At 42.3% G+C, this 144,179-nt stretch overlaps 2 protein-coding genes across 2 annotated transcripts; one reads left to right on the top strand and one right to left on the bottom strand.

Annotated features, from left to right (window-relative positions):
* The first annotated feature begins 42,382 nt into the window (after positions 1-42,382).
* On the top strand, positions 42,383-105,293 carry BMP2K (BMP2 inducible kinase). Its single transcript, XM_056353094.1, is given in 17 exon segments — positions 42,383-42,859; positions 67,285-67,403; positions 68,505-68,610; positions 70,344-70,486; positions 70,780-70,901; positions 71,913-71,994; positions 72,642-72,774; positions 75,319-75,422; positions 77,552-77,631; positions 79,280-79,440; positions 80,773-80,951; positions 81,970-82,065; positions 82,865-83,052; positions 85,061-85,218; positions 91,725-91,838; positions 102,668-103,620; positions 103,622-105,293. Coding segments are annotated over 17 exon segments (3,381 nt in total). The 5' UTR covers positions 42,383-42,696; the 3' UTR covers positions 104,102-105,293.
* A 4,508-nt stretch (positions 105,294-109,801) lies between these two features.
* Positions 109,802-117,664, bottom strand: PAQR3 (progestin and adipoQ receptor family member 3). Its single transcript, XM_056353079.1, has 7 exons — positions 117,314-117,664; positions 117,072-117,234; positions 115,696-115,851; positions 114,732-114,929; positions 113,171-113,261; positions 112,718-112,866; positions 109,802-112,243 (listed from the first exon to the last, which is right to left on the bottom strand). Exons 1-6 carry the CDS (start codon positions 117,496-117,498, stop codon positions 112,724-112,726), a joined length of 936 nt encoding a protein of 311 aa, XP_056209054.1. The 5' UTR covers positions 117,499-117,664; the 3' UTR covers positions 109,802-112,243; positions 112,718-112,723.
* Positions 117,665-144,179: the final 26,515 nt, after the last annotated feature.

Here is a 144,179-nt window from a genome sequence, read left to right as displayed (position 1 = left end):
CCCTGCCCCCTCCTTTCCCTGCCCTGTCTGGAATGGCTCTTGCTTTTTGCACCTCTAGTGTCATTGTGCTCAGGGGGTGAAGAGCATTGCAACTCCCCCTCCATCACCCCCCAAAACCCCCTCTCAAACACTGAATTCTCTGCACGGTTGAATATCAAGGTGGTTTCAAAGGAAGAAAATAAAAACTTTCAGCAGATTCCAATAGATTTTATTATTTTGTTGCCAAGCCATTTTTTTCAGATATTTGATTTGGTAAGGGAAACGTATTGTTATAAAGAGGACTCACTTGGGCTAGCAGGTGTTTGTGCCTTTTGGGTGCAGGTGTACAGAGAGACTTTGAGTTTAGAAACATGAAACGTCCTTCACCCTTGCTTAAGGTGTTTTTCTTAATAATAAGTTTACACACTACTGGATGACACACAGCATGCTAACCTGTGTGATCAGGAGAGTGCCACAAGCTCTGCCACCTGAGGATGCGCAGATCGCTTTGTTTAGCCATGTCCTGTCCAGAAAGTGTAGTGAGACCATAAGATTATGTTATAGTTACTAAGCGACTCCACTGCCCTGGTTGACTCTCCAGCTCAAGAGAGGTGGCTCCCTATGGAATGGAGCCCCAGCTCTGGGAAAGAATCACTTAACTCTGGCTAGAGCTGCCTGTGCTTTGGCCTGAGCACGCTGCCAACGTCTTTGTAACCTGTATAAAATAGCATGTGGGACATCAGACAAGCTAGTACGAAGGGATGAAAGAAAGTGATTTTGTGCCAAGAACCAAGAGCTTCAGGAACAAGAGATGCTTGGACTATCAGTTATAGGTGTGCTGCACTAGAAGGGCTCAGCGATGTGATTCGGTTCAGATCTGTTTTACGTTATTTAAAAAAAGGCTTTTCACCAGAGATTGAGTCTGTGAGGAACAGACTGTGGAAAGGGCGCTCTTTGGTTTTAGCATCCAAGTGGGTTATGTAAGGGTTCCTGCCCCTTTTCACCCGGCGAGCCAAGCAAGCAGGTGATACTACTGTAACTCCCAGTTGTAACTGTGCGAGTGCCCCTTTAAATGCTTGCCTTCCTCCAGAGCAAGGGTCAGCCGGGGCCCTGGATCTGACCCCTAAACAATATAAAGGGGCAAAGGAAAGCAAGTAGCTTTCTTGCTCTGCTCTTTGTGGTGAGTCTGCTCATGGGAGGCAACATCTATTTGTGACACTGTTCTCTTCTCCTGTAAGGTATTTGTGTAACTTCTTGTTGTACGTAGATGTAAGCTTGTGCAATGCCTTCGGACTGTGCCCCACAGCACTGATGCTTCCTGCAGTCAGTTCTGACCCAGTATGTTCGCTGGCCTATATTTTGGTTATATTTGTAACTGAAAATTGCTCCACTGAAGTCGTAAATTGTGTAAGCAAGAGTACCTCAGTACCATAATCCTAAGGTTTCTCTGTTTACTTCAGGGGCAAATCTAACTAGAGCTACTGGTTTCATTACTGCTGGTAGCTGTTGCCTGATATCCCTTCAGCAGCTGGTGGCACTTGTGTTTATTCCTGAACTGCAGAGGTTTTGCTTAACCCACCTGTACTAAGTGCTTGGGAACTGCTGGACTTGGCACTGAGGCATCTGACGGTTGTTTGTGTATAGCGATCTGTTTTTCATGAAGGGATGAGGAAGACGGCCTTCAGCAGAGGTAATAAAATAAACTAATGAATAGAAAACCCTAGAGTGCATGTGTGCTAACACAGGTGTTTGCTCGGGCTTTACTACAGCCCTGAATTAAGACAGTCGCTCTATTGGTTGGAGCATTACACCAAGAGATTAGTGAGGTGACACCCAAGCCGTGGGGTGACTTGTGCCTCAGAGCAGGGTGGCTGTTAACGCTGATAAGCGATTACACCACCCCGTTCCCTCCAGCGCTCCAGGTAGGGCTTGTGCTGTAACTTATCTCTGGCAGAGGGACAGCTGGTCTGCACTTCATACAAGGTACAGGTTTCCCTGAAGGACTTACATAAGTAGGGAGCAAATGACTTGTACTTCAAAGTAGCAATGCTGCAGGGACAAAGCTAAAGGAGCTCAGAGAGGCAAGCCCGGAGTTAGTCACACCTTTGATGTATCCTTATCTTATCAGGATATGCAGATATGCAGCCTCTGTAGAGGCTGGCCAAGTGGCAAGCTGTTGGCTGTGTAAAGACTGAGTCAATGGCCCGAGTCAATAATGCTCCTTAAGGTGAGCAACACTTTAATCCTAGAGCATTAAAAAAATACAATGACATTACAAACTACGAACGGTAACGTTATCTCCCCCATAAAGCAGCAGAAGTTAAGCAGATGGGGCAAAGGCCTGGGCTGGGATCCATGCAGTGTGTTGCACCCCTGGGGATATTTTGAGTCCACCCGGCCTCTGAGTTTCGAGGTCACCATTTCCAAACCCAGGTGGCTGCTTTTTGTAAACAAGCTCCTGATCCACTTGCTTCAGTTATTACAGAAGAGCCAGCTTTGTGGCTGCCTGCCAGCTAAGAGCCTGGATTATACTATGCTGGAAGAGAGCAAACCCGTCTTTAATTTTCAGTACAGAGAGGCTTGGTTTTAGGCTTTGTGAGGCATTTGCCTTTGAATCTGTTTGCTTGTTTCAAGCCTCCAGAGGAGAAGTGGTTAATGGGGAGATAACCACCTGACAGCTTGAAGGCTTTACTCTCCCCCCTACCCCCTTCCATGTTATCTGCTTAGCAGCCTGAAGAAGGAGGGTCTGTCTACCTTTGTGGCTTTGTGATGTTGCCACCCATAATCTACTACAGCTATATCCATGCTGCCCCTGGGGGCGGCTGGTTTTCTGTGAGACAGAACGCGGCCTTGGAGCAGCATCACTTGTAGACGTGTTCCAGTGCTCTTCTTTAGGTATCCTGAGATTGTGATGGTTTCTTTCAATGTTGTCAGGGAGACATTTCCCCTGAGAAAACAGATCTCCTGTTCTTTGGCTTGTTAAATCCTCCACAGCGCTCCTGAGACAAAAGTGCCATGCTGTGCCCCGATGGCTGGTGCCTGCTGGGATGCCCAGGGCATGTGCACAGAAGGTCTGTCCATGGGGCTGAGCCTCCGTGCGTGCGCAGCAGCTCGCAGAGGACAAGCAGCCTGCCTGGCACTAATGCTCCGACCGGAGTCTGGAAGCCCTGTGTGAAGGGCGGTGAGAAGTGACAGGGACCACTGGCTCTTGCCGTCCTCTGCACTAGGGTCTCATTACAGCAGCAATTTTTTGTCTGCTTTTTCGTTTTACTGGCTACAGGCTCTGGAAGAGCAGGATCTTCAGTAGCTAAGCTCGGTAGGCACTGCTTTCTACCAGAAAGGAAATCACAGTTTCTCAGAGACTGTTGTCTCATGATGTTTGTTGCAAGTCTGTTTGTTCTTTGTCTATAGGTGATTGATACTCTACTGTCAGACAGTATTTGGGAGTGACAGTCAGCCAAGAAAGGGAGATACCTTGTTAGTTCTCTATCAAAAATATTTTTTCTAAGGAATAGCAATGGGATCCTTTCTTTATGACCAAGGAAAAGTAATGTATTGTTGAAATTAATTTTACGCATCTTACATGCTCAAGCCTACTTCTTAAATAGAGAAATACATAAAGTTGTCCTTTCTTTCCTTCAAAAAGGGAAAAGCCCACGAAAAAGAGGCCTCACCTAGGTTAAGACATTTCCCAGGAAGAGACATGGCGCACACCTGAAGCTTCCTTCTGAGCAGGTGACTCTGAGCATAGGGGCGGGTGTTGCATGCCATGTCTCTTGCCACAGAAGCGTAGCCATCTGTCAGAGGTGTAATTTTGACAAATACCTTTCAGAGCTCAGTGACCTGATAAGGGATGTACTATCACTTGCCCTCAGACCTCCTACTCAAGCTAAAAAGAGTGACTGAGCAGAGCACTTCTGAAAAAAGAACATCCTGCTTACCTGTGTTCTTTCAGATCAGCTTAATTTTTCAAGTGCCCTCCAAAGTGACCCTCGAAACAACTGTGTGACCGGCTCTTTCTCTAGCTGCCTTGCCCTTTGACAGCTGGATGGGACCGGCAGCTGTCAGTTCTCCTGGGCATCATGTTCTTGGCGAACCACTAAGCCCAAGCAGTGAAAGTTATACGGGGAGCCGAGAGCAGAGGGAAAGGCCTGATAGAGGGAAAGGCTGCAGTGCAGGTACAGAGTCCCTGCCTCAGAGCCTCCCATTTTAAGGCTTCTAATTTCTGTCAGCTCAGGCTATCAAAAAGCTTCAACAGTTTACTTTTCCCCCTTCCAGCTTTAAAGGAAAAGGCCTTCCCTTCCAGTTTGCTGAAGTGGCGAGCCCAGTACAAGCTGAATGAGTGGCCTTGCACTCGAGTGGTTAGCAGGCTTGTTTTCTCATGTGCATGGCAAAATGACCATTCCTCTAAAGCTATTGCTCTGCACGATATGCTGCTGTCCTTCCTGGCTCTCTGCAGCTGGCGCTAGCTTCCTCCCTTCAGATGAAGTGAAGTTTATCTACAGAATTCTTAGCAACTAGAGGAACAAGCGAGAGGGGCAGTCATGAGACCTGCTGGTATAAGCCAGCCTCACAAACGGAAGCTGAGGACGCGTGCCCTCCCTAGTGCTCAGAGGAACCCCCTTCTAAAGGGGAAACTGGTGTCTGGGTCACCCAGCTCCGCATTCTTGCACACGAGGCTGTCACGCAAAAAAACCTTAAAGCAGCATGTTAAATGCAATGCAGCAGAAATGTTAACGCTGCTGTCTCAGACTTGGTTTGTACACTGATGGTGGAGTTAATAAATGAAGGACTTTGGGGGTCATGTTCCGCTTGTTAGATTTGAATTTTGTGACATGTTTTATAGCCCTTAAAATGCACTGCTTTAACCACATATATGAGCACAGATTACATGTACGTGAACTGTGCATTTAGCTTCTAGTCCTACTGTTTGGCCAGGAGTCAGAGGTCAGGGTTCTGGGTGATGGTACAAGTTCAGCTTTAAATTATGCTCTGGAAGATTTCCCTGTGCGTTTGTGGCTGTTTGGAAGTGCACTAGGTAAAGAACATTGGCTTTTAGTTACAGAAGGGAAAAAACTGAAAAGGAACACAATTTCAAAATGCCGTGTAAGTAAGGTTATTTGGAAAATGGATTTTAAAGTTTAAAAATGGAAAATGGATTTTTAGGCTACCTTTGGTCTGGTAGCGGCTTGGGCTGTCTGAACCCTCAGGACTGGATCTGCCTTTGGTGATCCAGACAGCGGCAACCAACTGCTAATCCTGTGCGCTTAGGTCTCCACCACCCACATGGAAAGAAATTATTGACCCTAGTGATGCCCCATGTCCTCATGTTTTTCCCAATACTTTTGGTTTTGCTGCAATTACAGGGCCCAAGGCCCGTGGTAAATGGTTTAAAAAAAAAAAAAAAAAAAAAAAGGCAATGGGAAGAGGTGTGTTGCTTAGTGCACTTCGGATCACAGTTGTGGTTTACTGGGATTAACTCTGTCCCCGCTGCAGTCCCATTCTACACAAATGGTAATGGGAACTGATGGCTGAATTCAGAGTCCTCGAAGGAGAACACATGGTGGTTCATAGGAAAGGTGCCAAGATGTGGAAAAGATGGTTCTGAAACCACCTTCTTGACAGAACAGTGAAGCTAACAAGCATCTGTTTAGATGGACCTTATATGATACTGCTGTCTTTAGGAACAAGACTTCAGGCCTCTATTAGCCAGGAATTTCAGTATGGTTCTGTATTCCTGGGACCAGTGGGTTCTCTCTGCAGATCTGTAACAGGTCATGTGTCACTTAACACCAACCTGATTCTGCCACCTCTTCCCTGTCAAGATTATCAGCTCCTTGAGGCAGGTGTTTCTTCTGCTGGGACAGAGCCTTACTACCCTTCTAAAGTAGTAAGTTGTCTTTTAAAAAGTAATTTACTTGTTGGAAGGAGTGTGTAAATCAAACAGTGGCATTCTCCTATTGCCTTTCTATGTCTGCCTAATGGGAAATTAGTGGCTTTGTGCTGCTGATGGCGCACTCTCATTTTCTGAGTCCAGTATCAAGAGCTGTGCACGGCATTTGGTGTGGTACAGTGGCTGATCATACCTGCTGCAACAGGTGCTATACAAGGCAAAAAAGTAATTAGCTATCAGATCGCTCCAGGGTTCCTGCGGTTGTGCTCCTACACTGTCAAATGTCCCTTGTCCTCCAGTGCCTGACAAGCCCAGAGCGCTTTAGCGGGGCTATGAAAGGGTCTCTCTCTTCAGTGCTCCAAATAGTAACAGAAGTGCAGGATCTTTGAGTCTTTGAGACATCTGTCAAGTGTGAGCTCACCTTCCAAGCCATGCCTCAGATGGATCTCACCTCTGCTGGCAGTGGAGGTGGGGACTTTGGTCAATGCACAGCGGGAAGGAAGCCAGTGGGCAGCTTGTACGTGTTCTTTTTGTCCCTGGGTAAGCTGGATTTGTGAGTTACTGAAGAGGGAGGGGGAGGAGGTAAGAAAGGAAAACAGCCCTAACCAGCTGGAACTAGATCTCTCCTAGCTGGACAGTTACAATTTGTCAAACAGAAACAATGCCTAACTGTTTGCCTTGCAAGTAAACACGACGGGAACAAAGCGTCAGCTGTACGTCTGTGTGCTGGTGGACCTCCTTGCACCGACTTTACTGGCTGTCCACGTGCTGGTCAGTGTGTGGCTTACATCTTTATTCAAAGACAAAAGGAGAGGGGTGGGCAGGCGGCAGCAGGCAAACATAACCCTGCCACGCACTGGGAGACCTGCCGTTTGTCTCCGGTGTGTCTGAGGGAGTTCCTTATGGAGTTCCACAAGTTAGTAAAAGCGGAGTTGGCAAGTAAATTTGGACGAATTCAGACCAGTTACGGTTACCTCGCGGAGCTCTACAAACAAAACAGCTATCCTAGTGAGGCTTATAGCATAGCTAATGGGGTTACTGACACGGCCGTTAGGGCTGCCTGGTGAGAAGGGGTGCGATGGGCAGCTCGGCGCTACCTGTGCGCCCTTCGTTCCCCCCAGCAGCTGGGGAGTTACGCTGCTGCCCGCGTAGTCTGGAACGCCCCTTCGGTTCTGTACCAGGGAACATCGCAGCCATTTATTGTCAGCTAGTGAGGCACAGGGCTGGGGTTGCTGGTGGAGAATCCACTCCTCTGCTTCATCACTGTTGGCTCACCACCCAGCTACTCTGCTCTGATTGTGAAAGCTGGAAACAGTGAGGCTGAGGCTTTATTTTCCAGTGTCATTTTCAACCGCCAGGTTTCAAAGCGATACGTAACTCGTTTGCCACTGCTCCTAGAGATGGGAGGGGAGAATGAGGGGAACGTGTCCCATGGTGCCAGGGTGAATTGGAAACACAACAGTGAAGTTCTGGTGAAATGAAATAAATCAGTCTAATTAGCCTGTCCACTTAATTAATTTTTTTCTTTGTGTCAGTTTGCCAAGGTTCAGTGACATGAGGGGGGAAGAGCTGATGTGTGTCTAGCAGCATCTGGAAGACTGACATCAGGGAGAGAAAAGAGGTGCTCAGGGAGTGGTGAAGTGTAGGACAGGGAGCAGGAATGCTGGAAGGAGGAAAAGAAGTATTGGCAGTGATGGAGATCAGATTCTCGGTTTCGTTTACTTGCAGACAGTGACGGATTTCTCATTCAGGGAGAGATGACTTGATGCTTTGATCTGGATACAGCACTGAGAACAATATGTAAAGGGATTGCCCTCCCCATAGATGCAGGGACAGGCTGTGGGATTAAGTGCCTGTAAATTGGGCATTAAAATCCCCACTTGTTTTCTGTCTGCTTTCCAGGATCCCTGAGCAAGCTGCAGCACTGTGTTCCTTAGCCACACAACTCCCTTTGAGCCTTTCGATGCCGAGGTCTCTGCCACAACAGTGGTCTCCTCCTCAGCTGCCACCTTTCAGTTTATTCTGACCATGGAAGATGACACCAAATGGCAGTATAAACCGATCCTTGGCTCACAGTACTTGGCAACCCAACCCTGGGACTGATTAGCCTTTAACTTCATTTATCTGCTTAACAGCCCAGCTCTCTAAAGTAAGAGATTGGCACTGGCGCCAGCAGGCTCAGGAAGGTGACACTGTATTGGCTCAAGCCGAGTCTATAGCCAAAAGGTTTCCTTTAGGGGTGTAAGGAAAGCACTTCATGAAGGCTGATGAATGAATGGCTTCTTTTCTGACGTGCATGCAACTAAGCTTGCCAATATCCAAAGGCGAGTGAGGTTTTTGAAGCCCTGCATGATGAAACAAAAGCCCGGGAACACTGAAATAGCCAAGGGTATGTTTTAACGGGTTATAAAAAGTTCCCAGCACCCATGAGGCTAACGTATCTTGTATGCACTAACCAGGTGCCCGAGCTTAGTCTCCTAAGACCTCAGGAGATGCAGGCACAGGGCTCATGAAGCAAACCAGTAGTCTTTGATCCATCTGACACAGGTCTTTCACAGCGTATTGCACTAATTTCCCCTTAGGTCAGCCCATCCTTCAAGGCACTTGCATCCCTTTTCCAGCCTGTGTGTTGCAAGTCTGGAGTTGTGTGGGTTGGGGAATTTGCTCAGTTGATCATTGTAGAAAAACCAAAGAGCTTTTGAAAACTTCCAAATTAAAAGAGGTAATTGTGTCAGAACTGAGAAACAGGGCATTGCCAGGCTCCTGTCATTGAGAGGAGCAAGAGCAGGACAAGGGAGGAGGGGGACATGGAGAGAGAGCACAATGGCAGTGAGTGGCGAGTCCTCGTGTGGAGCAAGGCTGTCTCCTGGCAACGTGTGGCGATCAGTGGACAGAGCGAGAGAAGCCTGAATCAGGCGCCAGGGTCCATTTCAAGTGTTTTGGAGACATTTGCTGTTCACTTATTGCAGACCTGCCTAGTTTATTAATAACGCTTTGTTCTGATGTAATCTTCGCTGCTGCAGAAGCACCAACAAGAAGCGTATGTAGGGCACAGATCTGCCTGCGGAAGAGTTGGGCAGTGCTTTTCTTGGCCCTCTTCTGGACGTGTTCCTTTGCCGTGACATTTTGTTGCCAAGCATTTGGTTGCCATGCCGACTTTTCAGCATTAAATCATAATCTAAGCACAGCAGGAGGCCAAACGCCTTCTCAGGTCTAGCTCCTGTTCTCTCCCCATTGATCAAATAACTGGTTGCGTGAGCGGGACTGGCTGGATGCTTCGATGGCTGGTCAGCAACAGCTCAGCTGAAAACTTACCAGCAGGGAGATGACAGTTCCCTTTGGAAATGGGTACAGAAGTTAACGGGAAGATTTCTGGCTTCCCAGCTCTGGCACCTTTCTGGAGCCAAGCCCCTCACTGTCACCCAGCTCGCACACCTCCACTGCCACAAGCCGCTGTAGCCTGCCAGGGGAGCACGGGTGCTCCAAGCCTGCTCGGGCGCTGGTGGGAGCTGGGAAAGGCTTCCATCTTCCACGTTCACTGTGTTCATTAATGCGTGCTTAGCATTAAGTTACTGCATAGGTTCTCTCACAGTAAGACTGTTTCTGGACTACAAAAGACATGCTTCAGCTTGCCAGGATCAAGGTCTTAAAACAAGAAACACTCCATTGATAGCAATGTGTATTAGGTCATTAAAATGTTGAAATATGTTGAGTGCACCGTTCTTGGGTATATTCCTCTCCTGATGGGTCAACAAAGAGGCAGGCAGTAATGCTGAAATGGCTCAAAATGAGGAATCTGCTCTGGGAATGAAAGAACTGAAAGGACGGTTAGAAAACTTGTGAGCTCTGTTCTAGCCAGACAGGTTTTCATATTATTCCTATCAAAGGAAGGTAGCTGAATGTATATCTGAATATAACTCTGATCTTGTAAGAGCAAGTTGCTTAATAAATGGGGGCTAAATCAGTGAGCAGAATCAGAGCAATCCTGATGAAAAAGCACTTGGTTAAAAGTAAGATTGTGTTTTGCAGAGAAGAGATGGGACCTGAATTCTCCCTCCCAACTACTTTTTTTACTGTTTTGCAGCAGAAAGCTTTTGGTTTGTTCCTTTAATGAAATCGAATACCCACAGCCTGGAAATTATCAGGTGCATCAAAACACAGAAAAGGATTTTTAGATTAATTTTTTTCAGCAGAGACAATTTGACTGGCCCTGTCTAAGCCTTAGGATTTCCACCCAGGCTGTCAGGTATCACTGGGGAGCATCGCATCAAATGCCTGCCTTTTTTAAATACTTCAAATTTCACCCTTAATTTTGGTGGGGTTTTTTTGGCATTTCAGAATGAATGCATGATTTCTCTTTGCCTCTTTGTGCTATCACGACATTGCTGTGAAAAGCATCCCAACATTACAATCACATTAGGTTTTTAATTTTGCTGTAGAGATTCCTGTTATTTAAATATGACTTGGACTGTTCACAGTGCGCGGTGAATGCAGAGCAGCTCTGCATCCTGTTTTCCTGTTCACTTAATATTGTTCAATAATGATCCACATGATCTCCATGCCAATCTGCCCTAGATTTGACCTGATTTTTCCACTTAAATTACTTTGCTAAAATTGCATTTGGAACTAAAGACAGTGTTGAGTAATGGCCGTGCAAGAAAGAGCAACAGCTGTCCTGGCATTCAAGAGGCTTTTCAGTTGCAAGGTATCTATATCCCTTGGAAGGGATCTCTACCCAGGGGAACTCAGGTAGCTGAGGGAGCCTGCTAACACTGTTGGATTGAACAGAAAAGGTTGATGTTATGTTTAAGTCTGTGGATGATTGGGGGAAAACTGTATCCAATAGGCCAGGGGTCCTGCATAAGTTTTTGTGTGCTTGCTGATTTTTTTCTCGTTTGACATTCAGAGAGAGCATGTATGTGTGGCAGTCCAGGTGATGGCATTTGTTTCCAGCTTACAGAGTACTTGCCACACACCTGACCTTCTGCTTCACCTTCCGCCGTCATTTCCACCTGCTCACAGAGGGGGCACAAAGCACTTGAGCTGCTTTGTGCTCCTCTTGTGCTACAGTAAAGCCAAATGACTTTCACTGGCATCATCTGGCATGGTGGAAAGCAATGGAAAGTCTGGCCCTTGTGCTGCAGAGAATAATGAACTTTTCTTTTGCTTTCTTGCCTGAAATGTCATCTCAGATGTAAATAGAGAGTGAGAGAAAGAAATGGACTGATGAATATGCAGGACAGAAGGGTTAAGTGAGCACACATCAGGTGTTACCTCTCTGATCCAGATAAATTTTCACGTCTCCTCGTGCTGGTACAAATGATCGTAGAAAGAATAAGATACAGGAGCAGGGGACAAACCTGTTAAATACAAATATTCATGCAAGCCTAATAACCTATAACTTTTGGACCTGGCCTGCTGCTTTGGGTCGATGAATTCACACCATGTTTAAAAAGGATACTATATTTAACATGCTCTCACTCTCTAATGCTGTTCAAGAATAGGCTGGCAACTGCTGCCTTGAAATACTGAACTGTACAGCAGGCATCAAGTGAAAGGCAGCCTAACATGGCAGCTTTTCTAAATGGCACCTTTGATTTGGAGTATTGGTAAATGAAAGGCTTCTGTTTGTCCCTCAAAGAAAACAATCAAGAGTCATGCAAAACACAAGACCCTCTAAGGACATAATTCCCATACTAGTAGATGACACTGGGAGAGTTTTTTTAAAAAACAAGCACTGTGGCAGTTTACAGGAGCTCTGGTTGTAAACCAAGACCCGTTGTACTGGCTGCTATACCAGCACAGAATAAGGAGAGTGCTTGGAGTGTCCAAATTCTGTTTGGTTTTGAAGCTAAAAATACCTATTCAAGGGTTCCAAAGATGCTCCCACTTAAAAACACATGTTCTTAAAGAAAGTACTAATTATGTGGTGAATGTTGACTGTAAAGGCACATGTTGGGAAGCTCTGATTTCATGCTTTCTAGATAAGTATAGTTCAGTAGCTTGGACATAGTTTGTTCCTTTCAAAACCAGAAACAGTCTAGTGAAGCCTAAGTAGTAAAAGGATTTGGTAGTTTGACGATAATTGAAAGTGAAAGCTTGCATGCTAGTTGTACATATATCTCCCTCAGTTTTTATCTATGATGTACAAAGGGTCTCAAGCCAAACTGTCATTTCAGTTTGACTCTGTACTTCACCTGTACTTCTATACTCTTGATCTTGACATATTTCAATGCACATTAAATTATTAACATGTTGGATGTACTTTAATGAAGCACATAGAGGTTTTTATTACATGAATTAAGCGGGAGTTTGACTTCAGATGCTTTAGTCCTCCCGACCTTGGTTCTGTTCTTGTGGGCTAACGTTGTGTGTTAATACACCAACAGGAAAATCATGGTTACTGTGCTAAAAAGAACAAGGCAAAAAGGTTCAGAAACGTGGCTGATGCTTACCTTCAGGGCTCAGAAATCAGAAGAGTACTAAAGGGGGAAAAAACCTGGATTTTTATTGATGTTGTTTGACTGATGTCTTCAATGGCTGCATTCTGGAAGGTTGATACTGGCAGCACATGGATGAGAGCCCCTGGAAGAGACTGCTTGGAGTTTCGCCACAGCTTTTGGCTTAGCAGAGCCAGATCTTGGCGACGGCTGACTCTTCAGGACAAGGTTTCCTACTTGACTTTGTTAATTACTCTTCAGCTGTTCCGCAACATAATATGGTACTGAAAATACAACGAGGAATCAGAGGAAATACCTGTAACGGCATGGAGTAACCGCCGCCTGGACTGGTGCGTGCGCATTGGAAAGCACATGTCACGGTTCGTCTGCAACCTCCTTCATTTTCGTGGTGCCCAGGAGGCGGTTTGTGCAGCCCCTGCAGCCAGAGAGCAGCCTGCCTTGCTCAGCCCAGGTCCGCTCCAGGGGACCGTTCACAGGCAATGTGCTGGGTCGGCAGGCAGCAACCAGCCGCCATCCTGTCGAGCACCCCAGCTAAAGCAGCGCAAAAGGAGATGCTCAATTACTTGGTTTCGTGGCTGGCCAGCAGCATGGCTAGTAGCGTGAGGGTTTCCTCACTCGCAGACCAGTGTCCTGTCTCCTCAGCACTGCTTTTTTGCGTCAGAGTTCCCGCCAGCCTGAACAGAAATGCTGTAATAAAGCAGTAAAGACTGTGGAGAGGGAGGTGTGGGGGTTTTCTTACTGTATAAAAAGAAATGTCACCAAGCAAAAATTCCATTTGATGAAAAAAGGAAGTGAGAAGGAGATTGCCTTTATGCAGCAACTCTGTTGTTCTGTTTTGCAGAGATGCTGGCGTGATTACAGAAGGGTAAGGAGGATCAAAGAGGCAGCCTTGCAGATGACAGCAGCTCTTGCCAAATCCTACTTCTTTATAGCCTTTGCTTCAGGGAGCTCTGACAGCAGTGCTAAAGCTCTCTACTTATCAGGCTGTAGGGTAAAGGAAAACTTGTCTTGAAGGCTTCACACTGTAAATGCGAGTGCTTTCTTTGCCTGTGCAGCATGGTATCTGCCTTAAAGGTTACACACCTGATTACAGGGACAACTTAAATAAATTTTCCTGGAGGATTAGGCCCCCTGGACATGGCACCTTTGGAAGAAACAGGATGATGACTCAGAGGCTACAGGAGGCAGAACTATCCTGTGGGACTGGGTATTTGAATGGTTGGTCATTGGTAATCCATCCCTAAAGCTAGCTTTGAGACAAGCCCCCGAATCTCATGGGGGCAGAGCCAGGCAGAACTAGCCCAAGCTTTAGCTGCAAGAGTTTATCATAATGCTCGGCGTGCAAATCGAAGCGTGAACAGAAATGCCACGTCAGTAAGGAATCATGGCTAACTTGGATGTCAGTTGGTATCTTGGTGGGTGGAGGAGGTGACTGCAACTGGTTAGCCACCCATCCTGAAATGGGTGGGAAGGCCTTGATCAAACGGGCCCTAGGAGGCAGCAGCGGTGCTATACCTCACATCACTACGAGGTGGTCCGCTGCCAGTTGCAGGGACGGGGTCTTTGCTGCAGCATCATCTGTTATGAAACAGTCAGGCTATGTGGAGATGCGATGATTTTTGTTTTGTCAGGCAATGTGGCTGCAAAAAGACTGCCTCTAGCTGGGCACAAAGAGCTTGCGGTACATTAAGCTCCAGAAGGCTTTTTTGGAAAGCAGCTGTTGGAAACATGCACCCATTTTGTTCGTATGTGCTTCCCACTGTCTTTGTAGCAGCTGTCCGTAAGGCTGTTAGCAGGCACCAGACACAGCCTGAATGCAGAATGCTAAAGAGGGGCAACTTCCAGAGCAGGAACAGAAGCCTTGAAAACCACCAACAGATTCTCAATGATACTTAGCAAAGACAAAGCTATCCTTGGGCAAGGCTCTGTATCCTGGCTCTGTCAGCCAAGCTGGGAAACAGCCCTTGCAAAATGCTGTGTGGCACTTGACCTGATTGATTCAGAGGGGAGTGGGAGGATGGCAAGTCAGCTTGGTAGTTTTGCTGCTTAGGTTCTAGCTTAGACACGTGATGTGGAGTAGGTTGCATCTTTGTTATGGACAGATAATATTTCAACAGTAAGGCACACCAGACTTTATTCCAGCCTGACAAAGAAACACTAAATTGCAAAACCAAGCAAGTTGCCAAGGATTGTGTGGGATGTGTAACCTGACAGACCCTTGGAAGTTAGCTGACACTTGCGGGATAGATGGGGTGGTGACGAGGTAGTTAAATCCTCAGGGAAGGAGCAAGGGAGCACTGGGAGAAGGGACTGCATGGAGAATGCCAAATGGCCTAAAATTACTGTGCTTGCTCTGGAGCTGGGGGACAGGAGGAGGAAGGCAGAGGTTGGACTACCCAGGTAAAGAGAGTATGGGGCTGGTCAAGAACTGTATTTTAAAAGCATACTTGCACCCTTAATTTCACCTGTAGAAGCAAGGAGGAACTGAAGCTGCTCACCGTTCTCAGTGTTTCCTCTAGACTACAAGGTAACTCTCAAAGGGATCTCACAAGCTCATCCTGTTTCTTCTCCTACCCCCAAGCAGGACTGACTACACCCGCTTGTCTAACCTGTTATGAAAACCTCCCTGTGCTGGAAACATCACCATCTCCCCAGGCAATTCATTCAAACTTAATTATCCTTGCAGCTACAAAATTTGTCCACGATGTTTAACCTGAATTTCCTTTGGTATAATTTAGACACACCTTTATCTGCCCTGATTAAAGGGAACATGGCTGCACAGACTGTCCCCTTCCCATTTGCTATTTTTGTAAATAATAGGCTATGGACTGACTCTGCCTTCCCTCTTCTGGGCTAAACTGCTCCTTCCACTTAACGTTTACTCACAGGCCATGTGGTTTCCAGACTTCTGATGGTTCTCACGGACACCCTCGGGAGTTGATCCTGTTTGTCCACTCCTCGGTTTGAAGGGCGGTGTGCTACTTGGACACTGCATTCCTGTGGATATGGAAGAGAAGGGAAGGGTTACTTCACACTTCTTGCACCCTCTATTCTTGCTTAACATGGCTCTATTTAGTGCCTGCCCCTGGTCAAAACCACAGGACGCAGCTGACCCTGGGTCCAGCCTGTGGTCTGCTGTAACCCCCCGAGCCCTTCCTGCAGCAGTGGCATGGCGGGTGGGCTCCCTTGCCCTGCTCCAGAGCAGTGAGCACTTCACTCCTGTCTGTACCTAGCTGCACTCCTGTTTGTCAAGTCATACTTAAAAATCTAGTCCTTTTCTTCTGTGGTATATTAAGGCCTCCTGGCTCAGTGTCAGGTTTTAGACACATGATCTTTTTTTTTTAGTTTTTAATTGTTTTCATTAAAAGTATCACCCAGATTTTCTGTGGAAATATTTGACGGCACTAAGGTAGGAAAATATCCCTCTGGAAACTTGCAAAATATGTTTTTCCATCCGGACAGTGTATTACTAATAATCATTGAGTTTTCTAGTGGTTTTCACACTTCCATTAAAATATTTGTCCGTATACTGTTTCTTTTGCTTGTTTAGAACATGTGACAGCCAGGTCCCAGGCCAGAAAGAGAATGCTTCCTTGTCCTCACTCATCTGTACCCTCCCTGTGGAGCTCCCAGGATAGCATTCATAGCAGCTGCTGCTTTCCAGGCAGCATTGTGCTGACTGACCTTCACGTGCCTACAGATTTTGACCCATCAAGATTTTCCTGAGGTGCAAAAGCAGGAAAATAGTTGTCTGGGGAGCTGTGGCTCTCTTAGCTCTTCATACCCCAACTAAATCTGATGGCATTGTTTTGGGGGCTAAGAAAATGTACTTGGGCCACAGGGTGCATGCCCTGACAAGTAACTGGAAATGCTGTTGTGCCATAGAAGTGTGAGGTCTTCTTTAAGGGTGGATTTGTTACAGTGCATTGTACTACGTCAGCCTGCTCTTCCTTCTCTAGAGATGTGAGTTGGTACAGATGTTGTAGCACTTCGTGCTGGGCTGTGCTACTAGTACTATTATTTCTCCTAAGCTTAAACCAAATCACCGTGTGACTGCCTGAGCTAAATGAGAAGATGTCACCTTGCAGCATTTCTCAGCAGGTGGATCTGAGACCAGTTTCTTTTTGTGGTTGCTGAGTAATGGGTTCAGCATTTCACAGGATCCTTGGAGTCTTTCTTAACCAGTGTCTCAGGCTCCTCTAGAAACTCATTTCTCTCTCCCACCAGTCTGTCAATGAGAAGACCTTACGTGACTGGTGCAGCAGGGCCCCATGCCAGTCCCCTTTGTCACTAGAGTGGCTCTGGGTAAGAAAAGGGAACATGTTGCTTCCAGAAGAAATCCACTGCCTTGTACAGGTCATTTATCACAGAAAGCTGTATTGCCAAGGCTAGAGCCTATCTATCCAGTGTGGCTGTGCGGGGATGGAGTTAGGTTTTTTACCCTCTACCCACACCCATGGAGCAGTAAGGACTGATTTTATGCTTGTTTGATCTTGCATCGTAGGAGCAATATTCTCACCGGCATCCACAAACTGACTGGTACTAGGCTCATGGCTGGGAGGCACCCTGCCTCTGGAGCTCCCCAGGGCTTTGATCATGGATGCTTAGGGTTGGGTGCGGGGAAATGTGTAACATAACTGATGTATAGCAATGGACATGTTCCTCGGCTCCATGTTCATCTGCTGCTTCTGGCTCAAGGTCTGTGTGTCGTCCTAGGTTTCCCTCCTCTCCCTTCCCTCAACACTGATGCAGAGATGTGGCAAAGGACCAAGCTGCAGTCACTTGCCATATGTCATTGGTGTGACAGGCAGCTCTAGCCTGTGTGGGATGCTAGGATTCTCTTCAGGTCCAGGGGAGTTAAAAAGTGGTTGTAGGCTTGACTGACTAGTTTTCTTGGAGGGAAATATTTTTTACAAATCCTCTTGTAGGCATCACATATATGTCCTTCAGCTTTATTTCAAGAACACCTTTTCTATGCTTTTCCAGAGAAACAGTGCTAGGCTTTCCAGAAGATTTCGCCCTAGCTGTGTTCGTCAAGCTTAGGGAATATAACACCAGAATTTTCCCTCTGTGTGCTTCAGAGCACTGGGAACCCCTGTTCAACTTAACACCAAATGTGCAGTAGGTTGGCCCCTGTGCTAATAAAAGTGAATGTAAGAGGTGCGTGATGCAAGCAGCACTAAACCTGAATGTGCATTAAAAAAAGCAGCGCCACTGAGACCCGACTCTGCTGAAGTGGATGCTTTTGACCTCCCACTGTTAACACACTGGGGAGGAAACATCTGTCCTCCCGCTTGCCGCTGCCTTCCCTTCTCCATCTAAAGTGAGTGCTTGTCCAGTCAAATGAACTCAGAGATGAGCCACAAAGAAGGGAAGATAGCTATGAGTTCCTGGCCTTTTGCACCCCATCCAGCAAGCTCTGCTTGCTTTTGTTCATTTCTGACTCCAGTGAGTAAGGCTATGGTTGACCTTAAACCTCCTCAGAATTTGGGCTGTGGTTTGGAAATTGCTTTAGGATCTTCTAAAGTACAGAACCTGAAATCCAAACAAAATGGACATTTCTACAGCAACACATGTTACTTTCAGTTCCATGAGAAAGTGATCATTTGTTATACCTCTGTTTTGTCTTTTCTTTTTGTGACCCTCTTGGAACTTTCTAAGTTCATAATCTTGATGGTTGTCTGCACACACCAAGGTAATGCAGGAGCAAGGCTACTAGGTGATTTCCATGTCCAAGATAAAAGGTATCTGCCTCTGAGGGAATAGTCCTTTAATTGGAAGGCAGTCAGCTCTGCTATCTAAAGTGACTGATACTGCCTTCTCTTTCTGGCAGTAGATGATCTCATGCAGCTTTCGCTTCAATTTCTGGAGGATTTTGTGCTTTACAGAGGGAAAAATACCCTTTGTTATGTCAGTTAAAGAATGTGAAGCTACTGAGAGGTGTGGCAGGTCGGTATTATTGACTCTATCACTGTAAACCACAAATCTCATGTGAGCTGTGCCTTGTTTGAAACAGCAGCTCTGGAAATCTTATAATTAAGGGAGAATTTTCTGGGGAATTTTAAATAGGTCTCTTTCATGATGGTAAAGAGAAGCTGAAAAAGTGAATTCTAGAAGCACAAAATCCCATAAGCTAAGAAATATTCCTGCTTGAAAAAAGAAAAACCCCTACAGTTTGGGTGGGAGTTGGGACTCCCTGGCTTAACAATTACCTGAATACATGTTTGCCTACCTAAAGCACATTTGAGTCATTGACGTGAGGATGTGGGCATCTCAGAATGGGAGGAATAGGCTAATGGTGTACTGCTGACTGAGTCCTTTCACATGATCTGCCGTTTGCCCTTGGATCAGTCCATCAGCGTGCTGTCCACCCAAGACAGCACACCTTACTGTTTATATTTAAGAGTTACAGCCTTGAGAACAGTCAGAGACCTGAAAAAAATCTTTTTGCCAAGAGTCATTTCTAGTAGGTAGAAGTGAGGGTGTAGAAATCTGCGCTTCAAAGCAGAGAGGTAACAAACTAGTTAAGATAGTCAGTTGTATCCAGGCTTTTGATGTAGGGTAAAAGATTTTTATTTTTTTTTTAATGAAAAGAGGTAACTCCTGAAGTATTTACATAACCCTTGCTTGAGACATCACCAGAGTACATTGAACTTAACCATCTGTTGGTTGTAGCATTTCTGCTCTGCTGCAGCCATCAATGCAGAAAATGCTGTCCAGCCTTTAGGAACACTTGAGCATCCTAAATTACTTGGCTGAGGCTGGGCTCAGAGCTGAGTTATTGCTCTGTGACAGTGCTCCTCTCTCTCCCACAGTTGTTTCCAGCTGTCCCTTGAAGAGAAGGATTTTGATGCCATTACCAAGCTGATGGGCAGCTGGGGTGGCCAAAGAATGTCTCTGTCAAAACAAGCCTAAGACCCTATCATGTTCATTTTCTTATTCACAGTGGGAGTTTTGCACTGTGCTTTATTCCACAATTTCTCCAAGAGCCTATTTTTAGTCAGGCACTTATGTTAGAAGATTTTGAAATGCAGTCCTAGCCCTAGAAGAGAATGTTTTAAAAAAAAAGAAAGGAGTGGTGGTGATGGTGCATAGGACATGCCACCCCATGTGGAATGAAAGTGTTGAGCAGTTTCCTGTGTGTCTCCCTCAAGCGAACCCCAGCCACTGACAAGCAGAAAGTTTTTTTTTGGTTTTTTAACTGTCAATGTTGAAATGCGGAAGCTGGCATTTCAGCTAGGTTTTCTCACATACATCCTGAAAAGGGGGGAAAAAAATAACTTTCTGAATTAATTAGCATCTCTCACAGGTGAGATGACAGTGGAATAAAATTCTGCATGCTATGAGTAACAGTCCCGCAATCCATTCCTTGACAATGTGAGATGAAAGAAGCCTCACTCCTGTTACTATGTTTGCTCTTCAGCTCCCAGGGGAGTAGAGAAGTAGGAGACTCTTCTTTTGATCAGTCACTGGGTCTGGATGCTCACAGAAAAATCCCAAAATAAACAGATTACTTCATATATGGACTCACCCTGCAGGGTGAAGCTTCCACTCAAAATTGCATAGGGAGCTTCTGAAACAATTTTGTATGGAAGCAGGTGTTAGACTGAAGCTGAAGTCCATGGCCTAAACAGTTTTTTAATGAGTTATGCACATTACAACATGACATGAACAGCTGATGTGCTTCTGACTGGGACTGAACGCTTTTGCCTCCCACATATTGTGGTTCTAGCAGTTATTGCTGATACAGTAGTTGCTCTGACTTAAAACTTGCTTCCAAAACAGCACACCATGTGCATACTGCTTTAAGATGTGAATCTGATTGCCTGCTCAGGAGTCGATGTAAAATAAAATTTCCCTATGGAAATGGCATCTGTTTCATCTTAATGGTTTTATTTTCACCAGTGTGGACTTGATTACTGATGGAGGTAAAAAGTATTAAGTGTTTATGGAGATGTTTCTTTCTGACAGATCACTAGAAAAAGCCTCAAAGGAAATTAATCTGGCCCTACTTCTTTCAGTGTTTTTAAGCTAAGGCAGGAAGCATTTTTTTTTTCTTGTGGAAAGTTATAAAACAATTGTGAGTCTTTGCGGGGGATGAAACACTGGAACTAGATCATTCTTTACAAAAGAGACTTTAATTGCATGTCATCAGTTTGTCTTTGCAGCACTGCTCTAGCCGGCCTTCAGTTTATCTTCTGTCCAAATGTGACACATCGCTGTGTCCTGCTTGGCTGCACATTTACATCTGCACGCGTTCTATAGCAATTAGCTGCTGTTTCTCCCTTTTTCTCTCCCTTCCTCCTTTCTTTCCTTTCAGTGCTAAAGCTTCTTGAGTCATCTGCTTCCTGTCCAAAACTCATGGAGTAAACTTTTGCAAATCCCTCTAATAGAAACAGGTATCTAAAAATGCTATGGGTCTGCTGCCTTCCCAGCTGTTGCAGCTCTGAGTGCACAAAACTTCCAAATTAGCTGATCGGATGGAGCGTTGCTATTTTTCAACTGTTTTTGCTGTGTGTCAAGTGTTGACACTGAGCCAGTCTGAATTGGCAGCAGACCTCTGGAATAAGCCGTGGGGAGAGCAGCAAAACACAGTCATTTATCTTTGAAACAAAAGCACTGAAGATGGAATGTCTGATTCTCTTCTCATTTAGACTGGTGTAAAGCAGGCGCAACTCCTCTGAAATCGAGAACAGCAGGAGGAAAGAACTGAGCTCTTGCACTGTATGCTTCAGCAAAAGTGAAACGGCAATTTTGTGTGATTGAGCAATAGCTGCTGCTTCACTGGGTGGGAGGGGGAACAGTGAAAAACGAAACCCTAATGTCCCTTAGAAAGCTTTTTTAGATTGATACGGGTTTTTTAAGATATATGCTCCCTACGCTGCTGGTGTAATACCGCCATCACTGAGGGCGTCTCTCGATTTCTGATGCTGACACTGACAGAGTTTGGTTAATGCTACTCAATTCCCTTGATAGCAGGAGTTCTTGAGTTAAAAAGTGACAGACTTCAATAATTTTCAGAACATTGTTTATACTTTTTGTGAAGGAGTTTGGATCAGCTTTTCATCCGTTCTATCCTAATAACAATCCAGAGTACCAACTATTGACTTATGATGTTTTGCTGGCTCAGTGCTGGTGTGAGATCAGAGCCGGTGCTTAAACCTTTCCTATGTTCAGAAGGGCGCTGTTTTGAAACGATCTGATCATGACTGCCCGTACGGACAATGCGGAAGTGAGAAAATGCTGAGGAAGTAAAATGAGCTGTTGAATGAGGCAGATCTCCTCAAAACTTAAAGGGAAACTGAGATTTTGAAAGAGCTGTTATGAGCAGCCGATGACTCAGAATAACACCTGTGATACCCAAGTCATATAATACAGCCTGATACAGGGATGGATTCTATACTTACTCATCTCGTTATCAAGCACAACTCCTACTGAAGTCAGTAAATGGGACTTCAGAGATAAGTATCACTTGCATTTTACAATGAGGCAGTCGGTGTCTGTGCAAGAAAAGGATTTTTTCCAGCATCATGTCTATCCAGTGAATTAGCAGTGGAGGCCAGGTAAACTTGGTCCTGTATCGCTAATCTGAGTGCAGCATATGCTGCTTGCAGATTTATAGTCTGGAGTACGAGCACATGATACTGTGTGGTTTGCAGTATTAGCTTGTTTCAGCTTTTGTGGTCACCTTGTCACGTGAGAAATGCAGCTTTTCTCTGTGTGTTCATGTACACGTGTGTGTTTATATACACACGCAAGTAAACTGAGTACCAGAGGAAAGAAAAAAAAAAAACCAAAAACAATTCAAGGCAAATTAAAGCATAACCAAATTTTTAGTTCATATATGCCACGTATTTTAGATCAAATATATCCAATATTAATAAACAGTCTTAAAGCAGCTCTTGACTTCCTGGAGGCTTTAATGTCATTTTTCTGGCTAGAGTTAGGTGGTAAGGGTGATAGAACTCTGGTGACAATGCCTTGTGTCATACTTAAAAAGAGAAGAACAGAAAAATCTTCCTTTTCTTTCGCATCTTGTAGGGAAGGAAGCCACATTTGTAGTTTGTTCCTAGGTGCTTTGAACTGTGCTAAAGCCTGGGCTGTATAACCATATCATTGTCAGCGTGGTTGCTTTGTCAAGTAGATGGGAACTGATATGACAAAAAGACCAACCCCTAACAGGCAAATTATACTTTCCAGTGGATAATTGTTTTCCTCATCTCTGGCATGAAGAAATCCCCCCCCCCCCCCCCCCTTTAAATGCCTATTTCACAAAAATGCAGCTGCACCAACTACAAAATGGGCCCCATGCTAAGTGCTGTACAAAGAAATGGAGAGCCCTGCCTGAAAAAAAACAAAAACCAGCACAAGATGGGCACAAGCAAAACCAGGGGTTTTAAAACACAAGCCAGGAGGGTAGTGGCAACACAATTTATGTTATGTGCTCATTAAGTTTTCTTTCGCTCCACAATCAGGTGGGAGAGGCTTGATCAAGAAGAGGCTTTGCTACAGGGAAAAAAAGTGATGCAAGCCGAAGCAAAGCAAGTATGATGAAAAAGGCAGAGAAGACAGATGTGGATTATGTTGTACATCACTATTAGGTTATTTTCATTGGGGGATAAAAGAAATGAGTGATTTAAAACAAAAATAAATTTGGAAGATGATTTTTTTCTTTCACAGCATTTCCAGTATAATTTTGGAGACAACATGGCTTGTCTACCAAACCAGAAGCTGTGTGGTTCCCTGGGAGAAAAACCTTGTCCTATCAAAGAAAAGAGGTGTTTTGCTTCATCTTGTCAATGTGGCAGGCATGCGCCTAAGCCTATTCCAGGTGTAGTTAAGCCACCGCAGCTTCTCACATGAAGGTTCTTAGGTTAGGGGTGGCTGTCAGCTATGTTCAGCAGCCCAGTTCACAGTGCAATTACCCAGATAGTTGAACTAGCCTAGGTAAAGGGTGGTATTTCACAATGTGAGAATTAAATCCGGGATGGAAAAGCTAGAGACAGCTATACCTTACCATGGTATTGCCTTTGGCAATTTTTTCACTGTTAAGCTTAAGTCTTAGTTTGGAAATGCCAACTTCACCCCATAGTTTTAAGCACAGACTGAGCTGGTCAATCAGAGCTTGGTACTCTTTATTTATAACCTGAGATTTTAATACACGTGGTGACAACTAAAAAAGGAGTAAGAAAAAAGATCACGTGCTTTAGACCTTACATTTCAGACTAAGCAGATGCATATGAGTTGATGTATATTTACTTGAGTGAGTAAATTTCTGCTGGTTTTGGCTTTTGGGGAGGGGAGGAGGGAACCATCTGTGGCTTCTTGCATTTTTCAGTCTTGAACAAATTTCTTATTTACAATACAAAAATAATAACTAAGCTGCTCATTTTTCATTCTGACATGTGAAGGCAATAATAATTGTGCTTTGCATTAGCAGGCTGAGATGGTAATATGCTTCTGTTGTCTGGGTTCATTTTTAGTTCAGGTTAAAGAAATGCCTTTGCACTCTGCTGGGTGGGTTGAAAAGCTATTATTACGGACTTATCTCTGTTCCCATAACAGGGTCGGTAAAGGCTGAGAGTAATTTTGGCCACGTCTAGACAGTGGTGTAAGACATAATGTTGGCATGTGCCATGACAAACTTCTTTTTGAAAACAAGGTCGGTGAGTGCTTCTGGCATTGCTACAGATAATTATTTATCTGAAAGTTGATAGCAATATCAACAGACAAAAATTTGTATATGAAGTGCGTTCAATATGAAGATGCAATTTAACCAGCTCTTTATTTGTTTTACTTGGTATCCCTTCCAGGGAAAAAAGTGGAACTTGTTTTCTCATACACTGCGATGTGACTAGAACGTAATTTCCGTGCCAGCAGGGCAAAGGAGTGATATCACAGACAACAGAAATTAAGAGTATGTTTTCTTTAAGAAATATTTGGCATGCAAAACAGAAAAACCTCTGTTTGAAAATCTGGCAGCTCACCTTAAGGCATCTTAAAACACACAAGCAAGCACATCAGTGGCTTCCTGTTGCTGGCAGTGCTCTTGAAGTGTACCCTAACAGTATGGAGAGAGAATGCAAAGCCCATCTGGAAAGCATGCAACAGCCTCTTCAGAAAGCACTTTGCCTTGGAACAAATCACATCCTACTGCTCTCAAAAAGAGAGGACTAGGAGAGCAAATTGTTTTCAGAGATTCTGTTCCTGTGGCAAAAGATGGGAGATCACCCCCTCCTCCTAAAAACACGACTCTTCTTTATATTTGCAGCTTTCATGGTGGTGAAGTAAATTGATGCATAAATTTATTTATTTTTTTCAGTGTAGGCAGCAAGATCACAGACTTGTTAGTCTCACGTCACTGCAGGCTGCCTGCAGAAGCAGGAAGAGCACCTGGGTCTCCACACCATGAGCCCCATGCACAGTTACTACACTATGTGCTTCTCTACCTTAAATTTCCTGTGTACTGCAAAGTGGGGTGAATATATATCCTGTCTCTGCAGCCTGTATTTTTTGCAGAATAGAAATCTACTGATCGTGAGCATGAAGAGAGTGTAGCCTGAAAAGAGCTTGCAAATAACATTTTTTTCTCCTGATGCGGTCCTGTCAGAGAACTTGTGATCAAGGGAGGAACTGAAAGCAGCACTCCCTGAAGGGACAGAAATGCTGTGACATCTGAAAGATCATTTCAGGAACAGTTACCGCATTGTAGCTGTGCAAGAGCAGCATTCCCTACATTTGACAGCTACTCTGCATTTATAGCCTTAGCAAAAGAATAACTTTTTTTTGTAACTTCATTGTGAGAATAAATTGTTTGGTTTACGTATGACTGCTGCTTCTTTGGTCCTTCTTGCCGAGATTGAATTCTGAGTTCCTTTCAGGAAGCAAAAAGTGAGCATGATGAAGTGCTGAGCCTCAGTCAGGCTTCCTGTCTGAAGTCTGCAGTGCTGCTGCAGTTCTGCAAGACAGTGTTCATGCTGATTTGAACCTTGTGGGGTAATTTCAATTGGCCTGGAGAGTCATTAACCAATGGCAAATTGGGAATGGCGCCATTCTTCACTGGACCTCTGTTAACAGATGAAGTCCTTGTAGGATCCCTTTTAGCACCGCCATGGAATCTCACACTGTGGCAAATCACTGTGCAAGTCCTGTGGCTTTGGCTTCTAAGGTGTACCTCAATTTGCTTTTGCTGCTGCCATCTGCAACATGAATGCTTTGGGAGAGATGAGCTATGAGGAGTTAAAGGCAAACTGCAGATTAAGACCAGAGAAGCAAAAGGGAGAGTCAAGATGAGGAGGCAGAAGCAGAAGGCAAAGTGCAAAATCTATGAGCGCACTCAGGCAGAAGAGTAACATGCAAACAACTGAAGGGAAGGATGACATGGAAAAGGGTTGGATAGAGTGTTACAACATTCAAGAGGGTAAACCTGAGAAAGAACAATGGAGGAGGAGGGAGTGATAATTGATGGGGTTTTCTTCTTGGAATGCTTCGGTGATGTGTTATCTTAAATATTCTCTTAGGGGGGCGGGAAGCGAACGAGAAGTGGTTTCCTTAGGAAGATGAGGTTCAATTAGCTGTCCCCTTTAAGCACTTCTGACCTCCCATCTCTTCTCCACTCCCCATTATAAGTGTCCTAATTATAATCAAACTGATTGCCCTACCCACTGAAAGATTTTACCCCTCCTCCTTAACGCTACAGGGCATTTTCTCATTCTAGGCAAAACCATCCTGTCTGTGCTTGTAATTGTATCTGTGTTGTTATGGACAAGGGTCTTTTCATTCCGAGACTCAGTGAGCTATTTTGGCCAAGCACACTGAATGAAGCATTTATTGCTTTCCCTCTAATGCAGTTCCCCTTTTTTTCCTTTTACAGGACACTCCATTTTTAAGAAGCTGAGATTAAATAGCCCAGGAAATGTTGGACCAAAATATTACAGAAGAGATTGCTTGTCATAGCATATAAAATATTCCATGATGCTATCCCATAAGGGACACCAATACTCTGGCTGAGTCTGCGGTAGATGAGGTTCAAGAGACATACACGTTTAAACACACCACTTAAAACAAATGTGTTTAGGTGAAAAGGCGGCATGGAAGGGATCCAGTTCTGGAAAGGAGTTTAGAGTGCAGAGAACCGTTTGGTTCATCTCTTTGGGAATAAACAACTTCTATGTGTGCATTTTTTTTAAAGCCTTTGAAATTGAGTTATTTTGAGCAGTCTTTAGAGAGATCTGTGTAGGCTCAGTAAGATTACTTCTTAATAATTTTGTAATAGCTTCACTGGGACTCAGTCTTGTGGTGCAACATACCTGCTTTCCTCATGGTAAACTTCTAAAAAAACCAGGCACTGGAAATCAGCAGGGCAACGTAACTCACCGGAAGTTACAAATCAAACTAGAGAGATTTGGTCTTCTGTCCCCTCCTGGGTTGCATTATATCCAGCTGGAGTACCTCATCTGTATAGGGAGCAAGCCTGTTACCAGCTCTGTCCCTTTTGTGTGCCTTGCTGAAAACTTGCTGCATTTCAGTGCTGTGGAGTCTTCCAGAGGCAACCATACCAGGGTGTTTTTGGGCACAGTGGCTGGACACAGGCTTGAGGGGAGTTACTTTGAAACCCACTATTGTTATACTGCCAACTTTTTTTAAGAAAACTGTGTTATGTGAAAATCAACATACTTCAAGAATTTATCTGCAGGCGTGTTTTGTAACATGGTTGCTCCCTCTCCACCCAGCTGGAGTCTAGGGAGCTGTGTTCAGGCTTGCATCAGCATGCAGAGCGTCTCAGAAGTACAAGTACAGTATTGCTTTCCCAGATGGAGTTCACTGACAAGTCAGGCAGAAAGATGTGACTTAAGAGTCAGAACTGGAAGCAAGATTTATATGTTAATATCAGATTTGGAAATAACCAGGTAGTTACACTGCTGGTGGGAGTATACATAGCTGTATTCTACAGCCTTTTGCTGGTCTATGGCACTGTGTGGATTTAATTAGCCTCACTAGAGATAGGTGAGAAATGCCTGTAAAATCCATGCCAGTGGTGATTTGAGGTCTGCCGTAACAGCATGCCATCATCAGGATGAAAGAGACCTGCCACAGGGAAGGGACTTAGATTTTATCTCTGGCTATCTTAATACTGTTCTCCCAGGAGGAGGTCAACCGGATTTGTTGCTTGTGTCAAAAAACAGTACCAACCCTGAAGCAGGAGCTAGGCGTCAGGCTTACACTACAGCGTGCTTTGGCTGGGAGGTGGCTCCTCTGTCCGACTTTGTCACTTCCAGCACCCTCAAATGCATAGAGACCGCTCTTCCCTACCTTCCCCTGAGCGCCGGTTTCCTCAAAGAACTGCAAAGCCAGACAGCAGCTGTATCGTCCCTCTGAGAGTGCAGCACAAGCAACCTTCCCTCCTTGTTTTATCCCACATTTTCAGCGCGAGTAACTTGGACTGAATTCTTAGATCAGAGATAAAGTTGTAAAGTTAGTTATTAGTTCTGATACTCCCATGATCTTTTTCACTTTCAGCTGCAGGGCTGCTGTCTTCATACATACGTTTACAGAATGACTCAGAGAGCTATGTGCTTTAACAGTATGAGAAATTATGCTCCTTCAAAAGAGTTCGTCAAACAAGGGCGAACGTTGCAAGATGGAAGTTGGAGGAAAGGGAAAACTAAATGGAGGATGTGGGATAAGTTAACAGCTAACTGGACTCTGCTTTTACATGCACATATAGTGTATCTTATTCCCCTTTATTTGTTAAAGGATCTCCTCCAATCTGAATGACTTAGAGCTAATGTAATTTTTGTGGAAACCTGAGCATTTTGTATTTCCTGTATTTGGGGAATGAGGGGAGAAAAGGTATCTAATTTTTTCAACCTCAGTGTTTCTCTTACGGAGTCTGGTATTTTCTTTTCCATTTATGTTGTGGGGAAAATTGTTTTTGAAGATACTAAGAATCCTTGTCTGCAAATAGCAGCAAGTCTCCATATATACGCATATATATATATACACACACACATATATATACATATATATATATACTATCTGTACAAAATTAATTTCTGCAAATTGAAAGCTTGAACTTATATAAGCACAAACCTCACAATAGCATAACAGGCAAATAAAGCCTTATATTTGAAATGGGAAACAAATGAAGAATATCTTTGCCAACTTCAACCAGCTCTGCCCAATTGGTAGGCACTAACAGAGGTTTACTTTTCTTTTTGGAAGAGATGCTTGGTGGGGAATGAAGAAAACACTGTGCTGTGGGAAGGATAAACCAAGACAGCTGTTTAAATTGCTTACTGTGGTATTAAGCTGTTCTTTGTACTTTTGTTTTATTGTCTGTGCTTTTTTTTTCTGTAGTTGCCTAACATTGACTGGTGTATGAGGATACCAAACAAATAGCTGGAATTATATTTGTGAACATGGCTTAATTCTCCACTTCAGCAGGCAGTGGAAGAAGTTTGAGATGCGCTGCCTGGTTTAATCATTGTAAGCTTGGCTAGGCAAAGGGAGCTTTGCTTGTTACTAGGATAGCAATCATGGAAACAAAAACCAGTATAACAGAGGCTAGCTTGTGCATTGATACTAGCTGAGAGAGACACCAGAGACATCAGTCTTCATTGTTCAAAGAATAAATGGTTCACAGGAGGTCAAGTAGTAATTTCTGTCTTAAAATAATGCTGCACATTTGCCTGCCTTATGCAGACTCGAAACCTTCTTTTAACTTTCTATCAATTAAAAGCAGACAGACAAGCTATGCTTGAGCTAAACAGTATAATAAAGGTCATTGACTTCCAGGGTAAGGATGGCTTAAGCTCAACCTCTCCTGAAAAAAACAAACAAACAAACAAAAAGGATTGCTTCATTACAGATATTTACTCTGGGAATTATGACAGTCAACAGTAAAATTCCCACTGGGTCCCATGGCAATGATATAATTATATATGCCACCCGGGGAGGGAAAGCCTGAGAAATGATAATGCCAAGCTGAGCCTGCCACCTTAAGCCTGTGCTTTTGTGCATTAGTGTGTCTTTAACAATGTGACATACTGTTCCTCGTCTAGAATATATTGAGCAATTTATTCTACACTCTTAGATATGCTGTGTGTTCTGTACTTCAAAGAACATCAAGCCATTCTTTATCTACTTCATCAATGACAGGCAAGCTTGTATCCTGCTTTTAATGATGCTGCACATGCATTTTTCCAGAGAAAAAGCACGTTTGGGGAAGAACTGTAGAGCACAGCTCAGCAGAAGATTCATGCTCCCATCAGATTAGAGTATTGTGGTGGTTACTGGTACTCTTTGTAGCATGATTTTTACCTTCTCATAGGCTTTATCTGTGGGATGCTAACAGAAAGACCATTTGCTGCTAACTCTATGTCAGATGCAGAGTTCTCCCTCTTCTGTCCCAGGGACACAGAGAGAGTGGAATGACCATGCACCATCAGCCTCGTTGGGATGGATGGGCACAGTATGTCCTCTGGCCCCTGGCATGGGGAGGGCCCCCCGAGGCCCCTCCCGCCCCTGCATTTTTTTCTCAGTCATCACCATGGTTCCATCTGCTTAGGTGACTTTCAGAGTGCCCAGGCTTAACATTTGTGTATTGGAATATTTCATTAGCTGTGATCATCAGAGCTGACAAGACACACCAGAGGATAAGCTGCACCCCAGAAGGTGATACCAGAGGATACACTTGCTCTCCTTTCAGTGCCTAAATGATGCTGATGAATACAAACATCAGTTTGGTGCTGTGGTAAGAGCCTATGATGAAACTTGTGGGCAAACGCTTCATTCTGAGCTTTTGCAGAAAACACTGTAACCATTCTCAGTCTTCTGTCATTGGTTACCAGCATTTTGTTTCTGAATAGCAAAACCGCATTTAAGGTTTCATTGGTCTCCAAGTTATGCAACTCACCTCACTTCAGATGAACAATGATTTCATTGATGATAGAATGTAGCTTTGAACCTCAGACATATTTGCAGAGAAAATGTAGAAAACCTGTGCTGCTGTTAACTGTCCTCAATTGTTTTCTGTCATGCAGGAATTTAGTGTGTGTTGGTACTGCCTTCCGTCCTAAACACGTACACATGTTCACCATGGACATGGAAATGTTTAAGTTGATGACTCGTATTTTGTTCTCCCCTTTCTCAAAGAGCTGAGTTTGTATCATTGCACCAATGGCAAGTTAGCTTCTGACACCTAGCATTATACAAGAGTTACATAGCACTAAAAGAAAGAATTTATTTCTTCTTCCCTGGAAAAAGAGGCACCTTGCAAATCTCTGTGTTGATGTCTAAAATGTACAAAACACACCACTTTATTCATTTAGCCTTCATTAATGGATTCTGCAGGAATAAGGGCCTGGATCTCACTTTTGTAGGCTACTCCAAAGCCATATCATGAAGTGGTGACTGTTGCCACACAGTTGTTAAAAAAAAAAGTGCAACATAATGCACTTTTCCAGTAGACACAGGGTAGCCTATGTAGCTACCTTCAGTAGCAAGCCTATGCTAAGACCATCTCAGCTGTGTATTCTTCTGTGTCCTAAAGCATCTATGAAAAAGCATAGAGCTCCAAATGGAAGAAGTCACCTTCTCATCAGCAGCTAAGCTTGACAGAAGCCCAGCTAGAGATTTCTATACCTTATCTCAGGAATAATGCATTCCCAGCTTATTACATATTAGAAAAAGGGAACTTCTGCAATGCAATGTACCAAATGCTACATTTGAGTGTCTAGTGTTACTCCTGGTCCAAAGAAGTAACTGAAGAAGCGAAGCTGATCATAGTGCAATTCCCTATACTGTTGCCTGCACTTACAAGCCAGGTGACTGTATATGTTCCATGCAAAAAGACCATTACAGCCGAATAACTACGTTAGCAGACTCAAGGAGAACCACGACTGAAGGCTGGAGAAAGTTGTTTGTATCTTAACTCTGGACAGTTGTCCATTTTAATAAAGGAGGTGCCAATGGCACAAAAGGGGAAGTTTGCTCAACTGCCATTTGTGCTTTAGCAACGTCTCCATTACCATCTTGAACTACTAAACTTTTCCCCGCTACTGATTGCTTAGAGACCAGAGCAGTTTCTCAAGCTGTTTGGTGGATCTAGATTGGAACAGGCAGCGTTAAGAGGCCCTGTAACCATAAGCTTCTTGCAACCTACATTGTAAGTAAGTCCAGATTTGGTCATGTACAAGGCTGCTGTTGCCTTCTTTTGTAAGATTATTTAAGTGTAGATGCAACTGTCAGTAAGCACCTTTTGGTGATGGAGAAAAGCAGGAGGTTCTGCTTTCCTAGGTCACAGCCAGTGTTTTTCATTTCCAGATAATTCAGAGTTATTAACTGAAAAGGGTCTGGCTTCATAAGGTCAGCAGGGCTTGAAGATGCTTTCAGAAATGACACTGATCGATGAATCCAAACTAAATGAAGCACAACTGTGACATTTTTTCTCATTTCTCAAACTGTATCTAATGTAAGAAAGCTAAGGAAACAGTAACACCGTTTCCCTCAATAGAAATCAAATCCCCCTGACAGATTTTGCTTTTACATAAATGGACCATTTTTTGGGAAAAATGTTTACATTTTGTTAGCGTTTAAGAATTCCAGCACACACAGGTATGTGTTCGGCAGATAGATGAGCTATTTAGGCAAATTAGAATATTTATACAACAATATTAGAATATATTGTTGTATGAAGTTTAATTTGGTAACTGACACTGATTCATCTAGACCTTGAAAGTGAACCACACCAGATGCTAAAAAGGAGAAAGTAAACAATATATATAGAAATAATGATGACACTTTTCCCATTACCTGGAATGAAGCACTAAAGTTAATAGTGCTCATTAATGATTGAATAATTTATCAAGCTGCTTGAGGGAATTGTGACTCTTCTCATTATCAAAATAATGTCTCCTTTACATATACCAAAACTCTTAATCTCCATAACCTTAGTGGCAAAGAGTTCTACAGGTTAATCCACTATTATATACATGCATCATACTATTTCTGTGTAGATTTATGTATATCTGCTGTTGCATATTTGTATCTTTTCCTAGAAGGGGTTGAAACTGTCTGCTTTTGGGTTTAATTGGCTACCTTATTTTTGGAGTAAAAATACAGAGCATGCTAAATAAATATTCTTATATTATTCATTGTTATAGATAGCAATACCAGGGTCATGGCCTTATCAACATGGCCCAGTCCCATCTTTACCAAGTTTCCTCACATCATCTTTTCCTGGGGTTTCTTATAGTAATGCTAGCAGATATTCACTATGGACATAGCCTGCCTTAGATTTGAATGTGGCACTTTGCTGATTTATTTTCTAGACATTTGAGTTTGTTATAGGGCAGCATAGCAACAAGCAAACATGAATGCCATGCTACTCTCTGGCTATATCTGCTGCTTGCAGGGACAGGGAGAAATGATGTCTTTGATCACAGATGAAGTACTTGAGCGAGAGTTTGAATGAAGACTTTGCCTTGATTGATTTAATTAAATCAGTTTAGAAACTGCTTGAGCAGTGTTCACACTGCAGTGATTTAATTAACCTCACAGCTAAACCTGTGCTGCTACACTGGAGTGAATGTGAGCCCCCAGAATGCAGTCACTATAGGCAGCAGCAAATATTTGAAATATTGGCTAACATGTAATGTGTTTTTATCATTGCTGGATGTTACTGTCAAACCTAGACTTGGCACGGTGCATAGATGGACTGTCCCTAAAATCAAAATGAAAGGCCAAGCAGAAGTCAAGAGTTTCCCCTTGCTCCCACAGGATAAACAGCCATGCCAAGCTTTGATCCCTTCCCTCCTGATTGCCTCTCTGTGTCAATGCTTCTCTGATGGTGCATGTGTGTAGGAGCACAAGTGACACCAAATCAGCTACATTTGCTCGTGCACCAGCTCCCCATTTGTGTGGAGCTGTAGCCCAATGGAAGATACTTTTGCCATTGGGATTACTAAACTCAGTGTGGAGAATACAGCATTTCCTTTATGTCCTAGCTGGAGCATAAAATTACAGCCGATAACAGTGACTAGAATCCTGGGCTAGCTGGCATCTTCTTGTCTGACCCTATGTTTTCATCAATGGTCAGAAGTTCACAGCCTTTTAAATGTGGACAAAATGAATGAGAGATGATGCAGTATCTTCATGAGGTAGGAGGTCTGGAATAGTGGTATCACTGAAAGAGTCACAATGCTAAGCAGTTTTTGATGATTCTGCCTGTAAAATTTAGGGGACCCTAAAACCAATGTAGAATTTAAATGTTAAAAACTTGTGCCTGGTCTGTTTGAAGGTCTACAGGTGAGTAGGAATTGCTCAGGAATGATGAATCACTCACTGCTAGAGAGCCAAACTCTGGTGGTTGCAGTCTAAAATACTCATGCCTTTTTGTTTCTGCTCTTGTCAGCAGTAACCATGTTTATGTGGGCGGTGCCCGGGTTTTGTTCATGGCTTGTTGGTTTGCTTTTACTCATCTCCTCTCAAGGATGCTGCAAGTCTTAATTCATCACCTTTTGTAAAGATTGAAAGCATAACTATTATTTAGTGATGCTCCAATTGAACAGTAGTGATTAGGTGTAGGCATTTCCTACAGACTAATAGAAGGCTGGAAGGAAGTGATGGGCCAAGGTCCTGCAAAGAAATTGTTACTGCAGTTGTGAGCTGAGAAAAAAAAAAGTGAAAAAATGCAGAAAGTATTTTTTTTAACAGATTACACAAGTTTATTGGCATTGGAAAGCCAATGCATGCTCTGAAAAGAATGTATGTCCTGAAAGCTTGTCAGATTGTTTCAATCATCTTTCAGCTTCCTAGCCAGCTTAAAAAGTGAACTTGAAAAACATTTTATGCTTTTGCTGCGTTTAGCTCACAGTCCCTCCTTCCAAATGTATCCTGTCATGAATCTTTATTTATGGGCCTGTGTTGGTATTTCTGCCATACAATTAGTTTTTCCATATATTGTTAAAGATATTTTTCATGTGTTTAAAAAGCTAACCTATACTACTTTACTGACTTTTCCATAAAAATTTGAATAATTTCCTCAGTAAAGTCAACACTACAGCCGTTTGAAGGCCCATTCCAACCAAGCATAGTGGAACATGAGTAAATGAAATCAGCTGGCACGTTGCAGGCTGGAACCACCGATTCTTAAGTTCTGTGACATCTTAGTTACATGTCACATTAAATCGGATTGAGTTAGTGTTTCCTTGTCCTGAATACTTATGTAGAAATAGAGAGTTGAGAAGAACCTACTCCTCTATCCATATGCCAAGGAATATCGTGTGTATCTACAACTCAGTTCTTTTCTGAACTGATACTTGTCTATTTACCCTTTTAAAAAAACCAAATGAAACATGGAAAAGTTTAAAGCTTCTACAACCCTTTTGGTAGGGGCACTGTGTTTAATGAGTTTTCTTCTATTCATTCCTTACCCTAATTATAGCAAAGGTTTTCATGCTGTCTAGTTTAAATCTTCTCTCCTGTAAATTAAGACAGATCATTCTTGTCTTCTTAGTAGTAAATATTGAGAAACACTGATCAACTTCTTGTAATTAACAACCTTTCCATCTCAGAGAATTAACTCGCTCATTTCTCCTCTTCTCCACAGGAATATGACTTGTTTAACCTTTCTTCAAAGCACATCTTTTCTAAACTTCTTGTATTTGCTGCATTTCTCTGAACTCATTGATGTAAAATAACTCGTCTTAATGTAGGATACCCAAAATGGGATGTGGTACTTCAGATGAAGCCTCATCAGATGAATTACCTTCCTGTCCTACAGATGTCATTTCTTTAAGTATGTGCTGGACCAAATTTTGCCTTTGTTTCTCTATTGCAGATTTCTGTTCAGGTTGTGAGCCCCTGTAGCCCTCAGACCCTTTTTGACAGACCTGCTGCTTTGTCAGATACTTCTAATTTTGTACTTACTTTTTTTTTTTTTTTATCTCTTGCCCTTAGCTATTGCATTTGCATTTGTTGAATCTTATAGGGCTCTTTTCAGGCCATTTCTCCATTTCTGAAGATCCCTCTGATTCTGGATTCTTCCCTCCAAATTGCTTTCAGCTCCTCTCAGGTATTGAGTCAGTAAAACAGTTTGGAATCTCAAATAAAATCCAGTAGTGGAGTAAAAGTAGTGGAGACTACTGCAGTGCTCCAGTTCATAGTTGAATAGACAATGGAAGCCCTAACATGAGTTCTTCCACATATTTGTATAATACTTTTAAACGTTTCCATCTCAGATTTTTATATTGATTTCTCGCTAAGATGCCAATTTTTCCACTGCATCAGAAAATTTTGCTGCTAAGTCTGTCATGTACCTTTCAGAAGTCATCATGTGTCCTCTACTCCTTTATTCCTATGTATAGATGTGGTGCTTCAGGACATGGTTTAGTGATGGACTTGGCGGTCGTGGGTTAATGGTTGGACTCAGTGATCTTAAAGGTCTTTTCCAACCTAAAGTCATTCTATGAATCTATGATTCCTTGACTTACTGTCCCAAGGTCCCATCCTTAAGTATGGTGATACTAAAGGAAGTTTTCTGAAGTCCCTCGCCTGTGCTTCACCACGACTACTCCTTTCTTTACATTGTGAACTTAATTGTTTTGTGATCGCTTTCATTCAATACACCACTCTTCCAGATTTGCGACTACTTTCAACGTATTATTCAAAACCAGATCCAACATAGCTCTTCCCCTAATAATCTGCTCAGTTTTCCAGAACAGAAGGTTATTCCCATCTCGTGCCAAAGACTTATCTATTCTATTTAATAAGCACTTGGGTTGCAGAGCATGAAATGAGAGTCATTAGGATATCTCCATCTTTTTGCATAGTGGAAGAATGCACAGCCTATTTCAGGAAAGGCTATTGCAAAATTAAGAACAATTATTACAATATTTCTGTACCTACTTAGATTTGGCATAAACCTGAAGCAATTCTCTTTTCTCCATCTTTCCTGCTACTTCTGTTGTGGCCTGTAACTTCAGCTACAGTTGTGGCAGCTAAAATTCTTCCCTTTCCTTAGCCTAGATGCAAATGTGATTGGCTAAACAACTCGCAGAAGTGTGAGTGATTTTCCTAACGAGACAAAACTAAAACTAGGGTTCATATCTCCATAGTATTTGAAATGTACTTTCAGCTAACAGCTTGTGAGTGGAAATAACCTGTCCAAACAATTTATAAGCAACATAACTGTATTTATAAGTGGGCTTTTAAAGGTATGAGTCAGGCAGCAATGACATCTGTAGTCATTGCAGTTACACCATTTCAGTGTTTTAATGTGCATCAGTGCAAAGACTGTTCAGTTGTGACCCCAAAGACATTCTTTCTTCCTAGGCTCTCAGTTCTGAGGATTTTTTCCCCTCCCTTCAAGCTTATAAGGCTATATAAAGAAGTAAGTATTTTTAGCATAAGCACTGATGACCAGGGATATTTTTGCAGTTCTCTAAGACTCAAAAAACCACACAAGGGACAAAAAGTTCATTGCTCATTTTATAGAACAACTATAACAGTAAAACCTGTCTCTGCAAATAGGGTAAAAAGATCTGAAACAAAATTATTTCTTGAACCTCAATGGCTGTGGCTTTTCCATGGCTAATTACTGCTACAAGTAACTTTGGGGTGTAACAATTGCTCTGGGGGTTTTTCGTGATGCTTGGAATTTTTTTCCCTATAAAATAAAGTGTTTATATCTCAAAGGTACTTAAACAAAGGAAGTTATATTCTAATTTGTAGGCTGCTGAAATTAAGATATCGTTCAGACTTGCTATTTGTGCTTGACCTTCACCTTTTGTCCTTCTTTTTTATCTCAATAGCAGTTGAAGTGTGGTATTAGCCTTGGAATTTGGGCATTTTAGTTTCCCCTGTCAAAAGTCTAGCTTTCAGGAAGGGGAACGTTGTGCCACCAGCCAGATCTCTGTAGACTGTCAGCAGGCCCTTTATAAACCGTGTGCCACAGTATAAGAATTGCTGAGAAAGTCCACATGTTTTAGACACATGCATAAGATTTTCAAGGAAGAAAGTAACTTTCTAAGACTTATTAAGTTAGGATGGTGGCCTTCCTTCAGAAGGCTGCACAGAGCACTCTTCATTTCTGTAAAAGAAAGTTCTTAAGGTATCTTTAGAACTGCAAAAGTTAGTTGTCAATCGAAGGGTGAAACCAGGTTTTGTTTGTAAGAGAGAATGAAATCAGCCAGACTGGTGGTGAGCTGGTACTAGCCAGAAACCTGGACCACAGAAGGCAGGAAAGAGTTCAGCTTCGAGAGGTCAAATATGGATCTAAGAACACTCTTTCAAAGCGAGCAGGAATATGTTACCCTATCAAATGAAGCAAGAGTCCTGGTCATCAGGACAAATACAGGAGACTGTTCTTCTCCAGAAAGGAAACAGATTATTATTAATGTGAAGCAATTTACCAGGTCAAGATGCAAACAGTTCTGAGCCTGTTATAACCTCTTTCCTATTATTTCCTCTAGGATTTCTACCTAGGATTCTTACAGACACATCTGCCTTTATGTTTTCCCCACTTTCTGTTGCTGTTTTGGACCGGCCAAGGGTTGTCGTATCAACAAGCAGTTTGTATTTTGTTTGGTCCCAACACCGGCTGTAGTACAAATGACTGAATCTCGTGTTGCAATAAAAGACTCTTGACCTCAGTGTCAATGAGAGTTGAGCTGGGTGTCACTGAAGCTGATGTCAGCTATTTGTACCTTAAATATTTTCACCAGCTTGCTGCTCACTTTGTTTCCATTTTAATGTCAGAAATCAGTGACTTAGTTGTTTTCCACAGCTCCTTTTGCTTCTTTACTGATTAGGAGAGCTGATAGAAAGTGAAATGAATGAAAATTTGTCTCTGTTCACCAAGCCTCTGCCACTGCTCAGATCTCAAAACCGCAGGAGACGTCAGAGAACGCACTTGCTTTCTAGCTGGTTTGCGTGCTATTCCTCTGCACCGAGTGATTTCAGTCTTTTTCTTGGGTCGTCGTCCCCCCCCCCCCCCCCGCAACATATTTCCCCTGCCAACATGTTTCACAACATACCAAAATCTTTCTGCTACTTTGTATATAGAATTAAGCAAACAAAAAAAGCCTTTCATTACTACTACTGCCTTCAAGATGCAGAGAAGGGGTATGACTTGATTCTAGGAAAAAGCAAAACCAAATCCAAACCAGTTGTCTCCTGGGGTTTTAGTTCATCATAAGCATTTTGTCCGGTTTTAGTAACTATGTCTAAAACAGACTCTGACAGGGTCAGCAGTATAAAATTAAGACAGTATTTACTTAGATAGGAAGATTGTATAGTTGCTGCTCTGTGTAAAATGATGTTTCTCACGGCTCCCAGGGGACCAGAAGGAAAGCAAACATGTAACAATAGGGCGATAAGAGGGGGAAAAGAATTAAAAGTGCTTATTGGGAAAACCTTCTATCTGGCAGGGCTTTGTTCACACTGACTGAATTATTACAAAATGGAAAATAACCCTCATGTACTCGAATGAGGAGAAAAAAGTTTTTGCTGCATAACTACTGAATGCCTGAGAGTCTGTATTACAAAGATACAGATCCATGTGTATTAAATGACGGTGAAGAACAATGAAGTGACACTTTAATTTTTTTTTTAATATGTAAAGAATATATTTCTAGAAAATTAATTTTTTTTCTTTTGTTTCTAACGCTCAGTTTGGATAACTAGAGTGAAAAGAGTTTGTCCAGAAACAGCAAGAGACATTTCCAAAACAACACTCATAGAAAGTTTTCCACTTCTATTTTGCCTTAATAACTACTTTCTGTAAGGGATATTTAACACCTTTACAGGAAGCTGTTTTATTCTCATGAGATTGTTTTAAAACCAATTTATGTATCGTACAGAGGAAATAGTTACGAGTAGGGAGAGATGTAAGGAGTGAAATGCTTCAGAACCAGTAATCAAGGTAAAGACAATTGAATTATTCAGCAGTTTAAAGAGGATAAAATCATGTTTCAAACTCCAAGCACACAGGAAATATCTGATGTTTCATTTTCAAGTAGTATCCTCACCTAGAGCTTTCCTCCATAAATCTTCAGAGTATTTTGCAATGGAGTAAATAATCACTACACTAATTTTATAGATGGGAATATTTTTCATATATGGAGGTGAAACAGTGTACTTGAAGCTGCCTTATTCTGATTTTACAGGTGGGAAACCTTTTCATATGCTGAGGTGAAGCAACATGCTTAAGGCTGTCTAGCAGCCAAGAGTCAGGGGGGGACCCAGATTTCAAGCACTCTGAAATGAAGTCACGGCTGCATGCTATGACACAAGCTATGACTCTTGCTATCTTGACACTGAGAGTACAGTTTACTGTGGTATTAAAAAAAAACTCCAGAGGTTTGCTTTTGTGAAACTAACTGTGAAAGAAGTTTCCAGATGCCCATTATGGGCTGAATAAAGAGAGTAAGTGGAATAATTCACATGCCATTATAGATCTGTCATTACACAATTATGAAAAACTAAATGGAAGAACGTACCAGCATTTTAGACCCCTGGCAATAAAGGAAAGGAAGAAGCAAGATGTACCATGTGATGGTGACATATACAGCACATGACTGGGACTCTTCTGTTTTCTCACCTGTTTTCGTGCAGTGCTAGATCACTGTTTACTCCATAGTCATAAAAAGCAGCAGCTGACCTTTATTGCTCTTTTTTTTTTTTTTTTTTGATAATGAAAGCTGAATATCTTGTATGATTTCTTGATTCATTGGGCTGAAGGTTTAAGAAAAAAGCATTGTATAGAAAACCCCACCCTGTAATGATAACTGATATCCCAGCTTCAGTGCAGCTTCTGCATTAAGTTCGGTGGCCACCCACGCGTTCATCACCACAACTTGGTGTGCAGTACTGATACACTTACTTACTGCTGACGCCTGGTAGTTGACCTCCACGTCCTCTAGTATGCCAAGAGAGAGATTAGTAGCACTAATCCCAGTACAACAAGAGTGCTCCTTTTGTCTGGCTTATAAATAACTCAAGCAATAATTCAATCTCTTACTTTAAAAAGAACAAAAATACATTGACAGGGATAGAGAGTCCCCCCCAAAATAAAAAATAACCAGCTAACCTAAAAGCCAACCCTACCCTCTCACAGTGACTTTGAGAAAATGTTATTTTTACTGAGGATGAGAAAAATTGTGTTACTCACTGGCACTAAACTTATGTGCTTTAAGCCTAGCTGCATTTCTTCTCAAAGACATAATTACAAGCATATATTAAGGAGCACAGGCATATATCACTGTAAGAATGCCCTCATTAATGAAATGCTGCTGATCATGCCATTCCTCTCACAGTACTCTGTTCCTTTCATCTGCAGTCAAAACACCTTTCTCTTCTAAGGAAGACTGTGTGTTAGTCTCTCTATGCTGCTGAAAAACTGATCTCCCTTTACTGAAAGGATGGCAATGACTACAGAAAGGGGACTACTAACGCAATAGCTGTGTCAGTGCTTTCAGTGTATGACAAGTTGTCACTTCAATAGAGAAATATTGTCATTCTGTTACTAAAAGTAAGGCAATATGATTAAGCCAAAAGTAATTTGATCATTGAACTGTTATCCCAAAGATTTAAGTTTCTGACTTCTCCAGAGGTTTTGCTGAGCTGATGTCTGCAATTGATACCCATCCAAAACCTAGGTGCTTGGCATGAAAGGCTGTGTTGTGAAATTCCCCACTAGAGATGCCAAAAATGCAGCTTCATTCATTCATATGAGAGATTGACAGGAGATCCCGCATCAGTTTTGGCTTTACTGTGTGATTTCATTCGGTGAGGGTAAAAAAAATAATAATATTGGACCTCATTCGTATTTGCATGGGGGGCACACAGGAGAACAGGCTTGGGATGAATTTACCTTTTCAATGACTCCGATCTCTCACGATTTTTGAATGACCAGAAACACTGTTTTAAGTACAAAACCTGGATGCCATTGGTATTTTGGACAGTTTGAAACTTGACTTCAGTCTGAACATGAATTTGAATTGGAAATTTGGGGTAAGTGATTTGAAAGTGAAGGGTGTTTCCCAAAGTTGTTTGGAGGGAACTGTGAACATTCCCCTTTGCTACCTAGCAGCACGGTGCTAACAGTGTACCTTAGAGGCAGTGGCTCCCTGGCTGCTGTGGCTCTGGGCCTTTCCAGTCAAGATGACAAACTGAAGCAGGGACCACCGAACACGGGGCTTCTGGAGGTCCAGAAACCATTTCTCAAAAACAGTTTTGATTTTCCTGAAAATCTCACAGGTGAAATGAACCTCATGCTGGAAAATCCCTCGGGTTACTTTGTCCATGCCTATGGGGAAAATGTCCACGGATATTTTGCAGTGGGATATTTACAGCAAATGTTTTCCTGTACAGATCCAGCCTTTTGCCACTTATTTCCAGTCAGTTACCCCCAGAGCTCTGCCTAGTGCATGCACGCAGACCCACTGCTGGGAATTCACAGATGTCATCAATGCTTTTTACAGTTATTTCCGCTCCTGGAGGCACCCTACAGACCCCCTCACAGGGTCTACAGGCCACCGCCGGTCTCCGCAGCGCATGCAGAGCCGAAGACCCCTTCCCCTCGGCATCTCGCGCACGTGGCTGGGGCAGTGCCGCGCCGTGAGCGCCGCGCCGGCGGCCGGGGCCCGGGCTGAGCCCCCGGCGGGCCCGCTCGCCCCGCGGCGCCTCACGGAGGGCGGAGTACGGGGCGCGAGGCCGCTGCAACCCCTACCGGCCGCCGCGCGCGCACCCCCCGCCCCCAGCTCTCGCTCCACGTGCTCGCCCTGTGCTGACAACCTCACTTCCGGCCGCCGCGGGCGGGGCGGGGGGGAGCAGCGCGCGCCTGTGCGCGCGCGAGAGAGCGGGGGCCGCGCATGCGCCGTCGCGCCGCACACTGGCGAGGCGGCTCCTCCCGGCAGCGCGGCACCCCCCCCCCCTCCCCGCCCCTCCCGGCCGCCTCCCCCGTCCCGGCCGCCGCGGGGCTGTGCCCGGGCTGTGCCCGCCCCCTTCCTCCTCCTCCTCCTTCCCCCCCCCTCCCCCTCCTCCCCCTCCTCCTCCTTCTCCTCCTCCTCCTCCTCCTCCCGCCGGAGCGGGCGTCGCTGCGGGCGCGGGCAGCCGGCGGTGGCGGGCGAACGGGTGAGGAGAAGCGGGGCGGGGGCCGCGGCCGGCATGTGAACCGGGGCAGCCCCCTCCCCGCTCCGGTAGCCGCTGGGCAACGGCCGCCTTTCGCCTCAGGCGCGGCGCCTCCGCCGCCCCTCGCCCGCCCGGCGGCTTCCTCCTCGGCCGCCCTGTCCCGTGCGGGGCCGGGCAGCCGCCTGCGGCCGGCGCCCGTCCTGCGGGCCCGGCGCGGCCCCGCTCGCCATGAAGAAGTTTTCTCGGATGCCCAAGTCCGAGGGGAGCGGCGGCGGCGGGACGGCGGGCGGCGGCTGTGGCGGCGGGGGCGGTGGCGGCAGCGGCGTCGCCTTGGGCAAGGTGCTGGCCGTCGGGCGCTACCAGGTCACCCCCGAGGAGCTGCTGGCGGAAGGTAACGGGGCGGGGGTTCGCGGCGGGCCGGGCAAGGCGCCCGTGTACGGGGCGGGAGCGGCAGCGGCCGAGCGCGGCCGCGGGGCGAGGCGGGGCCGCGCTGCCGGCTCCTGGCCGGGCCGGGCTCCCGCCGCTGGTCCTTATCCCCGTCCCTGGATAGCTGCTGACCCGCTGTAAGCCGGTTAAGGGGGTTTCGCTGGGGTTTTTTTTGTTTGTGGCTTTTGTTGGATTTTTTGTTTGTTTTTTTGTTTGTTTCGGCTGGTGCCTGGGGCTCGTTAGGTGGCTTAGAGTTTCCTGTCATGTTGTCGCGAGTAAACCGGTATGAGATGCCCGGGAGCAGCAAGCTGCCGGTGGGGCCGGGGGTTTTCGGCGGCAGACCCGTCGGGCTTGCAGGCGGCGTGGCCGGTTACCGGCACCTTCGAATAGGGAGGCTTAACTGCAGCAGGCTTTTGTCAGCTAATCTGAAAAAAAACCACAACCAAACCCCAAACAAATCCCCCCAAATAAAAAACATGATCTTCTTGGCTGGAATGTAGTATATTTCTGGTGGGGTCACGAGTGGAGCTGCAGTGCAAGCGATTTGTGCTGTAGGGAATCCCTTCCCCCCCTTGTTGCAGGGTGCTTGACTTCTAATTCTTGTCTCTAACTTGGACTTTCATGTTGTTGGGCCTCCAGTGGATCTTAAAGCAGGGTTGTGTGAGCTCAGACAGTCATAGTGTGTGAGACTTTCTTAGTTGTACGACTTTTAACACACGCTGGCATGGGCCATCATCAAAACAGCCATATTTGAGTTTTACTCTGCACATGGGGGAAACGGAGTGGTGTTGATTTCCTAGTTGGTGGCAGCCAGTGTTGTAATGTATAAAGTATAATCCACCTCCTAGGTCACTGAGCGCGGGGCTAGTCCCCTATACTGTGTGGTTACTGAATCTCGCAGTGCTTTGGATGTTGTGGGCAAAGTAATTTATCTTTGTCGCTCATACATCTGTGTATTGCTTAGACTAGTTCATGCATAAATGTACTTGTAAACTGTCACTTCTTATGTGCATTTCTAGATGAAGATTTAAGATTGGTTTTAACATGTACGTGCAGGTACTGTTACTATTTACAATAGAAATCTATAGGTGGTACTTAAGTTTTCATTGTTATCTGGAAAAAAGTTCTAGTAGACTAGTGGAATTGTTACTTAATATTTAGAATGTAGTATTTAATCTTTGGCTTACGAAAGTGAGATCAGGGTTTAGCCAACTGCATACCCAGTTGCTTAAAATATGGGTGGTCCTTGCTTAGAGTTCCTTTAGGGTGATTGTGGTCTGACGGAAGGTTGTTTCTCTGCAGCACTGGTTGCAGGATAGAAACTTTGTTTTGTTTTGTTTTTTTTTTTAAAAAGGAAATAAGCTCTTGAACAAATTGGTGATGTAACACAACCACCACATATGTAATGCAAAGGAGAAAAATTTTATGGCACTTGGCGCAATTTAGCATATTACTAAAAGTTTTCTCATAATGAAAGAGTCCCTATAGATTGTTATAGATAGCTATCTTTTCTTCTTTCTGTAGCCTGCAGAAACAAATTCATAGCCCTTAAAGGCTTGGGGACAGGGGGAGTACAGTTTTAACAGTTGGGTGTTGTGCAAGTTGGCTTCCTTAGTTTTGAGACTGAAATAAAGTTTTCTACAGCTTTTATGTGGTCTCTTAAGTATGGATGCCTAAGATTAGAACTGATAAAAGAGTTGGGGCGGTGTAAATCTACTGCATCTTGGGAGAAGTCTTCAAAGCCAACGTTGGAGCTGTTCAGTAGGGAGGACCCCAAAAGGCTTAGAGGAGAAGAAAGTAACAGATGGCATAACTGCCTGGTTGAGGTATTAGGGAAGTGAGGGGGCCGGGGAAATGATACTCTTAGAAGTCCTCTGACTGTTGGGAAGCGGCTGGGTTAACAGTGTGCGTGCGGGGAGCAGATGTGTGTCCGTGGTCACTGGCGAGAAGGTCATGGTGACTGAGTGTTGGTGTAGCACTCAGCGCTCCAGACTGACCACAACAGGTCATGAATGAAAAAGTTGCTTTTTTTGTAGGAATTACTTCTTGACAGTCAGGTTTTCCTGTGACTTAGTAAAAATAAATAGTAAGTAATTGTATGTTATTCATGTTCTGTTAGTCATATTGCAATCTATTATTAATACTTAACAAATCTCCTTGCTGGGGGGCAGGAGGGAACAATCACTTATTTTTTTTACTCCCTTTACATAAGGCATTTTTCTCTTTGTTCGTTTTCTCAGTTACCCTCAGTAAAACTGAAGGTCTTCAGCTTTTCAGGTAATTCCCGTTATTCAGTGCTGATGAAATACCATTTACTTTTAAGAGGCTCATAGTGCAGTTTTAGGTTGTGTCACGAATCATAGTTAATAAGTTAATATATTGAACATAACAAGCCCATTTCATACATAATGTTCTGTTAGTGGTGTGATGAGGATGTGCTTTTTTACTAGCTGTTAGAATTAATAGCATTGTCTGTCAAATTCAAACTGTTTAAACACATTCCCCCCACCTTCCAAATTTTGCATCGAAGTTGTCTTGGGAAGCTAGCTAGCTCTTGGTTTTGCGAAGGACTTGGGCTGCTGGTAACAAGAGTGAGTGGCAATAGTGGTGCCAAGAGGCTCAAAGCTGTAACTACCTTGTTAGACTGCAGTAATGAATCTTCAGTAGATTTCCTGTGTTGATGCAGATGTTGCCCTCAGATTGCTTTTCTGTAGTCTTTGATGATATTGTTTTATTGTGGTATTTTAAAGGCAAAAGTATGTAGCATTATAATCTAGTTCTTTTGCATAAATATGTATAATGCTATCTAAAGCAACTGCATCCTTTTGTAGTGAAGCAGGTTTAAAGGTTGAGGTGCTTTAGCTATAGGCTGTTAGATGGTTTCTTCTGTTTTAAACACACTTCTCTTCTGGTGACTACTTAGCCTTCATACCCTAATGGTCAGTATGTTGTGGATGGAGGTACTTTTTTTTAAGCTTTACTACTCGGAGGTGGGGGGAGCAATCAATTTTGGTTAAGATTTGTTGTAGAAAATGAATTCTTAGCTGTTTCGAGGGGATAGTAGAAGTGTGTGGAAGAAATGAAGGCCTCGTCTTCTGTATCCTCTTGCTGAATGAGAACGTGTGCAATGCAGCTGAAGTTTGGAGAATTAAATATGACAAATACAGAGAATTCTCTTTTTCAAAGTTACAGATGGTGCACGGGGAACTCTGGTTATGGTGACTCCAATATTGGAAAAAGACTTTCTAGTTAAGACATTGCAACAAACTGAATGTGACAAAGTATGAAACATCACTTTAAATTGATCTCAAATGTCAATGCAAAACAGTTAACATTGGGAAGAGTGAAAAGGAAAGTAAGAGTTAGCAACTTCCCCTCCAAAAAAAACAGAACACCACAAAAAAAAAGAAAAAAGGAGACTGTACAGGAAATGTACAAAGCTTCATTCTTGAACTCTTGGCTTGGTTTGGAAGCTAATTTGTGGGTATGGAAAGATGACCATAATACTGCTTTCATTGTTTCCTGTTCAGAATTGATTAATGGAATCATGGGGCACATGCTGTTGCATCTTATTAAAAAAAATAAAATAGTAGTACTCGGTAGTCTTTTCCCCACAGTGGTACCACTGATAAATTTTCATCTGGTGTCCTGCATGTCTTGGTCTGGTGTTTAAAGGGTTCTTCAGGGTAGTTGTTCTCCTGTTGTCTAGGACAATGAGTACTGTGTCTGGATGCTTCCTTATTTCTTAATTGGACTATCTTTAGTCCAACAGAGAAATAGGTAACCTCAGTGTCAGGCAGTAGTTGCCTGTTGTTTGTCCCCATGTTGACAGCCCCCCCACCCCCTTCCTTTAAGGGAACAGCTTATAGAGGCACTAAACATTTGTCCCATTGGAAGTATTCCACCAAAAAGACAGATGTCCATATCTCATCTTGTTCATTAAGCTAGAAGTGCCTCAAAAAAAAAAAAAAAAAAAAAAAAAGGTGGGACTTGGTCCTCTACTAAAAGAAGGGAGATGATTGAAAGTAAAGCTTTGACCGTTTGGGGATTATACATTGCAGAAAAAGTAAGAGTTGGAGCTCGCATTTTCTGATGGTGTACTCCTATTTTGTCATAAAAGCATTATGTGGCTAGCAGGCAGCTGTAAAAGTAGATGCTGGGCCAGTGCTACGGGGCTAGGAGTCACCTTAAGCAAAGAACCTTGAAGTAAGTGTCCTAGAATCAAGCATGAGGGGTTTTTTTTTGTCGTTTTAGGGGTTTCTTTGTTGCTACATACTGGGAATACTAATCTGGCTGTGAGCGAGCGTTACTGAAGTAGTTTTCACAGGATTAGCCAATAATTGCCATTTGCCTAGGATACAGATGTTAACCTTAGTTACAGATGAGGAATGTCCTAGCGTGCTGTGGGTATAGCACAAGAGGGTGATGATCTTGCCCCTGAAAGTATTTCCCCCCTTTTTTTGGAAAGGACTAGGCTGACTGTATTTGGAGGGAGCAAAACTCTTGTCATTACTTCAGTGAAGTCTATTCCATTTTAACCCTCCCACCAGCAAGTGCATGGCTTACAAAAGTGGAGGTGAGATGCCAGAGACTATACACAGAAGAAACTGGATAGCACCCTGTGCACCTTGCTCCTAGAAGTACCCTAACTAGCTGTGAAGTAGCGGTAGGTAGTGTTGCTGTGTTTAGAAAAGGCAATAGTCTGTTCTTCAGCTTTTTTTATGTCTTGAAACTTTGGGAAGGAGGGGTTGAACACGACACATGACTGCTGTTGTGCTGTAACTTTCTCCATTTCCTTTGCCCTAGTACATGTGGAAAGAAGTTGTGTGATACTGCTTATACTGTGTGTTTTTAAAATCATTCTGGCTGATAAAATGATGAGCTGGGAGCTGTATGGTGTTGAGTCTTCTGGTGCTGTATCTTAGGAAGCTGTTGTTTTTTCTGAGTGACCTTGTATCTAGGAATAGGAGGTAGGGGAAAAAGCCAATCAGGTGGTGATTGCTTTGAAGTTAATGAGTTAAAGTGTTTGTATAACAGAACATTTGCTTCATGTATTTAGTATGATGGTTAAAGCATAGCTTTCTGTGAAGAGGGACATCTCAATAGGGAGGACAAGTGAAAATCTTGAATCTTCCCTTTATAAAATGGGAAATTCACTCTCCTTTGTAATTTGTCTCACACTGCAACCTCTTGGAGTCATTACTGGCAAACTAATGGAGGAATGAGCTTTTTGCAAGCTCTGCTGTCCTGCTTAAATTGAGTGTGCAGTCTTTGAAAGTACTTGATGACGTTTATTATTCCATTGGTCCTTTATTTTCATACTGTTCCAGTTGAGGCCTAAGAAAACTAGCACCTTAACGGAGAAGAATGCAAGTCCTGTTTTATGAGATGGTATGCTGTACATTTGTAGATTGTCATACTGCTGAATTTTTAGTGCAGGTGTTTTTCCCAGTGTTTTTTCTTCAAGTAATTGTCTAAGAAGGGGAGTCTTAAAATTTGATCAACATCACAACTATGCTAAAGGTTGAAGTGCTTATTCTCCAGGAAAGAGGCTTAGTAAGTTCTTCAAAATCAGTCCTAAAATTAGGATGGTCTTGAAAGTTTTGTTGTAGGTATTTTTTTTTCTACCTTATGTGTCTTAGCAGTTCAACAAGTAATTCAGATAACTTTCTGATGTGCATAAGATTCTTGCCTTTCTAGGATGCTTTGTTAAGCCCCATTTCAATTAACTTTTCATGCCCTGATTTTTAGGTCTTTAGACTAAGTTGTGTTGGGGATTTGCAACTGCGGTAGCTGCTGTAAATTCTTAAATGTGCTGCTGTACAGCCTGCACTGCTTTTTCTCATGTGAACATATAGCTCATTTGTTGTGCTGCTCTGAAGAGGCAAACAGAAGAGAAGCATCGTTGTAGTGGATGAGTTAACTTTAGTAAAGGGGTGTGGACTGAATTTTTGACTCTGAGATTCAGATTGTACAGCAGAAGTGCTTATTTTTGTGATAGGTGTTAGAAATGTACTTGGTGCAGGACCACTTCTGTCATGACTATGTGATAGGGCAACCTCCTCGTATGTGGCAAGCTGACATGTCCATTATTGGCTTTCTTTGTTAGTTTAGCGGTTACGTAGCATGTGACTTGCCATTCTTTGCAGTAGCTACTGTTTTATTTTCAGCTGGAATCTAGTTCAGTTGTTCAGGTAGATTATGAGCTTGAAGGTTGTCTGGAAAGATAACTTGAGGAATTTGAGTCGGGATTGGTCATTTCAGTTTTTTTCAGAGCACATTACTGAATCGATGTTCACATGTAATTGTAAAGGTCAAGCCTATTCTGTCTCAAACAGTTTTGCTTTAAGTTGCAGAAATGGTTTGTTCGAGTTCAAAAGATAAAGGGAGAAAAAGGCAGCGTGAGTACTTAAAACTTCCTGATTTTCATTTTGGCTAAAAGTATAATACACTAGTACACGTGAAGCGAGGCAGCCATGCCTATTGGGACTATGCAAGAGCTTCATGTGTAGCTTCAGAATGGCAGATGGTGACATGCTGAACCAAGTTTTGATCTCTGGGTGATGAAAGATAGGGAGCCTATGCTGTAGTGCTTGGGAGTTACCTTGGGCTTTTCAAGCAGAATGAAGGCAGCAGACAACTTGAAACATGAGCATTGTTTTGGCTATTACAAGGTGTAGCTGTGCTCTCTGTAATGAAAAGGAAAACTAACCAGGAAGCAGTTTGGGTATTTGCATGTGATCCTAGTTTTACATCAACATGCAGGTAAAAATACCATTTTTTTGTGTAATGTAGTGCACAAAATGAATGCTTTGACTTCAGTTTTGTTAGTCAGGACACTAGTTGTCTTGACTAACTTTGGTGGTAACTTTGGGAGACTGGTCATTCTCACTGTACTTTCCAGAGCTGTTGTGTGCCTCTTGTACAGAGATGGAGAAATTGGGAGGTTAGGAAGCATCTGTAGGCTGACAAAGGTATGTGTTGGACAGCTGAGAGCAAGTTTGGCTCTTATGGACCTGTGGTCTAATGCTCTTTGTATGCCAAGTTATTAGGCTTTGTGTCCCCCCCGTTTCTGCATTGCAGTGTCTATGAACATATGATGTTGCACTTCTGTAAACTGCACATAACATTCTTGAAAACGAACAGAATGATTATCAATTTAATTTTTGTGTGCCCAGAAGTAGTTAAATACTGAGCAAGTACTTTGGAATCTAGTAATTCTGAGCTAAGTTTTTGGGATAGTGGCCAAGAATCAGATGGCTGTACAGGAGAAGCAACTTGATTTGTAGCAGTATATCATGTTAATACGATGCACAAGCTCAAACCCTCTTTCCTTTGCCAAATTTTGACGGAAGACAGATGTAACAAATATTTGTGCCATCTAGTTGTTTTCTTCCCCCCTGCGAATGTGTTCTGCTGAAGTATACTAATGTTACTGTAGTCATAAAAGAGGGTTATGTGTGCATATAGATTTACTATGAAACTCCTGGACATGCTCAGAGGGTAAGGCAGTATGTGATAATAGAGGATATGTTAGCTTTGTGTGTGAAAGACTTGGCCTGACTTTAAAAGAAGCTGTGCAGGATCTTATTTTGGGTGTGTGTGTTTTGTTGGTTCAACTGAAAGTTTATTTTTTTCCTTTTTTAAAATTAGATCTTGGTACTTTGCATGTCAACGTAGAAAATAAAAAACTTTGTTAGCTAGTAAAAGTAGAATGCATTTTCAGACAGTTGTTAACTAGAAACCAGTGATTCTGAGAAGAGGGTGTTTATTTCTCTGGGCTTTTGTGAGTGTAATATCAGGGCTGTCAAGTCATTAACTAGTATGATACCCATATGGAAGTATTTGTACAGTTCCTCTTTGCATAGAGAACTGAAGCTAATGCCAGAGATGGGATTTGGTCTCTATGGATCATGGTAATTACAGGCTTACTTTCCTTTCGCATCTGGGAAGAATGAGCATGCTTTAATATATACCCATGTTAATTAACTGTGTGAACTTAGACATCTTCCTAGCTGTAGATGTTTAAGCTGTAAATGTGTGCACATGTGCTGTTTGATGAATGTCTTCTTGCTAAATAGATTTCACCTCTGGTTTGGAGGAAAACTGTTCGAGGTGGTCAAGTTGTGTTGCTTGTCTCTGGCATTGTTCTGGTTTAAATGTTCTTTTTAAGCCTTCATTCTCAAAATTGTTTGATTTCTTAACCTTGGGCCATATTTCACTTGTTGTGGTTATTTTTTGCCTCTGTAATGGTCTAGATAAGTAGGTTGCCACAGTTGAAGAAGTTGCTGTTTGTGAGCAGAGCTGTGTTAACTGACACTATGAATGCTCCGTGCCTGCCAAAATGTGGAATTCAAGAGTGTCAGCTAACAGGTGGTTCTAGTAAATAAATTTTATTCTGCATTTGGGACTAAGCAGGAACTTGGACATGGCCGGTCAACTAATTGTAACTTGATTGCTTGAGATACTGTCCTTTTCCTAAGAAATACTAGATTTGCAGGCGTCTGTTTTGAAATGGGAGTTTTTCCTCCTGTGTTTTTATAGGTTTAGTTTTGAAGCTGTGAGTATACTGGATGAACAGCAGCTTCCTGAAATGTTGGGAGCATTTGCCTATTACTAATGCCTTAAGCTGGAAGTCTGAGGGTAGTTAGAAGGTCCCAGTGATGCTGAACAGTAGCACACTGATGTAGGTCACTTCATCTCTAGTGTGTTGTTCTGCTGCAGTAGAGGTGGCTTATCCTATGTTTTCCTCTCCAGCTGAGGAAGTTTGGTGGTGAACATGAAAGCCCTCATCTCTTGAAGGGCTAGGCTCTTGTTTTTTCTCTTAATCATTATCTGGCTGCTGACAAGGAAGGAAAATGGGTTTCTCTTCTACAGCTTTCTTGGTTGTCTTGGGAATGGATTTTAGTCTCTTGGGTGTTAGTCTACTGGTTAAGAAGGTAGGAACCTTTTCCTTCCTCTCCTGATTCATGCATTCCTTGCTCATGCTTGTCTAAGTTACTTTTTACTAGTAGCAGTGGGATGTCTTGGGTATGGGTGAAGTCAGTTGTGAAACTGGGTTTCTGAACAGAAGCAGGGTGGAGGAAAATGCATGGAAAGGTACAGATTAACAACTGGAAATAAAAACTACTTGGTTCTAGGGGTCTGTTTTAATTGAATGGGGAATATTTCCATTGGTTTGAGTAGCAAAAGGGATGCTGCTTTGTTCCTGAGTGACATGAACACAGGTGTGTTAACACAGGTGTTAAACATTGTCTGTTGTGGGGCTGCTAACTTGCAGTGTTTTCCCTGTAAAAGTGTGTCTTAGCCTTGATTCTCATTATGTCTGCCTTGCTACTTCTGATGCAAATGGTAAAAATACTGAAGAAATGATTGTGTGGGCTCATGTGAGCATGAACACCTCTTAGCATTTTTTTGTCTTGTCTTCAAGAGGTGTCAAAGCTGGTATTGATCTGAGGAACATCACATCCCCTTAGGGAGAGTCATTATTACGCAAAAGGGAGAAACAACAGAAGATGCATGGAAGATGAAGGGATTAGCTCCAAGTCATGAAACAAGTCTATACAAGAGATACAGGTAGAGTTTGGAACATCCCGGCTCCGTGATGGTTCCTTCCGCATTGCTTCTGTAATAGCTATGCCTTGATTGCTGTGTACAAAAATATTAAAGGAATTCTGATATTCAAGGACTTCAGGAGATTGTATTCAGAATAATGTGTATGTTGGGCTTCCAAACTTGCATATTATTTTAATGGATGAATTTGTTCCTGTGGTGTCTCGGAACTTTTAACACACAAGTCTTTTATGAGAGTTACATACTAATATATAGGAACAGTTCCAATTCTTGGTTTGATTCGTGTTCTGTTGTGCAAAGTCATTCTACTTCTCATTTTTTAAATTTATTTGGACTGTGATTACTATCTGCATCTTTTCTTTCAATAGCAGTTCTAATGAGTTGTTATTGCAGCTTTTTGCCACTTATGAAATAAAAAAGTTGTAAAAGTCAGTGATTAATATGACGTTTTTACGTCCTTTCTGATTTTTGTAGGTTGAAAAATGGTATGTGCTTTTACTTAGAGAAATTGTTGCTAATTTTTTGTTGTTGTTTTGGATAATTAGTGAATTACTTTCATGAAACCGTATGAAAGTGGTGTTTGTTTGGAGAGACAAACCATGGAGGAATGAAACTTGGAGCTAATCTTTATGCAGCTGCTAAATGTGCATAGGCTTGGTCTGTGCTGTTGAAGAACTCTGACAGAGCCAGTGCTCTTCTGGATTGCAGCAGTATAGACACAGTAGTAGGTGATTCCTCTTAGTACTTTGGCTTTGAACTTGATGTCCTGCATACAGAGCAGATCGATCATTAAAGAATATAAGGCACTGAATTACTCTGACACACTTGTATAAGGACCTGACTTGCATGTAGCATGTGTTCTATGAGACAAGAATAGGAAGCGCAAATGAGATTTGTCGTGTCAGTGTTAAACCTGGGATTGGTTCTGTTTCGTACATGATGTGCAGGAAAACAAAACGTTTTGAAAAATAAGAAATGAAGTAATTGCATTCTTTGGAGCCCTGTTGTCTCTCCACAGAGCTCAGTAGCATGGTCTGTGTAGAGTTGAGACCTTCACCTTGGTTCGATTTAGATAAGTTATCACTTCTGTAGTATCACTTGGCTTTTAATGAGAACTCGTGAAACCAGCAGGAGGATTATTTGCTCTCGGAATGAGCTATCCAGAGATTCCTTAGGTGCTCTGAAGCTAGAAAAGGAAGCTTATTTTTTTATGGTAGTTCTAAAAGCAGTCTAACCATATAGAAGAAACTCATCAAAACAAAACACTGCGTGCTGCATCTAATTTGGTTTAGTCATGTAGATGTCTTCAAATTCCTCTGATTCCTGATGTGAATTAACGGTATTACTTTCCCAGTGTTGTGCTTTCTTGAAATGTTTGCCTCTATCAAACGGACTGTTACTTCTTCCTGATGACTTGCTGTGCTGTTAAGCTGTCATTGAATTATATAGCTGCCTTTGTGAGGTGAAGTTTTTGTGGAATGACATCTTTGGGTTTAGGTGGTCTTAGATGGGTCTTAATGCTTTCATTTTTTGAGGCTAACCCAGAAACACACAAGCTTCCTGACTGGTCCATTTAATGAATGTCTCGTTCAGAATTACCACTGTTGACTGACTCTACCTTGAAACATGTAAGATGTATGAGAGGTATTAAATGATTTTGGTAATTTTGACTCCAATACTCAGAATCCTGTTGCCATTGCAGCATAGCTTGTTTATTTAAAATGATCAAGCTGCTCATACTGTTCAGAAGTTTTTCAGTGTCTCCTCTTAAATTGTCAAATTTCATGGTGTGAAGTTTTGAAATTATTACTGCTGAACAAATTCCACATAAGAATGATGTAAAATATTTCAGATAGCAGTCTTAATAAAGAGATATTTTGTATGGAAACCAAAGTATTCGGGTGTGTTCAACATGTATCAGATAGTTTTAAGAACTGCTGCTCCCATGCAGGTACCAAGGAAATATTAGTACCTAAAATATTTTAAAATTCTATTTATTGGTGTAAGCAGGTTGAATCTCAAATATTTTGCTTTTAAAGTTTATTGGTCCCCTGTTCTTCATATGTCAGGTCTATATCCGCTCCTTTGGTACACACTTTGGAGTTTAAATGTGTATTTGCAGACAGCTAAAGAAGATGAGGTAATGAAAACCTTATACTGATAGCCTCAAATATTCATATCAGATAATTCTAAGAAATAATTCCAGCCAGTTAATCCAGTTTTCATCATGCTTATGTATTAAAAATGGTCAGTGAATTCACTAGTGATTACACTTGGATATGAAGATGTGCGTGAGACTACATAGACTTTCTAGCAGTGAGGAGATAGGGGTTTTGCCTTGCTAATTTATTATGTGTATGATGCCTTAGGACAGGGGTCCTCAAACTACGGCCCCCCAGGGTCCTCAGTCCAGCCCCCGGTATTTACAGACCCCCCCCACCGGGGGTTGGGGGGGGAAACCAAGCAGCCGCAGATGGCTGCCTGCCACTTCATCCGCACGCCGGCCCCCTGGTTAAAAAGTTTGGGGACCCCTGCCTTAAGGTTAATAGTAAACCAGCGAATCTTCCTGTGATGTCTACCTTTAGTCTGAAATGCTTCTAGTATTGTGAATTGCTTTATCTCTGCGCTGCTTGGTTACTCTTTTGTTTCTGTTGCAATGAAAGGCAGCACTTCTCCAAGATGCTGTAGAGCTAGGCGTTTTGCTGAAGCGGAGCGCCTTGTGCTTTGCCTTGGTTCTGTGCAATGGTAGCTTTGTGGTATTTGGTGCGTTGGTTATTCATGTGTGATGTTATAGATCCATTCTCTGACCTCCTCTGCTTTGCACTCTTATGCTTCCATATTTAAATCACTATTTTAATTGTGATTTAAATGAAAATTAAAGTCAAACTACAGAGCAAATAAGACGTAGTTAAAGAAAAGGGTGTGTGTGTGGTTTTGGATTTTTTTTAATTCATTGGTAGCCATTCAGTATGACAGTGGAGTTCAGTTCCAAAAAAGTTGTGGTGGTTGCATATTAAGTATATAACATATCTATATTCACAGATTTAAACATTCTGTAACTGCATTTATTTGGACACACGTTTGTTACGTTGGAGTTAAAATCAAATTCTTTTTTTAAAAAAAGCAGTTGTGTGCATTAAAAATGCTTAGCAAATGACATTTGAAATCAGTCTATAAAATGAATTGAATTCATGTCCATGCTGTAGAATGAGTAACTTCATTTTTCTGTTTAGTCTGTATTCACAGATAATGTCATCGTCCTGCTTTTCAAACTTGTTCTGTTTTCAGTTCAGAGTAAACTACAGATGCAGCTGAATTGAGTGAACAAAGTCAGGAGGGATGGGGAAAAACCTTTCCACATGTTGAAGATACAGCTGCTGGGTTTTGTTTTCAATTTTTTTTTTTAGTTTGTTTTGTTGGTGGTGTGTGGTGTTTTTTGGTTTTTATTTTTTAAATCATGCTAGTGGGTGCTTGTTACAGGTGTCTTACCAAGGTCTTCAACAAGTTGAGAAGCTTTCTTGTGAAAAGTTGAGCAAGAAGCACATCCTGCCTGAAGGCATCACCTTAGTTATGTCTTGACTAATATGAGATGCCTAGCATTCTAAAGTTTGAGATGCTAGAAGTTTAATGGCACAGTGAAATAGAATTAACTGTTCTGGCCTAGATTACACAGCGTAATCCCTTATATAAAAGTTTACTCAACTGTCTTGACCTTGACCAAAATAAAACGAGTGTTCAGGTTGGTTGGTAGGGTGAGTTTCTATTTGTTCTTGAATCTTGGAAAGGGAAGCATTAGTGATGTGAAGCTCTGTGTCTTGGAGAAAAATCTTGCTTGCCCCTGTGAACAGCTGTCACTCTTGATGAGCATTTCTTGGCTTTGGAAATGTGGATTTTATTTCTTAAACTTCTCTCTCTCTTTTTTTTTTTTTAATTCTGTAACTGGATTATGCCAGCTAGGGAGATTCTAAAAATGCCAAGCTAGGGCTGCAGTTATGATTGGTGTAATGTGCTCTGGATATGAAACTCAACAGCAATACTTGACTGGACTTTGTATGCCTGTTCAAAGGAAACTTGCATGCTCTATAAAGAGAAAGCATGCTTGTTTAAGTACGCTGGGATGTGCAAAAGTGCAAGGAAGAAGGAATTTGAAGAAAGTAAATGGATTGATGGCATTATTGTACATCTCCAAAGTACAAGGATCTTCAAGTTACTTTTATTATTGGAAAATAGTGTTGTTCCCAGGCTGGAAGATGATTCCATGAGCATTGAACTAGAATGCTGTTTTGCTTTTATTACTGATGTGCCTGTAAACAAATTGTACTGACTTTGTACAGTAAACTGCATAAGGTAACTGACAACTCTGTGTTGTGCTGAAGTGTTTCCTGGTCCCCACCAGTGCTGGGAGCAGACCAGATTGGTCTCTTCAAACGCAAATACTTGTGCTGTTTCTGTGAGAAGAAAGCTCTGCCTTTTGCTAGAAAAAAAAAATACAGTACCCTTCCCTCTGTGTTACATTTAACTTGGGTTTTTAGTGGCTCCAGTAGCAAGTGTCTGCAGGACAGCACAGCCCTAGAAATTGACTTTGTGAATAAAGCCCAGTGGATTGTGACTTGTTGCCAAATTTTACCATAACTTTCTACTTCTGTTTTCTATCAGTGTAGATAGAGGACCTGTTTAATACTCTTGACTAATTTCTGTTACAACATGATTTCAGAATCTGGAGGTGAAAAGAGGTTAATGGAAAGGTTAATGTTTTGATATTCACAATTTATTAGTTGAACTGTTGCAATCTAGTCATGTTCTGCGCTCTCCCTTATTGAGAGAAGGTAAGTATTAGTTGAATTAAATACAAATAGTACAGTGGTGATGAGCAGCTTGATTCAAAACTGAAACAGAGAGGTTTTTCATATTTCTTCTAACAAAAGCATGGGGTAAAGAAGGGATCAGTTTTACCCTAAGAAATAAAGTGGTTTATATTGGGTTCATAAGATGTATTTCTTACAGAGTATATGAAATGCTTGGCCTATTTTTTGAGAGTAAGCATTAAATAAATCAGCTTTCAATCTCATTTACCTTAATTTACCTTAATTTACCTTAAACTTGAAAGAATATTGCAGGAATTAACTTTGCAAACTATTTGAACATATCAAATAGATGTGCTTGCATCTGCATTAGGAAATTGTGGTGGTGGTTTTCTTGTTTCTCTAGAAGCAAAATATCTGAGGCAGACAGTCAGAAGATGGTGCAGAAGCAATGTTGTGATTCAAATAGTCAGCTTTGGATAGCAAGTGACCTGGATACTCTGAGAAGCAGGTAGGGTGAGTAGCATGATTGTCTTCAATCCAGGATGTTGAGCTTTGTTTCTTTTGCTGTTGGCTAGATTGAAGCTTGAGCATCTCAGTTGGCCAGCTGTCACATAAAGTTTGCTTAAATTTAGAACTACAATGTTAGCACTGAAATTTGGAAGTTGTCTGTAGTAGATTTAGTTGAAAATCCAGCACAGGGCTTGTAGTACTCTAGCTGACTGGAATGGGTTTGCTCTGTACAGAAAAGGAATGTTTTGAAGTCTGTATAGGCTCATAAAATTATAAGTTTTTAAAATGTGCTTTATAGTGGAATGACAGAATAGGTGTCTGTAGAGTGTTTTTGTGTATGGCAGGGCTTGATCCAAGCTTCTCTCTGGGATGTTCTCACAAAGAAGTTGCACTGCCAACTGTAGCAAAAGAAAAATGACATCTTCTGGACTTTATGGAAGTTTGCCTATTAAAAGGCTAATTAACGGTATCTTAGTTTGTGGCTTTCACACAAACACACACAGGTTTGCCTTAAGTCTGTTTGTCTTTCATATGTTCTCCTTGAGAGGGAGGGGTGTTGCCTGATGCAGAGGACAGCAGAGGCTTTACAGAGGATAGGATTGTCAAAATTTAGAGAACTTTACCCAAACAGCTGAAATGTCTATCCATTTACTAGTTCAGGCTTTCTTGCTGGTCCTTGCAGGCCAGGAGGGAATGATGGCATTGTCAGAGGTGATGGCTAAGAATTCCTGTTAAGGCTTTTCAATGAATAGTAACTTTACCACTGTGAGGAAAATTTGCAGAGGTCAGTGCCATGGGAATGCTTCTTGGGATTTAAAAGAAGAAAAAGATACCGATTTGGGACTGATATTTTTATGTTCCTCTGTATTCCACCCCCTTGTCTTTCTTGGCTGTTGCCTTGATGTGAGGGGATTTCCTGTGTGGTTTTTTGGGTGATTTCCTGTAGCGCTTAAATTTGCATAAAGTTTTTGCACTGTTGCAAGCTTTTGTGATCTTCCTTGTTAAGAGGAAGTATAGCTGACATGTTGAAGTCTCTCAGATTGTGAACTCTGCTGGGGTTAAAGCTCTCCTACTGCTTCATGATAAAAATACTAGTACCTGTTTGCATCATTGGCGTCTGTGTGTTTCGTTTATGACTGTACACTGCATCAGTTGATGTAATTATTTTTAAATTACTAAAAAATGAAGTAATTTGTGCATTTGACATTTGTATACTTTCCTTTGCAATGTAAGTGGTTCTGTCATTACCAGCAAGAACACCAGATTGATGATGTTTTGTTATTTTGGGTTTTGTTTTTTCACTTTGGCACCTGGGTATGTCTGGAGCATAGCTGTTACCAAGCAAGAAAACTTTTCACAGAAATCTATAGTACGCCTTCATTTATCTTTCCCAGAGCACTTTAGTAACTTGAAGTGTCTTGGATACTGCAAGTAGTCTCAGGTGCTTTTTGTTGTTTTTGTTTGTTTGTTTTTTTCAAAGTTGGACTGCAGTTGTTAAGAGGAGGGTTCCTGCTCATCGGCAGGGCTAACAGTCCAATTAGCAGGTCGAGGTATGTGATTCATAGCTGTTATTTTCACGGCACTGCCTCAGGAGCAGACACTGGAAGAAAGCAGTGCTTCTTGTCTAAACTAGCCCTGATATTCAGATTGTTACACAGTGGGAATTTGTGTGGGCAGTGGGAAAAGGATCAGTGGCATGCCCCTTGGAATGCATTGTCTGCATGCTTAAAATGACGTGGAGAAATATTGAACTCCAAAATGTGTGTAGAAATGGATTATTTTAGAAGTAGGAAGCTATTTCTGCTTTTGGTTTTTGGAATACCAAGCTCTTGAACTTGCAGGCAACATCTGTCAACTGCTTTTCTGGATGGAGCTGTGTCTCAGAGCCTTGTGTTCATAAACTGAGACTTGTGGAATACGCTTTAATGAAAATATACACATGCATGTGTACACACACAAAAGCATAGATATCAATATAGAAAAATGTGAATGTGTATATGTATGGTTATTACCATCTAATACTGCAGTTGTTCAGCCAGAGGGCTGCTTGGCACCACGTTCGGGCCAGTGAGCTCGCAGAGGTGTTATGGCTTTGGTTGACAGCCTGACGGCCAGGGATGGTGGGACAGCTGACATACAATGTCTTCCTGGTAGCTGGAATGCTGTTGCTGAGCTCGGGGCTTGAAGCGACCAGTGCGATGAGGCAGCACTATATGAGCAAATAAGGCAGTGACAGCACACTGGGATGATGAAAACTGGATGACCTTCAACCCACACTCTGGAAGCATAGCATAAAACATGAGGTATATATACCAGCTGTTGCAGGAACTGTTGTCCCATTGCTGGGAAATGGATACCTCTGTATAGGGGGATGTCCCATCATGTTCTTATGCAGAGGTGCTTCAGGAATGGAAAGGCAGAATCATGGTCAGTAGATTCCTTGCCCTGTGGAGGTTTGGTCAAAAAATGAGTGCTCGAGCAAAATTTGTCAGGCTTAAAAACTGCATTAACAAGTTTCTGTTAATATGTAGCTTCTCAACAATCACATGACGTTTGGAGTCTGATTAAAAATTTTCAAATGTTTGAGTTTTGTGTGGTTTTAAAGGTTTTTCTGTCACAGATAAAAACTTTGTTACCTTGAAGAACCGAGTAGTGTTCTCTATGTAAAACCAAAGTGTTTGTTGCACATGCTTTCAGTCTATAGCTCCCAAAATGTCTGCAATACAAGGTCTGTACTGCCTAGCAGAAGACAGTGCCTCTGTGGAAAGAGAACTTCCTTTGCAGGAAGGAGGGGAGTTTCTGATAATTAGAAGAACTGCCCTGTAATTATCATAATAGGGTGCCAGTGAACGTACGGAGTTAAGGGCATTGTTGGTACACCACAAGAAGAGGAATTGAGCAGCAGGATGGAGGAGGGGGCTGCAGCACCGTAGCAGTGTATCGGGATCACAGAAGTACTCTGAGCTCCTGGAATGCACTGTGTTCATTATATACTATGTGAATGTGATCAAAACTGAGCTGCAAGAAACAGTTTTTGACATGAGTTCATCTGCAACTGTGGCAGAAAGGAGTTTACTCAAGATTTCTTGTAAAATAGCACATTGATGTGGTGCTTAACACTTTACTGAAAAAGGGCCTTTTGCACTGCTCTGTGCGGAAGTGTGTGTGGGTGTTAAGAGCTGTTCATGAGGTCATGCTTCTCTTGAGAAGGACTGCTTCTTTCCTGGTTTTCTTCAGTGTCCTATTCTTTTGGACACTGGCTTCTTCGGTGTCTTGGCACCTCATAAAGCTATGGAGTCAGTTTTGGTGTTTGGCTGTACCACACACCCTCTCCCCATCCTGGCAAGGAGCGTGCACTTGAAACATTTAATGTGGCCTTACTGCTGTCCTTTTGTATGGACTTGCAAGAAGGTTTTTATTTCTTCATGTTGCTTAGACCCTATTTGCAGGGCATTCATGCTACTACTTTGAGAGGGACTGGTCTTACTCTGTCTTTTGAGTGGACTTGTAGTGCATAAAATGGTTTAATATGGTTTAAAATATAGTGTTCAGACAGCTATGCAATTTCAAGAGGTGTTTTAACTTCTGAGGGAGTCTCTGGCTCTGCAGGTCAGCCTGATTTTGGAAGCTGAGACATCTGAATGACTTTCACTTACAGAATTAACAGGTAACAGACATGTACAAAGTGATCCAGGCATCAAGTGATGCAGAATAAGATAGTGAAAGCCTTACTTAAAGGCAGAAGTTTATTCAGAATGCAGGTGAATACACCTAAATTATTGTTGTACCTTAGATTATCTGAAATGCAGAAAAAGCCAGGTCTGGTATTTGAAAGAAAATTAGTGTGTGGATGTATAGCCATCTTGTAAAGGGGAAACAACAAAGATCAGCAGTGTATGTGTTGGTGGATGGGTCACTGTCAAATAATTTGCGCTTGAACCTGTTTATCCAGCTTTGCGGAGAGGGATGCCAGGCTGTCTCACTGGCCAGTCATGCAAAGCTGAGCCAAACTTGTGGACTGGCTTCAAATTAGAAATAAAACTATTCTTTAGGTTATTCAGCTTTGTTATGAACAGCTTTACATAATGACTGTCAAGCTAGTTCTGTAACTGTGCTGTATATGGAGGCAGTCATGTTGACCTTATAGCCTCTTCTAGAGCTCACAGCTCTAAGGGTTAGTTTTCCTGTAAAAAATGTCCCTTTTTTAACTTGAGATTTCAGTTAGTTGTTGAGAAAGTTACGAAGTACCTAACTGTCCAGATTGTGTAGGTACATAAGAACAACTAGGATCTATTGCTGCTTACATGTATTCATTCATTTCAGGTTTCTGAAATGTACAGGAGAACTGGATGTAAGTACTGTATTGGAAAATATACTTTTTTATAATGAAACTTAAAAACTGAGTATTGTGTCTAAATGGAAATGGATGTTAAAGCTCTGCCACCCTCTGGAACAGCCAGGTTTTAATGTGTTTGTAGGGAAGTTTTTATACCTTGTTGGTTCTGTGAGAGTACCTGTAGTAGCTACTGTTTGTGGTTCAGTGTTGACAGGTGTGGGTAGTGGTTACTGCATATCACTGTACAGATAAAATCCTTTGCTCATGAAGTTCTGTTCTGTTTGTTTGAGACTTGAGTATATAGTCAAGTAGCTCACCATTTGGAGGAACAACATTTGGTGCTTCTATGTGTTTTAATGGTATATTAAAAAAATCTTACTGTCTGTATATCTAAAGTATGTGTAACTTGGATCAGAATATCTTGTTGATATTCTTTTAGTTTGTTTTCACAAAACTGTTGTCAGTTGTCTGAAAGACGGTAAAGGTACTGGAAGATTCTTCAGCCTTATTTTGTTTTACCTGGGTAAGTAAATAGGATATTTGGAATCCTGACAGCTGTTTCCTGCTGGAGTTTCTGGAATGTAACATGGTAAAATATAAATAGAATGTTGAGGCTGGTGAAATTTTTCAAGGTTGACCTTAAATATGCATAGGAAAAAAACCAGACTAGAAAATGTTTGATGTAGGATTTTGTTAAAAAAAATAAACCAAAAAAACTTCCACAAAATACCAAAATACTGCTAGTTAGCTTGTTAATAAGAACCCAAAAGGGGATGGTTAAGATGAAAGAAGTGACTCTTCAAGGTAAGAAAGGTGTGATTTTCAGCTTGCTGAGCTTTGTAATGAGTTTACCTGTCAAGGCTTCAGGGTTTTGATTTTGCTGAATATTTATTGCTAAGACTTACATAACTGTAGATGCTGTAGAAAGGCTTTTAGGCAAGTATTTAAAGGAAAAGTATCTTGTGCAGTGTGACTGTCCTGTGTATAACTTAGATAAGTCAGGGATGAGTTTGAGGGAAATGAGATTGTAAGACACTGAGCTACTATGAGTCTTCTGTGGTTTTACCCTGGACAGTAATTAAGCCCCGTGCAGCTGCTTGGATCACTCCCCGCTGTGGGGTGGGGGAGAGAATCATAAGGGGAAAAGTGAGAAAACTTGGGTGTTGAGATAAAGATGGTTTAACAGGTAAAGTAAAAGCTGTGTGTGCAAGCCAAGGAAACCAGGGAATTCATTCACCACTTCCCATTGGCAGGCAGGTGTTCAGCCATCTCCAGGAAAGCAGGGGTCAGTCATGCATAACGGTTACTTGGGAAGACAAATGCAATCAGTTGGAGTGTGCCCCCCTTCCCTATTCCCCCAACTTTTACTGCTGAGCGTAATGTCATCTGGTCTGGAATATCCCTTTGGTCATTTGGGCACCACTTTCCTGTGTACCACAGCCTGCTCTCTGGCAGGGTGGTGTGAGAGGTGGAAAAGGTCTTGACACCGTGTAAGCACTGCTTGGCAACACCAGTGCTATCAGCACTATTTCCAGCACAAGTCCAAAACACAGCCCTGTACAAACTACTATGAAGACTTTCAACTCTATCCCAGCCAAAACCAGTACAAAGTCTCAGATCTGGGGAAGGGGATAGAGATAATTTGATTCTAACAGTACACAATGAAAAGTGCGTGTGTATTTTGAGGGGGAAAAATAGCATCCTGTTAATCTCTGTGGCAAGGCCTGAGTGTCAGAGATGTGCCTGGGGTGTGAGGCCCACAGGTGTGGCACCTCATTGATTCACACTTAGCAGCAGGGCTGTGGGATGTTCTTGTAAAGCTGATGGGGGGGGGGGGGGGGGGGGCAATACAGGCTGGCTAAATGCAGTGCTGCTGTCATCATGCAAAATGATACTTTTTTATATTTTGCTTACGAGTCTCTTCAGAGCTGCAGTCAGTCCCATATTCAGGTCTTGAGTGCTGACTGTGTTACTGGCCTGATGGTTTCTTTAGTCACTTTTCCTGTGGCCTCAATTTACATTTGAGTCTATTCTTGAGGAGTGGAACAAAAGAGGAAAAATGAGACTGTGGCGTATGCTCTTTGCCTCGTGGCCTTATGTACTGTTGTCTTGAATAGCGGCAATTTTTAGATGGTATCTAAAATTATTTACTGACAGGTAAGCTAAAGGGCTTGCTACACTGAAATACTGAAATGGCTAGGGTGGTGAGGGTCATGTCATTGTACAGTCAAACCTCTTGAGAGCCTGAACACAATACGGTTTACTAGGTTATTACATTTGGTCACTGCACCCTTTCTGTTGATTTTAAACAAAGGTATTGTAAGTTTTGATGCTCTCATAAATAAGACCACCCAAAGTTACGTTGTGTTTTGATAGAAAGGCCTCAAAGTTGGCAAAGCTGTTGCTCATTGCCTGGTAGGTAAAGAATATATGGTAGTCAGTTAGTGCCTGCATAATTAGTTGGGCCCACCTGCAGCATGTTGTGGCATTTCTTGTCCACGGGAAGGCACTTGTGGGATGTTGTGGGAGAGTTGTGACTTGACCAGATCAGAAATTTAAGAAGGCAACCAGGATTGTCATGGTGGGAGGTAAAGAATGGAAGTGTGTGGATAAGATGATGTGGAACTTCCTTGTCATCTATTTGTGTGCTGTAGCTTAGGAGTTTTGTTTTAAACTTTTTTAGATGGATTGTGTTATGGAAAACTGAGTGTATTTTCTGTCTTCACTGATATGAGATAATAGAAATTTTTTTCAGCTTCTGACAGTATTTGTGAAATGCCAGCTCCTGTGCCGACAGACGTGTGGAAGTGTAGTTCTGTTCAGCTTGCAATCTTGAGCCTCTGGGCAAAGTAACTATGTGTTATTTCTGGTTGATTTCTGTATAGGACAAGGCCATGTGTGTACTTGCCTCCTCCCCTGATGGATAGCCATGTTTAATAAGAGTTTTCATTAATGTTTACAGCACTGATTATGGCTGGCTTCTGTGCTTTCAGTGAGAAGTTTAACATCAGAAATGGCTGAAAAAGTTGAAAGTTTAATGGTTCAGGGTTTTGCTGGATAAAGATCCCTGAAACATCAGTGACTGTTAACTTCCCAGTAAATATTAATATACAGGTTTTGTTCAGAGTTGTGCCAGTTGGCTCTTTGATGAAAGGATTTTTATAGTGGTGATATTTACTAATGGAAAACGGTTCAAGGTCACATACCTATTTCTTGGCAAAATGGGGAATCGGTCTGCTTTTATGGCTCTTTCAGGGTTCAAGTATTGGTTACTATTGCCACCTAATGGCAAGAAGAGCAGTTGTCTGAGTATTTAGATTTTTCATTCCTTTGGACTGATTGTTTTATCCTAGTCGTGCCTGTTCTGGTTACATGAAAACAATTGTCAGGGCAGTTTGAAATAGGGCATTTTGTTCTTGTCCTCCTGCTAGTTACAGAGAATTTTAAGGCTATGAAAGTGTCTCTTTAACAAAAGACAAGAAGTGGTTTTTGTCTTCTAATTGTTAGACTTTTGTGCTTTATCTGAGTATTGCTTTCTACTTTTGGTCAAGTATTGGTGCTTTAAAAAGTCTCTTTTTGTTAAGAAGCTAGTACAAAAAATCTTGCACGAATGAAGGTCTGCACATAACTCTTACCATAATTCCCCAGGCTGGTGTTTGGGGAGCCCTATAGCATCATTTCAACCCCAGCTGGAGTTCGGTGTTGGAACTCAAGCGATATAAGAGCAGGTGTCCTGCTAATGTTTTGGTAAGGCCCTGTGTAAACCAGGTTAAGTATAATAATTCTGCAGAATTTAGGTTATTTCATTGAAATTGGCAGTAGTTCTCTTTTAACAGCGTAGTGTGTTGTTTGGCTAAATGAGCAGTTAAGTTAAATAATAGATACTTAATCTTCAAGAAAACTTTCTAATAAGACTTAGCTTCAGTTATAGATTATGTACATGTTTGTTCAAGCACATGAGACTTAGCAAATGAGGTGAATTGTACTTAATAAACACTGCTTGCAGATTATGTTGGGAAATATGAAATGTGTGTATTTCAGTTGGCTGCCTGATTATCAGAGTAGTTAATCGTTTTAATTTACTTATTTCTGTCCTGATTGTATACCAGAGTTTTTGTACTAGTTGAAAGTTCCCATGGTAATAGTTGGCTTACCATCAGAAAGCAGTCAATTAAGGAAAGTATGGATTTATATGAGCTCTTGTATGAGGCAGCTTTACTAAAACTGTGGGAAAGCTGTGCATGTGAACCTTAAGGTGATGGTAATGTAATCTGCTTGAGGGCCTTGAGCAGCAGTTCAGTTTAACAGAAGACAGATAAAACAGGAAAGTGGTGTTTTTCCCTGTGGTTTTCCTGAGCATTTGGAAGTATTTTCTGTGTAGGCAGTTTCACTTTGCTTCTGTGTGTAATTCCAGTCTGTGTGATTCTTTTCTACCAGTAAAGAGGAAAGGAAGAAACTCATACTGGCAAGCTGGAGGGTGGGTTTGAGTGTATGGCTTGCAGTTAATGCTGCTGTTGGACTAACAATGCTCCTGATGGAACTAGCTGCGGGGAAATGTTTAATTCTTAACTGTGTGTTTAATACAGGTTTAAATAAAAATGCTACTACAGAGTTGATTGCTTGTACTGTTTGATTGCAGGGCGGTTCAACCTGTCTTGAAGTTATGCGAAAAAGTTGCATGACTTCTTCAGTATCTCTCAAGACTGTCTCTCTTCTTAATATTTTAATTTTTATGCTTTGAAATGTAGGTTTAGGGAATTTAATATTAACCTTTATGGAATATTGGGGGATTTAGAAATCGTGAAGACCTGGAGAATGCCTTCACTTGGTTCAGGTTTCTGGATGACCCTGAAAGTACTTCAGGGTTGATATCTGAATACGTAGAATTTACACTAGGCTTTATAAATTTATTTGAATGTGAAAATACTTTTCAGATAATTCTGTTAGATTTTGTATTAGAAGAGATAGATGCTTCTGTTTTTGTCAGGAATTCTTCACCTATGTGAAATAGACTGAGGTGGCAAGTCTTTGTAATTTCTTAAGTGTTTGTTACTCCTTAATGACTGACACAGACTTTTTTTACTGATTTCTTAGATTGTAGTGATATTGACTAGAGGAATAACAAAACCTCAAGTATCTTAATTTGATTGTAATTGTTTTTTCCAGGTGGTTTCTCAACTGTGTTTCTGGTACGTACCCATGGTGGGATACGTTGTGCGCTGAAACGAATGTGTGTTAATAATGTGCCAGATCTCAACATCTGCAAGAGAGAAATTACACTTATGGTAAGAAGCCCATTATTTGTAACTGGAGAATGTATTAATTTGTAATACACGTACACCAAATGCCTCTCCAATGACAATGACTTACAGACCACCTTTTCTCTTGACCTCGTGGTCCTGATTTTGCACTGCTAGTTCGGTATACTAATACTGAGTTTAGGGTTGATGCATGATTAACTTCTAAAGCAATTATAAAAAAAGTGTATTTGATATCACAGCTGATCCGGCCAATAATATGGTTCCCAAGCAAAAGTAGTATCTTCCAGTTTTGCAGTAGTAACTTAAATTCTCAAGGCCTCTGTGTGCTCCAGCTCTGTTAGCTGAAGGATGCTGTTGGTGGCTTCTGTGGGTGTTGTCACCTTGAGATGGAATGTGCCTATACCTACTCCATACACTTCTAGCTTACACGCATTCTGATTGTAGCAGCACCTATCTAATTATCTGAATGAGGTACTTTTAATTTTAAATTATTTTATAGGCAGAAACTCTGTAGTACAGATTACAACACTTGTATAGTCAGATGTGAAATAAGCAATACTTAATTCTGCATGTAAAATGGCTCTTAAAAGTTGTTTTAGTGCGTTTTTTTTTTTCCCTTGGGAACACATTCAGTTGATTGTGTGTAATAACTTTGTAAAACTTGGTAATAGTTCAGACTACAACAGTTGTGGCTTTTTTTCCAGCTACATTTTCTAGTTAACTGTGAGAGACTGTTCTTCAGTTTAGTTTAGGATGGGCACAAGTAGCGTGATTCTTTCAAACCTGCAGCATGCCAAGGCTCTGGCTATTACTACTGCACAATGTTGTTTTAAAGGCAGAAATTCGATTGTGTTTGCACTTTTCAACAAAGAGCACATAAATGTTCTTTTCTGAATAGTGATTGCGTTGTTTGGTATGTCACAGCCACTCTGATATTGCTGGCAGTGACGAGCTTATGTTCTGTTTGTGGCACTTTTCCAAGAGTAGTGGATGTGGGGCAGGACCTAACTTATCTTGAAGTCATAAATGGTTGACTGAAAACTTGTACTATCTTTCATTTGTTTTCTGTGCTGAAGTGTAATGTGCTTTTTTCCCCTCCCCCCCCCCCCCCCCCCCCCTCCCCAGAAAGAGTTATCGGGGCACAAGAATATTGTGAGCTATTTGGATTGTGCTGTTAACTCTATAAGTGACAATGTTTGGGAAGTACTCATTCTTATGGAATACTGTCGAGGTAAGAGTCAGCTCTTGAGTTTTTTTTAGAGAAAATGGAGGGACAATGTTTGTATTGATCACCTGGGCTTTTTACTTAAAATTGTTCCCTTAATATAAAAGCTTAACATATATACCTTGCAGCTGGAATTCAATCAGATTTTTTGCTTACGTGTTTGCATTGTTACTTAGGCACTGAGCTCTTGAACACAAGGAAAATGTAACAGTCAGTTTCACACAGCTTTGTAATTAAGTATAATTAGAAACAGAGAAATTACTTTTTTAAGTATAAAGTGAAATTGTTCGGTTCTGCTGTTTGTGCTAATCAATGCGGAGCTAGAACATAATTTAATAGGGAAAACTGGCAAGCTTTTCACTGCTGTTGTCCCTCTGCCATTTTTTTTTAGATATGAGTAATAAATCTCCAATACTGTTATCTGACAGGTGACTTGTTATAAACAAGCATAACATAGTTTTGATAATGCTGGCCAAAAAAATAATAAATAGTCCTGTGGTCTCACTTTATGATGTAACTTTGTTTCAAACACTATGTAAAACCAGGTAGTTTCTAGATTATTTTTTTCCCCACCTCACATACACACTGGAATAAACTTGCCATTGAGTTAAACTTCTGAAGTTTACCTAAAATTTAAGGTAACTAGGCATTGACCTGATAATGAGATGGTGGTTAACCCAGATAGGTGATGGTATTAGAATAAGTGCTACAAGTACAACATGTTTTGAGACTAGAAAGAAAAGCCAACCCCATTGTCCATAATGGTCGAAGAATACTTGCAGTTGAGGTTTACATTCGTTTTCTTTGCAGTAGAAGCAGTAAACATTACAGCTTGTGCAATCTGTACCATAAGGAGCCAAAGACAGTATTGATGTATGTTTTGTGGAAGGGAATAAGGAGATAACTTGAAAACCAATGGCCACATGTTTGGCCCTCTACCCTGCTTGTATGGGTGGATTTTTGTACCCTTGTGGGAGCTCAGCTCTGACATCCTGTTGGTAGCACTCTTTCTTTAATTGTAATGGTAAGTAGTCATGTGGATGTCAGCTGTCAGATGACTTCATAGTGTTAGACTTCTGATTTTCAAAGCATCCTTGTTTTGATGGAACACTCATGAAGGTCCTGCAGACACTGTGTCTTGCTTCATCCCTTGGTGTTAAGTGAGCTTTGTGGTAGGAAGAGCCTAGTATTATCTGGTGAAATTCAAGAAACAGAAATAATGATTCCCAGTCTTAGAAAGAAATCTGTGAAGACGTTAAATTGATGCCTTTCTTGAAGGGTGGAGTCAGGGCTTTTTTTTCCCTCCCCCTTTTTCCCCACTTTGTCTCCCAGAAAGAGGAAGAGAGAGGGCGTCTAGAATATGAATTAAATGGAATTCAGTTGGATGACAGAGTTTTGGCTATGGGTCTGAAAGCAAGAGACACTTCTGAGGTAACATCTTTGTGTGATGGACGCTTCTTTGTGTTTGTGACAACTTCATCCCAAATAGGTTTCAGTCCTAGGGACTTTTTTTTCCATTTGAGACAGTAATTTTTCTATCTAGGATGATATAAGAGTGTGCCTTTGGAAAATCAGGCTTGTTTTATTTAAATACAGTGAATGTGGAAAACTTTCTTGCATCTTATTTGTGGACTTTTTGCATATAAAAGTCTTTGCTTGTGTACATGATAGGAATTCCTTAAAAAAGCCCAACACACAAAAACCAAACTAAACTAAAAATTTCCTTGTGGTTTCTTTAGCTGGGCAAGTTGTGAATCAGATGAATCAGCGTCTGCAGACAGGCTTTACAGAGTCAGAAGTAATGAGAATATTTTGTGATACCTGTGAAGCTGTTGCCCGGTTGCATCAGTGCAAAACGCCTATAGTTCACCGGGATCTAAAGGTATGAACTTAAAAATAAGGAAAATCTAGGTTAAAATAAACGATCTACTTAAGGACTGAGAATATAGCAGGTATTTCATTAAGACTGACTTCCTGTTAGGGAAGTACTTGGCTGTTGGTGGAACTGCAAACGGAGACTAAACTGGAAGACAGCACTTAATGCTAATGCCAAAGCTATCAACTGATATTTCTAACAACTTTCCTGTTTGTGTGTAAGAACAGTAGTAACATTTAACTTGGAAATTAATGCCATTATTTTCGTCTAATGTTTCTGTGTGTTGATTTCCTTTCAAGGTGGAGAATATATTGTTAAATGATAGTGGGAACTATGTTCTCTGTGATTTCGGCAGTGCCACTAACAAATACCTTAATCCTCAAAAAGATGGTGTTAATGTGGTTGAAGAAGAAATTAAAAAGTAAGTTCACTTAAGTGTCCTGTCGTCATAAGCAATGATTGTGCTTCTAGGAAACTCAAGGTATTACTGTGCAGCATGCACATATCTTACTACTATGAATTGAACTTAATAGTTGAATTTGAACTAATGTTGACATAAATACAGTAAAACAGTGGAATGATTTGGTAGCATAGACTACTTTGATTTATTCACAGATTGTTTTTGCTAAACAGACTCTTAATAAAACTGGGGAAAAAAGCATGCTGTTTTGAAATTAAATTATTGAAAAAAATATATATTTGGCTACTGGCCATTTTAGAAGTTCAGTATTTTAAATTTGTGCTATTTTAATACAGCTAACAGTATGAGACAAAAAGAACTAATGTAAATAAGTATTGGAATGTATTTATGTAGTTTTATTTATAGAGCAAGGTCCTTGCCCATTCTGCTAAGACTGATTAAAGGAATATTTAAACTTTTATTAAGGTGCACTCTTGAAAAAATGTGTTAGTTTTGCCCCTTTGGGTGAACTACTGCAGAGGAATTAAATACAAGCTAATTGCTCTCATGTTATAACAGGGTGCTTTTTTTTTCCCAGCTCCGAAAAAAGCACTTTGACTACCAGTTTGGTAATTAATGTTAGTTTTTTGAAGTCTGCATATTGAAACATACAGAATGCCACAGGGAATGCTTTTGTAGGACTCGTACATGACATCTTTAAAATGAGGGGTAATTGCAGGATTTAAGTAGAGTGACTGTTGTGAAAGTACATGTACTGGGGAAATAACATTAAAAACAAATTGTAGCTGGCTGTAAGTATTTATTCTTGTGTATTATAATTCTATGTTGCTGCTCCAAATATTGTCTGTGATGCTGCAAACGCAATAAATTACTTCCATTGCATAAGACAATTCCAGGCACGTATCTAAACTTTGGGTGTGAATGGTGTATGCATGGCAGATGCAGGAGAGAATGCTTTCAGTTCTTAGGCACACTTTTCATCTATATTCTCTTTGAATTATATACTGCTAGGTATACAACACTATCATACAGAGCTCCCGAAATGATCAATCTTTATGGAGGAAAACCAATTACTACCAAGGCAGATATCTGGGTAAGCAAAAAATTGGGTACTATGAAATACTGAACTAAATAGGAGGTGTGTGTGTGAAGTTTAAAAGCATCATTGTCTAACTGAAAAGCTAATACCTTCATAGTGAAATATATCAGGCAGCTATACAGTGCAGAATATAGTAGAGGTATCTTTGGAAGTGATATCTTCCATACATAAAATGAATGCTATGAGTGACGTTCATTTTTAGTTAAGGTGGGACATAATTTAGAATATTTTTCCCTTTTTTTCAGCTCAGGTTGCTGCTTGATAGTCACCAGTGACTTCACATAGTAACCTGTTGGCAGCACAAGGAAAGGTGTTATTGGGTGATGTACAGTGAAGTAAATAAAGACTAAATTTGGCAGAAACACTAGTGCTGCCTCTGGGTGATGTGACAACAAGAATGCAGCTCTTGGGGTACACTGATTTTGATAGTTTGTTGCCTAACATAGGAGTGAAAGAAAGTCTTTTTAGAGTGGCTTTATATATCAGCTTGTCGCATCAACAGTGTGCTTAATCATGCAGCTTCTACGTAACAGTGTAAGCATCAGCTGTAGCTAGGATGCAGTTTGTTCCTTGCTGGTTCTGCTTTATTGTGTAAATGCTTACTCTTGTTCCTTTACAGTGTCTGTATTTGTTTCTTACAGGCACTTGGCTGCTTGCTGTATAAACTTTGTTTCTTTTCACTTCCCTTTGGAGAAAGTCAAGTTGCTATTTGCGATGGAAGCTTTACCGTTCCAGACAACTCCCGATACTCTCATAGCATACACTGTTTGATAAGTAAGTATCCGGGCAGTGTGGCTATTCTTTTGCCTTATAAATCAAATAAACCACAAAAGATATCACGCTAATGTAGGGGAGTGTCTTGGATGGGTGGTGCAGACAGGCTGGGCTCTGGAGTGACCAGTGGGAGTTGCTCCTGGATACCATCTGTCTCACAGCTCCTGTGCTTGTCCCTGAAAGGAGGCTGGCTTATCCGTTTGCTCAACAGAGGACTGAGCCACAGGGTATAGAACCGAAGTGACAGCCTAGAGAGGAATTTGAGAAATTTAGAGGAAACTTCTTTGAAATGGCGCTAAAAGTGAAACAGGTGAATGAAGTAAGAAAAAGTTTTTTTTCCTGGACAGCTGACATATTTAAATCGGTTACTGTATTCCAGGCATTTAATGGATGAGTTGATAACTTCAGAATTAAACAGAATAAAACAGTACAGAGACCTGCCGGATTAAATTGTACCTCTCAGTTCAGAAGAGCTTTATTGAGGTTAAGAGAACTTTTTAGTTTCTTGGGAGGCATCTATTTTTTTTTTTTCCTTAGGTGGCCATAAACCACAAAGGGATAAGGGGAATGAAAAAAGTAGTTCTTCATTTATTCATTGTATCTTTTTTCTCTTAAGTGTGTGTTTTCTGTGGAATGTCAGACCATTAATTGTATTTTCTATCCTAGTTGTACACTTGTGCTTAGATGAATTTGAAGTGCAAGTTCGGTGTAGAAACATAAATGTAGTGACGTGAATTGGGCTGGGGAAAACTTTGTGGTAGTTTCATGGTTTATAATGGAACAAAAATCTGAAAAAGTGTTGGACATCAACCTTGGCAAAAGTTTGAAAGCACAAAGTGTATGAAGGAAAATTTTGGACAAGAACAAGCTCCAAGGCTAGTGATTGACCTGTTATCCAGGTACAGAAATACAGGATCTAATTTTTACAGTAGTAATGAGTATTTTCAGTTGTCTTTGTTTGTCAGCTTTGAGCAGGTTAACTTGAAAGAGTGAGTCTGACAGAATATGATAAATTCAAAAAGTTTGAGTAGGAGCTCTTATAATTTATTTCAAAGTTAAGAATGTGGTGACCACATAGTTTATGCTTATATATAAAAGGAAATGCCAAATTGAAAACCTCTTTTTTGAGCACATACTCGTAATGGAGAAATAGCAGTTAACATGGTAACCAGTTACCTTCTGCAAATACTTAATAACTGACAGAATGAGATCAGTTTTCCGGTGATTTAAATACTTTTCCTTGCACCACAGTGCTACTTTTAGAAGACTACAGGTTTTAATCCTGTCTCCTTCTAAGTATGAATGCTGTTTTATTAAAATTCAGTGAAGTGCTATGCTAAGATGAGCATTACTGGGATGTAATATATGTGGGTGAGGAAGAATCTCATGGTGTAAACTTCCCTTCTTCCTATTTGGAGTGGAAGCCAAAAAAAGCTGCAGTTGGTCATAAAAGGTATTTCAGGAACTTCTGGCTTCATTGTGGCTCTTCTACAAGGTGGGGGGTGGGGAGTTGCAAGCTGAATGTTCTCCACCTCATAAATCTAATATTTCAGAATCAAGTGGCAAGAGTCACTTCATAAATGTTCTGCTTCCACTTAATAGTGCTGTCACTGCAAGTTTAAATCTGTTGTATTTTGTAAAATCCATTAAAAATAAAACTTGCTGTGAATTTTATTGGGCATGAAATAATGGCTTTGAGTAAAATTGTAAGATCTGTCTAAGATGATACTAACGTTTTTACAAAAAAGTTACTTCAATATTTTTTTACAAAATCTTGTTTAAGGCTGGCTGTACTACTGAACAGTTTTGGAAATGTAGCTCATGTTCCTCATCAAAACTGAGAACTTAAATTTTTGTAGGTGATTCATTTTCTTTGTAGCTGAACATATTTTTAGCAGCTTAGCTTACACAGTGAAAGGTATTTTCTAAGCATTTAGGTTCTCCAGTCATTTAGGCAAGACTTTCTCATTATGTACTCTGTATCATATTGTAAATGATATAAAGTAACTGTTTGCTTGAAAAACACCAAATGTTCTAATTTGGGACATCAAAAATTCTGTCTTGTCAGGAAAAAGTCCTTTTATCCATGGAACTGCATTTTTTTACTATACAAAAGTATACATAGCCAATGAAACCTGCAAGATAAAAGCTGATGTAGAACCTTAGCCTGATACGGTTGGATATGTCTGTGAATCTTCTGTTGGCTACATTGAATTTTTTACTAACCCTAGAAAAATATAGTGCCTGTGAGTTGGTTTTATGTTGTATCTCTTTGAAGTTATTAATTACTACTTCAGTTTAGCTACCCTTCCTGCAGTTGAGTGTCAAAATAGCAAACGGAATAAACCTCCAATTGTGTTTGACCCTAAAAACTATTTAACTTGACAAAAAATATTAAAAAACCCCAAACCCACATAACAATAAAAATTACTGTTTCTGGGGTAAACTTATTTGGCAGAGCTGCAGAATATCTTCTTGCTGGTAGCACGCTGTCTCAATAGCCTTTTTGATATTTGGTTATGATTTGTCTTGCAATTTTTGCAGGATATATGCTTGAACCAGATCAAGAACAGAGACCTGATATATTTCAAGTATCTTACTTTGCCTTTAAACTTGCCAAAAAGGACTGTCCAGTGTCTAATATTAATGTAAGTAGTGTTTAAATTTTTCTTTATTTTTAGTCTATTTTGTAGGTAGCATTGAAAAAAGTATCTAATCAGCTGAGGAAACATTATTTCCATTGCTTTTTAAACCCTGTTCCTAAATTTAAAACATAAAGCAGAGTACACTTCAAGCTGCTATTTGAGTACACGTGATATTAGGTGTCTAAACAAAACGTTTTGAGGGCATTACTTCATAAATTGTATGATACTGCACCAGTAGTTGACTTACAGATTTTGCTGTTACTAATCTCTTGTGTCTAATACAAAAAAGATGAAATTATTACAGAACTTAAACTTGTTAACAATAAAAGGTTTCATGTTGCAACTGTAGTGTCACGAGCATTTATTTGTTATGGATAAACCCTTTCTCTTAGTCACCCTTAGCAATTATGTTAATTCATTGGAAGGACTACAGTGAACTGGAAAGCAGAGTAGTGCCTCAGTTAGCCTACATTCCTACCCTTACTTCCTGTGTGAGTTTTTTGACAGTTTGTACTTTCTCTCAAAGGTCACTCATTCACAGATCTAATTATGGTGCAATGGAATTTGAGGGCACATCAATAACATTCGATGTTATAAAGTGATTCTCAAGATAGACCTGGGGAAAAAGCAATCTTAAAATTCATTTTGTAACAAATGTCAATTACAGGGAACTCTGCCTTCAGAGGCAGACAGTGAACATACTTGAGAACCCTTTGAATTCCTTTGTCATTGATCCTTGTAAAAGAAGGTGCTCAGTAAATGTGAGTGGTGCTTTTTGGAAACTTAGGTTTAGTAAAATATCAGAACACCTTGAAGTACTTACTGTTTGTAGGTAAAGGCTAAATTGTAGGTGGTCTGAATAGTTTTTATGTTATGCTGTTGCAGTGTGTGAGTAGGAGGAGCAATAACTATACTTTCCCTTGAATACTTGATCCTGAATATGAGCATATCTTAATATAACATAACTTGGGAATTAACTGTTACTCACTGGAGAAGTAGTATCACCTCAGGTGACTTGAGAATGTCTGTTTCTTGGATTTTTTTTTTTTATTTTACCCCTGCAGATAGGAATTGCTGCTTACTTGGACCTTTGCTGTGTGGCAGACATAGAAAAGTAGAAGAGCCTGGAGCAGTCTTAAAAAGCGAAGCTGTTGAGGGGTGGGAGTGTGTGTGTGTTCCACTGGAGTGTTAGAACAGCAGTAAAGGCAGCAGGCTGTGCCCTGGTTTCTGTTGCTGTTGATTTCCTCTGGTAGTGCTTTCCTCTGTAGCATCTATGGCTATCTTAAAAGGGAAGCAGCACAAAAATGTGCACATGGACACCCCTGACCCTCTTTGAAGTTTCGTGAGAATATAAGGAGGACCGTTATAGGTTAAAGAGGCTGGCTGAGCGTACTACGCTGTCTTTGACAGCAGCTTATTTTTCTCAAGGGAAAGTCAGATGTATGCCTGTCTGTCTCTTTCCTAGACTCGACTAATTCCAGTGCTGACAGTAGTCTTCAGCAGCAGTATTTGATGATTAACTCTAATACTTGTGACCAGTTTTAGATTTGCATTCTTTACGTGAGGAGGTAGTACATACGTAACTATGCGTATCATCTTCCTTCTCCCTCCCCCAGAATTGTCATTTTCCTTGGTATAATGTGGTTTAGGTAAAATGCAATTCATTCAGGAATTTGATTGAGATGGGGGTAAGTTAAAGAACTATAGAAGCTTAGATACTGCATGGTTTTGGGGAATTTGTATTGTGGTGGAAGATCTGAGTGGGCAAAAATTTACTGTTTTTTCATCCAAGCATTAGGCTTTGTTTGAATTCTTAAGCTTGAGACTAAAGTCTCTGAAGTAAAATGTGGTTAAAAGATGTTGTCCAGGTGTTTTCTTATATTGTTGATGGTTGGTAGTGTGTAAATGAAGTAGTTGACAAAACAGTTGGACCAGTTGTGGTTTTGTTTTGCAACAGATAAGGGAACATAGAGATACTGTTAAATAAATACTTCTAATCTGCAGCCATGTGAGTTCTACATTGAGCCTTGTAACATGGAAGTCTTTACCCCAAGTATTCCTCTTCAATATGTAATGATTTTTTTCTTTCAGGATTTCGGGTTTTTAATTTATTCAAATTTATTTTTCCCAAGAATTCTCCTGTCCCTTCAACTCTTCCTGAACCCATGACAGCTAGTGAGGCAGCTGCTAGAAAAAGCCAAATAAAAGCAAGGTGAGCAGAGGATGTGGCTTTACTTTTTTTTTTTCCTTTTTTTTTTTGCTAATATTGTTAAGGTGCATGTTTGTCTGAAACCTGTTTTTTTGTGCTTGTTAATAAAACTTATCTTAGTAGCAGAAGTCATTAGAATAGATAAACTGAAATTCTAAGAGCTTCTGGTCTCTTCTTTGGATTCCACTCTGCTGTTTTCACTGTATTGAGAATCCACCGAGAGAAACTGAGAGCCTGTTTTGTGGTGAAATAAGTAAGCGCTATCGGTCTGTTTCTCATCTGCTTTATTTTCTCCAAGACTGAGTGAATTTTGAAATGAAGGATTTTAGTGGCAATATGGTACAGGTAGACTGTTCTAAAAAGGGCTTTTATTTAAATGTGTAAATCAAATAAGATTGGTGAAGGTAAATGGATTTTGTTCTTTCAAAGATTCATATTTGTGTACCAAAATATTCCTTTTTTGTACTTTCTGATAAAACCAAACCCAAAACCTCGGGAATTCCTTTTCATGTCTTTTATTGTGCTTTGGTATATGGTGTATATTTAATGCTAATGCTGGAAGACTCCTTTACACTTTTATTCTTAGTTAATGGAAGTTGTGTTTTGAATCCCAACAGCACAACGTGTGTGACTTGGGTACTTTTATATTTTGCTATAATTATCAGCTCTATTCCAACTCTGATTTTATTAACCTGTTTCAAATGAGAAGCAAAGGAATGGGTTCATGTAAGCTGTGTTTGGAGCTGTGGAGATGTCTGTGCCATGTTATGGTAATGTCGTGGTCTGGTTGTGGTTGGTTTTGCTGGCTCTGCTGTCAGTTGGTAGTGTGCACAGGAGGGCAGGCATAGATTATCAATGGAATAATGTTTTAAACTCCTGCTAAATCTTCTAGACAGTAGTAGTAGGATTTGTAGTTCTTCCTAAATAATATTTTCCTGACAGCCCTTAAGTTACAGCAGGTGAAGGCAGATGGTGCCTTCGTATAATATGGTAGGAACTAATGTGACGTGTTGGGTACTGGAGCTCAGATGGTGAATTAGTGTTTTTAAGCAGTTGAAAGTCTTAAAAAATGCATATACTATAACCTGATAATGGGATTAAAGTTCAAAAGTAGTTTGGTTTTCAACATCTTTATTACCCTGGCAGGCTATTATGCAGCTTGAAGTATTTCAGGGAAGACACAAATACTCTGAGAGTTTATGGATGTTAAATCTCTAACAAAAAGTAGAATTAGGTTGACTTAACAGATAAGATATCTTAATGCTATTTCCTGTATGTATGAACAGTAGTTGTGTCTCTAGTCCTAGGTTTGCTGAGTCAAGTGCTGGACATAACTTTCACTCACTGCTGTGAATGAAGCAAAGCTTATACAGAGAAAGTTTGTATCTAGTGTCATGGTTTCCTTGGGAATAAGGCTGTTGCATAGCTCCTTCTAAATGCTGTTCTGTAGCAGCCATATATCCAGTGGTGGCAGTGGGTGTTGAGTGGCACTTTAGGAAGCAAATTTTAAGGTGTTGAAATATAATTCACAAGTAGAGCAGCACATGACTAAGACATAACTGAACTATTAAGATATAGTGTCTAATTTGAAAAAGAAGCAGTCTTCTTTTTTTTTTTTAAGTTTCTTCCATGGGAAAACTTGTCATTTCAGAATAACAGACACTGTTGGACCAACAGAAACCTCAATTGCACCACGACAAAGACCAAAGGCCAATTCAAGCACTACCACTTCTAGTGTGCTAACGATCCAGAGCTCAGCAACTCCAGTCAAAGTACAAGTTCCTGGTGAATTTGGTAATCGTATGCAAAAAGGTAACTTAAAGTTGAAGGGTGGACCAAAATAAATGAAGAATGAATTTTGTATTTCTTTTGCTACTAGAGCAAGAAGGAGTAACATCTAAAACTTAAATTCATCTGATTCTTTTATATGCTAAAGCCCAAACCTTCATCTTTTCCAAAATACTCTAAATGTGCAACTAGTAAGTTTGACCAGGTACTGTAAAAACTGAATGGAAATTGAAAAGTGAAGGGTTGTTTTTTCTCATTGTGCCTAACACTGATTTTGAACTAACTTTCCCACAGCAGGCTGTGAACTGTGCACAGTTTTGACTTGAAAATAGTTCATGAAGAGTACTGAGCTCTTCTGTAACAAACTGCTTTCATTGTAGTAGAAAAAGTATTTTCCCTGTGCCTCAGTAAGTCACGAGATATGAACAATATGTTGCTATTATTTGCAGACTGGAGCCATGTAAAATTACTTCACTCCTGTAATGATTGACCCAAATGCATTTCACTTTGCACTGTAGGTGCAGTAGATGTGCAACACATGAGTAAGTGAGGGAGGCTCTATCCATTGAAATGGGTTTTCAGTGAATTCTTTGTAAAGTTGTCTTAATCTCATTCAAAAAGTTACGGCTCTGATAAATGAAAACTATTTAAGTGAATATTTATATCTTGAATGCTTCCCTCATTGCACTTTGGTGTTTTGTGTCTGTTACAGTACAGTAGTTTGGTACAGTAGCTGCAGGGATGGTATTGGGAAAGCCTCCAATCAAAAGGCCACTGAGAATGTTTGTGTCCCAGGTGTGAACAACTTTAACTAGACAGGATCCAAATAATGTCCAACTTGGAAAGCTTTTCCTGTTGTGACAAGGAACAGATCATTCCTGGGCACTTCAGAATATAAATACAACATACAAGAGAGGTTGATTTGTTAGTAACTGCTTACTTAAAATAATGGAATGGTCACATACCTTTAAACAGAACACCTGATTAATTTTCCAAGTGAGCCAATAATTCTCTTAAAGTGTGTTGTATGCATACAAAATTGTATGCTTTGAGGGTTAGAGTTTGAGATACTAGAAGGTCCAACTTAAGTATTAGTAAAGCAAGTCGTGAACCCAGCTTGCTGTGTCGTGAGACCAAAGGAAGCTCCTACCTTTTGTAAGTAGAAATGGTGCATTGCAGGCCTGGAAGTATATTTGGAGAAGTGAATTTACTATCTACCAGTTGTCAGGCTGGGCAGGGAAGTTTGTAAACTGTTTTGCCTTGAAGTGTTGAAGAATTGAAGAGGTTAACTGCCAGGGAGCTTTCTGGCTAAACTTGAGAGATCAGTGTGTCAACAGTGTTGTCTGAATATCAAAGGAACCACAAGACCAGGGAACGGACAAGAGATCTTACAGTCACAAGGGACCAGCCAGCCCACCCCCCAGCAGAACAGAGTCCTCCAGCAGCTGCAGCAGGGTGACTGGAGACTGCAGCAGCTGCACCACTTACATCACCACCAGCAACAACCTACTATTCAGGATGCTTATTTTCAGCAGGTACAAGTCAAATTTGTTACACAAGTTTTGAAAAGACACATTACACTTGTCAATAATGCTTTGAATCATGTGCTGGTTAAACATCTCTGCTGTTGCTGCCTGTGTTTTCTCCTGCTGAGGGGGGGGGGGGGGGGGGGGGGGGAAGGGATCATGGCTCCTGCCCCTTTTTCCTTTGATTTGTCTCTTCATAGGCACTATGATGCTTATTCTAGAAAGTTGCATTCTTTGCGGTGTCTTTTTTGCAGTTTGGCCCTGAATCCCAGCTTGCTTTGAACTGCCACTGCATCCCCCAAATAAGTTTTGTGTATGTGTAAATGTGTGTGAGAAGTGTTAGGAATTGTCTAGGTGATGATGCTGTGCTGGCATAGATTGGTTTTACATACACCATCTGAGCAGGATTGTTGCAGGTTTTGCTTTCTCCAGTGTTTCTTCATCAATGAAGAGCTTCTTTTTTGTAGTTGTTCTGTCCATCTAGCTTTTTCATGGATACCTTGTATTCCAATACTGCCCAGCTTGCATACTGTAAAGTATAATAGCTTAAGCTGTGTAGCATAAGTAACTGTAAACATAATGGAAGAGCAGCTAGGTCAGACAAGAACTTTCAGATCCTGTTCAGGACACCTATTGCTATTCCTCTCCCCGCCCCGTTGAGACACATTATTCTTGAAAGCACAGCTGATTTATTTTCCAAAGGGGCTCAGCACTGGTGAAAATTGCAGAAGGTGGGATGTTAATTGTCTTACCTTAGAAAAGGCGTTGCTGAATATGTAGTCTTCATTTTTTGTTCAACAGGCTGATATTAATTGGGGGTGGGGGAATGGGGATGGAAAAGCTTTCAAACAGAGTCATTAAAATGCAGTGACTGAATTGCAAGCTGATTCTTGGTTATGTGGTGTCTTAACTGAAAAATGCTGTTGAGTCACAGAAGTGATATTTTAATTGATGCTTCTCCTAAATACCTGGCTATTTCTAAAGGGAAGATCATGACTTAAAGCTACGTTCTTCTTTTCAACTATAGTATCAACAAGCGATGCATCAGCAGATGGTCCAACAGCAGCTGTTGATGCAGTCTGTGTACCAGCAGCAACCTTCCCAATCTCAGTATCCTGCTATGGTACGTCAAGAATTGAACATAGACAGTACAATCTTAAATCCATGAGTAGTTGTAATGAGCTCTGGTTGTAGTAAATAGTGTCAAGTTCAGCACCTAAAATGATACTCCGTTGGGGGGGAAAAAAAAATGTTAGCCCAAACGTGGTTATGAAAGCTTGCCTGGAGTTGCATTTTTGTGTTAATTGGGTGGAATATATCCTATTCCATGGGTTAGAATATATTATTCCCTGGGTTAATGGTTGGACTTTGTCTTTGAGGTCTTTTTCAACCTAAATGATTGTATGATTCTAAACTTGATTCAATATGTATATACTAATTTGAAACATACTTGGTGATTAAGGTTTCCAGTACTGACCACAGAAAGAAATGTATGCTATGCTACAAAGTGATAGAAGACACGGTGGCGTCAAATTCCTGCTTCAAAAGCCAGAAAGCTAACTGCCATAATCTGTTCTTCAAATATCAGGAGAAATTGTGCTGAAATTTTTATTAATAATGTATAAGAATGGGGTATGATAAAAACTTCTAGTGCTGCGATAGCATATACTTGCATTGCAATAAGTATGAAAAGTGAAGTGGTAGTATGTTGGAAGAAAAAAACAGGATCACTGATGTTAGAGCGGTTTCTTTTCACCTGTAGAGCAGACAGGTCTGGCTGCTTGCTTCTGCTGAAGATACTAAGCTTTTCTGGAGTGCGGTGGTTTTCAGTGCGTTTGGCTGCAAGGCCGGCATTGTTACTTAGTGCAAGAGGTTGACACTGCCCCATGTGAATTTAGTAACATGATTGTTATCTTTCTTAGGTGCAGCAATATCAGCAAGCTCTCCTACAGCAGCAGATCCTTGCTCAGCAGCAACAGCGGTCGCAACAGGCGCAGTCTCCTGAATATATCACTTCTCCACAAGATTTCTCGCCAGCCTTTATCCCTTACCCTGGGTCACTTCCAGTCCACGGTGGAGTGGTGGCAGATTCTCCCTATCCTGCAGTCAGGCAAGTATTCTGACATAGATGGACCCAAGGGTTACTTACTGCTTAAATTGCTAATCGTTATGAGTGGTGCTTAATCCTTTCCTCAGAAATTAATTGCTTCAGTAGTAAGGTATTACTTAAAGCAGTTGGATAGTTGCTGCTTAATGGTAAAGGATATTTTGGGAGGAAAGTATGATGCTTAACTTGGTAACAGATGGGCCTAGTACAACTTCTTAAAGGACCGGTCTTCCTGGAATAAGTCCATAAACCAGAAAAAGTGGAACCGGCTGCTAACCACTTTACTTAGGATGGTCAATAGTCTATGCTGAATGAGGTTATAAGTGCATGAAAGTAATCTCAAACAACCCTCTTAAGAGAGAGTTTATAGCTGGTGTGTATTTGCTAGGGCTTCTAACTCCTGTGTCTGTTGATCCAATTTAAGTACGTTAAATGGTAGGAATGCACCTTGTCAGCAGTGTGGTCCCTTTGCAGGGTCCTGTGGACTTACCCTAGCTTAATGAAGTGTGACTTGTCCATGAATTCTTATGAAAAACAGTGTGCGGATTAAAACACCGTTCTTTTTCTGATTTAAAAATAAGAGAACCACAGATTTGTCCAGTTTCAATAATGTTATGAGCTAAGTTATATATTTACATAGATTCCTACTACATTGTATTGAAAGAGAAGTGCTTTGCAATTGTGGGCATGCTGCACTCTTTGGTGCAGTCGGTCTTGACAGAGGCTTTCAGTTAGAGTAGCTTGTATGTTTCTTCAGGTGCTGCTGCTGCCGTTCTTAGTCTCTTCTAAGTTGCAGCATGTTGAAAGAGTAAAAGGCAAAATATTTTTCTGCTGTTTGCTGTGACCAGTTTGGCTTCATCTCGCCAATCAGATAGTCTAATCCCTAGCAGAGTGTTGTCCTGTGCTTCTGTGCCCATATCTGAGACTTACTGGCTGTACCTTGACTGGATCTATTGCCAGAGTACTTTTGTCACAAATAATTTCCAATTTGGGAGTAAATACGTGTATTTCTAGTTTCTCTTCTGTGTGTTTGGCTGAAGACTTGATCCTGCTGTTTAGCTTCAAGTCAGTGACTGAGAGTTAGCAATGGTTTGCAACGTGTGAGGTCAATCTTTTAAACAAAAAATATGACTTTTTGTATTAAAGGAAGGGGTGATGAAAGTCTTTTCCTTTGATGTACTAAATGCATTGCGTTGCATTGTATCTCATGTTGTCCTCTCGATGGAAAGAGCCAGTAGTCTTTTTGGGACGGCAGTGCCCAAGCTGACAGGAAGGAGCCCCTTCCCCTTTCTGTTGTTTGGAAGAGATGGTTCCATGTGGAGCTGGCTGCAGGTGTGACCTGGGCATAGAGAGAGGACCACTTAGCATGCAGTAACTCGCTGATTGCTGCTTTCCTAGTCTGCTTCAGATAGAGGAGTGGTAGGTGTAACTTCCTAAAATGGGCACAAAAGGAAGAACACATCTAGTCGAAAGTTTCCTTATCTGTGTAGATAAGGCTAATACAAGCAGAGGCTGTTATGTCAACTGGTTAGGTTAATTGTACCAGTTGGATGGATGTAGGATTCAAAAAAACAAACTCTTAATGTGTCTGCCAAGAAAAAATAATTTGAAAATAAAGAGAACCTATGAAAACTTCATAGAGATTTAGTAGGCTTTTTTTTGAGGAAAACAAGGCAATCTCCTATGGCAATACAGAAATGACCACAGGTGAAATATGGTTTTTTACCCTTGCATGTCAACTTGATGAAGGATTCTGTGCTTTGGCTACAATTAATAAACTGAAAAATAAAAGTCCAGGGATTGCATACAGAAATTATGTGACTGAACCACATAGTTTGAGTGATCTGTTTTCCCTTAAATTAACTTTCAGATGGTTTTGGGATAAGCTGTTAATGCGTGTGTGTTAATTGTGTGTGGTATTTTGGCATAATGAAGCATGTCATAGATTTTCACCCTGATAAACAGTCCTATAATGTTTCTCTTTATTTGCTTTCATGAACTGACTTTACAGGCCAGGTATTCCTGATGCAGAAGCAATTGCCAGTTACCCAAAGCAGAGCATCAATAACCCACCTGATATGTCAGGTTGGAACCCGTTTGGAGAGGACAATTTTTCCAAGTTGACAGAGGAGGAGCTGCTGGACAGAGAGTTTGACCTGCTAAGATCAAGTAAGGGACACTTGAAGGCTTATTTTGCTTCACAGTAAATAAGGGCACTGTAGTTGCTCAGCAGTTCCAACACCTCTCTTGTCAGAGGGCCATGCAGTCTGTGTACAGAAAATTCTTTCTGAGCATTTGAGGGCAGAGTTCGGCCTGTCGTCTTTCTTTCCTTTCTGTTTTTGAAAATGTGTGCCATAGGAACTCACTGTCTAAAACTGGTAGTTACAGGCTCAAATACTGCAGAAATGGTAATATCTTAACTCTTAAATACTTCTTGTGTCACCTTGATTGTCAAGAAGCTCTCAACAGCAGAGGTATGTTGTCAGATAGGAAGAAAAGTTTGGCTGCTTGCGTTATTCCTTTCCAGCTTTTTTCTTGCACAGCAGAGCAGAAGATTCTGTGGGTCTGATATGTCCTTTGAAAATGCGTGAAAGAAAATTTATCTATTACATTATGTTAATGTTTTGTAATGTCCTTTTTGATGAGTGGCTACATGTAAGGGCTGCTTTATTGTTCTGATATGGCAATAGTTGAATAAACTTTTTCCTCTTGAAGTCAGTTATCTCAATGGTTTTTACTTGGAAATACTTTTTCTTAATTGCTTAACACATGCTTGTTAGATGCTCTTCCTAAAACTGGTTTTGTCAAGATCAGATTTATTAGTGAGACTTATAAGATGTGACAGTGTCAAAAACCAGATTGTAAATACTTGCCTGACTATCAGCAAGTTCCTTGCAATTAAAGATGCAGTAAAGTTGAATTTGAAGTAATTGAAGAAATCCCTATGCCTTCAATTGTCATTTTCTTCTTGGATTTATGTGTTCTTAAATGTAGCTGACTAAGATGTGTGCATTGCTTGCTAATCTTGGAGGAGAGTGACTGGCTTCTTTTTGTGAAACTCTGGTTGAATGTTTTCACTTGTATTCCTGTGTTGACCAGATAAGACTCCTGGTTTTGAGATGTGGATGTAGCCTGCACACATTTTGCAGTAGAATGACTTGCTGCTAGCTGGGGAAAATTTATAATGTACCAGCTGAAAAATAAGCAATTCTTTCAGAATCCAAGTTTAGAGTTAGAAATTATTTAGTAGTAGAATTGGGTGTCTTTGGGCATGATGCTTCCAAATGAAACCTTAGAAGTCTTTTGAAGTAATTAAACTCTTGAATCTGGAGGTTAGCTCGAACCAAAAGGTCAGCACAACATTACCTATTTCCAGAATCTTTGACTGTTGGATTGTTGAGTGCAGTTTATAGTAAATTTTGAGATTGATTTGGTTAAGCCACATGTTTTGAACAAACACAAAAGAAGATAGTAACAAGGACATGTTTCAAGTGGCATTACAAAACAGCTGGAAAATGCCATACAAGAGGTATGCTTGCCTGGAGTAGCTCAATAGGCTTGTTATAGTGAGCTGGGAAAACAGAAAAAACATACATGCATTTAGGTTGTAAAAAAACCTTTAAGATTGAGTCCAACTGTTAACCCAGCACTGCCAAGCCCATCACTAAACCGTGTCCCTAAGCACCATGTCTACATGTCTTTTAAATACCTCCAGGGATGGTGTGACTCCACCACGTCCCTGGGCAGCCTGTTCCAGTGCTTCACTACTCTTTTGGTGAAGATGCTGAATTGCATGCAAAATATTAGACTTAGTAAAGGCTAGAATAACTTGGACCTACGTGCTGCAAATGGCTGTCTCAGAATCTCTAGGAGAAAGAACAGTTTACTATTGTAATTCAATTATCCATATAGGATTTTATACTATGTGTGTGAAAATAGTCTGAAGTTTTTAAAGACTGAGTCTACTTAGGCATGTTTTTGGCTCACCTCTTAGTAAAGATAATTCAGTGCACAGAGGAAGCTGGATGTGGTAATAAACTTCATATGCTGTATCAAAAAAGTAAATTTAACAGCATAGTTTTGCTTAGTAATAACCAGCATTAAGGTTTTTTTTGTCACTTGAATACAGAAAACATAAAAATAAAAATGAAAATACTGTCTTGACCAACAGTACACTAGGTGGCGGTCTTGTTTGTATGTGGCATGCGATGCAGGCACAGCTTTCCTTGGGCCTTTTGGCTTGATTTTTGTTAGAGGTCCAGTGGAGGGGGAGCATGGCTAGTTTAATCTTGGGGGGGTGGGGTGGTGTGTTTGTATGTGCACATAGATACCTACATCAAAGACTACAAAGGCTTTTAACTTCATTTTTTTGATATTAAGGATGTTGTGCCAAAGACTGTATTAACTTCCCTTGTAGTGTAAATGTCTCTACTGCAGTCAAAGATTTATACTTAATTTTGTCTACTGGTACTTTCTCCAACTTAGGTGGATTAATGAGAAATAGGGAGATATATTGTACAATTAAGGCTTATACCTAGAAATTGTCTTTAACTGTGTAATACTTCCTGGAATTTCCTCAGACATATCTTAAGGATCAAGGCTTAATTCTCTTTAGATGTAGGTCATCTCTTTTGAGAGGAAAGCGCTGTCTACTACTAAGTAGGTTTTTTTTTTTCCCCCCCTCAATTTTTGGGTTTACTGTGAATCATTTTGCCGCCTAGAGGAAGGAGAATTTAAGATAGAGATTTGATGAATCGTTATATTTTCTGTATCTAAACCTGATTGCTGTCCTGTACTTTATAAGTCATGTACAGTATTATGTAAGTTTGTCTTTTTGCAATGTTACGTGGTTCTGAGCAGCATTCAAAACATACTTTCTTTCCACTTCCAAAAGCTTGGTTTGTATTGTTGAGCTGATACTTTATACATAAATTAAAAAAGCTTTTAAATGTCAAATGCTTTTAAAGCTGGTGTGTTCATGACAGTAATACATGAGTAATTAAATATACACAGCCTTTGTTACAGGATCAAGATGTCATAATTTGTCAGGCTAACATTACTGTTTGATTTCATGCATTAGATGGGTATTGCTGTGATGATTAATCACTTTGCCTTTAAAAAGGGAGCTAACATAGAACAGAATACCTTGCTTACACTTTGTGACAGTTTTCACAGTAAAAAGATGACAGTAAAAAGTAATGTGCAATCGAATGAAGATTTCTGAACAGAGGACCTTTGCGGAGAACTTAGATACAGAGTGTCCTGGTTTAACCCCAGCCAGCAACCCAGCACCATGCAGCTGCTTGCTCACCTCCCTCCCGCAGAGGAATGGGGAGGAGAATGGGAAAGGAATGTAAAACTCAAGGGTTGAGATAAGAACAATTTAATAGGTAAAGCAAAAGCTGTGCACGCAGGCAGAGCAAAGCAAGGAATTCATTCAGCACTTCCCATGGGCAGGCAGGTGTTCAGCCATCCCCAGGAGAGCAGGGCTCCATCACGCGTAATGGTTCCTCAGGAAGACAAACACCATAATGCCAAATGTCCACCCCCTTCCTCCTTTTTCCTCCAGTTTATATACTCAGCATGACGTCATATGGTATGGAATATCCCTTTGGCTAGTTTGGGTCACCTGTCCTGGCTGTGTCCCCTCCCAGTGTCCTGTGCTGCTCCAGCCCTCTCGCTGGCAGGGCCCAAGGAACCAAAAAGTCCGTGACTTAGTATAAGCATTACGTAGCAACGCTAAAAACATCAGTGTGCTATCAACGGTGTTCTTACATCATAGCCAAAACACAGCACTGTACTAGCTACTAAGAAGAAAATTAAGTCTATCCCAGCTGAAACCAGGACAGAGTTACAGGATGGAGTTCCTGGTTCGTATGTACACTGTTGTTTCTCTGTTTCTGTTGTTGTTGTTATCAGTATTAATGAGGGTCCAGAAGCAACACATGATGCTGAGTTTCTGACAACATTGTGAAGAAATGAATCTCTTACAAAGAGCTCCTGTAAGAACTTAATCTGCAGAACTGGGAGCCAAGAAAAGGAGTCTGCTGTCTCACCGGGGGAAAAAAAATACCGGCACGGCCCTCACACTGGATTGCACAGATTCTGGTTAGGCCCAGAATCATATTGGTGCTTAAACAGAGATAGCTGTGGCTGCAAAGCCTATAGAGCTCTTTACCCATCTCCTTTGCAGTGTGTGCAGTGTGAAGGACCTACCTAGGCCATCCATGCAGGAAAGAGCTGTGGTTCTTACCAGGATTTCTCTGTGCGCAAGTGCTGCTCGCACTTCAGAAAGTCCCAAGAGAACTGTCTCCTGAGGAATCTTGGGCCTGTCATTTGCATGGAAACAGCTAGATTCCTTGTTTGTGGTTTTCAAAACCTCTGCTTTTCTATGGAAGGGTCTGCTGTGCTGCATGGTCGTGTCTCTGGCACAATCTGGGCTGCATTCGTATGAGTATTTACTGAAGGGAAAATGCCTCTGATCTTTGCTTTGAGGAAGTTGCATCTTAAGCACAATGAAGTCTAATACTGACTGTCATGCTGAATCTACTTCTGCTTGTGTGAAACTGGAGGAACCATTGCTGTCTCTTGTTCTCTCAAACACTCTCTGTTAAAGGGAAGTGGATCTTATTATGAGGTGGACAAATGATACTTGTGCCTCAGAAGACTGGAAAATGTCTCATCCTTTTCCAGTAGACTTAAATTTGATGAACTGACAAATTTTAAATTTTATTTTCCAGGGAAATGTATCCCAGTACATATTTATCTAGGTGTTACGGAGGACCTGAAACTTGTATTTACTCACTTTACCTAAGTTTTCTTGCATGCTGAGCATTTCAATCCATTTTTGTTTTCCAGTAGCCCTACTACTCAAGTTGGGAGGCTTGAAGTCGCATAGTCTGGCATGCCAGCATTTGCTGGGGCTCTCCAAAGGGTAGTTCAAGTTGTTGCGCCCTTAAAAGTTACTCTAGAGTTTGGTTGTCTGCAAACTCTGCAGCAACCAGTTGTCCTCTGGAGGCCAGATACAAGGGATAGTAGGGCAAAAGCATCCTGCACTCAGTCTGCATTTGTAAAGATGCAAGTTCAAGGTCGTATACATATCTTCTAAGAGAAAACAAACAAAAAAAAAAAACCCAAACCCAAACAGAAAAAAACGCAGGCAAAACACCCCCCTGAAACCCCACCCAACACCCACCAACCCAACGCTTCCAAAAAAACCCCCAGAAGCCCAAATCTTTCCTCCTTGAGGAGAGGAATGTGGGTATGACTGTTGAGAAACAGGCACAAGTACTGCTGTTGGGTGTGATATTTGGCAGCTGTTTGTGTTCAAGGCTCAAAGCTGATCGTATAAAACATAGAGCTGCTAATCTTTTGTGTGTGTCTGCTAGTATTCTCTTCTGCATGGCTGTATCAGTGTGGGATAACTTTGGGTTGGTTAGTATCTGCCTATGTCCATATGTGTGGGGTTACATTTTAAGTAGGGGTTGTCTGTCATGGCACAACTTCCACTTGTATTTCTTAGGAGAGTAATGGTAGGTAAGAGTAAGGCAATTCACGTTACAGGTGTTTTGAGTATGAACAGAATGCTTGTCTCTGAGAACTGGCATGTAATTTCAAAACTCTTGGGCTTTGTACATGGGGTTAATATGCATCTGTCTGGAGTAGATTAGCTTGCTGTTTAGTCCCTGGTGGTTATCTTTCTAAAGCCTCCTGGTTGCTCTATTGAAGGACTGAATAGAAAATATGCAGGTAGCTTGATACCTAATTAGGGCACTGTTCAGCTGTAGCTCTACAGTGGCAAACTGTCAGGAAGGTTGTGCTGCAGATTGTTTGGAAGAGCAGCTGCTTGCTGTGAAAATGCTGTCTTCGGCATAGAGGATGTAGGATGTTAGCTGAAGGTGAAACACCTTGTCACAGTGGCATTGATAAACGGCTAATGGGCCTTGCCGGACCCTCCTGAATTGCAGTATGGTGGTTGTGCTGGATGATCTGCATCTGATCTAGAATAAGAGCTTAGACAGAAAAACTTGTATTTACTATTTACATTTTTTTTTTTAGTTTTGAATTTTTTACTGTCTTAAAAACCTTTTATGTCGCTCTTAGAAAGAAGAACATGGATCAGTCTCCTAAGGTCTGAAAACTGTACAAAACAGACACTACATGTCTGTTATATGACACTTGGATTGTTTTTAATTACTAACAGACATTACGCATTTAATAAAAAGTACTCCTACCTGTTTTGCTGTGATATTCAACTTTTCTGGTTTTGTGGCAAAGGCTGGCCAAAACTCGGATAAAATGAACAATTTTGTGTTAAGCGTAGTGATTCTGACTTTAAAACCTCAAGAGCATGGAGAATTAATAGCTTCTATGACACAGTACATAGGCTGCATGTAATATGTAAGAGAGATTCTCATTTAAAGCATTCAATCAGCAAATACATGCTGCTCTTGGTGGGACAGGGGGATTAACAATAGGTTTGTGCAGGTGGATTTTCCTGAATGATTAAGTAGTAAGAATTCCAAGATGTAGGATATCTTTAAAGACATCCCAAAAACCCCTAATTGAGAGTATGTTCCCCCTCACCCTGAACAATAGATATCTTTGTGTAGGCGTAAGACCTGCCATTTTTATTTTATTTTATTTTTTGTTCTGTTTCATTTTGTTTTTTACAGACAGGCTGGTGGCCAGGAGAGTATCTTCAGATAAGAAAGTGGAGCCACATTCTGCTCCACAGAAAAATCCTCCTGAAGATCCCTTTGGTTCTGTTCCTTTCATTTCTCACCCAGGCAAGTTACATCTGTAACATCACTACCTCAGAGATGTATCTATATCTAGATATATATATACACATACCTACATATATATATATATGTAAGTATCTGTTGAAGTATGTACATCTGGTTAAATAACCAAAGAATGATAAAGGTGTCAGCTGCCTTATGAGAGTATATGGGCTGAAGAGATACCTTTTTTAACATGTTGATTACTTCGAATTAAAAAATACTTCTGCATCTAGCTCCTGGTACTTGTACAGTGTACAGACTGCGTAGTCTTTGCAGCACAATTACATTGGACCAGTGGAGTGTAAAATCATTTGCATAGAAACAGGAACGCTTTTACTAGAGGCAGAGTACTTGCTGAGACCAAATTTTGCCGCTTCCCTGTAGTCTGCTTCCAACTATTGTTGCTTTTATAGTTCAGTTTTCCAGCAGAGTTAAAGATGGTAAGCTTGTGCTGCTCTGTTTAATGCATAGTTGTGGTGCAAATTCAGTCAAAATGAACAAAATACCTTATGTTGTCTGTGCATTTGGGGGGGGGTGGGGTGTCATTACTGCGTTCCGGTTCAGCTTTGGCTGTTTTTACCTTGGATGGAAGTAAAAATAACACTGTATGTGAACACTGACTGTGAATGTGACTGCATCATCCAACAACCTGATCACCAGTTTTCATATTTGCTTGATCAGCACTTCAATAAAGTTTTTGGGTACCTGTGGTGAAGCAAAGCCTACGTGACAGTTAAACAGTAAAAAGTTTCAGTTACTTACAGTACCTACCGAAGTTTTGTTGAGAGGGCTTGTGTGATAAAGGTGCCTTAACATGACATTTAAAAACTATCTTTATAGAAGTTCAAAAGCTCAGATAAATGCCTTAAAATAAATCACGGGGGGTCAACCTGAGTTAGCATCCATGTTTCCTTTCTCTTTCATCTTGTGCTCCTGAAGATCATCTGCTAGGGCTACTTAACGTTCACAAGTGCTCTTGTGCTATACACGGTGAAGAGTGACCAGGATGACACTGTTGTATTCTGCAAGACAGTTTGTCAAAATACCTCTGCATCCATGTCTGCTCCTGTTGTTAGGAAGGCTAAATTAATTCTGCTTAGTCTGTTACTATTCTTGGTTTCTCTTTGTTCTGCTCATTCAGAGAGGACAAGTTTACATTCTGTAGTTCAATACAATGTGAAAGCAATTCTTAAGTGAAGAAGTATTTGCTCTATAGGTACAGTCTATAGGTCGCAGTTTGGAAGGAATTACCCCGGAGCCCTCATTAAAGAGGTTGCTTTGTTTTATAGATGAGCCTAAATTTAATGTGCAAAATGAACAGTAATAGTTACACTCAATCTGAGATGGTGACTATCAGGTGCTTAGTCTCCTGTTTCAAGTATTCATACCCATGTGTCTAGGGATTATTTTTTCTTTACTCACCCGGGTCTTAGAAATAGATTTGCTCATTTCTGGTTTTCAGATAGCTATAACATAGCTTAGACTGTAATGAATGGCTTTGCTATATTATGTCATATGTTTAATTTTTGTTACTTGGAATCCAAGCTTTGATTTTTGATATACTAAAAAGTAAGGGGAGATACCTTCTCTTAAGGAAAAAAAAAAAAAAAGGGAAGAAATTCAGTCATGGCTATAAAAGCAGACAGCTTGAGAAATGCTGAGTTGGTTGTGAATGGTGTTATGTGTTTCACTGCAAAAAGTACATTTTTCAATAGTCTTTTTTTGTACTGACTCATAACTGGAATATAAGCAAGTGTACGTACTGGCTTGATTTCAAGGAGGTTGTTACTATGTGTTGAGTGAATTACACTTGGCAAACAAATCTGATATGATAAATCTTTAAATACGAAGATATGTTTTTTTAAAAGCTGGTTTGTTTTTCCCACATCATTTTTCTTGGGAATGTTTTGAAATGAGGTGGTGTAAGATGACTAAGAAAAGGACAATGGTGTTGACTTAGACATATTTTTTTTCTAGTTCAGGGCTTTCTAGGGCAAACTTGACAAATGTCCCTAATATTTTTATTTCCTCTTGTAATTAACACTTCTGTTTATAATATGTTCTGTCTGGTTGGTTCCTTGTGATTGTAAAAGATTGAAATAAGAAGTAAACCATATGTGTACCTTACTTGGGGCATCAAAAGGAAGATGACTGAACAGAAAGTGAACAGAGGTTTAATACCTTGAGTGCAATTCCAGCATTCACATGAGAGACTGTCTTGAATAGTTAGAGCAGAAGTTTCACTTCCTTATTGTAATGTGTCTACAGTGCAAATATGGAGTGTTAGTGCTATTCACCCAGGCTTCTGACTACTGAATTTTGACTTACTGAATTATGATGAGAAGAAATGTTGATGTTATCAATACAGGGTATTTAAAATAAATAAAAGAAAATTTTACTTTCCTACAAAGTGACAGTTCGTATTGAAGATGTCATACTGTAACAACATTTGAGTTGGAACTGTGGTCTTTTTCTGATTTTTTTTTTTTTTTTTGGGGGGGGGAGTGCCATAGTTCTCAGGTTCATAAATGTTGTATGTAGCTGAGTAGAGTCATCCAGAGTGTATTGTTTTGGAGGCTTAAGGGTTCTCTGCTGAAAGCACTTGACTAAATACTAAACTAAATTCTGTCATTTGATGTGCGATAGCAGCAAGAAGCTGAAGATCATGTATCATCTTTTGACATAGCACTTATTTTGTTGGAGTAATTTAAGTTAAATTGTTACCGGGTTCATTTACATATGTCCGGGAGGTGACACAGGAGCAAGGGAGATGCAGAGGTTGAAATGGGAAACCTTTTATCACCACTGGAAAGGACCATGGGCTGCTGTGAGTTGTGAGCCCTTGGGATTTCCCCTGTGGAGCTGAGAGTGCATTTCAGGCCACGGCTGCGACAAGGATCACTGGGGAGGAGAACCTGGAACTGGCTGCAGTAAGGCTGCTTATCCACAGCTTCTGTGCTTATTCTTCTCAGGTGGGAATGGAGAGCCAGCAACAATGTGTATGTCACTTGACATGCTATGCTGAGGGCACATAGTGGTGTCAAAGGAACTAACGTACTACTGGGTTCCTCTTGCTGTAGTTGATAGGAAAACAGTGTAGAAGCACTTAGCGTTATTTAACTTGGTGTATATCCTGTTAAAAGCATTTTCACAAGTACTACGTGTAAACTTGCTATAAACGCTATTTTATGCCTAAATTTTTGTGGAAAATAGTAATGGCTTAGAGTTTGAAGCGGCTGGAAAAGGAAATCGGCTTGAGAAAGAATGCCAGTGCTCAGTCTGATAGAAAAAAACTGTAACATTGAAAACGTTTTATGAAAAAGAGAGAAGAAAGCACAACTGAATAAGCCATTAATGGAGCATTGCGGACAGGCACCTAACGTGGAAAACAGATTCTGATTCTTGAATGCCTGAAACACTGGGTGGTGACAATGGAAAAATTGGCTCCTGAGGTTAGCATTTTGGAAAGGAAGGGTTTACCAGCTTGCACTGTAACATTCTTTGTTAACATCGAGTGTTTCAGAAACTCTGAAGAGACACACATTTTCTGTGGTCTTCAAATTATAAGAAGGAAATTTCAATAATATAGTACAGTTTGTACTCAGTGGCCTTTTGTCACCTTATGTTTGTTTACACTATTTCTTTCTGGGGTTAAACTGGGCTAAATTCATTTTGCTTCCCTCAGTTCAATACTGGAATTCATAAAGTAATAAAAGATCTGAGGAAGCTCAAAATGGATGCGGATGGACTGTGTGAGAAGTGGAGATGTTGGGAAGCCTTGATTGAAAATTCTTGCGAGTGCTGACGTGCAGCTTGTCTGGTAGGCATTTCTCTCCTGTGGAGAGTCTCAGTGAGCTGCCTCTTGGCTTGCCTTGCTGGGATAAGGCTCTGGTTTAGGTCATCTATTTAACTGTTCTACTGAATGTTTGTAAAGCTCACCTTCTTCTGTACTGTACACCTGGTACTTCTTGAAGTCACTGCTGTTTTTTCTGACACATAGGTAAGCCCTTCCTAGTTGCTGCATGCGTGTTCGCTGTGCGGAGACTGGGGACAAAAGCAAGTTTAGTTCTGTAGCAGCTTCCTTTGGACTTCCAGACTTCCTGCACTCGACGACTTGGTAGTGTCTTTAAATGATCATTATAGGCATTTGTCTTGGAATAAGAGCAATTTTGCGGTGTGGTATGTAACTTGCTAGTCACAGCTGTGTGGGTCTGGCAGAAAACCAGCCAGCTGAGTGCCAGACAGCAGGACAGTGGGAATCATCTGGAGACTGGGATACACTACATCCTTGAAAGGACTCTGCTGCAGTAGCGGATTATTAGCATTTGCTGTGTTACAGCAGAGAAGTGCATTCTTCTGGCATGAAGAAATGTGGGTGACTACTATTCATTTAGTTACTCTTTGGTATACTGCTTCTAACAGGGTTTCAAATCACTGCAAGTTTCTGTACCAGGGCTTTGGAGCCCACAGACTCCTGTGCGGTCTGGAGCCTTAAGTGAAACACGACTCACTACAATTTAGCAAGAAATTACAAACACGAGAAGAGAAGCAACCAGAAGACCGAAGTGAACTTTCCTCCACAGCACTAGAACAGCTCATGCCATCAGGTCATGTTTCTTTGGCAACTGATGTTCTTGAATTGTTTGTTTAAAAGATGCCCAGACCTGCAACTTGATATGGCTGTTGTACAGTGTTCCAGACTGAGGTAACTTGACAATTAAAATAAGTTCATATCATTATTTGTACTCACCGACAAAACTGTTTATTCTGTAATATTTCCTTGGCTCTGGTTTCAGGTATTCATACTACTTACTGAATACAGGTTCAGGATCTTTCCCTGTGTCAAGATAACCTTTAGACTTTAGCTTCTCCAGATAACAATTCCAAAGTAACTTGAACTTATTAACCCATCACAGAATAAATGGTATGTGTGGGCTGTGCAGTGGCGTGCTTTTTGTGTCCAAAGTGATTCAGTGTTTTTTAAAAAAAATTCCTCCCCCACCCCTGTCTTAAAGCAATGATGGTCACTTTTCATCTTTTTTTTCTTTATAACATGCGTCATCCTGTAGACTAACTATTTGAAATAATATCTAAGCAGTAGATGCCAGGCAAAAGTGTGGTGTTCTCCCATTTTTGTTCTTGAAAATAAAGGTGGTAAGCAGTGTAAATCCATTACGATATTCAGCAGCTGCTGCTCTGGCTGTTGTCAAAGGAATAGCGCAGATTTAGTTGCAGCATGCCGGTAATCCTTGGGCCTGACATGTGGCAAATCGTTCTGAAATTATGGTGGCAGTATGTTACCAATTCAAAGAAAGCTTAAAGCTCTTATGCCCCACTCTTTTGCCACCCCCGCAATACCCTAAAATGATGAACCAGCAGAAGGCATGTAATTACTGCAGTTGTTAGAGGGAATTCATCCTCTGATAATCGGATGTCTGGAAAAAGAACATCAGAACAGAAAATTTCCTTTAAGATTGGGATCTTCTTATACGATTAAAGATGTTCCACCTGGCTCACATTTGAGCAAAGAACAATTGTCTCCTACAAGATGCAAACCTGATTAGAAGTGTAGTAATCTGAACAGTACATTACAAACAGATGTTACTGAACATTTTGCAGCATTTTTTTGTAAATATGTATCTGAAGAGTCTCTGCAGCAGTTTAGGTTGAGAAGATTGCATGAAATCAACAACAGAACGCTTCATTTTTGAAACCTATTTGACCAGAGCATTAAATTGTCATTAACCAGGGAGCTTTCCCTTTTGGGGCAATTGTTTCTATTTGTAGAACTCTTGGTATTTATTTAGTTTGCGAACTTCTTTAGGAGTGAAAGAGGGGGAACTCCAGTGCAGAAAAACAAAATATTGAGCTAATGGGTTGAAAACAGATCTATGGAGGATATTTTTTTGTTCTTGGGTTTGGGTTTGGTGCTAGTCTGCTACAGTTTTCTCTCTCTTGCTGGTACTAAACCAAAGACCTGCAGGTGGGAAGGTGCGTGCAGAGATGGTTTCTTCCATGAGGTTTGGCTATGTTAAAGTGTTTAAGACTAGTATTATAGACTAATGTCTGCTTGGAGCAGATGGCTCTGTTACAACACGTTGACATAAAATGAAGAATAAAGCAAGATATTTGTTCTTTTCTGAAAGGTACAAATGCATGAGCAGTGAAGTCACCGTTCTGGAAATACTTCAGAAATAAAAGTGCTTTCTTAAAAACTGTCTAGCAGGAGCAGTTGCTGCTCTCTGTCATGAGATGCGTGCCACTTGCTTTCCTGTTGCAGTTGTGCATGTAGGGTCATAGATGCTGGTTCTGAAATTTTAGTAATATTCAGCTGCTAATGTAGCCTGTGACTGTGATAGTTCTGAGTCTGTGTGCAATACAGTAACTTAAATTTCCTGCTGTGATAAGAAGTAATATTCATAACTCTGGCAAGGCAATAAGGAATTGTCTCAGGGCTGAAGAGCTAGAAATTCAGAAACCCTGTTCAGAAGTAATTTGTAGTGTAATGAAGGGTTCGAAGCTGATGAGCTAATAGGCAGTTACTTCTCTGGTGCTGTGACTATAGAAAAATACAGCTGGAGAAATAAATACGCTTATAATACCTTTGAGTGCCTCAGAATAGAGATACTTCAGAAAATGTTTTCTCACGTGCAGAGACAGACATTTACAAATAAACAGGCTCAAGCTTCCTTTTCCTGCATGCTTCTTCATTCTTCTCATCACAAATAGTCTTGTGGGCTGTATTCAGTCTGTGATGGCTTAGCTCCATTGCCCGTAGTAGAACAAGGGGCTACAAAACTGTCTAGTACCCAGATTACTGTGGAAAGTATTGTAAAAATGAGCAAATACAAATTTTCAATGCTCTTGATAGCTATTCAAGCACCTTCCATGTCACTGCCTCTGTCAATGAGTAATGTGCTCAGTTTCCTCAGAGAGTGGTTCAGAGCCCTTAAGTATGTGAATGAAACACCTAGCTTCATACATAGCAAGAGCAGTCTCTGTATTTGCTACAGAACACGAATCTCCAGCAAGTGGGATTGCTCAACGGGTTGTTCCTGACTTCATCCCAGTTTTTCTAGAAGTGATAGTCATTAAACTTGAGAAAGGAAGTCTAGGATGCTTGTATAAATTCCTTAAAAAACTAGGTTGTCTGGATGACTGATTCCCAAAATCATTTGCTCTGTGTATTGTCAGCAAGAATAACAGCTATTGGTGGGTCTGCTAAGAGATGTTGGAGTGGCTAGTGCACCAGTACCAATACACTGAGTATGGTTTGGGAGGCTGCTTCCAGTGTTTTGCTATGTGTTGTCGAGTCCTGTTTGATGAATCTTTGTCCAGAGAGGTCAGCTACTGAGACCTAAACGTTATGCAGCTTAAAATACATGTTCAGCAAGTCAGAAGCTGTTCAGAGGTGGGGCTTTTTTGTTTTGTTGGTGTTCTTTGCAGTTTTCCAGTGAGTGTGACTGTGGCAGCAATTAACAAATAATATTAAAACCTATTGGGAAGTCAGGTTTATTAGATATATATTACATATACTGTAGTTAGGTTCCTGTATTTTTTTTTAAAAAAAATGCTTTATAAACTGTTTTCTGCATGTGGAAATTATGTACAAAGGTATAATGCTCCTTGGGAGCGTGAACTTGTGGATATCAGCATACATTAAAGGTTTGGGTTTTTTGTTGTATAAATGGTGTCAACATCTAACCTAGAAATATTTCCTTTTCTTTTAAATCTAATTGCATTTATATTAACATTAGTGTTTCAGTAAATATTGAAACAGCAGGATTTGGAAGATAGGGGGTTATACAGTGCAATGTGAAGGCTGTACCTCTGGGAAATCTAAAATAAGCAGCCAAATAATCCAGATTCTAATTTAGTGGGTAAAGCAAATATGTAGTATTTAAAATTACAGTAGATAAGAAGCAATCTGACACCAGAAGCAAAGAAGAAACAGCTCAAAGCTGTAATCACCTGATGGTTTTAGTCATTCTGGTCATCTTGTGTTTAAATCCATACATAAAATATATTGCTGCAGAGTTTTTATTGTTATTTTAAGTGTAACTGCAAAAGAGAAAAATGACCACCGGATGAAGAAATTGGCTGTTAATTTTAAAAAAGGAAGAAACTGTTCTTGTAAAACTTAATATTCTGGTCTAAACTGGAGCTTAGAAGGAAAAGTCTGAAGTGGCCTGAAAGTTGCATGCTAACTTCTGTGTGAAAGAATAAATGACTTGTGAAATTTTGTGTGTTACAAGAGCAAGAGAGTTGTGAGTTGGATTCTGGCTGAAATTTTTTTTTTTTGAGAAATAACTGGTGCGCACATCCATCCCCAGCTTTTTCAGTCATGTGAACACATGGAGTTGAGACCTCAGCGATTGTTTAACAAAGCCATAAACGGAAGCTGTTAATTTTGGTTAGGTGAGAGGGTCAGCAATCTAGTGCAGTGCTTGGAGTAGAGCTTGTTAGTAACTTCTTTAATGAGGACCAACCCCTGTCCCCAGGTTTGTGTCAGATACTGGAGATGTAAGAACTTTGTACCCAGCACTTGGGCTGTACTGTGGTGTGCAGTGTCTCACTAGTGAGGGCTGTCAAGTAGGGCATGTGGACGCTCCCAGCTGGGTACAAATGACCTCAGCGTGGCCATGAGGCAAGAAACACCATCGGTTTTACTGTTCTTCTGGCCCTCATCTGAAGGTTGGTGCCCAGACAAGATTCAGCCTGGAGTGACAGTAAACTAGCCTTATTTCAAAGCATTGCACGCAAATTTGTGGTCGTTGCTCTGTGTCTGCAAAGAGGTGAATTATTGCTGTTATTAGTGTTACATGTTCAATTATACATCCTTAAAGCAGCGTGGCTGCTGTGTGATCCGTGTCCTAGAGAAAAGCACATCTCAAGAGCAAATAAGCTTTTCCCAGCTGAGACCAACTGTTTTGCTTTTCCTTCTACTCATTCTCTTAAAATAGAAGTCTTGACAAAACATCTCCGTGCAGCAGTGGGGCTCTGCCATGGGCAGAAACTTGTTTTGTGTAAGTGTGTGCCATACCAGTGGCACTATGCAGGCTTACCCTGGACTCCATGCTCTTGCCATGTGTTTTGTTTCCTGATGCAAAGTTTTTGCTGCTCCCAGTAATTCTAAGCCAACTGCCCCATGAAGGAGTCATCAGTGAATTCTTCCTTTAGCTCTAGTTGTCAGATAATTAATAGCGGGGATGAAGGTGTCGGAGTAAAATGAATAGATATCTTTCTCATGGAGCAACTGAGCTGACAGATCCTATTTAGAAACAAACATGAAAACACTTCTCTCTAACATAAGCAATAGGTTTTTTTGCCTGAATTGCTATGCTGGAAGTCAGAAGGGACCGCATGTGGAGCTTCAGTGTTGCTAGAGGAAAAGACATTCTCTAAGCATAGGTTTGACATGCTAAGGGAGGTATTTCTTTTTAAAAAAAAAAAAATAAAGCTCTCCCGTGTTGCTGTCCCAGTGTGTGCTTTGTTGGCATTATTCATGGGGAAGGCCCTGGTGGAGAGAGGCTGTTTCTGCTGAAACCATGGGGGAGTGCTTGGGCAGACCTTTTCAAATGCCCAAATCGCAGTGACCGTCAGACTTGATCCTCAGTGGGATTTAGGAGTCCACATCATGGTTTTGGTCCGGACTGGGAGGAGGGAGGGAGCATTTTCAACCAAGATACCTGTTGGAAAACACCTTTGTCCCTGCCTCTCTATTTCCATATAGTTATGTCAGCCGATTATCTTGTGGTCTCCCATAGGGACTGTTGGTTTCCCTTTGTATGGCTCAAAACACACTAGTGAGGCAAAACCCCCCAAGCCCTGTACCTCTGTGTGGCTGTTGGCAGGCTCCAAGGTCCACTTCACCAACTCCCTACACGAGCTGAAGCCCTTGAGGGCAGGACAGAGATTATGACCTTGGATAATCTTCCCTGCAGCTTGTACAGGAACAAACTTCTCTGTTGTCCGGTCCCTGATTTTTATAGACCTTAGAGGAACCTGATTATCTTGAGGATGTTGGGTCGGATTGTCTTGTGCTATGAAAGCTTGGGGGAGAGGAAGGACTGGGAACTAACAGGGTGTCATGCACTCGTTTCCCTTTTGAAACTGTGTTGAATTGCCATGTGTCTCACTGCACAGTAAAAACTTTTGTATGGTGGGTTCATGAAGAACCTCAAAAAGCACCTGAAGGGGTACGTGTGAGCAAGGTGCATTTGCTTTTCTGGCATACAGCACTGCACACACAGTAGACGGGCGATACGCCAGCGGAGTGGAGCCCTCTGAGGTCTGTTGTTGCTGTAATACGGTACCCAAGATTGGAAATGAATTGCCTGAATTTGCTAAATGCTTTTCTTTTGTCTGTGCTGACTGTTTTCAGACTGGAGCACTCGGTTTGTCAGAGCAGACTGTCAAAGCAGAAGTGCTTCAAGAAATAGGCAGTCTGCTTTAAAAAAGAAAAGTAAATTAAAATCTTTCAAGCACGCTGGTTCCCATTTCCCTGGACAGGAGCAGCTACATGATGAGTGTATTTGAAAAGCTGGCACTAGAGATCACCTGGTCCATTGGTCCCTCCTCCACACCCCCGAAATACTAGTATTTCCAGACATCTTGGGTTGGAGGAGTAAAGCTAGAAGGTCTGCCTATTAATCAATTTTATGAGTGTTGTTTGAAATGCCACAACAGATCTTCAGCTCATTAACCTCAGTAAGTGCAGAATATCTGTTTGCATCAACTCTTGGTATGAGTGGCTATGGCATGTGGGGAATAATTGTTGACTTCAAGAGTGTATTTCAAGTTTTGTTTTGCATTTTTCTTCGGACCTGCAGGTTCCCCTGGAAAACAGGCGGATAACTCGGCCAGCAATCAAAGAAATAACTTAGGGACCCCAACTAAGGCTGGAAAACTGAGCCATGCTTTTAGAGATCCCCGGACAGGGAGGAAAACTGCAGACGGACAAGTGACAAAAGGTGGCGATGACTCAGAGAGTGATTTTGAGTCTGATCCTCCTTCTCCCAAGAGCAGTGAGGAAGAAGAAGAACAGGAGGATGAAGAAGTCTTGCAAGGAGAGAATGGAGACTTCAATGATGACAATGACACAGAACCAGAGAATTTAGGCCACCGACCTCTCCTCATGGACTCTGAGGAAGAGGTGGAGGAAGAGGAGGAAGAGAAGCAAAGTTCTGATTCCGATTCTGATCGTACCAAGCAAAAATCTGCAGAAGGCCTCCTGAGCAGGAGGTTCAGAGATGGTGTGGGCAGCAGTGAAATCAGAGAACCTAGTTCAATGCATACATCCTTGTCTGAGGTGCCAAGTACGGTAATCAAGGTGAACCCTGGCCAAGAATTTGATGTGTTTGGGGCAGTGCCCTTTTTCCCTCTGCAGCCTCAGGCAAGAGAGAAGATGGACAAAGATGTCTCTTCTCAGATGGCTTTTCCCAGCCTGAACCAAGAACAGGATGATTTCGATGTTTTCACAAAAGCCCCCTTCAGCAAAAAGGCGTCTCAGCAGGATGGCCAGGTGGCGGGAACTGAGCCTCTGCTCTCCCCCACCTCTCCCCGGAGCGTCGATATTTTTGGCTGTACCCCGTTTCAGCCTTCCCTTCTCCCCAAGACTGGTGGGAGTAAAGAGGACCTGTTTGGGCTGGTTCCTTTTGAAGAGATCACAGGGAGTCAGCAGCAGAAGGTGAAGCAGCAGCGTAACCTGCAGAAACTCTCTTCCCGCCAGAGGCGCATGAAACAGGAGGTCTCGAAGAACAACGGAAAGCGCCACCATGGCACCCCCAACCACCACGAAGAAGGCGTTGAAACCGAGCTACCGCACCCCTGAGAGAGCCCGCAGGCACAAGAAAGTGGGCCGCAGGGACTCGCAGAGCAGCAACGAGTTCCTGACTATCTCAGACTCCAAAGAGAACATAAGCGTTGCATTGACTGACAGCAAAGATCGAACCAACCCTCTGCAGACAGATGAGAGTCTGCTGGATCCTTTCGGAGCCAAACCTTTCCACCCTCCGGACTTGATGCGGCATCCCCAGCATCAAGGGTTTGGTGACAGCTGCGGGGATCACAGCGCGGTAGTAGTGGCTGGTAGACCTAGGCAGAGCTCCTTGCACGGAGCCATTCACGGCAGCGATGGGCTGAAAACAGATGACTTTGGTGCAGTACCCTTCACGGAACTGGTTGTGCAGAGTGCGCAGAGCCAGCAGCAACAGGCGCTAGAGTTAGATCCCTTTGGAGCAGCTCCGTTTCCTTCCAAACAGTAAATGCTTCCAATGGGTGCCCCCCCACCTCCATCTCTCTGAGTTACTTAATATAAGTTTTAAGTAGTGGAGTAATTTATCTAGTTGAATTGACAGGAGCCTGGGTTGTACAGTTTGTTCAAGTTCAAGACTGCATGGCCAGCTTGCACGATGAAATTTTGAATGATGGCAAAATTTTACTGGGTTTTTATTTTAGGAGAAAAATAGAAAAAAACAAACCAAGAGCATCATTGTGTTATGACAGATGGCTCCTAGAATGAAAAGAGAAAGCAGATACGAATCATTGTCTGTCAGTGACTTTGGGCCCTGGGAACATACTGTCATTCTGCACTGTTGTGTTGCCTTTTCAGTCCTCTGATGTGGTGAGATGGAGGGAGGGAGGGGGGGTGGGCAGAGATCACGTGAAAAATGTTTTCCAGGTGTACAGGTAGGCTAATGGAACTGTCTCAGTTGCAGCAGACCTAAGAACCAAAAAATGTACTAATATCCAGGTTGATCTGCTGGAAATAATCAAGTCTTGGTTTCCTAGGTGAAAACTGCCTTTACTAATCATAAAAATACAGAAGCCAAGTCCTCAAGGGGCTGTGGCCCAGAGTTCCAGAGCACAGCTATGGCTTGGGACCTGGTAGACATCTATGGAGCTGCAGAGATGAAAGGCAGATTATTTTTTTTGTGTGCCTAAACATTCAATTTTTTTTTTTAATTATTTTTACAGTAAGTGCCATTAATGTAAAATAGCAAACTGGAAGCTTAGAGTTAAAACTAAAGATACAGAGAATATAATGGTTTGTGAGATGAAAAGCTTGATTGTAGGGGAGTAAACCAGCAGGGATGCAGTCAGTGTTTGCACACTTTGAAGACTACTCAGTACGCTGGGGAGAGAGGCTGGTTTACACGAGGAAATTATTTGGCACATACAGAGTATTTCAGATGACTTGTACAGTTGACTGTGAGGTGCAACCATCAGATTTATTTGATTACAAATTGGGATTTGTGTCTGAAAATACCTTTTCTTTTCCTCGTGGATTTTTACTGCAAAGAAAATGTGTATTCTCTCAAACCTCTTGTTTTTTAAAACAATAATAATTTTATGAAATTACTGTAACCTAATGTTCTTGATTTCTGATGAATCTATTATTATACTTAAGTGTATTTTATAAGAAAGTTTTGCTAAATGCACTGAGCTTTGAAGAGACTTCTCTGAACCCAGATTTGTTTCAGAATGGAAGCAGTAAGCAGCAGGTAGCTCGCTGCCGTACCAGTACGCTGCATTTCACACCACGAAGCCTTACAGGCAGGACTCCTGGCCTGCTGCACAGTACCTCGGAGACACTGGGTGCACAAGCTGCGGCTAAAAGCCTGGGAGTGTGCGGTGCCGGTAGGTGATGGGAAGGTGATGTGAACAGGCTTGTTGAGGACAAGATTTCATTGCCTGTTGTAGAAGTACGTGCTGTGTGTAGGTGGGGCAGCTTCTCTGCTGCCTTGCTGCTTGTGCCAAGCTGTGTACACCGTCTGCAGAGCAAGTACAACGCAGAACGGTCCAGTTGGTCTGCCTTTTTTCCATGGTGGTCCTAAAGAGGAGGTGGAAGGAGGTAGTTCCTCTGCTTGTCTCAACTTTATACCCTGCTCTACTGAATGCTGATGAGTAGATAATTAGATGTTCACATATTGAGGACGTGTTTGTGGATGTGTGTCCCCATGTCCCCCCTTTTTGCAGGAGATGAAGTGAAATATTCAAGGTTGTGCTTCCCACCGCCCAGCAAAGTCTCCTGCTGGTTACACAGTCATCCAAAGATCTGTGGGGGTGGTGGTGGGATCCCTTACAGTATTTGTTGAAAACAACAGATTAGAACCAAGTCACTTGACTCATATGGGGGCTGGTTTGATGAAACACTCCCTTGTTACATGTGAGGTTGCTTCCCTTAGTCCTGGAATTTGAAAGTAGTTCATCCATATCTGTACACCTTCATTACATGTATCTTCCTTGTTTGCATTTTTCTCACAGGGTGAAACAGCTGTGCTTGGTTAAGTGTGCCTTTTCCAGGCTTAGAAATGAAGCTCTTAGGAAGTTATGAGTAGAAGTGTTTCAACTCTGTTTGCACAGGAGTTTCCTAGGCTTTATGACTAGTGTTCTCACCTGGGGTTTTTTTGTGCCAAAGACTGTAAGAAGTGCACACCAAGTTTTGTAGCATTTTCTGATACTCAGGTTATCCATCTTTTTTGGTTGGTGTTTTGTGGTTGGTTCCCCCCCCCCCCCCCCCCCCCCCCCTCTGTGTGTACTTATGAGCTGCCTTCCTACAGTTTCCTTCTGAACTGTTACTTACCTGCCTGAAGAGCTTTTGGAACAGAGCAATATGACAAATGGGGCAGGTCAGTGGAAACAAAATGAGAATAAAACAGGCAACTGACCCATGCTTTAGAATGTGGCTAGTGCTTGCTGAAGCCACGTGGCTGCTGCTTTCCTGGGTGGAAAAGCAACTTGAGGGCTTGCTTGGCCATGTGGTGCCCGAGGACAGCGTTAACAAAACACCTGAGTCTGGAGCTGAGCTCCACTGCCTGAAAGGAGAGTGGTTTTGGACACCGAGGGAAAAGGCTATGCATCTCTGCATTGGCAGACTTAGCCTAAATATTCAGGTGAATTAGGAACAGAAGAAAGCGTGTTAGGCTTTTGTCTGTTTACCCCGAGACTTCAGGCTGAGGAGCACTACAGGTTTTCCTTGTGTGGCAGATCGGCTTGTTTTTTTGGCAGATGGCCTGTAAGTGGTTATATTAACGGTACAGGGAAGCTGGAGTGAGGTTGTACACAGAAACTGAGAGACAAGATAAAAGCGAACTGTAAACCCAAGTTACTCTCAAACTGGCATAATGATGCCCCTGGCTGCATGTGAGTTACAGCCGATGATACTTGCTTTCTAATGGCCTTAATAAACCTTTTCTAAAAATTTTTTTATTTTACTTATGAAACAGGTTTTTGTGTAAATGTACCTTTTTTTTTAAGAAGTTATCCTTTCTTGTGACTGAGAAGACACAAGTATGCCTCGCTAAGTTGACTTTGCGTGGTATATATTGTTTATACACAACTAAACCCAAGTTTGGGTTTAATGTCAGCGAAGATCCACTGTTCAGCAGAGGATATGTGGTACTGTTGGGGAATGTGGTATCCTTTTGCCTTCGTTTGGTATGTGTGCGTGCTTATGTGTGTGCTTGCCATGGAGAGTATCGTGACCTTGCCTGAAATACGGGAAAGACCTTGCTGCAACAAACACGTACTATACTGTCTGCGAAGACAATAATGGCAAGGTAAGGAGCTGACGCTTTCAACTGAAGATACCAGTTGATTTTTTTACAGCTTTTCTTTCAGCATGTTGACTGAACTGTAGGCCTTTTAGAATCAGCTGCTTGAGAGATTCTGTCAAAAGGTACTAAGAAGCCCTTAATGGTTGTGGTCATTGAAAGAAAAATAAGCTAGGCGTGTTTCTCTGCAGATTCTCAAATGGCCTTGAGATGTGCGCAGTTGCTTTGGTTGACCTGCGTAATGTGGGACCCGTGAAAACCAGCTTTGGAGGAAAGAACTCCTAATCATTCTGAGCGTCCCAGTTAGTAAAACCAAGTACTGTGAAAATAAGTCGATATATTTGCTACTGTGAGAATTAAGAGTTTATCTGGAGTTTTTTTATACTATATTGTGTATTTTTATATATGAAAAGTATATATAAAATATACACACGCTCGCACACATCACGTATCTCTTGGGAGTTGCTGTGTTTTTAGTAACAGAGCAGCCACACTTGCTTTCATGCAACTTGAAGTGAGTATGAGTGAAAGTTGCAAAAGAAAAAAAGCAGTGTGAAGGGTGGCTGCTGCGTTACTTTTCTGTAGTGCTTATTTCGAAAGGAAAATCAAGGAAATTGTGTGTATAGCTAAATTTGTGACTAAGGCACCGCCTAATATTAAAGAGCATAAAAACTACTTTAAAATTGCTGGCATTCAGCTTTTAAGTGCACTTTCCTGAACTACACTTCCATTTCTTGTTAGACTTCAAGTTTCTAAAGCTTTTTTGTGTACCACTAAAGAGAGAACTTTTAACTTTTTTGTGAAACTGATGTACGTCATAAAATACTTGCAGTTGTTAAATAAACAAACGTGGTAACAGTGACTTTGCAGATCTCCTTAAACATTGCATTATTAAGTATTCACAGTTAGGCTTTAATTTACTCACTGTAAGCAGTGCTGCTCCTGCCAGTTGCTTTGTGTAGCTGTAGGCTCCTGTCACTCTTAAAAATGTTTTGAAATACTTGTACTTGCTGCCCAGTCGTCTGTCTTTTGTCCAGCTTGTTAAAAACCAGTTGATCATGCACTATTTTCAGTTCCTTAGGTTCAGTGCTACTCTTGAAAGCCTTGCTGCAGAACAGTTTCGAAAGGATGCATTCCGGTTCCTAGGTGGTAACTGAAGTGTGGCCCCTTTTTCTATAGCCAAGATGTTAAGTACAGTTCCCAGCGCTACCTCCATGGACATAGTTCTGCACCTAATCCTCTAGACATATTTTTAATGTGATTAGACCCCTTCAGGCAATTGCTTACCAGACGAGGTTTTTTGAATGCTGCTGGTATTGATTTTACTCTTAAGTAAGCTTAAGAGTAAATGGTCAAGAAAAGATGGAGCAGCAGCTGGACTCAAGTTACTAAATTGTAGCTTATGTCCTGCCTGTTCTGGCCTCTGCCTATTGCCTGCTTCAATCTCATTTTGTTAAAAGCAAATCCGCAAGGAAATACAGTTTAACTGGAGGCTTCAGCTTAAAATGAAAACGAACAACTGTGGCTGTTAAAATTCTTGCTTTAAACAGTTTTTCATGGATTATGAGGTCTTTCAATCTGCACGCTGTCCGTACTTTAAAGGCCTGGCAGAGAGCAAGCGGGAAAGGACTTGGGGCAATCCTGAGGGCTACTGGTAATAAATGGTCTGTGAGCGCTCACCACGTGCTGTGGGACAGGATGAGCACGGGCGCTGGTAATGGAGGGCGCAAAGGCATGCCTGCTGCAGGCTGCACGCGTAGGCAGGATACATGTACCGTCAGAGCTTTTCTGCCTGTGCCATCTGCGATGGAGGGTCGGTTTGTTTTCAGCCTCTGTGGGTACAAAAGCAGTTAAAATCTTCTGGCTGCATTTTTTTCTTTTGTTTGTGCAGCGTAACTGCTAGCACTTCATTTCTTATCACTGGTTTTTGCATGCGGCTGAACTGCTTCTATTAGGGCAACGGTTCATTTTACAACACTGAGGTGGGACAGAGAACTGTTGTTTCAGTTGAAGCAGTCAGGCTCAACCTGTCCTTCTTTGGCTTAGGCCACAGCAACAGAGAAGGCCAGAGCTCTTAAGATACAAACAGGGCCTGGCCCTGTTTTTATCTAGAGACTAAAGGCGAGAGGTTGCAAAGCTGAGTTCATGAGTAGATTCATCTGGAGGTGCTCCTCTAAAAACACGTTTAGAACACAAAGTACTGATAGTAAAATATACTACCCAGTGCTGGTGTGGTGCAGTTTCCAACACCTGCCCCTGCCCATCCGTGCTGTGTTTTGTTAAGTCAAGAGGCAGCTGCTCCCTGTACATTTAAAATGCAAGGGATGTGACAGAAGTTGCGTGGCTGGGCAATTCACATCTGCTGTTCCACTATGCGAGATGCAAGAATGGTATCTGTCCAAGTAAACATCCAATGAACTGAGATTTATTTACAGGTTCAGTATGTACATAAAAGATCACCATGCAGCTTTGATAAATTTTGTCAGGGTAATAAAAATGTACAGCTTTGCAGTCAATTTCCTTATCCAGTGAAAAATGCCAGAGTAGTTAAGAGTTTACATTAAAAAAAATACATTAGCAAACTATAACATTAGTAGGCTTTCAATACACACACATTCTCCAAGTAGTATTGTTCACATAACACTGGAAACAGGCTTTTAAAGCTGCAGGTTCCTTGTCAGGCTTCAGTAGTAGTAATTAGTGCACTTGAAACTTGCTTGGTTGTCAAGTTTAAAAAAATAAATAAAATAAAAAAAATCAGTGTCTACACTGAAAGGCTCAAAGGTCTGGGAGTTGAATCTTAAATGCAAAGTCAATTCTTTCCACCACTTGTCTCTGGAGTTGAAAAACCCCCATCCCATAACAACCTGCTGAACTTAACACTGTGAGCATTACTCTCCAGCACACCAGCAGAGAAGTTCACGTCCTGCCTTCTCCACCCCCGATGAGTGTGCAGGTGCCTGATGGTTTCTGTCGCTAGTCCATATGTCCTTGGCACAGCCCTAACGAGAAAGGCTGAGGGAGCTGGGCTCGTTCAGCCCGGGCAGCAGACAGCTTTGGGGGTACCTAAAAGCAGCCTGCCCACCCCATGGAGGGAACTGCAGGAAGCCAGCCTCTCCCCCGCTGCATCAGCTAAAATCCATCGGGTGAGAACCCTCTCTGAGGGAAGAGCCAATGGCATAGCATAGACAAGGCCAACAGTTTGTTAAGGGCTTCCCACGTGTTACACAGCTTTTACCATGGTCGCCCAAGGTTCTCCTACCTGCTGTGAGGCAGGGCGGTCTCTTCCTTGGCCTCAGGTGTAAGACAACTTGTCTGAAATCTTACAAGGCCCTTATTGGTGTGTATGAAGCTGGCTGTTGTCAGACGATCACAAAAAATGCGAGAAGATGCTGGGACACTATCGAAGGCCACGCTGCAGGTAACAAGGGGAAGTGTAGCAAGGTCAGCGAGGACAGTTCCTAATCTCAGAACAGCCTGTAGTCAAAGCAGAAATACTTGGGCTACCTTCTGCTTTCTAACGCTAGCCATACCGATGTAATCGGGTCCTTCAACAGCTCTGTTCCCAAGCTTTAGTCACTTGGGATTAAGTCGTAACTGCATCTTGAGGCAAGCAGAGGAATCTCCCAATGGCTAATGCTGACTAACACTTGATGGTGCAAAGCAGTAGCATTTGCTACTGCTGCTCAACTGAACTGTAAACACAAGTACAGCTGCTACACAGAAGTCACTTAAAAATGCTGATTCTAACCCAGAAATGCAAAGAATTCCAATCCTGTTTGAACAACTGGCACCCATTGAGGTTAATTATGCTGTGCTACAGCTATCTGATAACCTGTGCGTTTCATATCTCCCTAGCATTAAGTTTGTAGGAGATGGTTTCACAGCAGATTCTAAAACCCAAGGCAACCTTTTTACTGTGGCAAGCTTATGGCAATAAGTCATTTTCCGGAACAAAGTCTGCAAGTACATTATAATATGTTGCACGTTAAAAAGCCAAAGTTCAGTGACTTGAATCCCCGGCATGTTCATTGCTCGGGGTGTGTTACTTTCATCCTGATAAACAAATTTAACTAAAAAAAATTCCTAGTATCTCTACCCATTGCATGATAGTAACAAACGTAGTACTACTCCTGAAACATTTTTGAATACTAATTCCATATTACTGAAGGGATCTAGAGAAATTTCTTGAAGTAATGGTGCTATCCAGACTGGAGGAAGCAACTTTTAAGATCTGAAATGAAGATACAGCTCTGGTGGATGACGTGATCTTCCAGAAAAAGGAAAAGAGCTCATCCAGAAAAGTACAAGAGTCCACAAAATGCGGTTTTACATGTTACCATACCGAAGCTGAAGCGTAAGCATGTCATTCAAAGACTCTGAAGGACGCAGCACACTGTATCGCTGTGATTTAGATCCAAGACCAGGTCCCACAGTTATCACGGTTTTACAAGCACGCTGTCCGGAGTGGTTTCTTAATTATGCACTTACACAAAACCTAAAAACCTGGTATACAGGCCCATTAGCTCAGCAAGGGCACTTACTTTTGTTGTTAGTGTTTACCAATAAAAAAAAAATACTGCTGTGATCGGAACGCTGAGTTTTACAGCCCAGCTTTCCATTGCCCCACTCCAGGAAGACCCATTTGTACTTGATGGCAGAACATCAAGAATGCATCTCAGATCCTGGGCAATGCTGTTGGTTTTCTCAAAACTCGTAATAACATACTGTCCCAGTAAGCAGGTAACAGTCCAGCACTCAGAAAAGGAACTGCCTCAGTGCTTAACTCCGTAGCTCAGCTTGTCAGGTAAGGTCCAGACCCGCAAAATCAGAAATTTCATCACAGCACCTCTGAAATACAGTGGGGAAACAAGTTTACTCGCTTACTATGCATGTGAAATCATCAGCTCTCACCTGATTTCCAAAAAAATGCAGATCAGTGTTTAGCAGGCTGAAAAGCTGACAAAAACCTGAGGAAAAGGCTGCTTGGGAACACATACTAATGACGGCTTGAGGCTATTAAAATTGTGAAACAGAGCTGAAAGGGATCTGGCAGACCTCTGTCCAGCCTGCTCTAAAACTCTGCTTGAGGGCATCGCAGCTTCACTGAGCTGAGCCTCATGCAACACAGCAGTGTGGATGAGCAGAGTGCTGGCATCAAGATCACTAGTTTTTTATTTACAGCAAGTACTACAGCAGTCAGTGTTTTCTTAGGGGAAGCTAATTAGGAAGGTTGATGGAAAGTGACGGCAAGTTAAACCCAGGATTATTTAACCCTATGCTTATTGTAATATCCTATTCCCACCAGTATGAAAATAGCCATACCTTCACTCACAAGTCTGTGTTATACTCAGGACAGGGCTTGCTGTGTCGATATTGCATGATGTACACGGTGGATTGATGCCACCAGTACAGCATCACCACTGCAAGGATATGCCATACTTGATGACTCGAGCCGAGGTAGTTCAGCTGTCCTGTCGGGAAGACAAGGGCAAGTGGTTAATCTGTGAAATTCAGCAGTAACTTGTGCAATGCAATCAGTCTCCTCCAAAGCTCAAGTATACACTGCATATCCTGGGAGGCAGTGAAAGTTCTTTAACGAACTCAGTCAGAGGTTGTCTGCCACCTTTTGATACAAATACACACAGCACTTGCATGAGAACACTTCACGGGGAACACAGTCAACCTGTTCTCTCACAGGAAGTTCAGGACTCACAAGGACTGACACTGCAGGAAGCTTAACTGCAGAAAAAAATCACCCAGAAGAGAATTTCATACCTGGGAAGTATCTTTCTGGAACTTTGGAAATATAGAAGAGAAAAGCTACAGCAGCGATGAAGTACATGACAACTACACGCGGAGCAAACTCCTGCAAAAGAAAAGGAAGCTCTCCTATTCTGTTAGGAGGTAAAAATAGAAAAGAAAAAAAAAGTCCCTAAAGATTAAAAAAAGAAAAAAGCAAAAAAGCATGACAAAACTGAATCTTACTTCGCTGTCTTTGTCATCTATGGACAAAATCCAACGAGGAACAACCGAATGGCAAAGTTTAGGAAAATCTGAATGGCAAGAAACTTGTTTTATCTCAACCTTTCTGCTTCAATACACAAACTACTTGGTGTTCCTGCACAGCCTGCATCAGGCGTAAAATTTGTCAGCAAAAGGCCATCTTCCAATACCCAGATCTTATGCAGAATGACCAGGATAAGTGAGATTTCAGTGCAAAACCTCATTTACCGTTTGGGATTGCAGTTGCTAGAACCCAAGGCCACAGAAGCACTACGGACCGGATGGTAAATAATCAAGCAACCCATTCACAAGATGCTTTTTGTTTTCCTTAACATTTTTGTTACCAGAAGTGGAGCATTTTTCTGAGGTGTGGAAACACAGTGCGTACCATTCACACCATTCTGCCCTGCTAGAAGGAACTAAATGGGGGAAGACATTGGGGGACAACTACCATTTATTCGATTTGTAGAAGGCCAATGTTAAGTGCTTTGTCTAAGGACTACATATATTCACACATGTTGCACTTCCATGTTCAACGACAACTCTGGACAGGGCTAAACCATCACCCCAGGTGGCAGTCCTCCAGCAGGGCCCATCTAAGACCATTACTGCTCGCTATGAAAAACAAACATTTTCTTTAGCACAGTTAGGTCCCTGGGTAATTGCAATGATTTCTGGGGTGTTCCTATTGGGCCATACTTTACAGTCTTAGCTGTACTGTGCTGCTTGTTTTGGAGAGCATAATTCTAAGTGGTAAGACAAGAACAGCAAAATAGTTCAGTAACTTCACAGCGATGTTAAATAAGGGTTGCGTAAGAGACAGAGGGCTGAGTAGGCAAATACTGATTTTTGCTGCCAACCCAGGGAACAGAAGAGGAAGCAAATAACCATCCTGTCAGTGTCTGCTGGTTCCACTCTTTCCTTTCAAGCTGTGGAGGCGGACAGCCCAGAGCACTCGAGCAGCCTGACAGACTGCTTCCCGCTGCGCAGGCTCTTCGCTCCGACCCTCGCCCTGGGGTGAGCAAGGGCGTGGGCCACCTACACAGGCTACTCTGTCTCCCCAGCAGATACTCGGTCAGACCTGGACCCACTTTTCCTTCTCACGATGCAGTTTTAAATCAGTAAAGCAGATTTAATCTACTCAACCTGTTTACTGATTCTCAATGTATTTCTAAGTGTTTGCATTTGGATCGTGCCATCTGAAGGAATTCTGCGCTTAAAGAAATTTTAATTCCCACTGCTTCCCCCTCATTTCCTGAAGTGTAGGAGGACTGAAGGAAGATGACAAGAGAAAAGCCAAAGGGAAACTTATTTCCTTCTGGTTTTCTTTTACCTGTACAATAGATGCTCCTATGCCACCGTTGAGCCAAACCCAGTGGATGGTGGGAATGATTCCATATCCAGACACTGAGCAAAAGATGATGGAGCGCAGCCTGTGCCACTGTTGTGTGAGGTAACTGGGATGAATCTGAGCAAAAAATACTGCCAAGATCATTGCCAGCACAGTGATTAAATATACCTGACGCCAGTACTGAGAAAATAAAAAAAAAAAGAAACAAAAGCAAGTTCGTGAGCTTTCTCATCAAGTGTAAAAGTAAAATCTGGGTAGAAAGTTTACACTACTAAGCATAATGATACATCAAATCTCCCATCGCTGCTGCGAGTGCAAATGACGGGGTTTGAGTGAATGGACTTCTATTTATCAACTGACAGTGAGGGGAAGGGACTCTTATCACTCTGGTACACGGAGTACAACATCATTTTTATTCCGAGTGGTGCCTTGACCAAAAATTTTCAATATACTTCTGGCTCAGCAGACTTGTTCAACTCCCCCGATCGCTGTATCCATTGTAGGCATGGATGTAATCTGGGCCTTTAAAGGGAACTGATTTTACTTGTCCTCTACTAGATGAGAGAAGAGGAGCTTGTTTCTGCCTCATGTAAACTACCTTGTGGGAAACGGTTTGAATTACTTGTGATGGGGACACATCCCATAATCGGCCTCGTGCATGTGACAAAGGTAGGACCTGTAGAGTTTACCCTGCCTTCATATAAATGTAAGTATTTTTCTTGACACTTTTGCGATTGACAGCTTGGCAGGAAAATCTCAATTTGCCTATCACTTCAGCAAGTAAAGTTCTGCTGGTGTCAGAAGGAGTTTGTTTCAGTTTCCATCTCTGTCTCCCAGCTCATTTTCTATTTAGACACCCCCTATGAACCTCCTTCCTTCAGGGTGGAAACTACAACAACACGACCGCAGGAACTAAACGTGACGTGAACAAGTGCTTCAAACTTACATTATTGCAATAAAATGCATAAAACACGCCTGAGACATAGCAGCCCAGGATACCAATGGAAATTCCTGCATAATCTAATGCCATCCATCGCCGGCTGGTCTTCTCTGAGCGGTGACAACAGAAAAGATGATATCCTACTGAGCAAAGCATACAGACCTATACAAACATTCAAACAAGGATGCATTAATTTCTTAAAAATTAACAGGGAGTAGAGCAAGCTTAAACTCCGAAGCTTAGAGCATGCAATTAACCCTGCTGCATGTTTTGCAGTGCAACCTCATGCAGTCAATTATGATTCCTGCCAGTAATCAACAGAAATTAACATAAGGTTCCCTGGCAGATGGAAGAAGGAACAGAAAATTTTGCAAGACATGATAACCCCCAGTTGCACAGCCAAGACAACCGGACTGTTGAGGCCTAGACCATGAGGCCAAGTGAGAGGCCAGCACGCAAGGGAGCAAGGCTGTGTCTGCACAAATACAGTGGGATGGTGGAATTCTGCTCGGCCAAACTACCACAAGCAGAAACCAAAGCCCAAATCTGCCCTGAGTGCCTAGCACCCACGTTACTTTACTGAGGGAACACACACAAAATTGAATTCCTATGCACAGGTCGCTCATTTGCTTCTAGGCTGGTGTCAAATTTTTTCCCTGATAAATATTTGTGTTTCTCTGCAACCCTCAGCAGGAGTAAGGAAAAGCACAGCAGCAGTGCCTTCCAAGCCAGCAAGGGAGTTTCCCCCACTTCTAGCTATGCAAAGGCATCCCGCACTTGTCAGGGAATACAAACAGCACACTTTGGCTCTTCACACTTTTTTAGGCACCGCGTACTTCAGCAGCTAAACGACGACACACTTGGAGCCTGCTGTCGAGAACAGATTTCATCTGACACAGACGTTCTTGTTTAAAGCAGGTAAAAAGTTAAGATACAGGCCCTACTGCCCTTGCAGCCCAGCACCAGGCCATGGCTGATTTTCACGTTCGGGTTGGTGACCCTTTCCAGCAGCAATTGATGCTGTCTGGGAGCAACATCAGACCCTGCTGAACCCTGAAGCCCAGCTGAAGCTGTTAAATATGGCATTGGACTGTGTAGCTGTTTTTCACAGACTCTCTCCTGTGCCAGTTATGTTCAGTCCTCCTCTGTTGACTCCACATATTAAACAGGTCAAAATCAAGCCAAACACTGAGCTTGACGGTTACCTTTAAAAGCAAAGCAAGTTAAAACATGCTTCCTCAGGTCTGACCTTAGTCCACCTCGCTCTGCAATCCTACGCACACAACGCGTGAGTAGGATTTAACGCTCTCTTTCTCAAAGGTGGCAAAAGCTCCCTGGGCCGCTCTCAGACCCCTGCACCTCGGCAGGCCCCCAGCCCCTACCTGGAAGCAGAAGAGGCAGACGGAGCAAATGACGAAGTCCTCTCGGGAGGCGCCGGCGGCCGGCAGGACAGCCGTCAGGTCGTAGATGCCCAGGGTGAAGAAGAGGATGAAGCCGAGCAGGTGGCTCCAGATGTTGACGGTCTCGTTGGAGAGGATGAAGAGGCTGCGAGGAGACACAACGGGGCGGGGGTGAACCGGGGCTCGGCCCGCCGGGCCCGGGGCGGCGCAGCGGCTGCCCTCACCTCTTGAGGCAGAGGCGGGAGGGCAGGTAGGCCCGGTAGCCGTCGGTGATGTAAGGGTTGTCCTTCAAGAAGACGGGGATCTGCTCGTAGGTGTAGAGGCGGATGCCACGGGGCACCAGCACGGGCCAGTACTGGTAGCTCCCCAGCTCGATGTAGTGCGCGCTCCGCAGCAGCTTCTGGTGCATCCTGCCCGCCGCGCCGCCTCAGCGCCCCGCCGCCGCATCGGATCGGACCGCCCCGCCGCCCCCCGCTCCTCACGGGTCGCCGGCGGGGCCCTACCGCCCGGCCCTGCCCGCCCCACCGCCTCCCAGGGCCCGGCCAGCGCTGCCGGAGGGGCCCGGCCGCTGCCGCGTCGCCAGGTGATGGCGTCACCGCGCCGCGCCTGCGCGGGGCGGGCACCGGGCGGCCGCGCGGGGGCGCGCTGCCCCGCCGCCCCGTCCGCCCCGTGTCACCTCCGCGTCCCCTCCGTCGCCGGGGCCGCGGGCCGCCCCGTCCTCTCCGCGTCCTCGCCGCGGCCGGGGCCGCAGCTCGGCCGTGTCCCCTCGCCGGCTTTTCCCCCGCGGCGGCGCCCTCCCCGCGGCAGGGATGCAGGCGGAGGGGCGGGCGGCTGCGGGCCGGAGCGGGGCAGGTACCGGCGGGCGTTTCCCGAAGCCCGCCGCAGGAACCGGCCCCAGCAAGCGGCGGTCTGGCCCGGAGGCGGAAGGCCGCGCGTGCGGGGCGATGGCCGTGGGTGCCGGGGCCGGGTGCAGGCGGCCTGGCGGTCACGGCGTGGCGATCGCAATTACCGGGTGTGCGCTCGTAACGGGCCTGCGGGGAGCCGCTGCCGGTGACCGCCCCCTGTCCCAACAGCCGGTGTTCCCCCAGGGGAGGCGGCGGCACCTCCGGGCAGCTTTGGGAGGAAGGCGTGTGGGGAATCCGCCGTGCCTCCCGCGCACACCTCAGCGTTCAAACGCTTCAAAGCGGGAGACCAGGGCCAGACGTGCCGAGGTAGAGATTGCCGAGGACTGTGGGTGCTTGTGGGAGTTGTGCTTGCACCTTGCAGCAGCAATCTCAGGTTGATGCAGATGACGAGTATTAGCGTTTTCGGGTTTTTTTGGTGTATTCTATGAAGTACCAACGTAAATCTTGGTAGCGAAGAAGACTTTTCCAATGGATTTGCTTTATGTAGATAGGAAAAGTTGTGGGTTGTTTTCCACTTGCTTTTAATTTTTTTCCTTTTGTTTCCTAATTTAAAAAAAAAAAGGGGGGGGGGGGGAAGAAGTAATTCACTAGGTATTATCTGGCTCTTGTTTTCAAAGTTGGAAACGTGTGCTGAATGTTAATCCTCGTTCACCTGCCCCTCCCCTCCAGTAACGCACCATGCAGAATTCTTTGAAGGTCTTTTGTCTCGTTAAACAAAATGAGGAAGCCTTTCTCCGAGATGGTGTGACAAGTATGAACGATTTTCCCATGACAAAGAGATTTGTGTTGTGAAGTAAAAGATTCAGGGTGATGGGCATTTAAAATCAAGAATGACAGTAAAGACCAGGTGTTCGATGTAACCAGCTGTGCTACATCACCCCAAAATTTCCACAGTACACCATTTGGTTACCCAAATTACGTTGGTTTTGGTCAACAGGAGCTCTCAAATATTTCTACTAATCAATCATTCACTGAAATTTCTTACGGCAGTGTTCTGAAACCAGTATTCCCCCTGTCTCTGCAGACCTGCTGACAGTTCCTCATGCCTTCTCCCTCTTTCTCAGCTGTTCTTTGTGCTGGGTACGTTTTTCTCCTGCATGTACCAGAGGGCTTTGAAGAGTTACCCAGAGAAATCTTATTGACGACAGTAATTCAGCAGGCTTAGCTTTAGGAAACTTTGTGTTCTTAGCTTATGGGGATGTGTCTGAGGCATGTCTCTGAATGGTTCATTCCTATTTTACTTTCTTCCTTTCCATATGGCTTCTCTTTCTGTTTTTTCCCTTTACCCAAGCTTGCTATTAGTGAAATCAATAAGAAAAGTTTAGGAAAGATACACAGAGAAAATGCATGCCCAAAGAAGATGTGAAGGCATAGTTCTTCTGACGGGAGAGGAGAGAGCTGGATCGTACTGCTGGGTGTATTTAGTATGGAGCACAGGATATGCCTTCTGCGGTCGGCAGAGTTGCGTTAGGGACAGAGGAAAGCATGGGTGTAGAAAACAGCTTGTGGAGTGGTGCAGTGCTGAGAAGAGCTAAACTGGCTGATACATAGGAGGTGGCTTGGAGAGTCTCACAAGGGTCACAGGAGGACTGAGAATTCAGGTACCAGTTTCCCAGACACAAGATCTTAAGAGGCCACAAAGGTGTTTCCTGGTAGCTTGCTCAAAAGCGAAATAATTCATAGGCTGTTGATGTTTCTGTTCCGTGGTGGAGTAACAGTTCAGTTTCCAGCTGACCTGTATCAGCTGTGCTAAAAATAGGAAACAGTCCTGTTTTGGTCAACCTAGTGCAGTTGGAAGCTGAAGTCTCTGAACCAGACTACTGGGACCAAGCTAACAAGAATGATATCTACAGAGTGGCAATCTTTTTTTCCTAACAAATCGCTTTTCTCTTGGCAATGCTCGCTTGGGGAATGAGGGAGATAATATACATTTATGGAGACACATGCCTTTAAAGGAATAAGACTGTAGCTGCCACGTTAATTCAAGTGAGGGAACTCAGACTGTCCGAGGAGCCTCTCACTGCCAGCAGTGAAAGTGAGCTGGGGAAGTCACGTTCCTGCCAGCTCCCGCTGATAAACGGAGGGATTTATTGTTCGCTGGAGTATTGACTCGCTTTTGTCAAGCCAAATACCACTTGGAAAGTTGCTACCAAGTTAAAACCTCAATTAGTCTTAATTGTCCATTGAATCATTAGCTCACTGAGAATATTATACCTGGAAAAAACACTTTGTTTCTAAGCCCTGTGCAATTTAAGTGAAATCCCGAGTGCTTCAAAGAGTTCAGTCAGAAGGAATTGGAGCTGACAGCACTTATTTTTTTCTTTTTTTTTTACTAAAAGAAGCTTTAATTGGCTGTTAAGTTAAAGCTTTGAAGCTTTGGTAGGAGAAGTGATATAGGTTAAATTAATAGGGAAAATTGAGGAACAATTAGGGCAGCTTTAAATTAATTACTTACGCTATTTATTTTGAGCTTATTGAACAATTGTGTTGTATGTGTAAGTGATTGAAATTAGCCATCTGTGTGAGATAGCTCTGACCTAAATTGACCTTGCTTGGGTAAGTAAGTAGCTTGCCCTAATTCCTACACTGTATCCCTCGTTTTACTGGCAGATAAGCTTAGTTGGGAGTAAAAATGAATGTGCCCGAGACGTTCCATGCTTTTCTATTGAATCGAAAATCACCTCAGCGGCCAGGGTGGGGGAAGGCTTGGAAGAGCTGGCTGAAGAGGTCAGGAGGGAGCTGGTGTTCCCCGTTAACCCTGGCTGCGCCCCGCTGAGCTCCCTGCTCTGCCTGCAGCCCCTGCCGCTGCTGCTCAGCCTCCCCTGCGAGGAAAACCGGGGAGGGAGCGGCAAGTTTACTTCAGCTAACTGGTACCGGCTCTGTAATACCCACAGGATCTTGCTATGCCCTGCTCCATTCTACTATGGTTTTTTTCAGGCAGCAACAGGGGTAAATTACTCAGAAGAAGAATTATCCAAACAAAGCATTTCAGATGCTCATGACAGAATGGGAGCAAATAACCCCACTTTTGGGGTTCAGCTTTGAAACTGAAAGGGTGAAAATGTTCTCGGTGATGATTTTTGAAGCACTGAAATATTTCCCCGCCCTGACTTTCCCTATTTCTAGCAGCCCGTGCTAGAACTGCGGGCGCTGCAGGAAGGTGGCCTGTTCCGGCCGGGGGTGGTAGGAGGACCGGGCTGTTCGCAGGTGGGCGGGGGGCTCCCCTCGGGCAGGGGGGCTCCCCACGGCGGGCTCCCCTCGGGCAGGCGGGTCCCCTCAGGCAGGGGCCTCCCCTCGGGCGGGCCGCTCCCGCGCCCACACGCCGCTCTCCCTCCAGGTGTCAGCCTGGCGCCATCTCCTCAGCGCCTCCCTCGTTAGCCGGGAGGGCCGCGGGTTCTCATCCCGGCACTGCCGCTCCTCGCCGACCCGTGGCAGTGCACGGCGGGTCGGTGCTGCTGTTCCTCAGGTAGCTCCGGCTCGGTGTTTGATCCTCTTCTTTGGAAGTGCTCCGCTTTTGTTTGTGGGGATCTGGCCTTTCATAACTCTGTTGCGAGCAAAGAACTGAGAGGTGCCCTGGGACTCCTCTTCCCGCTGTGGGAATCTGCTGCCGTGGGAGAGTCTGGCTTGCTCCGAGTTTTCCCAAAAAGACAGTTTAGTGCCCAAGAATGAAATCTGTCACCAGTCTGACCTTAGTTGAGAAAATATATATGGGAATGTTGGTCGAAGGAATCGCATGTCTTCCTTTGCGTTGTGCTTACAGCTGTTTCTGGTGTAGAGGTCTGTTTTTCTTTGCCTCTGATTAAAACCAACTGTTTTCCCTGGGGATGGGAAGAAGGAGGTATATTTCAAGATACTGTATTCAGGAGTGCGTTTCAATGCAAAGCCTGTGAATAAAATACAGGCACTAGTTTATGACCATAGAGACTGTGCATTTATTTATGTGCATAAAGCACTTTTGGTTCTGTATCAATGTGTGAAGAAAGCTTGCAAAGGGCTGTGTATAGAATACTTGTTTACTGACAGTTACATCAGCAGACAGAGATATTTAAAGCTCCTTGTCATGTAAAACAGATAGATCCTGTCTCATCCTTTCTCGGAACTACCCAAAGCATCTGTAAAATTAACTGCTGGATGCTGATGTGTGGTAGAGTTGCATATAAGAAAATAAGGTTCATAGCTTTGCGGAAGTCAAAGAGTCTTTGAAAGAGTGTGTGTGTAAGACTAGAAATCCCGGGACACCCCCAATCCACAAACTCCGTGAGAGACCATTAGGAACACAAGTACCTTGTCTTTGATAATTAGAGTGACCTTAATACTAAGAAAGCTTGATTTCAAGGCCTTCTTCCCTGAAGATACATCCTTTTTCCCCGTACTGTCCCCGCTAGGATTGTTGTGGTGAAGTTCTCCATGGTTTCCTGTAGCGCGCTTCTTGGTATAGAGCCTGAGCAGCTTGCAGGAGTGCCCAGAACAGAACGCCTGACATCTGCCATGGGGGGTTCAGGCTCTCTTTCCTCTCCCCGTGGAGAGATGCATGTGCAATGCGTGCAGTGAAGTGACTTCTTTTGGTAAAGCTCTTCTTTTTTTTTTTTCTTTTTTTCTTTTTGTTTTGGCATTTTTGTTTTCTGAATCAATCCCTTTGGCTTTCAGCTCCGGCTTCTGAATTTCAGCATCTGTCAGTGGTGCGATAAATTCTCTTTGGTGATAAGAGAACAGCTGCCAATAGCAGGAGCAAGGATGGCATTTGGGCTTTTTCCTGCCGTGCAAGAACTTACAGTCAGCAAAAATGCACTGTGCACACAATGGAAGAAGGCATCTCTTCTGCCCAGCCTACTATTTTTTTTTCCAGTTTTGCAGCATCTTTTCCCTCCGTGTTAAGTAGGCGCACATGAGCCATTGTGCAGCATAATAGAATCTGGAATCTAAAGAACCGGAATTAATTGACAAATGGCTTTTTTCTGGATAGGTTCTGAAGGTGAAAGTGGTGAGGGGACAATAAAGGAATTTTTTCAAGAAATTAGGGGTGTTTCTGGGAAAGAAAGAAGCTGTTTGGAAAGCTGCTTAATAATGTGGGATGGTGCTTCTCGGCACAACCACCTGCCTCCAGTGAAACTGGTAAGGGAAAAAAAAGGGACTCCTTTCTGTGGAGTCCTGAATTTTAGGAGTGTAGGGTTTGGGTTGGGTTGGGTTTTCATTTTTTTTTTTTTCCCTGTCCCGTGTCTCGTCCATCCCATCCCATCCCATCCCCCACCCTGTCCCCCACCCCCCACTCCCCCCGTATTTAAAGGTCTCTCTAACTCCAGCTTGCCTATAAAATTTTATCACAGCTGGAATTCATGCCATGACAGAAGGCATTTTGAGACAAACTGTCTTGACCGCAGAGGTTTTGTTTCTCTAGTTGTGGTGAGTTTAGTTGATTTATTTATAATGAGGGTGAAACTCCAGGAATCGTGGACAGCTTTGGTCGATATGGTAATTTCACTCTTGGCCAACCATGTGGGTTTCTGACTTTGCTAAAGTAAGAACCAGACCATTCCTGTGAAAGTCTGAGTCTCCCCTTGCCTGGTGAAAGTCTGACAGCACACCTCCCAAAAGAGGATCGTGTTTCTAAGATGCTGTTAAAAGCCAAAATTGCCTTTCTGTAAAGCAGTCCTACAGTTGTGCTGAACACAATTGTAATTTCTTGAACAGCTTTTCACTAGAGCGTGAGAGAGAGGAGATGCTGGATTTTCAGTGATGTTTAAGCATGTTTTGAGCTACGTAGACACAGAACGATTTCTCTGAGTCAAGGAAAGTAGGTGCCCTTTCCAGCACTTTTGTTGGAAATCCATACTGTTGCTGACTGATCTCTGTAGGTATTTGAATACTGTTGTAAATATGACAGGAGACAGACATTCTCATTTGGTTCTGATGAGGATTTCTATGCCTAAATCAATCTGACCTCTTTCAAAATGCCTTCCAAACTTTTAATATGCTCTTAAATTTGATCTGTAAAGTGCCGCTTTAATCCCAAACAAGGCCTGGGTACCTGGCATTTGGCATCATCTCACCACCCTCACTTGTGTCCTGATTTTTCTTCATCTGCTGATATGAGCATATGCAAATCATAATTTTTTTCCTGACTGTGTTGCTAAATGCCAAAATCTCTGCTAAGTAGCAGTGGTGTAGTTTGAGAATTGGAGATGTCAAAATAAAGGTTTGTCTGGCCTCCAAAAACGCTTTGGGATGGAAAGATCTGGGAAATGGGGGAGAAACAATTGTCTCGTGTTGCTGACTGCACCGTGACTATTGTGGCCTATCTGCCAGGACTGGGTTTTCCCCCCTGCTAGTTAGCCTTACAAGATTTTAGGTAGGTTTTCCTCCATTACCTTGATTACTAAAATTGGAATCCCATGATCTTCCAAAGATTCACAATTCATCTCCCCTCTCTCATTCTCGTTGCCTGTCTTTAAGTTATCGAGACCTTTAAGGGCAAAGAGGTATGGAGGAGGCAATGTGTTAGGAAGTGCTGGGAAGTCAGTGAAAAAGGAAGTAAGTTTAGCTACAAAATCCTGAAATTATTTCTAATATATTGTTTTGTAACGTCTGGTTTTGCTGCTTTTTATGCTAGTAGATGCCCTGGTCCCATCTTGGTGTGAGGCTAGGAGCCCTAGAATTCTTCTTTTCAGCAGTTACTTGGAGTAAAAATCCTCTGTGGAGGAGAGAGGCAAAGGGGGTCAGTAGCCTGCTTTCCTGCCTAATTTTCCACTTTTTCATCAAATTATTTGACCATTTCATCAATTGATTCCATATATTTAAGCTAATGTGTTTATTTTTAATTTTTCTTTTTTTAGTTATCGAACGTTAAACAAGTTTCATAGAAGATAGTTTCACAATCTTTGAAGCATTTGTTAGAATTTTTCTTTGTTATTCTCCAGTTGCATCTCCCTTGCCATTTCCTTTGGTTCACAAACCATGCTTTGTACCGTATCTGGTCACCCATACAAGACTCATCAGCATATCCCAAAGGTGGCTGCAGAGCACTTGAACTTGATGAACCTTGAGAATTCTGTTATGCTTCTGCTCCTTTTTCTGTAACCTTGGAACAAAGATAATACAGTCTTTCCTTGCTGTATATGGGTAAAATGAGGCAGTGATTTAACTCCCTCTTTGTGCTGTACACGTTAAGCCATGAAGAATTAAGAGTTCAGTTACTCTAGGCCAAAGCCCATCCTCATTCTGTTTCATGTTTTCCTACAGTCTGCAAAACTGATGGATGCCTTCTGATGGTATTTCTGCCTTCTGAGCAACTGATGGATTGAAAGCCTTTTAGTCTGGAGCAGACATATCACTAGACCTACTATTTTGTCAGCTTCTCCTGTGTCACTAGGAAGTGTTTTTACAAACATCTGAAGTGTGCCTCTTCCCCTTCTAACATCTTCTGATTCTTGTAGGTGTGCTGAATGATATGAGTGAGTTATGAAAGCTTACAACTAACCTGCTGATCTGTGCTGCTGGGGAAAGATTTTGAGTGGCAATTGGAGTGCAGCACGAATATTGTGGAGTGATAGGAAGCGAGCAGAGCTCAACAGCCCTCTTGCTTGTCCTACGGCCACGCATCATGGAGAACAATTGGGCTTGCCTATTATGGGTAATTTTGGCAAGCTAGGTTTTTTTTCGGCAGCCTTGCAAGGAGTTGAGCAGCCACAGATGCTTTCTCCTGACTGGAGAGCTGGAAGTTTGAAGGGCAGCTGAATTTGCTAATGTTTGTGCTTTGATACGGAGTGTGAGAAATGTTGATGAGGCATGAGGCAGAACAGCTTGCTCTATTGCTGCTGTATTGACTCTGCAGTGCTGACAGCAGTTAAAAAAATGGCTTTTGTACATAAGCTTATTTAATATATAGAACTTGGAAGACAGCTAGGAACAGCTATGGGCAATGGCCACAGTCTATCTCTGTCTCTCTCTTTTTAATAGAGTCACTTCCCTGCCCAGAACTGCACTTTAATTTTCAATCACTTTAGTATCATTAGGAAAGGCTGATATTTTGGGAACATTTGTACAGTATAAATATGAATAACAGTATCCATGCTTTGTCATACAAGGGGATGCACAATGAGGTCAGGGTTGTTTTCCTGGTTGTTGGCAATGGTAGCATTTTTGTTTCAAGTTTAAAACATGGTGTTCTTTTTGCCAAAGAGTTCATCTAAAATGAAGGTCTCAGCTGGGGTCTTTTAAAACCAAGACCTGCTGGACAAACTGTGCTTTCTTGGGTCCCCAGGACATACCTGTGTTGAACTTCTCAGAGGAAACCTCTGCTGCGATAGGAAAGCCATTGTAACAGCTGTTGAGTGAGTTCTGTCTCTTCTCTGCTTGGCCCTCTCTTCTGCATATTGAGTGTGAAGAGCACATAACTCTACCAAGTGTGAGAAGTCTGGCTAAGACAGGGCAAAGACTAAACAGATCATGGTTGCCACCTCTGATCTGGGGACCCACCATCCTGTTTGCGTCCAGGTAGTCCAGTCTGCACTCATTCTTACACCCCCGAGCTGCCCTTTGGTATCCAGAAGCCATGTCAGCGGTTCAAGGGAGCGAGACCTCTTAGTTCCTGCCTGGCGTCATTGGCCATGCTGCTGCAGTAGGGAAAAGCCCGGCTGAAACGTTGCCTGCACGCAGCTGTGCATGGCTGTGGTGTTTCTTGGCTCATGGGGAGACTTGTCGCTTCCAGCCAGAGTGAGAGGGAGTTCCAGGACGAGCAGCAAATAACGTGGGAGAACAGATAACTGACTGCATGGCCGTCTCTCTGTATTCAAGTTGTCTCGACTTCGTGCCAGAGTTTTTCAGATAATCTTCTCAAATAACGATTGCAGATATGCAAGCTGTTTCTAAGGTGGGATCACATGGTGAACTCAGTCACTCGTGTTGGTAACCCTGCTGACTTCAGTGGGAGTACTTGTCTGAGAGAGAGAGTTTCACCCATGAAAACTGGAATTCTTCCTGTGGAGTGCCAAAGGCTGTCCTCACACAATGCAGATGGCTGAACATTAGAAGAGACAGTGATCTCTTTTTTTTCTTTTTTTTTTTGTTTTATTTTTTTTTTTTGTTTAGCCTCATAGTATTCATCCTTGTGTTCTGCAAGTTAAGGCATGCATCAGCTCATGGAAGTGGGTGCCAAATACCTGCGGAACCACTGAGAGAATATTTATCAGTTTTTCTCTCTCCTCCACGTTTGTCTTTTTTAAAAAACCCACAAAAAACTACCAGAAAGGCCTGCAGCCTCATTATTATTTCAATGTAACTTCTGACATAATGAGATCAAGCAATTATCTCCTTTCTGAATGCCAGTCTCTGACTGTCAGCATGAAGAGACCAACTGTGGCTGTATGTGAGATCAGGTTTCTGGGTATGCTATGTGAGGGGCACTGGTACAATGCTTTTTTTTTTCAGGCTGCTGCAATGCTTTATTTCCCCCCTTCTTTTTTTTCTTTTGTTTCTCTTTTTTCTTTTTTTCCTTTGCCTCTTTGCCTCTTTCTTTCCTCTTTCTTTCCTCTTTCTTTCCTCTTTCTTTCCTCTTTCTTTCCTCTTTCTTTCCTCTTTCTTTCCTCTTTCTTTCCTCTTTCTTTCCTCTTTCTTTCCTCTTTCTTTCCTCTTTCTTTCCTCTTTCTTTCCTCTTTCTTTCCTCTTTCTTTCCTCTTTCTTTCCTCTTTCTTTCCTCTTTCTTTCCTCTTTCTTTCCTCTTTCTTTCCTCTTTCTTTCCTCTTTCTTTCCTCTTTCTTTCCTCTTTCTTTCCTCTTTCTTTCCTCTTTCTTTCCTCTTTCTTTCCTCTTTCTTTCCTCTTTCTTTCCTCTTTCTTTCCTCTTTCTTTCCTCTTTCTTTCCTCTTTCTTTCCTCTTTCTTTCCTCTTTCTTTCCTCTTTCTTTCCTCTTTCTTTCCTCTTTCTTTCCTCTTTCTTTCCTCTTTCTTTCCTTTTTCATGGACTAGTAGATTATTAGGATGTGGACTTGTCAAACAGGCTTGCCAGGTTTTTATCAGTCATCCCAAGTGGACTGCCTAAAAAAGGGCTGGCACTGCATCGCATGGAATGACTGATGATGTGTCATATATTTTTAATGGGCAAAATGTTTTAATAAACATTCTCCCTCCTAAAACACTGGATTTTAAAATAGATTTTAGCCTTGAGCCATGTAGCTATCCAGCTGTGAATTTTATAAGGCCACAATCTCCACATCATTAGATGTTATGACTGATACGCCAGTGATGGCATTAGTAAGTATTTCCACACATTAAAAAAGTTTCCGATAACAGTTAAAGGAAGTATGGCTCTACTTGGAAGATTTTCTCAGCCCAAAATTAAAGCAATTTCCAAAAATTATGAAGACAGGCATGTACTGTCTTCTAGTGAACTGCAAGTATCTGCTTATTCAAGCCATGCTGATTTTTGCTCCTGACAGCTTTAATCACATTGCCTGGCACTTTTGAAAATCAAAATTTTTTTTTTGTGTGATTTCTACATCTTCAGCCAATTGAAATTCAGCTGAAATTGCAGTTAGGCAGATTAGACCCCAGCTTGATCTACCACAGTTGTATTGGTTCGTAGGAAAAGCCTGCTTGGGCTTTGTTTCTGGGTTACAACAGTTACCTTGTTTTATTTAGAAGCACATAGGACCAAATTTCAAGTTGAAAGTTTATCCAGTGACCCCCTCTTTGGGCAGCCCAAGTCCCTCCTCTACAATGACTTCTGCACAGTGGTCAGTAAATCATGGAGCCTTTTTGAGATCTGTACTCCTCAGCCTAAACCTGCTGCCAAGTTTAATGCTGTCCCTCTTAAAAATGACATGCCTTTTATCATGTCTAAATGTCACTAAACTGCAGAAAGTGAAATCAGTGTCTTTATGTCTGAAAGAGAATTGGTAGAAGTGAGGTTCTGCTTTATTATGTACTTTTCTGCATCCTCTATGAACTGTAGTGGTCCTTTATACATGGGCTAGAAGAGTTTAAAAAGTTAAAAAGAAATGTTGCTGAGTTTTTTGCTATTTGTGATGGGGTAGAACAGATGTGTTTTCTGTGTTTATTTTTAATTAAGTTCACTGCTGGGGCATTTATTTACTTCACAGAAAATCACCTTTTTTTTAAAACAGAAGGCGTTCTGTTACAATTCCAATAGACATTCTGAACTTCTGCACAAAGTGATTCTTTTAATAGTTTATAATTAATTCCAAGTTGTAGAAGGTGGCAACAGGCTTTCTGTCCTGTTCCTACAGAAGAGAATGAGAAGCATGAGTGTTGCTTGAAAAATCTGACGAATTAATTTCAGAGCAGTGTTAATCTTTTACAGCATGCATAGTTTCATTCAACATCAGTGCTGTCAGCTAACTAATGAACTGGATATATAGCTATATTGAAAAGTATAATTGTTTAGTTGCATAATGTCAGTTTTTTCTTCTGGTGTCAGCAAAAGATACTTGCATTTCTAGCAATGCAGGAAGAAACTTTTCATTACTGGTCACACGCTGATTTGTTTTACCAGCAATTAGGTATTCCAGATAGTTAGATTTTTCTTTTCCAGTTTGGTATATCTCTAGTTTTGATGGCTAGACTGAATATAGAGGTCTTATTTTCACAAGTATCAGTTCCTACAGAACAAGGAAGCCACTGTGAAGACTCATAGTGCTCCATCTTCCCCTCTATGCATGGAGCAACTTCTGATGACACGTCACTTTCTGTTTGAGCGGTTCTAATACACAAGTACCAAATAACAGCTTTGGGGAATGGGGTCCTAGAGGGAACACTGTAACCAGTTTCTGTTACAGCTGTTACTTGATATGATCATGCTTATGTAAAGAAACTAACCTCCTCTAAGTCAACATCTCAAAAAAATTCTGAAAGAAGCTAAACCGGAAGAGCCTTGAAGAGAAGTCTGAAAATTTATTGTGCAGATTCACATCCTGCTTGCATTTAGATGGATAGTGGCCTCCCTTCCAGAGGCAAATGAGTTGCTGTTACTCCATGGTTTTGGCATTTTCTATTGTAGTGATGACCAGACAAAAGAGAAACCAGAGATCTGGAGTGCTAGCTGCTGTAAGGGTAAATGGCAACCAGCAGCCTCTGTTCCACTGGGCTTTCCATCCAAAAGACCCATCACAACCAGAGCATTAAAAGAACCCCACTAAAGCACGCAAGAGGCAAAGTCACGGAATCGGGTACCCACACAGGAGAAGACTGTTCGGTTCAGCTAATGGTCTTGTGCTGCCTTTAACAAAGGAGTCAAAATAGCTTTGCCCTACACTGTGGTACAGGGGGAGACTTTGGAAAAGCATGTCCAGTTTTGCCTGTTGGTTTCCAATTTTTTTTCCATGTAGTGCCTGTTTCTTCTATTTCAGAGCTAGTGACGGTGAATCTACAGACCTAAAGTGCTGCAGTCTTTGAAGGTGTCCCAGGGATTTGTGCAGCCTTATGCCTTACATCATGAGAAGGCTTAGCTCTCTGTGGGACTGGATTTGGCACTAACCAGTATAAACCCTTCCTGCAGGTTATCTGTTATGATGGGACCTTATTTCTTGCCACTAGGCAGGCTTCAGTGAGTCCCGTATCATTGCTCTCCCTGTTCCTCATGTGACGTCTGTAAGGAGCAGTTAGTTAAAAGGCAAATAAATCTGTTTCCTTTTAGATGAAAAAACGAGTCAGGTAAGTTGCTGCTTGTTTTTGCTTTGATGGCTGTCCCTATTAGGCAGTGATTTCTAGCATTTTCTCCTTGCTGTTGTCACCCGTCATAAACTCCATTCCCAGGGGCCTGACAAACTTGTGTAGCACTCCAGAGCAGCGTGGTCTCTCTGCCACAGGAGGGTATTCCTGCCCCAGCTGCCCAGCCTCGATGTTTTCCCCCTCTGGAGCTTTGGCCCAGGGGAAGAGCTGAAGAGCTGGTTGCTCTGCTCTGGCATTACATCAAGGGCTACAGTGGCTGGTGCGGGACCCCAGGATCCCAGCGGTGGGGAGTGAGCAGGCAGCGACGGGGAGGAGCGGCTGTGCTTTTGCTTCTGCCGTCTTAATGCCAAAACCAACTGAGAAGAAAGAATAACTCTACCCCATCCGAAACCAGGACAGGGTGGAGGTGGCAAAGGAAGGGGCAATGCACCGGGCGAGATGGATGGTGACCTCCCCATGTGTTTCTTCTGGTGGTCAAACGTCCCTATAGGTTGAGGAGAGCCGTTTGATCTTGAAGCCAAGGGCAGAGGGACCCCGTGGTTTGGTAAGTATTCATAAGTGACTGTCTCTTCCTCCCTAGCACATAAAGCAGGGATGGGTGAATTCACTTCCTCCCCGGAGGAAGAAGGGTTGTGCAAGCGCCTCCGTTACCTTCTGTTTTACGGCACGCGAATGCCTGATTTCCAGGGTGAACCCAGGGTGGCATATGCTTCCTAGTGCACTGTTTTGATACCAGGAGGGGAGCGCTGCAAACCGTAGCACAATATTTGCACAGCCTGCACGTGGATTCAGTTAAGTCTTGAAAGACTTTGTGGGTTATGACATTCCCCTAAATGTGCTGAGCTTTCTTTAACCTTTCATAAAACATTGTGATCTTTATGGACTGTATCATATTGTGCAGTAATGTGCTTTATTGTCCACAGAATAAGCTTTTCTTAAAGATAATTGGAAAGCTGGAAATGGCTGCTATCGGCTGATTTTTTTTTTAAATACATTATTTCTGAAATGGGCCTGGTGTAATAATGACCCTATCTGTTCAAGATTTAAGATTTGTCTTGGCAGAGAAAATTGATCCATTTCACCTTTGTCTAATGGAAATTTTTATCTGGGATTATCTGTTTATGTAAATGAATGTTCCTCTGAAAAGAGAACTTGAGGGGGTTGTAAATCTCAGTGACACTTTAGTTTCATGGGGGGAAAATTGGAAAGGATTCTAGTATTTATCTGTCTGAAATTGGTTATAAAAACAAAATTATCTTCATGTACCTGCTGCATCTGATGTTTCCTGGAATTTCATTACCTTTTTGAATAATGCAACGTTACATTATATACAGGATTCTCTGTGATTAGCCCCGAAATTGTTGGGGGTTTGCTTCCTAGTGTTATAATTATCAGGAAAAGGCAGCCTGTTCGGGGTAGCGGGATTCTGATTCAGTGCCCTAATGGGTACCAATTAGCACAGCCACATTATTCATAGCATTCTGTGTAGAGCAGTGAAAATATACCACATGAATATTTTTTCCTTATGAGGTGTGGTGTTTTCTTTTTTTTATTTTATTTTATATTTTTTTTAACTGAGGAGTGAATCTAATTACAGGGGAAAATGTCTTTGGCTAATCAGCTTTTGTTTACAGTTTATGGAGCAGGGCTGTGAATGTAGCATTTAAACTAATACTTTAAACATCATATTTAAAAGCAGTTTCACTGTTAAAGAGACAGACTAGGGTTTTTGCCAAGTTGCCTCTTGAGATCTAGATGACACAGAACTGACCAGGCTAGATCCTAGCTGGAGCAGCCGTGCTGAAACACAAAATTTGGCTTGTGTGTGCTAGCAGTGAACGTAGTTGTCTAACATAGCCGCTGTAAATACACCCTGTTTTCTGGCATTTGGTGGGGCTGACAAGAATTGAGAGCAGAGCTGATTTTGTACCTACTGTTGTATTGAAAAAGGCGCTATACACAAAGATGCAACTTTTTGGATTGTTTTAAAAGTAAACAAGATGAAACACCCCTTGTAATTTCCCATGAAGCAGAGCTGCTTTGTAGATATCTAATCCTTGCCATCTTTGGCAAACCAAACAGGATTTTGGTGGTATAATGACACGGTAGTGTCAATTGTACATGCCCAGAGGGAGCAGGAGAGCGCACACTAGATATAAACATGCATTTAACATGTGAAACTTCCAGTTCCTATCACTTACAATCAAATTGCAGCTTTCCTGGAGCAGAAGAAAAGCAGTTTGTGTCTTCAAGCCACGAAAGAGTATACTTCAAGGTATACTATAGTGGCCTGTGTTTTTATATCTAGTTATGTGGCCTAATTTTCAAGCATCTTTCAGAGCTGCTGATTGCTCAGAGCCTTGAAAAATCAACCCCCTCGACTAGATGCCCAAGTCAAAGATGGGAGCCTAACTTTGGAGACTCATCATCCGAGTCTTCCTAGGCTAATTTCAATGGGAGTTGGGCCAAGGGCTTTAATGAAGAGGGGACTTTCCCTCTGCTGTTAGAAATCATAGCTGCAATTGATGCTCTACCAAGGTGCCTCAAGACTTCTTCAACAGTCCAGCCTAGCATAGCAATTAGTGTTAAAAATTAGAATAAGGAAAATTGGCACTTAAACAATGGCTTTTGCTCTATGATATCTGTAGACTTCTCTTGAATCTTCCATGTGTTCATGTTGCTTAATTTTATTTCCATAAAACTTCAGGCAGCAATGTTCCCTCCCTAAGTTCTTTACTTTTGTGACTTTCTGCTCCACATTTCAGGCAGTCATTTCAGCTGGAAATATACATTATTATCAGCTCATTAAATCCAAAGTAAATGAAGTGGAAAATTACAGAACTCCATGGATTACAGTGCACCCAACTCAAAATAGAAGTGTGTGATTAAAAACAAAATGGTCTGCATTTTAAAAATGGATTAATAGTTTTGGGCCCAGCTGGCAAAGTATCATATAAAATGTGTTTTCAGAGTTGGGCTAATGTAAATTAGGTCTTGCTAAGGGTGCTTAAGGTGGGCCTCTGCACGCGTGGGACTTCCCAGTGTACAACCTCAAAAAAAATATTAAGGAAGAGATACATTTGCAGTATAAAGGAATGTAAGTGAGAGACACTTGAAAAATGTAGCTCAATAACGACAGTGGCACCCTGCGGTAAGAAGTATGCACAGAGATCGTTGCAAATTCAGCCTGCTCTGGACTGAAAGTGGAGCAAGCACATGGCAAAACAGGGCTGGTTCTAGAAAATGCATTGTCAAAATCAGCCTACTGGGAAACAAAACATGTGGCATAGCCTTACCTGCTAAGCTGGAAAGTGATAGGGTGGAAGGTCTTACCAAAGCTGTTGTAGACCCCCACGGCTAGATGGGCTCAGGGCTGCAGGGGGTAATTCTTTCCACAGGGCTTGGTGCCCCTGAGCAGAGACGCAGGATGTGGGATTCATTTGTAAAGAAGAAACAATCGCCTGTGCCATGCCTGGTGCGACTTCCCAGACACTGAAGCGTTTAGGTGCTGCAGTCCCAGATGTTGTAAAAAGTCTAAACATGTCCAGAGGTCATGATCCTCTGTGTATCTGCCCACATGCTCGGCTCTACACTGGTGGAGGCATTTAAAACTAGTACAGGAGCCCAGCTGAAAGTTGAGGGAGGACAAGACTTCCCTTTGCCTTCATTAAAGTGTAAACGCATGTCTGGTTTTTTGCAGAACTGGAACATGGTTAGGCTCTGAATCCTTATTTGTTTTATTTGAAGTTGACAATAATAATAACAACAATGAAAAACAACAACAAATACATTCCTAGACAAAAGCTCTGGGTCTTGAGAATAGTTTGGTTGACAACACTAACAGCCCAGCATTTTAACTAACGTACGGATAAATGAACTCTTCCTCTCAGAAGCAGCACTCAGAAGCATTTTATGTGTCAGTATATGTGTATGCAGAATAGGTTTCTTTAATCTTTTCTATTTAACTTGTTTTCCCCTGGTTTTGAACCAGTTTCACCAGAGCTTAAGCAAAATGAAACTGGATGAGTGATGACATGGGTCTTCCCGTCTTCTGCATGTCACTATTTAATAGTGAAGAAGGAAACAGTTTGGAATGGGGAAACGTGAAAAGACAGGTAGATATTTTGCAGCACAAATAAAACTGGAGCTCAATTTCCTTGTGGCATTTCACCAGATCTTCCAGGATTTGTAAAGTAATCCCACGTTTGGGTAGATGTTATCATTCCTCATAAGATGCAGAAGAAGATAATACTTTACGAAGTAAAGTGTATTAAACACTAAAGTAAAGATAAGGATCATAGTGTTAAAAACTCTGCAGGATTTCTTTTCCTGGTTTGTCCTACAACAAGTGTACTTCAGTGTTTAAATGCTGTTGTTAGGTTGTGCTTTGTGTGCAAGCTTGAATGGGAGAAACAGATTTCTGACAGCGCAGAGGGGACGGTATTGCAGATTCAGAATTTGGGTTTTCCTTACTTCTGATGAATTTAACATCTACCTGGCTTCCGCAGCAGTACACAGTAAACCTGCGTTTCTGCCTCTCTTTTCTGCAACCTCGAAGAGCTGTTACACACAATGGAGAAAGGAGGAAGAAAAAAAAAAAAGTGGACCATCTGTAGATGCAGATGGGGATTTGTGGATGGTATACAAGTTGCAGTCACTGAGTAAGCAGAGATGCCCAAAATATGTCATCCAAATTGACCAATCAGGCTGGTAAGGGGAACATTAGCCTGTTTGGATGCCTGGTCTCACAGGCCCACCCCAGCAACTGTGCGGCTTGCACAGGCAGTCGGGCACTCCATCAGCTTTTCTTTCCCCCTGTTGCTCAGCAGCCAGAAATCAGAGCTGCTTTTACCTGTCAGCTTAGCTCAAGCCTCCTAAGGCTAGCAAGCTTCATTTTGCTTTTTCAGAATGCTTTGTGAGAAACCTCTCCTTTTCCGTTTTATTTGTGTTGGCTTTTTAAAGGGATGATACAAGGTCTTTTACAATATGTGTATGCTCTGAGATGTAGTTTGATTACCAAGTGCTGTGATGCTGCAGTTAGTGTATGGATTGTGTTTTGTTTGGCCAAGTGACAGCTAGATTTGCTTCAATAACTTAATTTCTTTTCCATGCTAAAAGATGGCAAAGCCCCTACTACCCTGCATTTGTTTTGGAAAATAATTCTGAGGGGAAAATAATAGGCTGTTTCTCTCCTATTCTTGGGGAAAGACTGGCTGAAGTTGGAAGATGTAAGCTTTCCTGTACAGCAAATCAGTTGAATATTCTGACCTTATTGGATGCCAGTTAACCTTTTTTGACTTTCACTTCAAAAAGAGCTCATCGAGCCCAGTCTGTTTTCTGTAAAAAGTTTTTTATTTCTGTCGAGCGTTTCAGGTACATGTCCTGCTTCAGAAGCAGGAAGAGCCTTACAGAGCTCTGCAGTGCTGGGAGGCGGTGGTTTGCAATGATTTCTCTCAAAACAGGTTTGACCGGTGCTGGAGGGGCAGGTCACTTTCCTGCACACTGATGGGTTAGTATGGGTAGACAGAAGTCAGGTAAGAGGAAGGGTTAACCGCTGGAGTACGAGTTCCCTTCATGAGGAGATGAGGGTGATGAGCTCATGGAGTGGTCTCTCAGCTGGAAATTTTGCTACCAGCATCTTTTAAAACCAGGGAAGTACTCCAGGGAACTTCCCATGAGGATTAGACCCGGGCTGGCAAGAGGGTGGACATTCATCCCTTAGTACATCTTTCATGCTGATATGTTTGCAATGGCTTATACTCATGTAAAAAACAACAACCTGCATTCACTCATAGGATATTATGTGGAAGCCGTTGAGTGTAAAATGTGCAGAACAGAAGGTGGGACAAGGCTTGCAACATGTGAAGAGCACTGTCCAAGGTCGTTAGTCAGTCGCTGCATCAAAGCATGTGCCAGTTTGTCAACTGCAGCTGAACCTCGTTGCAGAACCATCAGCTCTGTGGTGGGGTATCTAAATCTACCTGAATGGGTTAGCTCTAGACTTACATCAGCATAAATGAGATCACAGTTTTTTGAAGCAGGCCATAAAACGCAGTGAGTTTTACAGCTAGTCCAATACATTGCTCGTTGCCAAGTCCCTGAGAGGTTTTTAGGGTGTCTGAGTATGTGATATCTTTCTAGTGAACTCTCGAGATCAGTAAAAGAAATGGTGCGGAGAGGAGGGTGGAAGGGCAAGGAGAGAAGAGAGCAGTGCAACTGCTTTTGCCGGTTTTCCTTGGGAACGGTGGGCAGACACTTGCCAAATGCAGCTGTGCAGCAGCAGCAAGGGGAGGTTTGGCTGCAGGCTTGGGTTCCCTCAGAACAACTTTTCTTCAGATGGGGGTTGAGATTCAAACTCCCATGACCTGCTGTTGAAGGTCCATTTGGATTTTTAGATCTCAGCTAACAGAAATCACAGCTCAGGTGCCTACATGGCATGCCGAGACTGTACTTAGGCATACTGCATTTGTTTGCCCAAGTATCCAAAGCCAGTTTTTATTTCAGAGAGGGCAGTTGTGACCGTGGCAGTTCAGCCTTGCAAGCATTTTCTACGTTTGTATTTCATGCCACTTTTTCTTTTAAATGGGCCTGGTGTTTTGTGAGCTGTAAAGAGTCTCCGAGCCTGCTTATGCAGGACTGCAGAGCAACAAGCCTCCTTGTAATGCCTTTCAGGATGGCTCCATTTATATTAATTGTGTCACTAAGAATATTCCCTTTTACTTAGGGGAGCATAGCCTGCCTCACAAATCATCCAGATAAGAAGAACTGTATCCACAGCAGGTAGCGTTTTCTTTAAGGTATGGAATTTTTCTCTGGCAGTTTAAAATAGCACCCACTCTTCCACTCTCTTGCAGGAGCTGGTACAGAGAGCTGGTGAGTGTCACTGGCTGGTGTCCATGTTTGACAGCAGAAGTGGCTGTGTTTCTGTGGTTAGAAACAAAACTGTGAGCGTGGCCCGGAGTCATTAAAAACTTTATCTGTAAGTAATATAATAGGGGTGGAGAGAGAAACTCAGGCACCACTGTGCTTGACAAAATATGTCACGATGATGGTGCATTTGGTTATGGTTTTGTTACCGTCTGTTTAAGGACACTGAAAATGCAAGGGCCATGACTCAAATGGCTATCAGGGTTGTCAGGCAGCTTTCACCTCAGCTTAGCAATTATTTTGTGTGCCACACATCAGTGGCTGATAGCCATGGGGAGGTGCAGTCTGGATTGGTGTCACTCCTGTTGGCCCAGGCTCCTAGTAGGGAAACAGAGACAGTGAGGTGAGGAGACTGATGGAGGGTGCACAGTGAGAGCTGGTGGCAGAGCTGTACCCGACCCCGGGGCTGCCAGTTCATGGCAGCAGCTTTTTGCTCTCCTGCAGATTTTTCTGTCTTCACAGGACCTACGATTCGTGAGAGAGCCAGCGGACAGCCACCGAGCTGTCTGCCTGGCCCTGGCCTTCCTGGATGGCATTTTGACCGCCCAGCTGTGGTTTGGCCCTTCTGTCCATTCTTCACCCACTGACTCGGAGCAGAGGTTCTTCCTCCCAGCCCTGCTCTGACTCAAGCTCCCTGCAGCCAGTGTGTGCCTTCAGCGATCCCTGCGACCTTTGGCTTTGGGCCCTGTTCTGCGTTTGGCAAAAGCCTGTGGCATGGTACCAGAGCCAACAGGCTGCATCAGCTTCTGGGTGTTGCTCTCCCCTCCCGCTCTTTCCTTCTCCTTTGCTACTCACTCTGCCTTCCCTAACTCTGTGTTTTCCCCCTACCTCCTCCAAATCCCTCCTCCTCTTCCTCCCCCAGCCCCTCCCTTACCCAACCAAGACTTAGGTTCTTCCTGCTTGTAATTTGTCGCTAATCAGCTGTCAGTGTTGGAGCAATGATGAGAGGTTCATCTCTTGCTGAGGGTAATGGCCTTAAAAGTCACAGAGTCAATGTCAATGGGATCGCTCCAATTCAATCAGAGACCTGAATGAGAAATGGCCCCCGCTGACATTAGCACTCATTTTGAGCCCAAGCATCTGGGCCCTAGTAAATAACCATCAGTGGGTGGGTCCGGGGGACAGGTCATTAGCCCCACGAAAAATAAATATCGTTTCCCTTGATGGCTGCGAGTAATTTAGCTCAGACGAGGAAATTTCACCCTAGATTAAGTATGATGAGCCAATATCAGTCAGAGGAGGCCAAACAGTGAGAGCTTGATGAGATAGAGGGAAATTTATATGCAGCTGGCTGAATGCAAGATGAGCTTAAAGAAATGATGTTCTCTTCCACTCTTTAGCCATGTGCAGTGCCAGGCACTGTGTTTCCCGCAGCTGACACCCCCTCCCCATACTCTTGGGGCTCCCTCAACCCGTGGGTATGCATTTGTGCGCTGCACGGCCCATCCACTGCCATCCCCACCCCCTCCGCCATCCCCGGCCTCTGCTTTCAAACAACTGGCTCTGGCGCTGGCAGCTTTCGCCTGCGATGCCTGGGAGTCAGAGCAGTGGCGGCAGCAAGCAGCTTCCGGAGGGGAGCTTGCCATGTCCGCGGGCTTGCACACAAGTCACAGCCGTGGCCAGCCCTGCCTATCCGAAAACAGCGAGGGGGCTTAATTGCTCTGCAGGCCCTCGAGGCCCATCGCCTACTCCCTTTCTCTTACGCAAGTAACGCAATAAGCCTCCCCCTGTACGTTTGCTCTGCATGCCATTTTTTGGTTACTTATTTAACCCATCAATCTAGTACACGATATGCTCAATGGCTATTAATTCCACACCCCGAGCCCCTCTTTATTGGAAGCGCACATTGGGAATTATGTTTTATGTCTGCTGGAAACAGTAAGCAGGCAGCTTCTCTCTCCCTCATTGGCCCAGCTTTATATCCTAAAGCTGTGGCTGGAGGCTGGGGTCTGTCCCCCAGTCGTGCTCTGAATACAAATCAGGCACACTGTTGTAACCAGTTGGGCTCTCCCTCTTTGTTAGTTCTTTCAGATGGACCCCATGGGTGGCTAGGACAGGAGCACAGGAGGAACCTGATGAGCTGGCATGCCAGAGGAGAGCTGAAGCAGACCAAGAGCAGACAGAAATCAACAGAAGCCATGTGGAGGAGTAGGTTGTTTTAGCGTAGGCATGAAGGAGGGAACTGTGAATGGAAGGAAGCAAGAGGCCTTGCTACAGCTAGTGCATGCTTTGGCTGCCTCTTAGGAGGGCAATTTCTTGGTGGTAGAGCTCATTACTTGTGCTAAGAACAGAAGTCAGACTAGTTATGTGGGAGAGCCAAGTGGCTTTGTCCTTCATTTCTACCTACCTGGTGCATTTTGTTGTGCCCGAGTATTTGTCTTGTTTTGCTTACATTCTCTGTTGCCTCAGCAAAATATGTCAGCGACAAAAGACCAAGGAGTTAGCAGGTTTGACAGAGATTAAAAAAAAAAAGACGGAAATCTGCTGGGAATGTGGGACGTTCCTATTAGAAGCTAGCAATTTCTTTCTACCAGCTCACCTGTTTGCATGCTCTACTCCCAAGTAACGACAAGGCACGATTATCCCCTGTCTCTGTGAACCTATTCTGTCATTGTGCTCGAGTCCAACACAGCTTCAAGTGGGTCACGTCAGTGATACGCATCTGCTGCTGATCACCATGGCAATAATTTAAATTTTTTTTAAGAAACAGTGCTAACGGTTCATATATGTCAGACTTTTTTGTTATGCCCAACTGAGCAGAAGCAACATATCTTTGTAAATATTCTGCCCTCACTTGCAAAATCCCTGTTGAAGGCTATGTCTTACCATTGTGCTGGAAAGCTACCCAAGCTATGCAAAGCAAGAGAATGAAGTGCCAGAATAACTACATGAGGCATTTAATGTTTCCCCTGGCTTGATAACGTCTGATCAGCATCTCAGAAATGTTGCTTCTCCAAAGTAATTCCTGTGCAGGTATGGTCAGTGGAATTAGGATGGTTTCTTCAAAATGGAGGTCTGCCCAGGACAGAGAGTCTAAACCCAGGAAAAGAGTGAAAGGCAAAGCTTGTACACAGATGCACCCCATTTCCAGCCACCCTGGTTTTGAACAGGCTTTGGATTACATGCCCAGTGCCCAGGATCTGCGGCAAGCATAGCCAAATTATAGGGCTGCCGAGTCTCTCGGGACGAGCTGCTTACTCAGCTTTCCTGTGAAACAGCAGTGTTCAGCAGGAGCTGACAATATCTTCTGCTTTGGAGTGTATTGCTCTCCTGAGCTCATGTCTCCCCTTGACTTCCAGCATCACGTGTTAGACTTCTCTTGACACCTGAAGGTTTCCTATCAATTTGTGGGGGGATGGGAGGTGAGTTCCCCTTCTCCAGGATAATGGTGAGAGTGCTTACTCACTCACTCTGATCTCCGAGTTAGAGGTGGAATCACTGAGGCCGTGCCAGAAAGCTGTGTAAAAGGAAGGAGGACGTATTTAGCCTTTGGCTGGTTTTACAAGTAAGAACATTTTGGCTGGTGTATGGTTTGAAATGTCCTAGCCCCTTGGAGGTTGCTCAACAGAAGTAGAAGCTGGACTGGGAATGCTGCAGGACTTCTGTCATGTCATTTACCTCTCACAGGGTTTCAACACTCAGCGTCTGAGCCTGAAAAATCCCATATATGCTGTCAGACATTTATGTAACTCACTTAGTGCAGAGGACTATCAAAGTGAGTTTTATCATAGCTGGTTCTATCTCCCATTTTTCTCTCTTCTGCTTCCCGCAGGTCACTCCTGTGGAGGAATGTCCCAGCTCACATGGCAGAGCTGTGTGCTGTGGATTTTTAAGGTTGTTTAGATGTGCTCACGGTCTTGTTAGGGCTAGCATGAAGTCACATTTTTAACAGTGGAAGGAGTCCCTGTCTGACTCATGACAACTCCTGTGAGGAGCGGTGGAAATGTATTTGTTTTGTTAGTTTATTCCATGGTTTATGACATGTTACTTTTTGATAAGAAATGGAATCAAGTAATTAGTTCCGGAAAATGTTCCGAGATCTTAGCTTTTTATTTAAAACCAAGGTCAAAAATTATCAATCTGCCTGTCGATTTATCTATCTGGTTATTTATGTATTTTTTATTTTAAATGCTGGAAGTTCCTGAGGCATGAAAATTCTGAATTTTCACTTTTTCTGCTTCTTTCCTGGTAACACAATAGTCAGCTGAAGAGGGAGGCTTCTTATAGTGGAAGGAGTGGACCTGATTTTTCCATCAAGGTGAAGCAGTATAGCCAACGGAAATAAATGCGTTGACTGAGCTGGGACCTGTTTTTAAAAGTATGAAAATCCTTGTATCCTACCAGCAAATGGAGCTGACAAGTCAGCCCCAGAATGTAGAGGATGTGATTTTAATGTACAGAGATTCTTAGTGAAGAAGTGAACATGAGCTTCTCTTTGCTCTAATGCTTGTTTCGCGTGTTCTTTGCCCCGTCTCGTGAACTTGTCCAGGTCTCAACGTAGCAGAGCTGCAGGTCCTGTTGCTGTCACAGTAAAAAAACCAACCAAAAAACCCCAAAACAAAACAAAGCAGTAAAGATGTTATGTCTTATACACAATTTTTATACACAATAGCTTTTCCCCTCTCTCCTCCCCGTTTTGAGGAAATCAGTTGGCAGGACTTCTTGGGCCTGAGCACAGATCCCCTTGGAGGGTGATGGTCTATGTTTGACACTACTGACAGCAACTGTATTTGTCTCAGTGGGAGACAATCAGTGCCTGGAGTGGCATTTATGTGGCTGTCCAGCAGTCAGGAGCGGTGCAGTCTCAGCTCTTAACGAGGCCAAAATTGTCCTTTCTGTGCAGTAGGATACATACAGCAGAGTTTGGAGTTCTTTGCTGCATTTTCCTACAACAAGTGGACTTTTCCTTATTACTGCCTTTTCCTGGGATGTTTCAGTCTTAACTTTTTTTTCTTGTGCATTAAGCTACAGCATACCCTGGTGGGCAGTATGGGCTAAATTTTGACCTAACATAAGCAGGTATAAAGTTAGCAGGGTTATAGCCACTTAGGCTAAACCTGACTTTGGCCCTGTGCCTGCCCTGCTCCCTTGCCAAAACAGAAATTGCTGTTCCTGGAGGTGTTTTTTTCTCTTCTTTTTTCCGCCCGCCCCCCCTGGTATGTGATCATTCTCTATGGTGCAGTATCTGTCTCCTGATCTCTTGTGTTGGTACACAAACGAATTGATGAGCAAACCATTGACAAAGTCCTGATGGTAGACGGATTGATGATGAATTGGGGGCCATTATAGCAGGTATTGTGCACGTTCGACCAGCTGACACCGAACTTCCCTTCTAATGCCAGTTGCCTTCTATCATCTGGTAAACGGATTGGATGCAGGCTTCTCCCAATTAAAGCCAGTGAGGTCATATACTTCCTAATTACAGGCTAGCCCATTGTGTCTAAATGTGACAGACATGTGCTTGGAAAATTGCTTTTAATGCCTAAATAAACATGATGAACTAAATGGCAGATTTGAATTGTAATTGAAAGTGCTCAGCCTCTTGAATTTTGCACTGACAAGTGATAGCCACTTGTACCGCCGACCACCCCCATTTGGGGATGCTTTGTTCTTGGCATAGCAATGCTATTATGTTGCTTGTGGGTCCTCGCCCTTTCCCTTTCTTTGGGACATTAGTGTTTTACAAACATATGCAGCAGGATTGCACAATGGAGAGCAATACAGCCTTCCTAGAAGAAGAAGAAAGGGTTGCGGAATGCGAGACAAATTGAGTTTACACCAACAGCAAAAGCGGGTAAGCGAGCAGCTCTAGGACGATGCAAGTACAACAGTATGACACAGCATGGTTAAACAGAGAAACTCTGAGTATTCCTAAGAAATCACAAGTGACTGCTGTCACCATCCAGGCTGGGAGATATCTGCACATGGGCAAATTCTGCTCCAAGGTTCTCTGGGGAGGAATCTGGACTGTTTCCAGACAAGCAAACCCAGTCGCTCTTAATTCAGACCACAAGCATAATGTTGCCCTCCTGTGTTAAAACTCTGAACAAGAGAGGATGAGATCTGTGTAGATATTCAGGAACAATCTTTTGGGGATATATGTATGTTAAATAATACACTTAATGCTGGACCAAAGGCAATTTAAGTGTTGCATTTTATCTGACACCAAAGGTAAAATGCTCAGTTTCCCAGGCAGCTTGCTATTGCTTGCATATGTATTACTTTCTATTGGTAGTATTCCCTGCCGGATTATCTAAACTGGCTAAAGCCTCACTTGCTATTTTCCTGTGTTTTATAATGGTTGGCAATATTCAGTGCTCACTAACAGTCACTAATGCCTGCTGTGCCTGGCTGTGCTCTGCTTCTGCTCCATTTGTTCCCTAGGGCTAAGTTTGTGTCTGAAGGTTTGAATCTGAGTAAGTCAACAGGGATTGTCTGTGAAAATCAATAATACTCCTAACGGTGTCCAGAATAGATGGTTCCATTGCAGAATGAATACGGAGAAGTTGTGACCATCGTCACAACTCGTTCTCTAGCTTGGGTCACGACTCAGCCAGCCGCTTAGATGCGTGCCAGGCTT

Source organism: Falco biarmicus, chromosome 1 (genome assembly GCF_023638135.1).
Source record: "Falco biarmicus isolate bFalBia1 chromosome 1, bFalBia1.pri, whole genome shotgun sequence".
Lineage (NCBI taxonomy): Eukaryota > Metazoa > Chordata > Aves > Falconiformes > Falconidae > Falco > Falco biarmicus.
The sequence above is the reverse complement of the archived record's forward strand: the minus strand, read 5'-3'. Positions and strand labels throughout refer to the sequence as shown.

Bases quoted from the DNA above. Each gene is read 5' to 3' on its own strand.
- PAQR3 (XM_056353079.1), bottom strand. From the start codon at position 117,498: ATGCACCAGAAGCTGCTGCGGAGCGCGCACTACATCGAGCTGGGGAGC. The intron at 117,235-117,313 runs GTGAGGGCAGCC...GTCTCCTCGCAG, and splicing joins TCCCGCCTCTGCCTCAAGAG to CCTCTTCATCCTCTCCAACG. The intron at 113,262-114,731 runs GTAAAAGAAAAC...TTTCTTTTGCAG, and splicing joins TAGGAGCATCTATTGTACAG to GAGTTTGCTCCGCGTGTAGT.